This window comes from Phoenix dactylifera, chromosome 3 (assembly GCF_009389715.1).
Source record: "Phoenix dactylifera cultivar Barhee BC4 chromosome 3, palm_55x_up_171113_PBpolish2nd_filt_p, whole genome shotgun sequence".
Classification (NCBI taxonomy): Eukaryota; Viridiplantae; Streptophyta; class Magnoliopsida; order Arecales; family Arecaceae; genus Phoenix; species Phoenix dactylifera.
Genome location: NC_052394.1, coordinates 7,175,540 through 7,280,734, shown reverse-complemented (window position 1 = coordinate 7,280,734; position 105,195 = coordinate 7,175,540). Strand labels below are relative to the sequence as shown.

The 105,195-nt window shown below is 38.2% G+C and overlaps 9 protein-coding genes across 22 annotated transcripts; 5 read left to right on the top strand and 4 right to left on the bottom strand.

Annotated features, from left to right (window-relative positions):
* The first annotated feature begins 4,401 nt into the window (after positions 1 to 4,401).
* On the top strand, positions 4,402 to 16,485 carry LOC103702169. 5 transcript variants are annotated; one of them, XM_039124465.1, is made up of 6 exons: positions 4,403 to 4,655; positions 4,840 to 4,941; positions 9,647 to 9,979; positions 10,053 to 11,484; positions 12,046 to 12,179; positions 12,281 to 16,485. In XM_039124465.1, exons 3-5 carry the CDS (start codon positions 9,663 to 9,665, stop codon positions 12,133 to 12,135), a joined length of 1,839 nt encoding a protein of 612 aa, XP_038980393.1. In that variant the 5' UTR covers positions 4,403 to 4,655; positions 4,840 to 4,941; positions 9,647 to 9,662; the 3' UTR covers positions 12,136 to 12,179; positions 12,281 to 16,485. The 5 variants fall into 5 exon arrangements, with proteins under 5 accessions (XP_008782713.1, XP_038980393.1, XP_008782715.1 ...); XM_008784493.4 differs by lacking the exon at positions 12,281 to 16,485 and having other exon boundaries at positions 12,046 to 12,279; XM_008784491.4 differs by lacking the exon at positions 12,281 to 16,485 and having other exon boundaries at positions 4,402 to 4,655; positions 10,062 to 12,176.
* Positions 13,528 to 32,578, bottom strand: LOC103702170 (protein PIN-LIKES 6-like). Of its 3 annotated transcripts, XR_005510960.1 has the most exons (13): positions 32,393 to 32,578; positions 31,474 to 31,867; positions 29,944 to 30,023; positions 28,874 to 28,998; positions 27,696 to 27,817; positions 26,883 to 27,074; positions 24,490 to 24,564; positions 23,762 to 23,862; positions 22,308 to 22,360; positions 19,770 to 19,964; positions 18,758 to 19,403; positions 16,607 to 16,846; positions 13,528 to 13,910 (listed from the first exon to the last, which is right to left on the bottom strand). XR_005510960.1 is itself a non-coding variant. In XM_017841599.3 (11 exons), exons 2-11 carry the CDS (start codon positions 31,657 to 31,659, stop codon positions 19,282 to 19,284), a joined length of 1,251 nt encoding a protein of 416 aa, XP_017697088.2. In that variant the 5' UTR covers positions 31,660 to 31,867; positions 32,393 to 32,578; the 3' UTR covers positions 18,545 to 19,281. The 3 variants fall into 3 exon arrangements, 2 of the variants coding, with proteins under 2 accessions (XP_017697088.2, XP_038980394.1); XM_017841599.3 differs by lacking the exons at positions 13,528 to 13,910; positions 16,607 to 16,846 and having other exon boundaries at positions 18,545 to 19,403; XM_039124466.1 differs by lacking the exons at positions 13,528 to 13,910; positions 16,607 to 16,846; positions 32,393 to 32,578 and adding an exon at positions 32,179 to 32,354 and having other exon boundaries at positions 18,545 to 19,403.
* An 11,995-nt stretch (positions 32,579 to 44,573) lies between these two features.
* Positions 44,574 to 50,692, top strand: LOC103702172 (cytochrome P450 714B3-like). Of its 2 annotated transcripts, XM_039124463.1 has the most exons (6): positions 44,574 to 45,093; positions 46,500 to 46,665; positions 47,508 to 47,734; positions 48,017 to 48,264; positions 49,321 to 49,669; positions 50,139 to 50,692. In XM_039124463.1, exons 1-6 carry the CDS (start codon positions 45,040 to 45,042, stop codon positions 50,562 to 50,564), a joined length of 1,470 nt encoding a protein of 489 aa, XP_038980391.1. In that variant the 5' UTR covers positions 44,574 to 45,039; the 3' UTR covers positions 50,565 to 50,692. The 2 variants fall into 2 exon arrangements, with proteins under 2 accessions (XP_038980391.1, XP_008782717.2); XM_008784495.2 differs by lacking the exon at positions 46,500 to 46,665 and having other exon boundaries at positions 44,575 to 45,093.
* Positions 50,693 to 53,161: 2,469 nt separating this feature from the next.
* LOC120110182 (immediate early response 3-interacting protein 1-like) lies at positions 53,162 to 57,418 on the bottom strand. 5 transcript variants are annotated; one of them, XR_005510959.1, is made up of 4 exons: positions 57,191 to 57,417; positions 54,392 to 54,640; positions 54,021 to 54,107; positions 53,162 to 53,739 (listed from the first exon to the last, which is right to left on the bottom strand). XR_005510959.1 is itself a non-coding variant. In XM_039124464.1 (2 exons), the coding sequence occupies exon 1, from the start codon at positions 54,636 to 54,638 to the stop codon at positions 54,402 to 54,404; it is 237 nt and encodes a 78-aa protein (XP_038980392.1). In that variant the 5' UTR covers positions 54,639 to 54,640; the 3' UTR covers positions 53,176 to 54,107; positions 54,392 to 54,401. The 5 variants fall into 5 exon arrangements, 1 of the variants encoding a protein (XP_038980392.1); XR_005510956.1 differs by lacking the exon at positions 57,191 to 57,417; XR_005510958.1 differs by having other exon boundaries at positions 53,176 to 54,107; positions 57,191 to 57,418.
* Positions 57,419 to 61,852: 4,434 nt separating this feature from the next.
* LOC103702173 (probable calcium-binding protein CML27) lies at positions 61,853 to 62,836 on the top strand. The gene has a single exon (XM_008784496.4). It carries the CDS (start codon positions 61,942 to 61,944, stop codon positions 62,518 to 62,520), a length of 579 nt encoding a protein of 192 aa, XP_008782718.1. The 5' UTR covers positions 61,853 to 61,941; the 3' UTR covers positions 62,521 to 62,836.
* Positions 62,837 to 67,346: 4,510 nt separating this feature from the next.
* LOC103702235 (reticulon-like protein B1) lies at positions 67,347 to 72,573 on the top strand. Of its 2 annotated transcripts, XM_039124461.1 has the most exons (6): positions 67,347 to 67,474; positions 67,658 to 67,855; positions 69,553 to 69,733; positions 70,320 to 70,461; positions 70,537 to 70,606; positions 72,094 to 72,573. In XM_039124461.1, the coding sequence occupies exons 2-6, from the start codon at positions 67,672 to 67,674 to the stop codon at positions 72,261 to 72,263; spliced, it is 747 nt and encodes a 248-aa protein (XP_038980389.1). In that variant the 5' UTR covers positions 67,347 to 67,474; positions 67,658 to 67,671; the 3' UTR covers positions 72,264 to 72,573. The 2 variants fall into 2 exon arrangements, with proteins under 2 accessions (XP_038980389.1, XP_038980388.1); XM_039124460.1 differs by having other exon boundaries at positions 70,320 to 70,606.
* A 979-nt stretch (positions 72,574 to 73,552) lies between these two features.
* LOC103715221 lies at positions 73,553 to 76,878 on the bottom strand. Of its 2 annotated transcripts, XM_039124462.1 has the most exons (4): positions 76,570 to 76,878; positions 75,884 to 76,116; positions 73,924 to 74,116; positions 73,553 to 73,701 (listed from the first exon to the last, which is right to left on the bottom strand). In XM_039124462.1, the coding sequence occupies exons 1-3, from the start codon at positions 76,798 to 76,800 to the stop codon at positions 73,924 to 73,926; spliced, it is 657 nt and encodes a 218-aa protein (XP_038980390.1). In that variant the 5' UTR covers positions 76,801 to 76,878; the 3' UTR covers positions 73,553 to 73,701. The 2 variants fall into 2 exon arrangements, with proteins under 2 accessions (XP_038980390.1, XP_008801005.2); XM_008802783.4 differs by having other exon boundaries at positions 73,553 to 74,116.
* Positions 76,879 to 79,980: 3,102 nt separating this feature from the next.
* Positions 79,981 to 80,913, bottom strand: LOC103715222. Its single transcript, XM_008802784.4, has one exon. The coding sequence runs from the start codon at positions 80,827 to 80,829 to the stop codon at positions 80,221 to 80,223; it is 609 nt and encodes a 202-aa protein (XP_008801006.2). The 5' UTR covers positions 80,830 to 80,913; the 3' UTR covers positions 79,981 to 80,220.
* Positions 80,914 to 89,460: 8,547 nt separating this feature from the next.
* On the top strand, positions 89,461 to 104,387 carry LOC103702174 (mediator of RNA polymerase II transcription subunit 33A-like). Its single transcript, XM_008784497.4, has 12 exons — positions 89,461 to 89,868; positions 89,967 to 90,077; positions 91,940 to 92,293; positions 94,750 to 95,066; positions 95,159 to 95,250; positions 95,361 to 95,727; positions 96,732 to 96,939; positions 97,085 to 97,199; positions 97,754 to 97,921; positions 98,363 to 99,035; positions 101,103 to 101,309; positions 102,863 to 104,387. The coding sequence occupies exons 1-12, from the start codon at positions 89,576 to 89,578 to the stop codon at positions 103,951 to 103,953; spliced, it is 3,996 nt and encodes a 1,331-aa protein (XP_008782719.2). The 5' UTR covers positions 89,461 to 89,575; the 3' UTR covers positions 103,954 to 104,387.
* Positions 104,388 to 105,195: the final 808 nt, after the last annotated feature.

The following is a 105,195-nucleotide window of genomic DNA, read 5'->3' as shown; positions in this document are numbered from 1 at the left end:
GACTTCGTTATTGAAACAATAAAGGTAGCAACAAACTAAGCATATCGCACTAATATGGTGTCAGCTTCAGTGCACAACTAATCACAAGTTTTAAGAGAACAAGCAATACTGGTTTTCCATATGATGACGACCCTCCAGCAATATCCAACACTCTTCTTGGCTTACTCCAGTAGGCAGGTTATAGTCGGGTGGGTGCGTTACAGACCTCAACCATCATCCCCATGCCCAAGTTCATTCTCCTAAGAATGCATGGGTGTACTTAATGTTTAAATGTCAAAAGAACCTGCTGACATAATTGACTGCCTAAAATAGAGGATCTGAAAGATATTCTATCATAAGGCCAGATACTCTCATAATTAACTATCTGAAATAGAGGATCTGGAAGATATTCTGTCATTAAGGCCAGATACTTGGAGATATTCTGTCATTAAGGCTAGATCAAATGGAATTTAGATGGTTGGATCCAACTTTTTTTTTTTTTTTTGCTAAGACGGGCAAGTCAGACTATCTGAATTCGAACACACCCAATAAAATTAGAAAACAGAATATCACGGAATGCCCTAGGCAAATCCTCTCCCCGGGTCCATAGGTTGCCATCGGAGTAATTGGCCGCATAAGCGGCCACTCAAGCCGCAGCACTATTGGCCTCTCGGAAGACGTACTTAGCCTGAAAGGCAATCCCGTCTCCGCTCATCAACCACATGTCCCGAAGTAGAGGTGGTCCCCACCCCGGCCACTTGGACCACCCTAGATCCAACCTATCACTGTGATTAAGTCACCCTCCACAATGATGGAGCTGGCTTGCAAAACCCAGTGAGTATAGCAAATACCCGCCCAAGCCGCATGCAGCTCAGCTTCAGGAACTATGGTATCTAATAGATGACAACCGCCAGCCACCACCACCCTCGAGCGCAAGTCCCTAATCACAAAGCCCGCGCCCCCTCTGTACCCTCCATCTAGAGCTGATCCATCAAAGTTGACCTTGAGAAAGCTCGAGGGTGGGGGCTCCTAGGTAAAGAAAACCATCCGTGGAGCTATCTGAGCACAATGAGAGTCCCAGATATCCCAAGTTATCAAAGGCCCGCCTACAGGAGTAACCCTAAAGAACTCCGCTGCCTGTATTAGGCCGCGCTCCACCACAAGCCGTGAAGACAAGCTACGTTCACCAAAAATCCGAGCATTTCTTGCCAACCAAATCTGGTGGATGATGCAAGTCGCTTCAAAAGCTATATGACGCAACTGGGGACTACTCGACCATCGTCGGATGGCCTATACGAATTGGTCCCTCTTGCTCCAAACCCCTTGTGGGAACCTGGATAACTGCCAGGTTTCCCTCGCCCACCCACACCGAAAGAGCACGTGGTCGACAGACTCGTCATCCCTACACCAAGCACAATGTGGGGGTATGCTTCCCCCCCCCCGGCTCAGGGCAGCTCTCGTCGGGGTATGTTCCAAACCACCTTCCAAAGGAATAAGGCTAATCTTAGGTGTAGCCCAAACCGCCAGACCCAAGCGCAATCCGGGCCGGTCTCATAATCCAGCTCTAAAACTTGGGCGACATCCCCTATACTGACCCTCGTCCTACAGGAGAACCGCCAGACCCAGACATCCGGTCTGGCACACCCTGGCCCCAGAAGGAGCCACACCGACTCAGCCAAATGCACACTAAACACCTGCCTCAACCTATCCTCATCCCACTCCTCCCCTCCACGAGTAAGTAGATCGCACACCCGTAAACCCTCGGCCCCCTCCGGTTTGACCATGGTCAACCACAATCTCACCGAAAGAGCTTCCACCACAGATCTCCCACCACGTAAATGCTTCTACCATCACCGATCAACCACCTGGTGTTAGCCAGGGCCATCGGCAGAAACCTCCTAATCTCACGCCATATAAAGAAGACCAACCTCCCTCACCGAGTCCCTTCCGCCTGCCCAACTCGACCATATTTGGTAGCCATCGCTTGACTCCAGAGGCCCTGAGGCTTCAAGAGGAAGCGTACCATGCGTCGGGCAAAGATCGCCTCGCGCCTTGCTCGGAGAGACTGCAGTCCGAGGCCACCTTCCCCGAGGGGTCGACAAACACTATCCCATGCTACTAGATGCACCCCACGGCGCCCTCCAAAAGAATCCTAGAGGAAGTTCCGCAAGAGCCGCTCAATCCTGTTTATCACCGTCATCGATAACACCGTATTGGCTAAAAGGTACACAAGCATCGAACTCAATACTGACCTAACCAAAGTCAGCCTACCCATCATGGAAAAGGAAGAAGCCCGCCAACCCTCTAGCCTACTCTGGATGCGCTGCACCAAACTAGAGCACTCAGAGGCCCCCAGCCGCAACTTTTTTTTTTCTTTAGCTAAAAAACACCCACATCAAATGGGAAAGGAATATACTAAGTGGATATTCTGAAACTTATTCTGTTAATTATGGGTTGTGGCTCTGTGCCATCACGTCAGATGAAGGGAATAAGCGTGTTCACAGTCATGCAGATGTACAACTTAGTTGAAAAACTGCTCTGCGCACATGTTATTCATAATTTGCAATTCTGTCAAGCTTAAGTTAGATTTCTGTTTGAAGCTTATGGCAACCATGAACATCATGATTTTTCCCCTGAACCTACCACAGCCAATTCCAACAGCCTTGTTTCTGAGTATTTGGGGTTGTTTTCCCTTAATTGATTAATGATATATAATTTGTTTTTCAACATCTCATCATTTAGTTTTCAAGAATGGAAATTTGAGGCGTACTTGATGTCCCATTTACTGCAGCAACTAAATAATTCTAAAAAAGAAAAATTCTGCTCTGTATGATTATAATCAGAAAATGATATGCAGGCGGTTTTTATTATCTTTTTTTTCCCAGAGAAAAAAAACTAGGCATTTTTAATCTGCCCAAACACAGATTCTGCCAATAAAATTATGTACAAGGATTTGGTAGAAGAGTGAAGGATACGAGGACTTGCATCGATATGCTGTGCAGGTCGCTTGTAAACCATTAGAAGTATTGATTCAGTTGAATCACTCCCAAGCCTGTGAGTGCATCTCCGTTGCTCAGGGCATGATGTAGAGCATTCTATAGAATCTTGTACAGGTAACGAATAAGCTATCAAATTAGATTTCATATGAAGGCTTTTAACATTATCATGGAAACTTTGTATGTATACTGACTAACAACAGAAATTGCACATCTGTATAATTTTTTGATAATGATACATGGATGTCTGCATCCAGGTCTGGTGCCGAATCATATGAATATGCACGTCAATCATTTGAGACTGAGCTATGTAACTTTTTTCAGGTATGCCATGCGTATGTACCTGTAAATAATTGCTCGAACGCATTTATGAATTGGTGCCATATCATTTGTAATAAGAGAATTATGTGATTAGTTTCGAATTTTGTTATTTATTATTAGATACGAGTTCTATAGCAGTTAAATTTCTGCTAGCTTTTCTACTACAAGGCTCTGTACTACCATTAAATTGGGGGTTACTCATAGGGCTTGATTCTGATACCACTTGTTTCATGTCGCTTTGAATCCCAGGATGTGAGCCACCTTGTAATTCGGCAGCATGACCTGAAGTTCGGTGCCCCATCATTTCTTGCTGCCCTCCTCTTATTATTGAAATATTTTTGATGCCAAGCTGAGAGTCCTAACTCAGACTACGTTTGGTTGTTTTCAGCAATTGGAAAACCTGTCTTGCTTAGTTTCGTAGACATATTGCCTACAATTGCGAGAATTGCATCTCAGTTGTCCACGAGAATTACTAAGTAGTTTCATATATATAACTCAAATGCAACAATGAAGTATACATATACATACATACATATACATATACATATATGTATACATATATATATACACACACACACACACACATATATATATATATATATACATATATATACATATACATACATATATATACATATACATACATATATACATATACATACATATATATACATATACATACATACATATACGCGCGCGCGCGCACAATTGAATAATTGTGGATTGGCTACCAAGGTGGTAGCCTGGTGGTAAGGAGGCTTGGACTCTACCCGAATTGTCCGGGTTCGAAACGCACGGGCGTCGATTAAATCAGGGAACCGCATGTCCTACGTCCGGATGGCTCTGTGTGGATTTGCTTTCCTTCCATCAGTACTGAGGTGGCGCTGGGATGACGTACTTACACGTGGATGGTCCAGTGGGATTTTCCATAAGTTGGGGAGGGCACGTGGAAACTTGCGACCCGCATCGAACATTTCTTAGTGGAAGGAGGGCTCAATGGGAGCTGCTACGCGGGTGGAGTTCTGTTCCTCTCCCTTCCCTCCTATTTTTTCACCAAAAAAAAATAATTGTGGATTTCCGAATAAGAACAATGGGAGTCGGTCATTCGGAAAACATGGTCTGGTTATGAGTGGACCTTATCGGCCTGGGCGACCCGCCGATGAAGTCGGTCCGGGAATCGGCCCGGGCCAGCTTTATCCAGAGTAGTTAAACCCTAAATCCTCCGGTATCCTCAGCGAATCTGGAGGTGATTTCCCCTTGCGACAATGGATTCCAAACCCTAGATCTCGACAGCGAGCCTTCGTCCCTTATTGCTTTCAAATTCTCCGGCAGATCACAGAATTCCGCGGAAATTTATAGGTACCAATTCCCAAGTTTATGTTCTTTTGATCGATTTCTGGTAAGAATTATGCTCGAATCCAACATCTTGGCCTCCTAAAGTTCCAAGGCGAGCTATCTTTTCCAGTCCATGTGGGTTTGGTTTTTCTTTTGATTCTAAGCTTTATCTATGGCTTGATTTGAAATCTTTGTCTATTTCGATCAGAATCAGATGCAGTCGTAGCTATTGAGGCTTGAGAGGCTCGCCGTGTTCACTTGGTGACGGGATACAAAGAAGCAGACGCTGTTTTGGAAGAAAAGATACCAGGTTTATTCTGTTACGTCTCTTCTTTTTATGCTGATCTGGTCTTATGTTAATCAGCTATGTTTGGAGAAGAGAGTTCAGGAGATTTTCTTTGCAGAACCTCTTGCTTATAAAAATTTTCCTTCAATTCTTCCTATCTCTCGTCTCAACCATTGATATCTTTTCCATGCCACGCTAACACTCCGCATTCACTGATGTTCATATCTTCTTCACGCTAAGAAGGTCAGCCAAAAGTTTTTTTTTTGGATTAATTATGCCAAGAATCCTGAACTTGTGCAAGTTTTTCATTTTTATCTCGTACTTCAATTTAGTGCAATCAGGTCATTGGACTTTCAAAATTTTACAATTGATACTTTGGTTGTGAGTTATGTTTGATGGCCATGACGGAGATGATCGCATGCTATCACTTCGGCTAAGATTCTCCTCCATTTTCGCCCCTCTTCGGCTAGGGTTTCCACTTCCAATCCCATCCCTCCTTCCCGACCAATGGCTGGAGACCAGCAACGGCTGCGAGAGTGAGTGGTAGTTTTTTCCTTCAGCGTGTGATAACACTTGACCTGTTCCATCATGGCCATCTAACGGAAGTCATGGCTAGGGTATGAATTGTAAAATTTTGAAAGTTCAATGACCCAGTTGGACTAAATTAAAGTTCAGAATAACAATGGAAAACCAGCATAAGTTCAGGGTTTTTAGCATGATTATCAGTTTTTTTCTTTGCTTAGAAATTCAGGCAAAGATTAGAGAGATAAGTTATGGGCCCTATACATGAGTTTGACTTCGGTTAAGCATATTATAGAATAATAGAAGATGTTGAAAGCTTAGGTTTGTCCCCAGTCTGCCCCCCAAGATCCTGGATTGTTGGAATCATAACTGGATAATGTTGTTTTTTAGAAGATGCTAAAAAGGAAGGTTTACTAAGGCATCTTGAAATTTGTCAAGGACAAGCATGGAGGAGCAAAAACAAGTGCTGGAAATAGCTGTAGCGAGTCAAGGGAACATCCAATACCTAAACTTAGTGTCCCCATGAAATCCTCTCCCCTCTACGCTTTCAATAAATTTATTGTTGATATTCGCAAGGAAGTTCTATGATGTATGCCATCTGCAGAGGATGTGATTTAAATTTTGATGTGAGAAATTGGTTGAAGATTTGGATCATAATAAACATGGAAAAAGGTATATAAGTGGTAGTACAATTTAAGTATATCAGAATTTGAGGCTCCGCATCAGACTAATAGCTCAAAGATCAGCCATTTTGGATTACTAATAGAATTAGAGCTCGGAATTGAAGTGGAGAGTTGTTTTGATAAGGTGTCTTGCATGCAACCCAAGCCCTATAGAGAAATTGCATGAGTTAGTGCAGGTTGTATAACTCTGACTGTTACACAGGAAAGAAGGTTTAAGCATGCAAGATGCAGGCAGAAATAGTGTGCTATAGTTGATGATTGCTAAGACCGATGAAGATTGCATTAGGGTAAGTATTAAAAATTTTAGAGGAAGTACAGGAGTAATATTGACTTAAGACAAAGGAGATCGTCAGCAGAAATAGACTATGCATGAAAGAAAGGGTCAGCAAAAAGGAGAATACCTAATACTAGATGAAGAATGTTTTTAAGAAAGGCTTCGTGGAAGGTGGTGCTTCCAGCAGCTAAACTCCTTAAAAGAAATGAATAAGAAAAACGGAATTACAAAGCTGACATCAGTTAACAATCTCAGAAGACTTTTTAGCGACACTAATTTATTGGTTTATATGTTATGTTGAATTCAACACTTTAACATCATGTAGTTAACTGTTATTATGATGCATAAATTTATTTCTGATTTTAAATATATTGAGTGTGTGTGTGTTTTTTTTTATAAAAAGAAGAGTTTCATATTTCATTTCATTGTAAGAACAATGGGAAAAACTTAGCCACGTTCTCATGATTTGATGTCTTTAGTATATAAATGCCCCTCTTTTCTGGATATCTGTCAGCTGATAACTTTTATGGATTTATTATATCAAATATAAATGGTCACGATTTTATTGTTGTCTATTTATGATGGCCCATTATTACATTGCTATGTCAAGTGGTAGTTTAGATCACTCAAATCAAATTACATTGAGAGATAGTTTTAGCAGCATATTCTCATTTCTTAATTTCCATAAGTCTGCAGATCATAACTAGCTGAAAATTTAAGCAATCATGAGTCTTAATTTCTCCTATGTAATTAATGAATTGTATGTGGGTAGATAAGACATTTTTTTTTACAAAATATCCATACTATAGGCACTGGAAATGTTTGACAAGCAAGCACAAGATGCCATTGCTGATTCTCAGTGGGTAAAACCTTTAAAACAAATACAAAAGGAAACTATATTGAGTCACCTGGGGAGAAGGGATAATAAAGATATTATACTGCGTCACCTGGCAACTGGAGATCCTTTTCTAAATCAACTGGAGCAAAATTTGTTGTCAGTGAAGAGTCAGTTATGAGAATTAATCAACATTTCTAAATCTAGATACTCATTCAATATTTTATTTGTGAACTAGTAGATCCTTTTCTTGGTATTCTTGGAACCTTCTTGTTGGGTTCTGCAAAATAAAATTTATTCTTGAGATTGCAAGTTATCTGAGGGATACCCAGAAGATATCCAGTGCTAAAGATCTAAAAAGAAAATATATTTCTGTCCAAAAATTGCTGTAGTCTGACTTCAGGAATCCTACTTGAGTTTAATTAAATCAATATGTTCAGTGCCTTTGTATTGTCAGGGGAAAGCTATTAAAGCTTCATATTGCTCTAGATACCCACTGTGTATTAGCGTTCGCAAAACTCAATTGCTGTGAGCTGAATGAAAGAATTCATGTATCAAGATTTTGATTTCAGTTACTTTTGAATGTAAACAAATAAAATGATTACTGTATATATTTAGCAGTTGCAAATCTATAATTTAAACTGCTGAACAGAATGCATTCTTAAGAGGGAAAGAACAGGTATAAAATCTCTAGGTGGTCTACATCATTAAATTCATACAGTTTATAGGAGCCTCAAAGTAGCATTTTGTAATGGTGCTGGATAGACAATGCAGCCTCACCCGAGGGCTGCAAATATGTTTGATGTGAGCTGAAATAAATTTCAGATGTGGATTATCTGCATGCTTTTCCCTCTTTTATGACACTCAAAACAATAAGAAAGAGTGTAGGAGGGGAAAGTCACCAAACCTAATTTTGATCTAAACTACATCAAAGAAAATTATTCTTCAATATTTTGTACTCTTTATGGAAGAAGAATACTCATGCTTAGGTTACCAAACAAAATTTTGATTAAACTACATCAAAAGAAAAATATTCTTCAATTTTATGTTTGAAGTGCTTATATTGTATACTCTTTCGTACTCTTTACGATTCTCAAGATCTCCAAATTTTATTTACAACAAAAATCTTTGTCCATAGCAGGGTCTGCTGTCCAGAACCGGGGCCCGGCGGCACAGAATGGTACGCCCCCATACCATTCCGTGCCGATCTCGTACCAACACAGTATAGGAGGCGGGGGAGAGGGCAAACTAGAGAGAGGAAAAGAGAGAGAAGGGTGAGAGAGGAAGGTAGGCGGAGGCTAGCAACCCGGGTGTACGAGTCGGAGGAGGGCTTCGCGGCCAGGTCTCCTATTTCATTTGAAATAGGGATCCGGCTGCTTTTTTTATTTTTGCGACTTTTAAGTGAAGTTGGCTTAAAAGTTAGCAAATCGCTTGCCGACTTTACTTAAAAATTGCTAATTTGCCAACTTCACTTAAAAGTCGCAAAAATAAAAAAGAGGGGTCCGGCCCGGCCGCGTAGCCCAGAGGGGCCTCCTCTGCGTTCGAAACAGGGGACCTAGCCGCGGAGCCCGGAGGAGCCTCCTCTGTGCAACTTGCCGGCCTCTACTGGCCCTCCGCCGACCGGCCTCCACCTCTCTCTCTCTTCTTTCCTCTCCCTCTTCCTCCCTCCCCCGCTCTCTCTCTCTTTTCCTCTCTTTTCTTCTCCTTCTCCCTCTCCGGCGACGGATTTTGTTTCTGTTGCCAAAACCGTCCCGGTTCTCCTCCGGAACGGCTCGGTACGACCGGAACAGCCCGGTTCGGGACGGTTCCACGGACCCTAGTCCTTAGGGTTCATATTTACCTATTCATCTTTTAACTTGTGGGAGTAGTGCAATTTAATGGATTAATTAATGCATATTTAGTTAGCCCTTGTTGTACCGATGTAGCTTCTCTATGAGGACTTTCTCACCCTTTCCAATTGTAGAGTTATACTTGCTCTCTCTAGCTTTTATTGATAATGAAGAACCTTTGTCCATGGTGATATTGTAGGTGCATATGTGCTCTTCTCCTCCTTTGGTTAGCCCTTGTTGTACAAATATCACATGTGGCTTATGTGTGAGGACATTTTCTCACTCTTTCTAATTTAAGAGTTCTTTGGCAAAAATATTCAAGTCATGTCTATTTGGGTACTTCATATCTAATTTGTCCTCTTCGATACTTGCATGTGCTTTTCTGCTTGCACAAATTATCTAGTAGCACCAAAATTTGTTAGAATTGAATATACCAGCAATGATACTCTTGATTTGGTAACTGATAAATATTTATATCCTCCACATTTGATTATTTCATTTAATATTATAAGGTTGATAATGAGGATTTCTTTCATTACTATATTGTGTGTTAATAATTAATCTTTTATTCCTCACTCATCTATAGGGCGTTGTACCTTAGGATGGCAAGGAGGAAAATTTTGGCCATTTGTCAGTCAGGTGGAGAGTTCGTCACACATAGCGATGGATCCATGTCTTATTCTGGTGGAGAAGCACATGCAATTGATATTGATCACGAAATGACACTGCATGATCTGATGTCTGAGATTTCTGTGATGTTTAACTGCGATGCGGATTCCTTTTCGATCAAATACTTCCTTCCAAACAACAAGCGAACTCTCATCACAGTATCTAATGACAAAGACCTAAAGCGCATGGTTGATTTCCATGCAGATTCAGACACAACAGATGTTTATGTCTTGAAGAAGGTTGAGAACAGGTATTTGTCCAGAACATCTGGTTTATATTGCCAAATGATGCTCCAAGATTACAATAAGCACATTTTTTTGTAGGATAATCAGGAGCGTTGTAGCTGACTCAGGTACCCCTACTGATGCTACGACAGCTAAAGAAGCTACTCTCGAGGATGCCAAGCGGCAAAGATTGTGCGCCAATTGGGATGGTGTGATCACTGGCATAGGGCAAAAATTTGATAGTCCAAGGGCCTTCCGTGATGCACTGCATAAATATGCTATTGCAAACAGTTTTATGTATAGATTTATAAAAAATGATGGGTGTCGTGTAACTGCTGAATGTGCTGCTGAGGGTTGCCCGTGGCGGGTACATGCATCTAGGTCATCAGGTAAGCAAGAGCTTACAATTAAGAAAATGAATGACACTCATGCATGTGGAAAGGACATGAGTAAAGAAAGTCATCGTCTAGCTTCTCAGCGATGGGTAGCAAGTGTCATAAAGGACAAATTGCGAGATAGTCCAAACTACAAGCCACGGGAAATTGCAGATGATCTCCAACGCGAATATGGACTAAGCTTGAACTATGCACAAGCATGGCGTGGGAAATTTGTTGCCAAGAAGGAGCTTCACAATTCACATGAAGAGGCTTGTAATCAGTTGCCTTGGTTTTGTGAAAGGATTATCGAAACCAACCCAGGCAGTGTGGCTACATTACTAACATCAGATGATTCAAAATTCCGTCTTTTTGTTGCCTTTCATGCCTCTCTTAGTGGTTTTGAGCATGGTTGCCGCCCCTTGATTTTCCTGGATATAATATCTATGAAAGCAAATAAGCAATGGAAGTTGTTGGCTGCAACCACGGTTGATGGAGCGAACGATATTTTTCCAGTTGCCTTTTCTGTAGTGGAGAAGGAGACTAGTGAAAACTGGCATTGGTTTTTGGAGCAGTTGAAGTCTGCTTTGACAATGTCGCACAACTTAACATTCATATCAGATGGACAGAATGGTTTGGAGGAGGAAATCCCTCTAGTGTTTGAGGATAGTAATCATGGCTATTCTGTGCATCACCTCATTGAGGATTTTAAGAAAGAGTTGGAGGACTCTTGGACACAGGAAATAAAAGATGCAATGGTTAGTCATCTCAAACGAGCTGTATATGCTTGCAAAGCTGATGAGTTTAATGAATGCATTGAAAGCATCAAAGTTGAATCTAAAGAACTTGCTGAATGGGTTTTGCATACAAAACCTGAAAGGTGGTCAGATGCCTTCTTCAAGGGCTTGAGATATGGCTGCTACTCCTCCAGTGCTGTGGAAACATTTAATGGCTGGGTATCAGCAAGACATGAGCTATCAGTGGTCCAGATGGTCGATATGATCAGGTGTAAGATGATGGAGATGATGTATACTCGTAGGGAGTCTTCTAGTGCTTGGGCAGAGGCACTCACACCATCCATGAATCAGATGGTACAAGATGAGATGATTAAAGCACAGAACCTTAATGTAGGATGCTCGACAGAGAATGTGTTTGAGGTACGTGATGACTCAATCAATTTTGTTAATATCGAAAATTGGGAATGCACGTGCCGAAGATGGCAAGTCACTGGTTTGCCATGCATGCATGCTCTTGCAGTATTTGACCACACTGATCGATGCATGTATGATTACTGCTCCAAATATTTCACAACTGAATGCTACCGTATAACATATTCATTATCCATCAATCCGATACCTGATGTTGGTAGGCCTACATGCACTGATCCTTCTCACAGTACAATTACATGTCCTCGCACCCGTCGGCTAGCTGGCCGACCAAAAGAAAAGCCAGCGGACCCAAGGATTGCAATTAAAAGAGCGGTACGCTGCAGTCAGTGCAAAGGATTTGGGCATAATAAACAAACTTGCAAGGCGCCTGTTTAGATATATCATCCATTTTCTTTTTTATATATCAGTTAGTTTGGGGGGAATGTACATTATGTATTTGGAAAAGTAATATTCTGGGTTCATATGGGTGGAAATTGTTTTTAGAATTTTGTTGTTAACAGATTGGTGCGAACTCAGTGCCAGGGGTTTATGACCTTTTGATTTTTGTAGCCAACTATAATTTGGAGCCCAAGATACATCAACATCCTTGCAGCTTGCTGGTTGGTTTCTCTTTTAGTCTTACCATCTTCATTTCTTTGATGCAAGCAGCAAGCAATCAAGACTTGTTTACTTCTTTTGCACAGGTAGTTTATTATCATCTTTGAGTTTACTTGCTTTGGTGCATTTGCTCATATTTAACTAGCTGTTTGACCAATGCCAATATGTTTATGTTCTGGTTCTCGAGATGTCTGAATGATAGAAACCGTAGAAAGGTGGAAGTAACTGAAATGTCGCCCAAGAAGGTTACACAGACACGGATGATGTGTATCCTTTCTAGTGGCCTGGTTGCTTGCAGCCTGTACCTGATCCAGGAAGGCTTGGCATAAATCTCTATCGACTTTGTAACTTTATTATGTGAGATCCATGTTGCACTAGTATTGCTCAAGACATCTCTGTCCTACTGGATGCTATGCAAAGAATGTGGTTATAACTAGCAGCGGTGAGAAGAAATTAGCTGTACTTTTTATATCTATTTGTTCATTGTCTTATCATCTGTTCAGGCATAATGGTGATAGAGATGAAATTCATAGCCTAAATGGGCTTATAAGCTCATGAAGACTTTTCACAGTTCTGGAAGTTCAAAATGGCTGAAGTTATTGAAACGTTGCTTGCATATTTGTGAGGTTTAGGATAAGTGCTGGAGATGAGGGATCTTAATGGTTATCGTGATGCATGTAACATAAATTCTTTAACTATTTCTCCAAAAATCTATGTATATCTATTTAAGGAGAGCTCAAGTGTCTGCCATGTATTGGTTGTATATTCCATGGTTTGAAAACGTTACTTGTTTAGCTTGAGTTCTATTCATCTTGCGGTTGTCTCAGTGATTGGCCCACAACAATACGTCCCAGTGATTGCTGGCATGTACTAGTTGCACGCAATGCAAGCAATAATTTTTTCCTTTTTTAAGAATCCCAATACTACATGTTTCCTTAAAAATCTATATTTTTCAAAATAAACAAAAAAAAATGATCACAGCTAAACGCAGAAGACCGCAGCGTTTAGTAAGTCTCTATTAAGTCGCAAAAACTTTCTTAGAACACGTCATACGGGGAGATGGCATGCAAATGGTTCCTGAATATTCATCCATGCCTTATGCACATCCATGGGTCTTTTGCTGAATTAATGAAACCCTGGCACCAGGTTATGGCTGCTATGGGGAGGTTTGGTTTAAGAGGATTGGATAGTTGCTGAAAATATTGCTGATAGCGCCAAGCAAACGGTGAAGAAATTCATTGAGCACAGGAATATCAGATGCAACTGCTGAAACATGAGCTGAAAGTATCTTGATAATAATATAACGATTATAAAGAAAAAGTAACCATACATCATCATCTTTGATTCATTGTTTTGCAAAAGCAAATATTTATAGCTGCATTCAGACTCCACCAATTACAATGATCTGTGAAGAATGTCGCAATGCACATTGGATTATGTTACATAAATGAATTAAAGCTCGGCTCATATAATTTTGTAAAATGTTTATAGCTGCATTCAGACAGCACCGATTACAATGATCTGTGAAGAATGCCACGATGCACATTGGCTTATGTTGCATAAATGAATTAAAACTCGCTCATATAATTTTGTATGCATATAAAATTATTAAAAAAATGCTTATCTGATCCTACGGAGTAGAATTCCTCATGTAGATTTGGCAAGTGTAGGGAGTTTCAAGCTTCTGCTTTGACAGCAGCATCTACGATATCATTGTTGTTCTGCTGGGCCCATAACTGTGCATATCTTGCTGCCCTTGACGAGAGAGCTTCATGGGGACCCTGTTCCACAACCTTTCCATTCTCTAAAACAATAATCTGAAAATTCCAAACAAAAGTGGAACACCAGAAGTTAAATTAAAAAGGGTGCAAATATATTTGACCCACTCATCTACTAGATCTACAACTTATTCTTCATATAACTGACTCCATCATGTACAAAATATCATTTTCTTGATCCTGTTAAACAGATCATGAAGAGATGAACAAGAAAGGTCCAAGTAGAAGTCAAGAATCTTGATAATCAAAGTTGAAAATTCGAAATAAATATAGTCCAAACATCTAAATGGGACACAATTTTAAATTCCAGATTCGCTAAATAATATGAAGTGAATTCAGTAGCGGAAAAAAATTAAATACCTGCAAACAAGCATGAGCATGTCTATTGCACATATGATATAAAAGAGCCAGAAAAAAATGGTAAAAGAAGCTTCTCTTTGTCATAAAATTTTCTCATGAAATCTTACTGAGGCGTACCGAAATAAAAAATAAAAAAATGGTTAGAGAGCTATTTTGGTACCCAAATGTACCATACCATACAGAACTGATACAATACCCAATACCAAAATTGCGGACCTCACCTCCTAATCACCTTAATGCATTGAAATGAATTGTTATAGAGAAGACTATCAAAGAAACTGGAGAGGCAATCTCCTCAGAGTTTCAAATCATGGAAACAATGGAAAGGGCACCATTGAGGTAGATAGACAAGCTTAATAAGCCAGCATATTTTTATTCACTTAGAACAAATTGGAAGACATCTTGACATTACTGAACTGTGAAAATAACTATGAGACATGAGGATGTTGTTTTCTGCAACATCAAACTTTCATTTCGCTTGCATGGAAACCTAATCTTAAACGAGAAGGAAAAATCATGAAATTGTTAAAAAAAAAACCTGTAGCAATAAATTTTAATGCTTAGGTAAAATCAAGTAAAAAAAAGTTGAAATAACATCATTGATTCAAATAACACCAGTCGAGGGGAAAAGAAACACGGTACATGTCACTAGAATGCAAGGATAATAAAAATGAAAAAAATATTTACCTGTCTAGAAAGAGTCTGAATACCTTTCAGGGTTACCTTGGAAGATACGGCATTTTGCAATTTTGTCAAAAGAGAAATGACCGCATATAGGTTGTTTTATGCATTCTAAATTCAAAAAAAAAAAGAAAGATATCGACAACATGAATACAGTATGAAAGAATGGAAATAGAAGGGTTAACAAATATTAATGATCATATCACATAAATCATCACTGCAAGCTGATGCCCCAGTTCGTGCTATTCCATATCCAATTAGAGCAGCAGCCGGGCTCACGAAAAGAGCCAAAAGAGTGGAATTAGTATCGGTAAAGGATGCCATTGCATTTTCAAAGCCAGTTATTGCTGAAAGCCAATCCACAGCAAGCTTGAATAAGAATGGCACTTGAACATTTATAACCTAATTTTGATTTCAGGTCAAAAGGTCAGATAAATTACAAGAAAGTAAATTCAATTTCAGGACCATGACTCTTGCACAAATAACCAGTCCGTGATTAATATTTAGAAACTAACTTAATAGAAAATGTTTCCATGGTTAAATGATGCTATAAGACAACATATACTTCTTTAGATTAAAACACAGTTTAGAATCTTGCTCCTAAGATCTAAGACCAAATCCTTTTGATGTAAAATACACGATGTGCCGCTTAAATTGAAACTCCATATGATAAATACATTTATAACATGTATTATAATTAGAAATTTGTAAGATTTAAATTATGTATGTAGTCATAAAGTGGACATCTCAAATGGGAAAATGTAATTCTTCAATTGGGATTATGAATGGACAGAATATAATATCTCTAGATTTTGGTCCTAGATAGAGGAGAGGGGAAAAAAGAGAAGGTACGCAACTTTCGGAAGAATGTAGTTCGACATTTTAGAAGAAAATAAACCAAGCCTTCAGGCATATAGGGGCTAGGAAACACCAGCCAAGGAGGTTTTTAAAAATTAGAGAGAAAGAGAGAGACAGAGAGAGCAGACTGACAAGGTCAAGAAAACTTGAATCATCCACATCAGTAGATAACCATGACAAACAAATGAACCTTATGGTTTTGGACTTCAATGGAACAGCTAACTCCAGGTAGCCACAGTTCAGAAAAATTAGACATGGATGATGTTAAGGGTGAACAAAAAGAGGAAGTTGGAATGCTCTACCACTATTGAAGTTGGTGATGAAGGCATGCATGGTGATTACTACTAAATCATGAAATCGCAACGCAAATAATGAATGTATAGAGTGACAAAATGCATTAATGGGCTTAAGAAGAATATTGACAGATAAATTACATAATGCAACTCTTATACAAAGTAATAGATAAAAATTAAGAGAGAGAGAGAGAGAGAGCGAGAGAGAGAGAGAGAGAGGAGAGTATGCTAAACATTCAAATGTAGGAATCATGGAATATACGGACAAGCATAGGCTTAAGCTACTAAACCCTAATTCTTTGAACATGACGACAGCAGAGCAAAATGAGAATAAGCGAACCATGACAATAGAATTAAGTGATTGCAGTGGATTATTAATTATTCACTAACAGAGATTGGAAGAAACATTAGACACATGTTAGCAAGACCCCTAAAAAGCCCTGTGTAATAGAACTTCCATATGAAGTACTTGTTAGTAACTCCAGCATTGAAAAACTGACAAAAAAAAGGGAATGATAAAACACAGATTAACTTTGTCCTCACCTTCGCCCCAACCAGAAGTCCCAGTGCCATCAACACCCTGAACCGAAACTCAAGATTGTCTTTCAACCACAAGTACTTGGCAGGAGTATGAAGGATTTTCGCGTCTGTGATTTGCTTGTCCGCAGATTCTTTTTTGGATACATCATTCTGTATCTTATTCCCAGCTCCACCGACTGGCACTCTTGCTGCCATCTCGCTAGCAGATGTTGAGAACAATGCATGCCCACTTTGCAAATATCCCTGTTAGGCAAGAACGGGATGTTAACATCAACAAAATCAGTCTTTGGATCTAATCTGAATCAAGTAGCATTTCTTAGCCGAAAGTAGAAGAAAAAAAAAAGCAAGAAAGGAGAACATTTTCTTGTTTTTTACCCAAATTTTAGACGGCATCAAGTCGACGTAAGAGTTATTACTAAAAAAATGGAGTAACATATTAGAAAAACTCTTGCCATCCAAAGATAATCATTTACAAAGGAAATGCTATAAAAATGTAACACGTGAAGTATTACGACAAGGAAATCTTTCAAGATCAAAACCTCTGAGCAGTTAAGAATCTGCTTCTCCACATTATATAAAAGAGGCGGGAGAAAGAATTAAAGTATTTCAAGTCTCTTGAAAGTCTATTCCCAATTGGCGGCGAAGAATCCAATAGAAAACAACTCAGGCGTCCAAAAGAGCTGCTCTTTCTGATCACATCCATCCGACTGCGACCGGAGGACGGAGTTTCACCCGCAAGAAGAGCACTCAGGCTCTTCAAGACTCCAACTCGATCGTCTCGAAAATCCTTGCTTCCCTTCGCACTAAGAGCGCGACTAGAGATCAGATAGCGATCAAACCGGCAGACAAACGGGCCAAGATTCTGGGAGATGCTGGGGCAGCCGCCGGTCAGCTGCCCTCCGCATTGGAGCAGCCGGCAAGCCCCGAGGCACCTCGAGATGGCTCCCATGGTCGCCGGTCTCATCTCCCCGGAGCGATCAAGAACGGCGAAATCGGACAGGGCTAGGTTCCCCCCGAGACGATCGCTGAGGAGGCCGGAACCTTCGGTGAACCAGGCTCGAAGAGATATGGACGAAACCGTCGTTCCTGGGGGGCTGAGCCGAACACAAGAGCCGAGGAGAAAGGAGGAGAGAAGAAAAGAAATCTAGCTCGTAAAGGAGACTGGATTCCGAGCGAGGTTGATTTCTTTTATACCTTTCTATATCGATGCAGGCATTTAAATGCAGCGGCGACCGCTGGTTAGGACTCGCCGGTCGCGTGCGATCCCGTCCAAGAAGATATCCCGATTTTTCGTTGGAGCCGGATGTTCTGCCGTCCAATTCCGCCTTCAAACATAAAACACGTCTTGATGTCCTCCTTATATTTCCTTTTCTTTTTTATTTTCTTTTTCTTTTTTTCCATCTTCCCTCTTTTCGTTTTTCTTTTTTTTTCTTTTTTATTTTTTGTATATACATTCATTTGTAAAACTACCACTGTAAATAATTATGCCCTCCTCCTAAACTCCCGGAAATAACAATACGATTGATGGATTTAGTTTTTGCAAACACAATTTTTCATCATACACTTTTCTTTGTTTTAGAGACATATAAAGAAGTCTCTTGATGATTTTCTTCTTCGATTTTAAGGAGCAGAATCATATGCTGATCCCTAATATGTATCATTATGGAAAAAAAAAATTAACACATATCATTCTGCAAAATGAATAATTAGATAATTTTTTATGCTAAGTTCATTTCTCATACCAGTTGCCCACCTAATTGGAACATTAAAAAAAAAAAAACTTCATACAGGCATGAAAACCACGCGCTTGCATACAAAACATTAGTCCAAGATATAAAGGTACATTTGGTCGAGATTCCATTGATTAATATACATTTTAAATATTTTAACTACTGTTTTTGTGTGCAAGAAGTACTTAATAATTGAAAAGATACGCTATAATGAAATAGAAGGCACTTAAAATTTTTGATTTTGATGAGCATATATCAAAAAAAAATGGACGCACAAGACTGGACATGGATCAGAAGAGCTCCAGTGGAGACAACATCATTAAAACATAACTAAGATTTTATAACATACTTCCCAAACAAATTATTATTGTCTAAATTGCTTTGTTTTCTATTACATATTGAACTCATATGCCAACAGAAATACCTTTTATTGCATAGCTGCTGTAACTCAAACCAGCGGCCTCTTCCGTTCCACAGACCATGAACTTTATCAGTTGCTCTACCAGCAATGTCAGCACGAACATCGATCTGAGCTGGGTCCTCCAATGGACAGGTGCCTCTCCACGGGACACAACCAGATAGCCGTAGCAACAACTTTCTTGCATCTATGATGTACTGTAACTTGATATTTTACTGACCCCGAGAGAAACACCTAGGTCACATGCATTGCAATTATTGTAGCAAAATGATACCACCTATCAGACGATCACCAGCCTTTGCCAGGCTCTGTCTAATTGTCGATACAGATTCCACTCTGTCCGAATAAATATTTGTACAACAAATCAATTCTGAGAGACATGGAGAAAATTAGGAGCCCTTCTATTCCCCAAAATGCATCAATTGTGCAAGTAAACAATGATGTATTTGTAATCACATCCACTTTTCCCAAAACACTGGGAGAAAAGGAAAGGATTTGAGCAGTGCCATGACAATGAGGGACTAGGGCTTTTAAAAAAGTATGACTAGATAAAGAACAATCCATCCAGCCATGGAGAAAACAGCAAAAATGTGAACCCAAAATAGAACAGCAGCTGATTCCTTCCCGCAGCCTCGTAAATTGGCCACTGCACCTGTAACCAACAGAATTACACGATTTGTTCAACTGACTTCTAATATTATTTACATTAACAGTCTAAGTACTGAAAAAAGATTTAGCATGTTAATAAGATGATATACTAAGGCATGTCTTTACTCCTAGTAACCAAACAATCAATGGTCCTACGAGCAAATTATATGGTAGATTCTGATAGGCTAAAGCGTTTCAAAAAACTAAGGCCCTTTGGACTAGTAAACATCTTTTACCTCCATTATTGGCTTCATGTACAGGAAAAGGAGTTTACAAAGTTTTGCTACAGTATGATTGGTTTTGTCCATACAGAACAGCAAAATAATATTCTGGTCATCAAATAGTAAAGCTTTATAGGACGGGATAATACCAGATAGCACAGAAGTAGGCATTGAATGCTGCAGTAGAAGAATAAATTTGAACAACTTGTCGCCCTTGGGGATGAAGCCAAGCTTGTCAGCCATAGTGACAATGCCAAGCCCTGCTGGAGGAACCAAGACCAGCCGACCAAATATGATGGCAGCAGTTGTTCGAAATCCAAGCTTTTTACTCCCTGCACCTGGACCTGGAAGGCAACCAAAAATAAGAAAACATAGTAAATAATATGCCTTTTCATTGTGAGATTAAGCGCACAAGTTTCATATGCAACAGAAGTACAATCTGTTTATGAAAAGTTGTCATGTTCAGCATACTGGGCACTGCTGTCCAGATAGTAGACAAGGTATCATCTACCTAATTCAGCACATAGACACTGCTGTCCAGAGGGTACACAAGGTATAAACTACAAAATTTTATCAGTGAGTAATATAAGTTTAGCTCTTGGTGAGTAAATCCTGTAACCTTGTTATCAACCTTCTTTGACACTGCCTCCCATGTAAGTAGGCTGGGTTTTTCCAAACACTGGCAACCATTGCCATCACAGCTTAAAATTTATCATCATCTCATACTTCCCATTAAGGTAGGCATCTCATACAATCAGTTACAATAGCAGGGCTCCTCTGGAAATAAAGGATTTTGTTTACATCACAGCATGAGTACAATTTTGCTGCTCGATAATTCCACTTGTATATATGAAAATTATCTTGGAATATTATATAAACATACAGGGTGGAAGCAAAAGTTTTTCGAAATAATCAAGCAAATTTTAAGAAAGCCCTTGGTACGTCATAGGTGCATTAATATAGTGCATTATAATGGGAAAAAACAGAGAGATGAATAAATGCAGAACTGGAAGATAACAGGAAAGTATGATATGAAACAAACGCTTGAAAATCTGGAAAAGCAGGTATACATTAAAGGGAAATAATATTTAATATAGATAAGCAGACAAAGCAATTGCTAAGCTTAAAATTTATCATTATCTCATACTTCCTATTAGGGTAGGCATCTCATACATTCAGTTACGGTAGCAGGGCTCCTCAGGAAATAAAGGATTTTGTTTACATCACAGCATAAGTAAAATTTTGCTGCCCCATAACACTTGTATATATGAAAATTATCTTAGAATATTATATAAACATACAGGGTGGAAGCAAAAGTTTTTCGAAATAATCAAGCAAATTTTAAGAAAGTCCTTGGTACGTCATAGGTGCATTAACATAGTGTATTATAATGGGAAAAAGCAGAGAGATGAATAAATGCAGATCTGGAAGATAACAAGAAAGTATGATATGAAACAAACACTTGAAAATCTGGAAAAGCAGGTATACATTAAAGGGAAATAATATTTAATATAGATAAGCAGACAAAACAAATGTTAAATATATTCACATGGCCATAGAGGTTGTTAATAAGTATGAAGAGTTCGAAGTCCTTCAATGATTTTGCTTAGGGATGATTGATGTTCTTCCACCCATGAGTATAGCAATAGCAAGAAAGCTTGATCATTGTAATTTATCGTGTGCCTTTAAGAGACTCTAATCCTTTTCTATATTCTAATGTATGCCCTCATATATGCATCTATAACAATAAATATTATAACCTATGTTTCGATGGAATAAGATATAGAGGTTGTTATAAATGAAGAAGAATAAAGTAGATTAATCCTATAATTAGTGAAAGAACTTCTATGACTCTTTTTGTTATCTAATTGTCGAATCAATTTTTTTAAGCAATCTTTTTAAGGAAAATATTAGGGAGCAGGCACTAAACAAATCCGAGTGTTAAAACAAGTTGAAATAGAAAAAATAAAATTAATTTTTTTGCACGTAAACCCTCCTAAATATGTGAAACTACATGAATACTCTCGCAAAGTATTATTTGCATATATACCCTTATAAATGTTTTCTTTTGCATATCTACCCATTAAGGATATTTCAGTCATTTTTAATTTTAAATCGCTAATTTTTTGACAGCATTAGTCATTAGATGGTGTGGGCACCTCCGTAAGAAAAAAGAAAAATAAAGGGTATACGAGCAAAACAAGTATTTTATAAGGGTATACATGCAAATATCAATTTTAGGAGGGTATTCATGCAAATTTCAATATTTAGGAGAATATCAACGCAAAAAAACCTTTTTAAATAAAACTGCATTCCATATTATCATAGCACATGTAATTAGCCTTCTGAACATTTTAGCACAATTCTTTAAATGGCATATTGCTCCAAGTCTATATTTCCTGTCATTATAAAGGTACATATATAATACATTGATAAAGTTTCCTTTTCCTCATACATAATATGATAAACATCATTGCATCATCAAACATCTAGGCCATATTTTTGCACTCACTCATAATAATGCTGTTAGGCTTGCATGCATAAAAGACCAGCAGGGGATTGAATGGACTAATTTATGTGTCAGACCCCAAATATTATGATGCTGAGCAATCTGAACATAACTACTGGATAGAAGCAAGATTCAAGAGGAATAAGAATTACTACAGAGAGTGTAATAGAAGACTTACCATCAACAAGATTACCACCCAAAGCGAGCAAAATACATGGAATCATGGCTTCCCTGACAAGAGGCATTAATTGTAAAGTTCAGTGAATAGAAAGAAACTGAGAAATTTCAAGGCACTAAACAACAAAAGAAAGTATCACAACGCACCCCCCAACCCACCCACCAAAAAGAAAAAACAATTAAAAAAAAAGCAAAGGATACACCAAAACACCAACACCAACAACAACAACAACACAAAAACATGCTTGGTACAGATAATATGCAGCAAAGGACATCACATTTCATTAACCATGAGACAAGCATTCATAATTTATTCGAGCAAGTGGGTAACAGTTTCTTGAATTTTACAATTACATTCTCCAAAAATAAAATTTTAAAAAAAAATGCAAGGAAAGCAACTACTGATGATAGATTATTTGTTTACAATTCAATGGATGATAGTGAAACAAATATAAAACATTGAATCTAAAATGGAAGACTGAAAAAGTGCTAAAAACACGATATATTCAAATGCAAGACAAAACCTTTGACAAAATTTCCTGTTTTCATGTTTCCTGTCTTACTGCATTGCATGCATTGTCTTGCTTATTTGAAAATGTACACCAAGTTACCTACCTTACAACATTCTTTATTGATCAACCTACCAATATATTCCACCAAGCAATAAAAAAACCAAGAAAAAATTTTAGTTTCCATTATCACTTCACCAGGTGCTGCCCCAAACACCAAAACAAGATATCCATAAGCTTGGGCAAGTAAATGCATACATCCCAAGAAGTGGCTGAAATTTAGTCTAGCAGTAAAAAGATCCAGTCCAACATGAATCTTTCACTAAAGGCACTAGCCATCAATTCCACACGTTTCCAGCACTGTGCTTCATTGAAAGGCGCGAGTGTTGCAACAGACTAGCATGGACAATTGTACATACATGCATACATACATAACAACATCCTTGAAATATTTTCCCCGTCAAAACAGGGCATGTACAGACATATATGTACATAAATATGGATATATTTAATGCGTATTTGGTCATTTATATGAGACTTGTCTTTTTCAACTTAATCACTAATAAGGACAATATAATTATAGATAAGCCTGTCTCCTTTATCACTGAACAAACTTCGACAAGTTGACAGCATCCAACCTTACATTGTTCTCTTCTTCCAAGATGCGAGAGGACTCGCGGAGGGCTGAGAAATACATCTGCTTTTTAAAAGGAACCCCTACTGTTCATCCAAGAGGAGTAAGTTTAATGTTTTGTGAACAATGATAATGGCACTTTTCCCAAGTAAAAAAAAATAATCATCGCTGTTCATTATACCAATCAGAATTAATGGAGTTTTTAAAGCATTTAAGAAGAATAATTCATGAGCGATTATACACTAACTGAACAGGTTGGATGATCTTATTTAAAAAAGAAAGACAAGTAAAATGAAGGGTGGTGTAGAATACCCAAGAATGAGGCAGCTGTCAGTGAAGAAGAAGAGTGGAGCATCATCCTTGAGGATGAAGTGCTTCAAAAATGGTACTGTACCAATACTGATTGCCAGTATCTGTTGTAAGCATGTACACAAAAGTTAATTGCAATAACAACAGAAGACATAAAACTAGCAATTCTGGCAAAGTTCCTTCAACTTAATTTTCAATCAGAAAGCAAGCAATAAGTCCAAAGAATTAAGAGACATTTTAGGTAAGGAGCTATCATAAGAATCCTGCCAATTGATAACTGCAAAATGTCCGGCATCTCCACATCATACTTATAATGCAGAACATATACCAGCTTGAAAAGAACACCAACTAGCCAACCAGCCTTAGCTCAAGTGGTTGGCATTGATCTCCACTTGGCAGAGGTCTAGGGTTCAAACCTTGGAGGTACATTCTCACCATATTTCTCAAAAAAAGAAAAAAAAAAAAAAGGCAAAACAATGAAGGAATTAAATCATCCAGAATGATGATGACCCTATCAGGATCATTTTCCAATAAGGACTGCATAGTTTCAACTTTTTTGAGATTACCAAGTAAAGACAAAAGCTGTTGCATTATGATTTAAAGTTATTCTTATCATTAATAATGGATTATCATGTAAGCATCAGGAATTTGAGCTAATGCCATGTATGTTTCAACATGTGAAGTACTGGACATGCCATATCTTTTTAAAAATATAAAATGACTATACTTACAGAAGCAATAATTGGGGGCTGAAAAAATTGTTTTAACTTCAATTTTTCGACAAGATACCATAATTGGCTGATTAGCTGCATCAAAAAGAATGTCAGTAAACATTTAGCCAAAACACACTCCACAGACAATTTCAGAAAAAAATGTTTCTCAGATCCAAATCCCAAACAAAAAAATATAACAAGCAATAAGGGCCTGTTCTTTGCCCCTGAACTACTATTCAGAATAACTGTGATCTTACTGCTTACACATCACATTATAAGTTCAGTACCATAAGGCCATGTTTGTATTAGCAGCATCACAAAATATAAAATAATTTACTGTCAAGCAGACAATTCTCACATGGCATACATCTTAGGAAAGTACATGTACCACATTCTGGGGCTGATTCTGCTTCCAGTTAATTTATTACTTGCAAGAAAATTTTCTCACTTTAATATAATGCAATTAAATCTAGTATCACAAATACCACTGCAAGCTTCATATATGCAAATTCTGATATACAGTAGTATTAAAGGAATAAAGTAAACAAGCAAATTCTACATCAAGTGTTGAAAACTGACCATACTGTGGTATGATACTCCCCATACCACCAAGACCGTACTGTACCATGTAAGACATATTGATAAACCACGGGTAGATACGGGGACATATCATGTTACAAACCATACCAAGACATGAACGGTACACTTCACACTACAATGTTTACATGCCTAATGTGTTGTCCATATATGAATTTTCTAATTCTAATTTTAAGTTTGTATGTATATCATGGACAAGACCGTGTATAATTTTGTTCAGACGCCCCTTACTGTGGTAACACATTCACAGAGTTTGAGATGACCTCTGTCCTACAGTAAATAATCAAAAAATAATAAGTAATATTCTTGCAGTTGAAACTTTAGTTATTTAGCTATTTACAGCTGTCATTTGCCTGAAATAATGTTACCAGGTTTTCAGCTCAGTAAGTCATAGACTCACAGCCTCAACTACTTGTACCAAAGGTTAAAGAAATTCTGGTCTAAGAGCTATTTTTTTGAGGTCGTCTTGGAATCTGAACTCATCAGTCAAAAATAAAATAAAATGTTCAAGGCCAACTGGAGAGCTGAGTGGCCTGTCTCAGACCGGCCATTGTTGTCTGCAGTAAATAATGCTTACAAGAATTTTCATGCAAAACCTAAAACATAGGCTTTGTAAATGCTGAAAATGCTTTGAAAAAACAAAGAGAAACAAGTAGTAAAGTGGGGTAACAATTATTAAGTCAATTCATTTAATATCATCAAATGTTCTTGTGAGCATCCGTGTGGGCGTGTGTTTAATCCCACATCAATTATTCATCGGAAAGATCTTGGATACTTATACAGGACTAAAGAACCTAAAAAATACCTTCCGGCTAGTCTTTTTGGATAAGATCCTAGGTTGTGACAAATGATATCAGAGTGGATCCGGTCCATGGTCCATATAGATTACGGGACACTGCAGCATAGACTTATTGAGGCTGACCACGAGCCGATCATGGTGCTTGTGATTAGATTTGAATGATTTGCACCCTTAGCCTGAAAAGGGCGTCAAGGCTTGCACAGGAGAAGTATGTAAGCATTCGTGCGAGCGTGTATTTAGCCCCACATTGGCTATTCGCTAGAAAGATCTTGGGTACTTATACAAGACTAAGAAACTCAAAAAATACCTTTCGGCTAGCCTTTTTGTATAGGTCCTAGATTATGAGAGTTCCTTTTTTTTTTGGGACGGCTATGTACAAAACAAAGGCACAGTTATGTATAGTAATACATACATACATACATATAATGTACAGACATATGTGTATATAGCTCTATATCCTAGAGATAATGAAAAAGAAGGTTAAAGGTATATACAATACGATGAGAGGCTTACTAGAAGAAAACTGAACAACATGAACTATGACAGACCAAAACAAATCTTTTTAAATAAGTAAATTCCGTAAAGAGCATTCCCTTCAAATTATAACTAGTAAATTTGACCACTAAGAAGTAAGAACATAATACCTACAATCACAATCACAATTCTATCATGAGTCTCTTGATGAGGGAGAGAACAAATTTAAGCTATAGCATGAAAGTTATTCCAAACCTCACTATAACTGTGAGATAAAATGAAGCACTTACAAAGCTTCATTTTACAGAGGATTTTCATTTATGATACTAGTAAATAATATAAAACAAAGGAATGATGTTTTCCCATGCAGTTGCAGGTACAGTTTCAATTTTTGGGTTCTCGCTTTTTCACAACAACCTGCATATAAAATAAATTTAAAAGAAAACACCTCTGCCATAATTTTTATTTTTTTTTGGTGCTCATTCCCATAAGCAACAATGAGAATTATATACATCGCAGTATGGAAAAGTTTACTTCTTACTTTTCCTTGTTTTGAAGATTCCAACCTTGTTGTTCCAGGCTCTTCAAAAGTTAGCAAAGGCACTTGTTCAGGTGCACCATTGTTGACAGGGTTCTTAGTTGGAAGATCCTCCTCTTCTGTGCCATCAAAGGTTTCACCAGGTGGTGGTGCGAGCATCTGAAACACATAAGTGTACAGAACAATTGCACCAACCTGCCACAAATAAATTCATAGGTTTTACCAACCCAAATAACTGCATAACCAAAAAAATTAAGACGGTAACAAGCTTGCGTTAGTTATATTAAAAATGATGGCATTTTCCCTTTCTGTTTGATAATCTACCATTAAATAGTCCTATGGAATTGAAAATGCTTAGAATAGACACGATCAGACAGATGCAGAGGAATGCATCTTATCAGTTATAGCAAAACAGGTGATATGTTTGTTTTATTTAAAATGGTATGTTGCATGTTCTTGACTGATTGAATCTTGACAATAAATATAAAAGTGGTTTCCACAAACAACTGTTTTACAATTGTTTGCAGAAAAATATTAAAACAATTATAGAGCTAATTTGAAATTTCCAACGATTACTCAAGAGGTTTGAGCCTGTCTTAAATCCACCATGCTGGTACAATTAAAGTGCGGAAATTATCAAAGACATGGAACAAAAACATACCACACCGATGACCTTAAAGCAGTTCATATCGAAATGAATATCACCAACAAGCACGAATAGGTTCAAGGCAGGGAGGTAAAAGGAGTTCAAAAGTACAATATGTGAGCGGTATATGCACAATGGAACTTGTAACAAGCATAAGTACCAAAACCTACCCACTGACCAAAAGAGATGTAAGCATTCCCATCTTGGCTACATTTGCTAGAGTCACCAAAGGGGTTGGATTTGTCTCGGCATAGAGCTGCAATCAGAACAAGAGGTATATTTCCAATGTTCCCTGTATGCAAGACCAAGCCAGTTATACATTGCAGAAAAAATAGCAAATTGATGTTAGGCATCAATAGCTTGGGATTTCATGTATTCATTGACAGAGCAACAAGCCTCTCACCCATAATATAAAGCCAAGATTGCAGAAAACTAGCTACTTAGTGGTGACATCAACAATGCCATTGACGCAATAGCAAGTAGTCTTACACACACAAGGGTAGGACATTCTGGTTATGGCTCATAACAGAACTGAAGACAAACATTTGATGATGATACTAAAGCAACATTGGTGCTGACAAGTTACATTCCTCCATATCAAGAAAGTAGGCATCATGGCAGGTAGCATGACCCAGGACACAAGAAATTGTGAAGAAAAAGAGATTAATTCTACACCTTCACCTCAAAAACCACGATGAAAACACACTGCTCACATGATAGGATCGATGACCAGAAACTTAACAATCATCGATTTGTCATATGTGTCATCAAGCAAACAGAGAATTATAACCAATTTGAAATACAGAGTTCATACAAATGGTATACATGCATATATATGTACATAGATATGACCTCTGCATGTCATTCCATTCTCATTGCCCTTGCCACTGCCCCGTTCTCCCCTCTTCCCTGCTGCATGCCCCACTCCCTAGCCCCTGGGCTCCCACACAGTATCTAACACCACCCCCCTTCAACTTACTTCTCTCTCCTCCCCCCAACCTTTTTTTTTTAAGGTCCTCTTGTCCTAAATACGTCTTATTTGTGCTCTTCTAGAAAGTTCAATTAATTATGGCACCATTAACACATAATTTTTGTCTTTAATTTATATTTAATTTTTTATTATCTAAACAACTCTTCTTATGCATATATGATATTTTCACAATTTTCTGATACTTGCAATTTTCTCTCATTTTATGAACTTAATGTGCATTACAGTGCAGCATACTAGTATATAATAAACAAGTACCATAGCACTTCCAGAAATAATGTATGCAGCCACATTATTTCAGAAAAAAGAAAAGATAGTAAATTACCACCACAGAATCTTACAAAGAATAAGGTAACTTACCAATCCCAATATGTATAATGGTGAACTTGAAGTATGGATATGGGGGACGAACAATGGATGCAACAATAAGACCTACTAGTGAACCTGATATCGTTCCCAAAATGACATTAACAGGGATAAACCACCTGCACACACAAAGTTATTAGTCTCTTTATCTTTTATATCCTCAACTGGAAAGTGAGGAAGGAATTTATAATTGGTTTTGAAGAAATCAGAAAAAAAGTGCACTATGATATCATAAAATGAGAATGAACCAATGTTCTTTATCATCCACTATATATAGTGGGAAAGCCTTGGAATCCAGCATGCACGTGCTTGACCCCAAGGCCTTCATCACACTTCCTTATCACACAGGGAGGAGTCCAGGATAATTCTGAAGCCTTCTACGCCATAAAATTATATAGAATAAAAATTACTTGGAGCGCATGGTCTCCCTTAGAGGAGCATTCTCATTCCAATGTCAGTTTATCCTAGTTTCCTGTCTTTCTTCGAGTGCGAGCACGAGCTCCATACTAGTGTAAGAGTAACCGTAGATTTTAAACCTTTATGCTCTAAAAAGCAAACCAAGCAGTGATATGAGAACCAATCCTTTGAGATGATAAATCTAAGCATATACATAGGATCAGGGAGGTAAAGAAAATGTAATATTTTTACACTAACCCTATATGAGTGAAGTTCTTAATTGCTAGAAAAAAAGAATATTGAGAAGTTCATTTGGAAGCATCAGGTACCAGGTGGGGAAAAAAATCTATATACGACAATAGATATTTTGTAAATGTACCTACAAATATGGACTATATCAACCATTTTCATCATCCAGGAAGTATGGTATCTACTAAGCACTATTCACACTGGATCCAAATGCATCTTAATTGGTAAGGCAGTCAACATTCAGCAAAATCCATAGTAAATGCTACGTAATTACAAGAAAAAATTCGGAAAAACTGAAACAGAAGAGTTTGCATTTCATATACTCAACAATGATGGTTGCATGGAAATTAAACAAACAACTCCACATGCATATCTAGCTTATTCGCATCCCAACAACAGGCTATATGAAGAAATCTTACCACTCTACCAATTTTTGCAAAGTGATTGCCCGTCCAAGTTGAGAGAATATCAGGCAAGGAAGAAGAAGAGAAAAGACTAGCTGCAACAAATATAAGGAACTGGAAGTCAATTATTTTGACATGAATCTTGTGAAAAATGCAAAGGAATATTAGCTACCAAGTGGCTAACACATTTCCGCTTGTAAGTTTTTTTCTTTGCTCAGAAAGCAAGTTCATACCTACAGTAGTTCGTTCATCAATTTCTGTTAGAATTGAAAAGCTACTTTTGGACAATCCATCTCCTTTATTCATCTTTCACGTATGAACTTCAATACCTTTTCTATAATCATGATCATTTTGGTAATTCAATAAAAGTTGAACATTAAAGAGACAAAGTTTTGCCGGTAGCCCCAATAATACTATTAGATGGATTTGAGAAGATGGACATTGTCCTTTGCATCAGACAAATGTTGTGGATCAGCGTTATAAAAATAAGAAGGAAACAAATAGCTATCATTAAGCGTACAAGCAAAAAGGCAATCATGTTGTCAATGAAAATGAAATACAAGGAGTTCAGAGGCACCATTTTCAAGAATGCACATGAAGAATACCGTTTCAGTTTATGAGAACTAGTTTCCCCAAGCAGAACTGTGCAACCTCCATGCAGGAATCTAATTTTCTGTTTCCATGTTACAAAACTTTCATGTAACCAGCAAGGTGAGCTGAGATGTTGACAATTGACATATATGCCCAAGTGTCAATGGGACCCACATTAGATCACCCACCAAGCCTATTTATATGGAACCCACCTGCATTTAAATTAGTAATAAGGTGCTGAAAAGGGCAATCTTTCCAGATAATTCCAATCCTTTGCCAGTATCTTCCTTCCTAACAGACTGTGCTCTTATTTTTCATCTAATTATTTATGCTTGTATCTATTATAATAATTAAAACCAAAAAGAAAGCATGAACTCAGGAATACTCTCATCAACCATACTTCTACAATCTACATAAAAACAAATGATTTAATATCATAAATTTTGTAACCAACTGATAAGCCATGCAGCTTTGGTCACCAACTCATCACCCTACCCACAACTCGATTATCTGATTTAAATTTTTTACATCTTCAACAACAATTACAGGATTGATCATCTAAATCAAGAAGTTATAACTCGTGAAAAACCAACAGATTCTATCAACTGATAAGCCACGCAGCCTGAAGCATTCAACAACTCATGACCCCACCCACCACTCAATGATCCGAATCTTCCAGAGCAATTTCAGGAATTGAGTATATACTTTAAAAAAGAAAATTATAATTCGTTAAACAACAAACAAATCTGGAAGCTGTTATATAGTCCATGAACTATCACAGATAGGCTGTATAACGTCAACTGTAAATAAAGGATAAAAAGACGGAAAAAAGAAGAAATTATTATTTGTGCGGCAATTGTGCCATATATTTCATATATAGAAATTTAGTAAACAAAAAGCATATCAAGCTTTTAGCATAATTTGTGGTGTGATGGCTTACAAACTTTGACTTACCCCATTAAGAAGCTTCCGGCCATTTGCAGGAAGAATATTGACATGCTTGGAGGCCATCAGAAATCCCATAAAGCACATGGTAAAGACCTTCGCAATTGGTAGAACAGCAAATTTCATCGATGCTAAGATTGATTTTTCTCCGCCACTCTGGCCATCCATAATAATTTCCAAAAGAGAGCGCTGCATTATTATTTCCCTTCCAGATCCCTAAATCAACATTACAAATCCTCCGCGCACAAACAGAGCCAGCCTTCTTTATTAGTGCATATCACCAGCAAATTGACGCGAAGGAAGGAGAGGAAGGGGAGAGGAAGGGAGGAGGAAGAGTGGTGCTCCTCCAAAATTCGAGCCTCCAGAGAAATCAGTTACTGTTAGATATAATGGGCCCCAGTTGCTGCAGCAAACCAAAAGAGGAAAGAGAGAAAATTAGATTCTTCTTCCTCGGAAAATAAAGAAAATTAGAAGATCCATTAAGAAAAATCGCAGAAATTCATCGAAAGGGTACTTCTTAAGAAGAAAAATTCCTATGAAAATAGACACCCGAAATGCAAATTTAGCTAAAAAAGATTAGGTCAAAAGAAAATCTATCACTTCATGAACTCTAGAGAAGAACGAAGAGTTTTCCTATCTTAGCAAAGAAGCAAGAACTCTTGATCATTGAAAAAAAAAAAATTGAGAAAAATGTCCAAAAAAGCGTCTTAAAACCTTTTTGCTCTCCCGAAAAGATTCATATCCGACTAGGATTTCTTCTTTTCTTCCGCTTTCGCTACATGCGAAACAACTATAACTACTAAATTGGCCGACAAACCAACATTTAGTAGCTAAAGGTTATAAAACGCTCGAGGAGAAAAAGAAGACGCTAGATTTCATGATTGCCTCCAAGAAAGATAAAAGGCAACGCTAGCTCTCTCCAACTTACCTTATCTCTTTAGAAACAAATCTCTATCTCTCTCCTCTCCCACACTCCAAAACCCTAGAAAAACGTGAAACGCCCTCAAATCTGGGAACCGCGAGGCGAACTCTCTTTCTCTCTCCCCCCTCTCTTCTTCGATCTTTTTTCTCTCACTCGGCCCTATCACTTTTTTCGTCTTCCAGCGAAATCAAAGAAAGCCAGTAGTATTCGGTTCTCTTATATAGGGCAGGGAGAAAGCGTGGAAAATAAGCCCCAACCTTTGCTAGAATTACGGTTTCGCGCTCCACATGAACCGTCCGGGCGCCACCGTAAGGGACACGCTTTAGGTTCTCGCCAACCGTCATGATGGGCAATTACAACGGCTGTGTTTGTGTTACATGTTGGACTTTATGATTCGTTTTTGATGCATGATCGAGTAAGATTTGCATATTTTGTGCGGCTCTAGTGGCCCCAACACTGCCCAGCAAGACCATAGTTCGTAATACTAGTCCGAATCATATATTACAAAACTTATCATACTTTACTGGTTCAACATCAGTATTCAATATAGATAATGTATCAATACTCAGTATGCTGAAAAAATCTTGTACCATACCGTACCGATATAATATTAATATGGCACCGAATTCGATACTAAAATGATGAATCTTGAATAAGATTGGGTTTACATCCATGTATTATCAAAGTCTTCGCGCGGAGACTTAAAGCTAATTGTCTAGGGTAGACTTAAAGCTAATTGTCTAGGGTATGAGTCCACTGTGTTGAAAAAAAAAATTAGGAGACTGACTTCATCATTTGTATGCGGTTCCTTGTGTGTAGGTTGGGGACTAATGCAATACAAAATTTTTGAATTGATCATTTTTTAGGGAATTGTTGAATTTATTTTCATAAATACTTTTAAGGGGGATTTTTAGATTGGCAGGCCAATGATGTTAATCTTAATGGCTAGATTGATGCTATGATGATTTTTTTTTTAATTTGGGATGAAATGTCATGAGTCTCAGGCAATTGTCATGGGTGAACTTTTCCTGCAAAATTTTTACACTGTTACATTTGTGGCACCATCTAGTTATCAACCTTTTTCTTAATATTACCATCAGGCCACTACAATTCACACCATGTTGGATGCTTGGATGAGTTAATCTATAAACATGTTTCATTTTACTCTCCATAATTATTTCTCTCTCTAGTTTCTTTTCTTTTTCTGTTTATTCTTTTTCTTTTTGTTGGGGGGTATATGATGATTGTAGTCAATGATGCATGGAAAACCTTGTAAAACTATCTCTCAACTTATATTTAGTTTTCCTTTTTCAATGAGAGGGTTGGTCAATACATTAGTATTGTCATACTGGGCGAGGTCCATGAACACATAGCATACATTTGCACACACATGCTCTATTGAGGAATTTTATGTTTCAAGCTTAAGAAAAAATCTATAAAATTAAAAATTAATTTAGGCTAGGCGTACCCACTTCTCAAATTATTTTATGATCTCAAATTATTCTCACTTCTCAAGTCACCACCTCACTCAGTAATGAAAAATCCATCCTTGAGGATGGGTACATAACATCACCCCAAAGCAATGATCTTGGACTAAAATTTAGAGACAAAAACACCCTTCAGTCTAGAAGAGAAAAATTAGTATAATCAATATATTAATATTATATATTATATTATAGTGGTATTACAAATATAGTTTTTATGATATAGATTGTATTATAATATATTATTAATTGTATTATTATCATACTGTTATTCGATTTTATTTTTAAATTACAATAAAAATATTTTAATGTATTTTATATTTATATTATAAAATTATTCAATTTATTATTTCTATTTACCATATTTTTCTAATTAAAATTAATAGTAGTATTAAAATAGTAATATATGATAAATAAAAATAAAAATAATTCATAGGATTTAATAAATATATTTTTATAGGACTAATAATTTATAGAATTTAATAAATATATTTTTATTGAATATATCAAGAGTAATTTTAGTACTATATGGTTAGCGATCTTGAATTTTCATAAAATACCAAATATGTTATTTATAGATACCTGAAAAACTTTAATCATTGGAATATAGCATACCAAACGTGGTGATCTTAGATTATCCTGAGATAAGAATCACCGGTGGCCTACGATCACTTCGGTTATACTATTTGGATCATCAAACACCATCTTACATTACATTTGCCGGAAGAATTCGGTTATCCTATTTGGATCACCAAACACCAATCTTACACAACATTTGCTGGAAGAAAGACTATGCAATGGAGTACGCTTCGTTTTTTATGCCCTTGGCAATCATTCAAACATAAGAAAGGTTCTTGCCTTCTTTTTAATTTTTTTCTCGGTTCCCCACAAGAAAGGTTCTCCTTCTCCGCCGTAGCTCTAGTCCAACAGAGGAAGAGAGAGGCTTGCATTCGACTTATGGACGACCATCAGCAAGACGACAACTCACCACAAAACGATAAGAGCCAAATGGGCACCTTTCCAGGAGTATAAAGCCCATGCAGTAAGGAGACCAACTCCACATCCATTGGATACAACGTCGTAGTGCTATCCTTCCATCGAAGAAGCCAAATGATGCGGACCTTATCCTATTTTATTTGAAGAGATCACGTAAGGAAGCATCATCATCCATTTTTAATCACAATTCCGATCTCCAGATGTCCAATTGTCCATAGATGCAATAATTGCATTGAAATAATATTTTATTGCTATTGAAATGAAAAATAATGCTACGAGGCACCCTCTCAATGCACACAAAACTTTCTTCTCCAAAAAAAATTGGTAAAATTTGTTAAAATTGGTAAGAAATGGCTGAATTATAAGTTGACACTAGGCCTAAGTTAATGTTTTTTTTTTTTTTTTAATTTGTATGTGTATGTGATTGTATGTCCTTGGTAGGTTTCCCATAAAGTTTTCCCTCAAATAAAAGGAAAAGTTAACCGCCAATCTTCATGTGATGTCATAAGTCATGGATTGGAAGGCAGCAGCCTTAAAGTGATCCAAATTATTGAAGTGTACACTAAGTTTTGGACACACTTGCCATGCCCCATGTTCCATCAACCACACGTATTTGTCTACGACTCACGAGAATGATGGCTATTATTTTAACGTTACTTCACGGTTCGGAGAAGTGAGGACATGCTGGCCCGCTGTGCCAATAAACTAAAGAGAGCCAACCATGTATACTCCCACCGCAAAGGAAAAATTATTAGATGCACCTGGTCCCATGGACCGGGCCAATGGTCACTGGCCACAATATTCATTCCTATATTTAAATTTTTTTTATGATTGATAAGAATTCATCCTCTCACCCACTACATATCTCAAGATTTATCCGTGACCGGGTCCATCTAATAATTTCTCCAAAAAAAAAAGAAGATTGGAGAATGGATACCAGCAGCTATAGTCAGGTAGGGCTGATTTTTCTTTTTTTTTTTCCCTCTCTCTAACTTAAATCGGCTAGATGAGTATTTTTTAAGCTCAAGAAGTCATATGCAGATAGATTTGAAAACATTTGGTCAAATTTAACAAATTCTCTTACTCAATAGGATAAGATTATGGTTGTAATCTAGATGCTTCAACCCATCTATTTGTCCAGTATAAAATATACAGGGAGTCAGATTTACAAATTCATAATCTTGTAGTTGAGAATGGTTGGCCTACTGTCGCAAGAAATTTTTTAAAAAAGAGTGAAAAATTAAAAAGTTGCATTTTTATAGCATACTCTCTCTGGCATGCGCGAGCAACAAAAAAAAATGAAGCTATATAAATAACGACAATTGATCTGATAGTTTCACACGAAAACTTGCAGAAAGGCTCCTCTAGAGAGCAGTACATAAACAATTAGTACTGTTGTGGTTCAAATTTAGCCCGAGGGTGACCACGCCAGAGGAGTCGAGGGAGTTGCCGAAGTGTGGAGGAAGAGGATGAGAGCCACCTCCCGCGCGACGATGTACCTACACAAAGCTTCACTGGTGCTTCCGGTGAGGGCCCTCCGACGATCAAGTTAGAGTGGTGCTCAGTTGGTCCAGCCAAAAGTTTCTTAGGCATTACCTGATGAGGTTATTTATAGTCCTGATAGAGGCGCCCAGGTGGCAGAGATATGGCCCGTTCCCATCATGAGGGGATGGCACGCAACCAGAACTTGCTTGTGGCACATGGTGCAGTCCGTTCTTGTGAGCGGTAGGGCGTCGACGGTCTTAACAGGGTATAGCTGGAGTAGCATGGCGTTGTCCTTGACTGTCGCTGGCCAGCAAGCAAAGCATGGCGTAGAGGTGTTTACAATATATAGCCACACAAGCAAGCGTAGGCATGCAAGTGGATACAGCTGTTAGCGAGGCTGGGCTCGATGAGGGGTCGCATCACATATTTGATGAGGTCGGCTTTGCTTTTTCAATAAAGTGCTCCGAACTCAAAGCTCGAGGCGGGTCGGCGAATACAGGAGGCGCCCCAAGCTTGGTCGGAATGGGTCGACGAATACAGAAGGCACCCCGAGCTTAGTCAGGGTAAGTCGGCGGATACAGGAAGCGCCCTAAGGTCGAAGAAGCTTTTAGGGCGTCCTGAGCTCGGGCTCGGGACGTCATCATGAGCATCAAAAGGTTGCTGCAGAACGCGGCAGCAGAGAAATTCGGCCGAGGTCAACCGTACCTTTGGTGGAGTCTGGGCTCGGACTGGCTCTTGGCGGGGCCGATATCCGGCTCAGTCGGTGCTGGAGCCCATTTAGCCAAAATTGAGTGGTCCCATTGTTGGGAGCTAAACTATATGTTTTGCCTCCCATTAAGTACAATCCACAAAAGGTGTGACATAAGATTCCAATCTCTTTTGAGTCATATAGCCAAGGATTCCTTTTTTTGTTGTTGATACCATGGATAAGTGTAGTTTCTCTTCTATGAAGCTATGCATAACTCTTTCTATTTCGCAAGCCCAATTAGTCTTTGTGCCACAACCATGGAGATGTTATGCTTGGATTAAAATGGATATATCACAACATGCCAAGCCTGCCAACCAAATGTGCATAGAAGAATTGTAGATCAAGTTTGGGCTTCAAAATGCCAGGTTTCTCAATTCCAAAACTACATCACCTGTGAAATAATATGGTTTAGTAACGAAGACTTTCCAAGTGGCAGACGACGATATATGATCATCTATTTGTTTATTATGATCGCTTGGTCTTTGTACTTATGATAATTTTCTATCTATCTATCTATCTACCTATCTATATTTTTGTTTGTGTTGCATGTTGCAACATATTTATCAGTAGCATTGCAACCATCGAGATATGATTTCACCAACCAATTTCTAAACCCACAAGGAACCGGGCATGCATCTGCAACGATCGTACCCAAGCTGATCACCGGGATCGAATAGATAGAATGGCTCATCTATACGTCCAACACAAACGGACTTAAAGTTTTTGATCTATCATGTTAAAATTGGACTGTAACCAAATCTAACTTGATTTAACAGGTCAAGTATATACAACAATCCACTTGTTATTTGGAGCTGCAGCCACCACTAAAGGCTTTTACCATCCATAAATTTTTCACGAACAAAAGGTCGTGCCAAGTGGTGATAGGATTGAGGATTCGGCCTGCGTGCTTCTTTTTCACCTCAACATCAGCTCGTGTTCCATACTTGCGTTGTTGGCCCCTGTTGCTCTACACCGAGTTCTCAGTGTCACCTTTTTCATGTGATTGCAATGTGGTTCCCTCATTATTGGAATCAGGTGGGTCTCGTGACAGCGTCACATCTCCAACCTAATAGTTTATATGGTTCAAAATAATATGAGCTCGTGTGAGCTGGAATCCACTCCAATTCATGGTTGAATCGTTTATGTACCATGAAACAGCTAATAGTTTGAAAGTATCTTGATCTGATGTTTGAGTGGAGATGGTCACATATTGCCGAATTCTGGCTCAATCTTTGGCTGTCCTGCAGTAAATGGACGTCTCCAATTCAACCATCATTTGGAGTTATGCTTTTAGTTATTTTAATTATTAATAATTCGTGTTTTAGTTTAGAAATGTAAAAAAAAAAAAATGTTAGTTGACTATTAATTTCTGGATATTAAAAAGAAGAAATAAAAGATTCATATTATTTAACAAGTGCATCAATAATTGCTTTTCATTTCTTTTTTTTTTTTTTGAGGAATTATTTCGTTCATGTTTTCTATATACATAATTTTTTAGAACATGCAATAAGTATTGGTCGATGGATTGATTGAAGGAGATAAAAGGAAGACATAAAAATAATTCATACATTTGATAGAAACAAACATATTATATAAACTAAAGTTTTATTCTACTTAAGAAGTTCATCGATAATTGTTTTTTTTTATTATTTCAAGTTTCAATAGGAAGCAAAATAACACATCAGGCTTAGGGCGGTTAAATTCCAAGCAATGGCTTTTTGAATTATCTTTATAACTCATTGGAATTTTAAACAATGTAGATCAAGGATGTTGGACCATCTGCTAAAAGATGAAGCTGACAAGATATTCCTTGCACGCACCAAATGAAGTTGGCCCATATGGCACTACCAATTGATTTGTTGAGTCATTGTTAATTATAAAAATTTCATTTCTAATCCAAGATGATGATATTTTAAGGCGCAATAGGTAGCATCACAGTTAGAGTATCAAAATTCCAGTGACTCCTAGTGGAGGATGGGAAAATGCCATGCCTCAATGTTGCTACAGAGAAATAATGCTTTTCATTACTTTGAAGAAACCTAAATTGGTGTGTATTGGCGAAGAAGGATATTGCATAATTTTTTATCAATTTGATCAGCTGGCATCTTCAAAGGATTCCACTATATATGTGTGTTGTTGTTGTTGTTCAGATGCTTCACAAAGCTCTTGAATAAATACACCCACTTATATTTGTTTTGAAAATATTCTGAAGACAATTCGATGAGGCATCACAATTCTCAAATCCATTACAATTAGCTAAATAAGAAGCCACTACATAAGTGATAGGGTTTGTGAGAGATCTTTGTCAAACACTGATAGGATTTGGATTCCAAGCTTGATAATTAAAAAGCAATAAAAGATCTGTTTTCTTCAAAAAGCAGGCCTATGCTTCAATTTATGGAAGAAACTGATGAATTACATCTCTCCAAATGAGACTCTTCTTCTGTTATTTAGTCTTCAACTATATTTTCTCGAGAAAGATTCTCTAATTAACTATTTATATTCATGTGTCGCCCATCGAGCATCTTGTTTATTAGTTATTTATATTGACTCTATCTTTCGAGCACATTTTTATACTGATTGATATATTGATTTATATATATACTGCTGATTGATTGATTTTGTGTTTTTCTGTTTGCGCCTTAATAATCTAATCTAAGCTAGATTTATATCTTCCTCCAGTAATTTTCAAGTCTTCAACTGACTTATGGGTAAGTATCTCTATAATTTGACGAAATCCAGTAATGGAATCACCGGCATGCCCAAATAATTCACAAGGAAAGTGTTTGTGCATGAGTCAATTAAATTGTCTCGGGTGCCCCAGACATGAGGATGAGTCATGACATATGTACATGTTCCTAATTGCTCCATTTTTCTATTTTGTGACATGACATGTCATACGACTAGACCATGGTCACTTAATTATGGCATGCTTACGAGATGGATACATCATCTGTTTTATAGGACCTTCATCTAGGACTTGATGATTTAATATGTGACAATCTTAGATCAGAGCTAAGATGGTCAGGAAAATTCACTTGAAAGATTGTGATCACAGCCTTGCGAGGGAACACACCAAAAAAGGTCCAGTTGACGCGTTCCACGTACAACTTTAATATTACCCACCGCCCTTGCGTGATAAATTCGACCGGGAGGAGAGGTTCCTATCATGTCCCATCCTGTCCTGTCTTGATCACCGACCGTCCGTTCGGGTGGGTCCCTTCTGAAACAAACGTTAGGTGATTGGACGGGACGTTTTCTTTTTTTTTTTTTTTTGTTGGTAAATGAGAGGACCATCAGGCAGCTCTTCGGACGGTGTTCTTCACCTGGGAGCCCCCACCCCCGAGTTTCCTCAAGGTCAATTTTGATGGTTCAGTACTAGACAGTGGCACGCGAGGTGGTGCCGGCTTCGTCATACGGGACCATCATTCCAGGATAGTGGCAGCGGGCGGCTGCCGGCTATTCGACATATCAGTGCCAGAGGCGGAGCTGCGAGCTGCCTGGACCGGCCTTTGCCATGCGCGGCGGGTACTGCGGGCTAGCTCGATCATCTTGGAGGGCGACTCATCCACTGTCATAGGGTGGATTCGGCGGGAGAGCACTGTCCATCCTTTGATCCGGGATATTAGGATGATGGTGAGGGATGGTGTGGCCCTTGAGGCCAAGCATGTATTCAGGGAGGCCAACGGAGCGGCTGACTGGGTAGCTGCATATGCAGCACACCATTCGGGATACGTCCTGTGGGCAGGTGAGCGGGAGTTGCCTTCGGCACTACGTGAGATTTTGTATTTTGATGTTCTTGGGTGTATTCGGACACGCATTGTCTGAAGCACCCGTTTTAAGCAAAAAAAAAAAAAAAAAATGAGAGGACCATCGCCACCAAGGTGGTAGCCTAGTGGTACTGGGCAGCAATTCTAACCACAAGGACCCAAGTTCGAATCGCTGCGGCGACGATTAAATTGTGGACCGAAGCTTACTACTTTGGCCACTGCTTGGACTTGTGGTATAGAACCGCTCTTGAACCGCTAGTAGCCGGGGTGGTGCCAGGTGTGACGTATTCACACGTGGGACTCGAGCCAGAGCTCAGAGGAGTAGCTGAGCCGGGCCCACGGGTGGGGAGGGTATGAGTAAAACCGGTCGGGGTGCCCAACACACGGCCATTTCTGCCCGCATCGAACATTCTCCTGGCGGGATGGGGGCCCAGTTGGGGGCTGCTACGCGGGGGTGGGCTTGTCCCTTCCACCCCCCCCCCCCTACCCCTTTTTTTTTAAGCAAAAAAAAAAAAAAAGAGAGGACCATCCTGGGTAGGTGAGAGTCCTACAGACCATGCTCCTGGTTACCTGAGTTGGATCCTTGATTAATGAGGCCAGATGGGCCCTGAGCTTAGGCCCATTCTCGTGTGAGCAATCGAGCCAGTTAATTAGTTATGGGCCGGATGTACTTAAAATAGGACGAAAAAAGCCCGAGATGATGGGCCGAGTCCATTGGCGTTGATTACGTCCACCTAAGCCTTACTTGACAATCTCTGACTCCCGCTTGGTGGAGAAGATCGGCATTTGGGCATTAAAATATAAATAAATTACAAAAACTAATATAAAATTAGAGGTCAATTAACTTACACTAAGGCCTACATTTAATCCCTTGAAGTTTATTTTTATGCTACACTTTAACCCATAACTTAACAAAATCTTAGTAAAATGGTTAATCTTTAATGGGGCTTACACTCCACATCAGAAAAAACTTCAAAAATAACAAAAATAATCTTTTTTTTGGTTAAAAAAATAGGAGGGGAGGGGGAGGGGCAGAACCCACCCGCGTAGCAGCCCTTCCGGGCCCCCTTCCACCAGAAAATGTTCGATACAGATTGCAAGTTTCCGCATGTCTTCCCTAACTCGTGAAAAACCTCACTGAGCCATCCACGTGTGAGTACGTCACTCAAGTGCCACTTCAGTACTGATAGAAGAAGAGCATATCCACACAGAGTCATTCGGGTGTGGGGCATGTGATTCCCTGATTTAATCGACGCCCGCGTGTTTCGAACCCGGACAACTCGAATGAAATCCAAACTTTTTACCACCAGGCTACTACCTTGGTAGCAAAAATAATCTTAACTAATATAACAGTCATCTAAGGATATCAAAAAATATGTGCATCCTCTTTTCCACCTAAAGATAATTTTGGCTTTTCATATAAGATAAATGATTTTACTAATACAGTTAATTTAACTGTAGATTTTACAAATTATTTAGTATAAATATAATAAATATAAATTTTAAAGAGATTTTTGTAATTTACTTAAAAGAAGAAAAAAAAGTTTACTCGTACCATTGATTAGCTCCAGTTCCGTGCACGGTGCGTGCAGGCTGCACAATAGAGGAAGGGGGACCTCACATTCGAAGAGTAGAAAAAAAAAGTTAATGCTATTTCTCTTAGACATAACCATTTATTTTTGAAATAAATAGACTTTTCTAGAATTAATTGGGTTAAAATGAAATAAATGGAATGAAGAAGCCTCATTTTCTTTTATTCTTAAACCTCGACCAAACACAACACACAATTTTGTTTCAAACAAATGAAGATTTCAAAATACCGATATTCTCATATAAATGACCTCCTGGCAAATTATTATTTTTATCTGTAAAATGGAAATTACAATTAGTATTTGCCAGGCTAGTGCTGTGTTGAGTTTTTATTTTCTTTTATATTGATAGAATAATTTTATGATGTGGAAATTGTTCATCATTATAATGAGAAATAACATATATTAGTAATAAAATAGAGACCTTTTTACTAATATCAGTATTCGTAAATAGAAGATTTGATAGATACTGTGTAGTAAGGAAAGGATATAAAGATAGTGATTTAATTTATCCAGTAAAATAATGACCATCATCATTCTTATTATAAATAGAAGCCATAATAGGATACATTACGAATAGCAATTTGTACAAACCCAAAATGAGGCCTTCAAATCTATTATATATATATATATATATCATGGAAGCTTACCTTATGTAGAGTCCTTCATTTGCTATGTGGTTGCAGAAATTAATGGCGTTGGTATTATTATGGTCAGTCAACAAGCTCATTACTTAATATGCAACAAAAATTTATTTAATAAAACTTTTTATTATAATTTATTACACTACAATGTCACGTCTCAAAATTAGTTGAAAAAAAATCGTACTTTATGCATCGCATGGAGCAAGCATCAATTGTATGTATCAATAATGGGAGTTCATGCATGGGGGCTCTTGTGCAAAATTCTTCATTTATCATATGAATGCTTGTATTAATAATGAGAATTTCTGCTTGATCATTGTTAAAATTTATTGTTTTGTGTGAGGTTGGTATTAATAATTCTAGTATCAATGAAGGAATTTTTGCCGACCTAACTTATACGAATATCATCAATATCATCAATAAAGGAGTATTAATAATGCTAGTATGAATGCAGACACCGATATTAATGATGGGAGTTCTACTTAATTATCATCAATATTTTTCGCTTAGTATGTCTTAAACTTATTCTGGGAAAGACCAATATTAATAATGCTGGTGTTGATCATGATGAGAATTTCCACTTGAAAACTCAATTTATATAGAGTTTTTCATTAAACATAAGAGTGTCGGTATCAATAATATTGATGCAAATAACAAAATAAAATTTATCGTTTGTCATTCGAAATTATTTTTTAATGTGCAATAGAAATTTAGTTGCTGAAGTATTCTATTTATTTGAAAGTAGTTACATTACTATATTACATTTCAAAATGATTAAAAAAAATAAATATATTCCGTGCATCATGTGGGTTATGTACTAATTAAAACTATTACAATGACTGTTATTACAGATTATGTCACGCCCTCGCTTGCGGAGGCATGTAAGGCACCCAAGTGCCCACGTGGGGCCACGTGAGGGGGGAACACAGGGCTCTCCTGCTAGATATTGTCCGGCTCTGAGGTCTACGTACGCTACTCAGACTACTTTTTGAATTTGGAGACATCCGCCTCATATGCTCGAGTTCTAAAACGAGTCTAGCCGATATAGGACCTTACAATTCTATACCTAACTTTGTGCACTAGCCGAGCCCTGGCATAACAAAATCCGCAAGAATCACAGGGATTTTGAGCTGAAGACCAGCCGCCCAGGAATTTGTTTCTCGACCAAACTGGCTTCGAGCTCCACCCCTCAGTCGATCCGTTTAGCCGATAGAATGCAACAGCGGTGGATTCGAGGTTCCATGAGACAAATTCGCCAGCATTAAAGAACTCGATAAAACTTGTACCGAAAGAAAATATATATATAAAATAAAACTATCTGATGCAATATAGAGAACTAATAAAACAATGAATGAACATGTGACCTCTTGTACGACAAGGAAGGGTGGCAACTGTGGTCCTCTGCAAGCGGTGATTAAAAGGAAGACCATTTCAGGCCAATGCAAGTGGAAAAGAGTGGGGTTCGTTGCTGCGACCCTTGTCCCTATAATGATGCCAAGAGCTGTCATTGTTTTGATTCTCGGATGAGGTCTACGAATCACCAGTTACATAGTATTATTTTTCTGAGAGCACATCACTAGTAATATAATACTCACCCAGCTGTGTATCTCGTTATCATCCATGAGGCCTGGGGCTGATTCAAGCAAAGGGAGCCACACTTGAGAAGGAAAAGGAGAAGGGAAAGGAGGGAGGGACTGGTGAGTGAATGGAGACTTCCTTGGGGGTTTTGCTTTCTTTCTGCTTGATAGGAGTCTGTAGCTTGAGCTTGTACTTCTACTATATCGCTTGGTTGCGGCCCGAGAGCATTCGCGGCAAGCTGAGGCGGCAAGGGATCGCCGGGCCTCCGCCGGCGTTCCTTTACGGGAACCTACCGGAGATGAAGAGGTTGGTGATGGCAGAGAAAGCCCGCAGAGAAGGAGGAGGAGGAGGCATGAAGCATGACTACACGTCGCAAGTGTTCCCATATTTTGAGCAATGGAGAAAGAAATATGGTATGAAGCTCTTCCTTAGCTGCTGCTGCCTCTTTTACCTTACAATTTTTTCTCTTTTTTTTTTCTGCAAATCTCTGGCTAGTAGTTACGAATCTCTAGATTCATCTTTTAGTCTTTTTTTTTTTGCTTCAAATTTTTCTTCCCTTCTATTCTGTAAGATCTATGGAAATAAACAGATTCAGGTGACATGATCTTGAAGATATGGTTGACGAGATTTAATAACATAAGAACCAATGAGAAATTACTTATTAGAGAAAGAAAATGAGATTTAATGATTAACTATATAGTTTCTAGGTCCTAATAAGGCTTACAATATCATCTTTCTTCCATAGTCTCATCAGTTTTTTTCTTCTTTTTTTGTTGTTGTTATTTTACTAGTCAAGCCACCATCTTTTCATTTATTTCTGTTGATTGGTGTTCTGAATGATGATCATGGTGATAGCTGAATATTATGAACTGCTGATAGGTATGGATTCCTAATAAATTTGTGCACCGAGGCATGAATTAGAGAAAATGACTTGCCACGTCTTGCATTTGTCCTTATGCTAGAGGACAGAGAAAGTTCAAAGTGAAACTATTTCCAAGTAATAGATGTGTAAGATGACGATATAAGCAAGGAACACTACTTGCATACATGATAGAGTAATTTATTCCAGAATAAAAAAAAATGTTACATTCAAGTGACTCATCAACTATAGATATTTATCCCAGAATAAAAAAAGCAAAGGTTACATCCAAGTGCTTCATCTACCATAGATCGGGTTATCGGTAACCAAATACACATTTAAATATGTCTCAATAATGATAAAAAAAATTTCGAATCGAAAACTGTACACTTAAGGCCTTGTCCAAAAAGACTAGTAGGAATGTATTATTTGAGTTTTTTGATACCATATAAGTATCAAGATCTGCCTCCGTTGAAGTCCCGATGTTCTTGTCAAATTGATGGTTCAAATCTAATCATAAGCACTACGATCGGCCCGTGGCCAAGCTGCAATGCCTTCAAGTCTACATAGATTATGGGTCGAATCTGTTTTGATACCATTTATAACAATTCAGGATCTCATCTAAAAAGATTAGTCGGAAGGTATTATTTAGGTTCCATATTATAAATATCTAAAATCTATCCAGTAAATAACTGATGTTGGACTAAATATACACCTATATGGGTCACAAAAACTTTGGGTTAGAATTCTATTATAAAGTGTTAAGTAGTGCATAATCCTCACCACTTTCCGTATTTGGAAAGAAATGTCTAAACCCAGCTTGGTGGGCCACCAGGCACATGGTGCTCACTTTATGAACATGGAAGACCGAAAGTTGCGAACATCGCCGGTCAAATTATTTTTTCATTGCATCCTCTTTCTTTTCTTTTCCCAATTCCGGCATTGATGCGGACTTCTCAGGTGCCATTAAATCGGACCGGAAGTGTTCGTAAGCCTAACAGTTGGAGCGGGCCCACGCCCGGAGAGGAGGCTATTCTTTCGGGGTGTAAAAAAGACGCGCACTTGCTCCATGTCGTCTCTTTAGGAGACCTCTTCTATAGCAAACTAGAAGTGAAAGATACAAACGGTACGATGGTCTAAATATGGCACTTTCTCAGCAAGTTAGATGTCGTTGAAACAGTTCTTAACCTTGGTTTGAATGTTAAAAGTTGAATAAGGTGATTCCATTCATGTGATAAGGAGTGGAGTTCTTGGATTATGCATCGTTAGATAAATTATTAGTTGGATCAGATCTACTACTAGGGCTAGCAGATATATCCAATCACAAAACAACAAGCACAAATATGTATGTTGCGCTCTTCATTTTTTGTCTTTGTGCATGTTGCTTTACGGCTGGACTCATCCACCAATTCAGCAGTGGATCCGATCCAACTCAACATTTCACTTCTCAATCAGGTACCACTTTTTTCAGCAACTAGAGCTCTCGAGTTGAATTCTTAGATGAGTTATGCTTTCCTTTAGCTCGAAAAAAAAGCAATTCAAAGTTCTGAACTGGATTTGTTACTACAAGTATCATTTCTCTCAATTTTCCATCTTTTAATTATTTTAATAAAATATTTTAGACCATCTTGATGATAGATTGGTTACTTTTAAGGGCTCTCTGTTCTAATTTGAAATATCAACCTGCTGAGACTAATAATAGTTGGATGATAACTTGGATGAGTTAAATTTTGCCGATGCGGATTCTAAGTGTTGGTGAAAAATGTTGAGGGTTGATTTTGTACTGAACAATCAATTATAAAAATATACTAAATTGAGAAAACGTTGAAATTTGAGCTTGGTGGGTGATGAATGATATATCAATTTCAAATAGTTGGGACAAATTATTTATATAGTCTAATGAAAAGTTCATAATCAAATTTTATATAGTTGAGACGTGCCACTACCCACTATTTTTTAATTTTGCAGGCCCTATATTCTCATATTCAATGGGAAATGTGGTCGCATTGCATGTTAGCCACCCAGATTTGGTGAAGGATATCACGCTTTGTGGGTCTCTAGCTTTGGGAAAGGCTACGTACCTAAAGAAGACCCATGAGCCTTTGTTTGGTCAAGGAATTCTCAAATCAAATGGGGAGGCTTGGGCCTACCAAAGGAAGATTATAGCCCCTGAGTTCTTCTTGGAAAAGGTTAAGGTAAGCTTCTCTCAAAAATCAAACCGTTTATTTCAACTAAATGATGTGGATTATTTCATCTTTTACTTAGAATACCTGACACTCTCCCTGTTGAATCTTGTAAAGACTTGCCTTTGGTATTTCTTTCGTTCTACCATCACTGAATTTATTATAGTTAGACCTCTCTATACACGGTTGGAATTAATTCCTCAACCTTCTTCCATCCTAGCTTTGAAAATATTTATAGCCAGCTTTTATAGAAAGCTATGCAATTCTAAAGAAGAAACTTAAATTCTTATGCAGGGTATGGTAGATTTGATGGTAGACTGTACCTTCCCATTGTTGAACTCATGGGAGAGCAAAATCGAGCGTGGAAAGGGAATTGCAGACATAAAGGTTGATGAAGATCTGAGGAGCTACTCTGCTGATGTAATTTCTAGAGCCTGTTTTGGGAGCAGCTATATCAAGGGAAAAGAGATATTTTTGAAGCTTAGAGTGTTGCAGAAGGCCATTTGCAAACCTAATATGTTCGTCGAAATTACCGGTGTAAGGTATGCTGCTCTAGTTGCTTTGATATTTTTACTTCTGACCGAAGCTTTGATATGTTTTATGATTTGTAGTTACCTGTAGAAAATTTGAGATGGAGAAAAGAAAAAAATCCTTGTACAATTGTCGTGTGAGACTGGTGGTCACACAGGGATGGTTGAGAACACAAACTTCATTTGAGACATTCTCAAGTCTCTTTGCTTCTGTTTTGGTCATAGTGTTGCTCTATTAGGAAGTTTCTTGTTTACATTTTATATATATATGTTTCATGATTGTTGATAACCTTCTTTTAGTTTATCTCCTCAAATTTGATTCTTTTTGTTGATGTTGTTGTGATTTCCAAGTTTCTTTGCTTCTATTTTGCTCACAGTGTTGCTCGAGTAGGAAGTCTGCTCTTTTACACTTTCTAGATATGTTTTGATAATTACAGTAAACTGTACATAGATAAACTAGCCTGAGCCATCTTAGAGAACGCTATATAGAGCTCATTCAAAAAGACTAATGGCAGCGCTTTGTTGGGAAGTTTGGCGTGAGAGAAATGCAAGGATCTTTCTGAAGAAGAGCTGCTCCATGTATTCCAATTCATGCAAAATGTTCTGCAACATATCTATCTGCTCTTCCAAGGTGGCGTGAGAGTCATGGAAAGTTATGGAGGAGTCTTGGACCTCTGACTCAGCATACGCCTTCCTGAGTGTTCCTTCTTCTTGCTCGAGGTGTATCACAATAGAAGCAGAGCTACTGTGGCTGGGCTCTCGTTATTCTCGGAGCTTGGGGAGAATGTAGGGGCTCTTGTGAATGTCCCACTGTGGGTTGTACTTTAAATTGTTACCGTTCTTTGATTTCTGCTCTCGTGTTTTCCTTCTCTCGTAAACAACTTTTCCTCCTCTTTTATATAGAACTCATTCATTACTGCCCAAAATATGCCAAGATTCAGTAGGAAAAAGAATCGAAAACAAGAGCTCAAGTTTATTGCGACAGTCTTTTTTTTTTTTGCTCTCTTGATTCATGACTTCAAAGTTCAAAGCAACTAACAGGCCAGTATTGAACTGATGCTATGTTAGGCACATTCCTACAAAGAGAAACCGAGAAATGTGGAGGCTGAACAAAGAAATCCGCTCGCTGATACTGCAGGTAGTGAAAGAGGGGAAAGGAGGAGATAAGAATCTATTGCAGGCCATCCTTCGCAGTGCAAGCAATGGTCGCATAGGTCCCAACACCACAGATAGCTTCGTGGTGGACAACTGCAAGACCATATACTTTGCAGGGCACGAGACGACTGCAGTCACAGCCACTTGGTGCCTCATGCTGCTCGGTCTGCACCCGGAGTGGCAAGCCAGGGCAAGGGCCGAGGTTGCGGAGGTCTGCGACGGTCGCCCGACGGATGCCCGGTCACTTCAGAAGATGAAGATAGTAAGTCTTGCTTGCTGCTGCTAATACTCTTTCTTCTGAACTCGAGCTTATGCTGCCTTGAAAGACACAGAGCTTGTTGCTGCTATGACAAGCCCATGCTGGTTAACCTGCTTTAACTTGGAATAAAGTTATCCTGCCTTTTACGGTGAGTAGCTTTAGTCCAGGTTAATTGGGTTAGGTGTCCAGAAAGTGGTCTTAACCAGAGATGCTATTGAGCAGAATTGGCTTAGTGTGCAAATCAAACTTGGTTATTAATATAAGCTTGAGCATTATTAATGCAAGCATGGCATGAGCATGATAGTTCTCTTATCAGATACAAGCTTGGTTATTTTCCTACTTATTTTGATCTATATATCATGCACATGACCTAACTTGATAATAAATGCCCCTTTTTTTTTGACATTCATCCTTGAACACTTTTGAGTGCCATTTCCTTTTCTGGGTCATAACTTACATATTTTACTTGCAGTTAACCATGGTGATTCAGGAGGCATTGCGACTCTATCCTCCTGGAGCATATGTGACAAGGGAGACCCTTCAGGAAATGGAGTTTGGAGGCATTCATATTCCCAAAGGTGTCAATGTCTATGTTCCGGTATCGATCTTGCACCATGATCCCAACATCTGGGGTCCAGATGTGCATGAGTTCAATCCTGAGAGGTTTGCAAGTGGGGTTCATGGCGCTTGCCAGCATCCGCACATGTATGTACCATTCGGCGCTGGGACTCGGACATGTCTAGGTCAAAATTTCGCCATGGTTGAGTTGAAGATTATACTCTCTCTCGTTCTTTCAAAGTTCAGTTTTACCTTGTCACCAAGTTATCAGCATTCCCCTACGTTAAGATTGATTGTAGAACCTGAATTTGGAGTAAGTCTGATCATGGAGAAGGTATAAAACAACATGGAGAGGAAAATATTTGGCTTATTAGATAGTGTACAGTAACTCATTTCATTACCCTTCATACTTGTAAGTACATCTCAAAATGGCAATGATATATAGTTTCGCTTCATATTTTGGTTCAATTTACAGTATCCAATAGCATCATGTCACAATATGCAGCATGGTTCAAAGATTCAGCTTTGTTTTGAGTACACTGAAAAAGTATATGTGGTGAATAAGACTTGCATTTTATTGCTTGTTGAGGTACACCTCTTGATCAATCATTTATGTCATATCCTTACTAGTAGGTTGGAACTGTAGGTATCATGCGAAAATATCATATAATGAGAGGAAAATTAAAGCAGAATGATGGAGGTAAATATTGAAACCTTTACCCATGTTACTCCGGAAAATATACCAAAAAATAGTCGTCCTTCCATCAAAAGGGAGCTTATCTATGACTCAACAGTGTTATTGTATTCCTATATGCCTCGAGACTCTATTATATCAAACCGGCCCAAAGCACTCAGAAGGAAAGGTGTCCATATGAGATAAGCCCCAATAATTTGTCATTTAGCACTGGAGCCATCGAAAGTTTCCAAGAAGAATATACCCTACTTCCAAATATAGTCTACGCTATTGCAATATGATCCTATCATGAAGCTTTTAAAAACTCGACACTCGTTTTAGGATATGAAGAGAATTGAGTTTGATTAAGGAGGTTGGAACAGAAGAAAAGCACTTCTTTTGTGAGTTTATACTCTTTCCATATTTCAGATTATGGAGATTTGAGTATGATATGTAGAACGGTATACTATCCGGAGTACATTGACTGTACTAGTCCGAGATTCAGAACAAACACCGATACAAAAAAATAATTTCAGAGAAATGCGAGAATAAGAAAAAAAATAGATGAGAAAATTAAAATTATTTTAAAAAAATAAAGGCCGAAATAATAAGTTCGAGACATCTATGTTTTCCTTCATTTTTGGCCGAAATCGGGATACTAAGCAAATGATGGAGCAAGAAGATTTGTGTGGCATGCCATCGGCCTATGGTTGAAACTTGAAGAAGATAGGATCAGATGTAGATGCCTTGAACCTTCAAGAACTTTCAAGGATAATGGAATGCTGTCTTAATCTACTATAAAAACTAAAGTAAAATAAAAAAATTAATATAAAAGAGATTTTATTATAAGTGCTCTTAACTAGTATAATGGATGCTAATACTTAGCTTTAGACACCAGTTCTTATTATTATATGCTACATAAGCCATTATTACCAAAGTAAATAGTGCTTCCTTTCTTCTCACGTCATGGGTAGTGAAAAGATGAGAACCACAACTCATTTTGTATACTTGTCTTTGCTATGATATGCCACATAGGCCACTTTGGCCACACTTGGTGGATAGTATTGCCCTCCTCTCACATCATGGATAGTAGAGAAATAGGTACCACTATTTATTTTGGATATTTATCCTTTCTATTATATGCTATATGGGCCATTATTTTCCACTATTGTAGGTAATGTGATCACTTTTCCCACATAATGGGTACTGAAAACATTTGGCTAGCCACCATTCTATGACTCTACTCTATTAAAGCCTCATCCTAGGCCGATAACTCTCGCTCTCCAAGTATACATCCCAATTACTTGGCATGTACACTTAGCATACTGGCTTGCACTTTTGGCGCATCGGTCTACGCTCTTAGCGTATCAACCTGCACTCTTGACGTACCAGTCTGTAGGTCTACACTTTTAGCGCACCAGCATACATTCTCAATATTTCGACTTGCTTTTTTTAGTACTTGGTCTAAGGTTGACATCTTTCTAATAGTAAATTGGCTTAGTAACTATGTATTTTATCCTGTTGTTCAAGTACTTCGGCCTATCGTAGATGCCTCACTAAAGAGGTTCAACACATAAAAAGAATTCTCTCCAACTCTTCACATAACTCTCCGCCCTTATTTATAATATTACACTCTCTCTCCTACTGCAAAATAAAAACATTAGCATCTCACTCCAACTTAAAAATTGACTTAAATATATTAAGCCCAAGACTCAACTTAACTAAAATAAGCCAACACTAAAAGATAAACTATTCCAACTAAAATTGAAATAAAATATAAAGATAAACTAAAAATAAAATCCTAATACAAGTGGGACAAGCAATGAACTTCCAACATGAAATGCATTTTCATGCAAATGGCTAGGATCCCACAGCTCAACGATGACTTGTCCAAGAGTGATATTAGCTAAAACTCCAACCTTAGTATATAAAAGAAAGAAAGCATGCTTATTGCTCAAAATATTGCAGTATAAAAGTTTAAATGGAAGAGAAACATGTTTTAGTTTTATTTCTAAAAAAATGCTTTAATTAATGTTTTGCTACTCTAATATATGCATGATGAATTGACAAACAAATCAAAGTATAGACAATAATTTTCATACAGTCATAACAATGTGTCAAGCAAGGACGAAGAAATTGGCAAAATGAAAACCCTAGATTTCCATTTAAGCGCCCGTCCTATTTTTTAGGCAAATAAATTGCAAGAACCTCCAATGAAGTAGACCTCTCCTAGGGCGTAGATAAATTCGGTAATTGCAGACTTCTATCAAAGTTGGTATAATCTGCCAACTTCACATAGGTTTTACTATTTCAGCAAACTGTTACAAATGCAATCAAGCGGTTAGCACGTTATCCACTCGATCCGATGGTTACATTTCAAGGTGAAGTGAACAAGCAGTACCAAAAGAGTCCATCAAAAGCTAGTACCAAAAGAGACCAACCATGGCCGATACAATTCCGACTCCACGGCCATGACTGGATTCCACCCAAATATGGTCTCTCCTAGTCTCCTAGTACCTAACTCACCATATATCTGGACTAAAATTAAAAAAAATGCAACTCCAGTAACTTAGATCAAACTCCCCCACATCCATACCTAATCCAAGGCCAATGTACATGCCCGGATGGTGGAATTGGTCTTCGATCCTTGTCACTGGATTTCCCACATATCGTTCTGAAACATATCCAACACAAGGCTGGGAGAAGCACTGGCAATGCTGAGAATGAAGATGGATGAAATAGGGATTAATTGATATAAATCGCGCCAATTTTGAAAGACACACCTGAACCACATAAGAGCTTAAGCCTGAGTGTCCTGATCAGCTTTCCTTTATCTCCATGCCTGTCGACCAGTAAGCACAGAGGTTAGGCTCACAAAAGGCACATGGTTAAGGAACCCTGTGGCCATCTCTGGGTTCATTTACAACATGAACAGTGAACTTGAGAGAGAGAGAGAGAGAGAGAGGAGCAAAATGTCATTCGTCCAAACTTAATAATCTGAAATAAGATATGGAAACACCATAGATGAACTCCAAACATGTTTGGTTCATTCTCAAGATCAGCACAATGATAAGCAATGCAAATTGGAAACAAACTTTTAGTAGATGTTAAACCCAAGTAAACCTGAGTTGGAAAATTCTTTGTTTCTTCCCTTCTTCGCTCGCATCTGCTACCTCCAAGATTTCCCTTCTTTTTAGTCCCATTTACAACCTGCAAAACAAAATTCGTTTTACTTGCAAGAACTTTCTCCCTTCCAAGAACCACCTTTGTTCTCTTAAGAAAAAAAAATGTACATTCACTTATCTATCAAGCTACATAATGGTCCTTCAGAGCAGCTTCACATGCCAATTTAAATTATATAAAAAAATGGAACAATAAGAAAAGTGGTGCTATGGAGAAGGGTCTAAATATATACCACAAAACATGTTGATGCATTTACCCCATGCATATGACCAACAGAAAGAATCATAAGTTGAAAAAAAATGGCAGCATACCGCTTAAAAGTCAGCCCGAAACCAACTTCACTACTATGATGATAACATTGAGAACTATTAGCGGCACTCTGAGGTACTGGGTGGCATTGATAAGCCCTATGAGCTGCCCCTTCAATGATTTTGACCGACCATTTGCTGAAACTACAGAGAAACTCCATCCTCTAGGAGCAAGAAATCGATCCTCATTCAATATGGCTAACGCATTTGCAAGAAGTAGAAAACCCTCAAGCAATGTCCACAATCCCATCCCTGCAGAATATGTTTCTACTATTTCAGTAAGGTATAGGTTGTCTGAATTAAATAAAAGGTGCAAATCACATTAATTCAACCAACTTGTTGAACAATTGTCCGAGCTTCTTGAATTTCTTTAAATTGCAAAACAACTTTGGAAGCAAAAGCACAGTAAACAAAAGACAGTTGAACATATCATCTCACCAGATGGCTGGCTTGATTAGATAATATTAGTCTTCTCAAAGTTTGAAGATTTCATGGATTCTTTTGGAGAAAATAGGAAAATACAAACATAGCACAGTGGCATGCAGAGGAGCTTCCAGATATCAAAGATGTACCCATAATAAATTTACTTTCTTAGCATTTTGGTACCACCTTCAACATAGTTGGAGAAGATAAACAGCATGTCCTATAAAAATGGATAAAATCTAACCTACCAATAATCTGAAAGGAGAGATGATATGTCCAACTGTAATGAGAATCCACTAACATGGTCCACGATAAAATGTAGATAATCCAACACCATCAAAAAGGGGGAAGTAAAATTAAATCCAAATTGTGCGAAGAAACCTGAGGATGCCAAAAGTTACCACAAGGCACAAAGGCATAACCATAGCAACAGAAGCATAAGGCACAAACCAGGCCTCAATAAAGAAGATACCAGAATCAGAAATACAACACCCTTCCTACCCCCTTGAACTCTCGCCATGAGAACAGCCAAGCAACAGAAAGCTGGCATTCCTTAGCCCTTTTTCCAACTTCTTTGCCATTGTCAAGGCACATAAACTCCAGGCGGAAGATCCAGTTTATTCCTACTGCCCTGATTGTCAATCAGAAGTGCATGAGGATATCTTCTGATTATTCTAGTGGGCTAAAACCAAAATCACAGAACACAAAGGCAAGTCCACATTTTGGTTGGGGAGGAAAAGACCTACAAAAATAACAGTGCACGCAGTCTTCTCATTCCTAGTAAAGAAAAGGAAAAGAAAGCTTGAACCTCACACCAATATCCTGAAATTTCTAGCAAGTGAAAACAACGCACTGTGTCAAAGCCCACAAATGCTTAAACTTCATTGAATTTAGTTAAGAAATAGCCAATAGCATCCCCTGTCAGCAACTTAAGTCTACCCAGGTTTCATAGTAAACTCATTTTATCTGTTTTATTTCCAAAGTCTTGAATGTCCCCGATACTAAACAATTTAACTTCCACTGAAAGCTTCACTTAATTCAGTTTCCTATCAGGTTCTATGAAATTCCTCCTCAATATGCAACATCGCACTGTCCTTCGATTTCCAAAGCCCAAACAGCCACATCTTAATGGGAAATATGAAAACCATCTAGAATTGGAACACCAAGTCATCCTTAGAAAAGATGCTCTCAGAGATGCCAGGCTCATGGATTGCACCCTTGGACAATGCAAAAGGTATGCAAATAGGGTGTTTAGTGAGACATCTTATGAAAAAAAAAATCCCAAGCTTGCAGAGAATAGCCTTAGGAGAAAGAACTTAAAACTTCCATTCAAATTTGATGAGCAGAATTAGGGCAAGCATCTCAAATTCTATATATTTTATATCTTGTTGGCTAGCCACCAGAATCATTTTTAGCAATGTTAATTCATGTTTCTTTACAATCTCAAACCAACAAACTTTGAGCTTCACTTTTGTAAAGAACAATCTAATAAATCAAATAAATTTCATTACCTTCTAAGTTGCCTCCATTGACCTTAGGATTGACCCTGTTTACCAACTTGCCCAAGACTGTAATTGTTGACTGAACATTGCCTTAGGATGCGTTTCCACTTTATTCCCAGTTTTTGACATTTCTGTCCCATAAGCTTTTCATTGAACTCAATTTTATATGCATCATTATTTTATTGAGTAAACCAATATATAAAACCAAATTATGGAGGACTAAGAGGTACTACATTTATGATAACACAACCTCCCAGCGAAATGTAAAAAATCTCAAACATAGCTTCAGTAGAAGTGTATTCTGTCACACAGAGCGACATAACTAGAAAACTCATAGGCATCTCCGTTAGAACTTGCTAGCAACACAAATTAAGAATGAGATAAAGAGCGCCATCTTCACTATCTGCCCCAATGTAGTCCTATCTTCAAACCTGATACCAAGTTGAATCTGTATTTTTAACAAAGAGGAGATCCAAACAGCTTTTATTTCAAACTAAATCTGCCCCACTAAAAATAATAGTAGGATATCTTTAAAAGTTGAAATTTTGAACGTAGGAACAAGAATTTCATATTATCCTTATATACCAAGAGATACTAGCTATCACGCTTATTTTACATCAAAAGCCCTAACTTTCTTCAACTATAGTTGTAAACCACGAACCCTATAGTCAAAAAATTCTCCATATTACGGGACCAATCAAATCTCTTCATCTATTTCAAAACAAAAGAAGGTGAAGACTAGGAAGCATTGATGCGAAGCTGAGATCTAATCGTCGTATAGAAGAAACGAAAACCCTAGGCCTCTCGATCGATTCCATGATAGAGGAAAAGAGGCAGAAGAGACGAAAAGGGACTAGATTCCATCGGCGAAGCGTACCTTTAGAGAAGTAGAGAGGAGAGCAGCGGGGCCGCTACCAGAGATTTACCGGGGCGCTGCTTCGACTCCGCCTGTTCACTTCGTCGGTAGTCGGATCGGAGGAGCGTTCTTGGAACGAAAGCCGAGTTATTCAACTGAGCTAATTTCAAAGGCCCAGCGTTTTTTTATGCGAAAGAATACTTTTAATACTCTTTCATATGTCTGACCCAAATTGGTCGAGATTCGCCCATCCGGCATTGCGATACCATTCAACCCATTTAATTTGTTTCGTCCGCTGTGGATCGAGTTAGATTATTTATTTAGTAAAATGGTAGATTCAAATTTTAATTTTTAATTTATTTAATAAATAAATCAAGTTTGGATAAATAGTTTTTTTGAGCTATTCTGTATCTGACTTGATTTGTATCTTATCCGATCCAACCAAATTGTCATCCCTACTCCAGCATGATCAAACAAAAAGAAGTCTTATTATCTTCATTAGTGTGGATCCAAGTCAGAGTTTCAAACTCATAGAAACTTGTCTTGTTCCATCTTGTTTCCCAAAGCTTCATGAAGAATGAGAAACACCGTCTCTCCCTCGCTCATCTTTGAAAGATAAAGCTCTACAAACAAATAAATTATCTAGTATAAGTAAATTTGATCAGAATAAGTGCTTTGTAAAACTATCTAGCATATACAAAGCTTGGAATGTCCTATGCGTGATGTATTACCCAACCAAAACTAAAATACAAAGCTTGGATGCCTTGTGCGTGATGTATTTCCCAACCGAAAACTATCTGTCTATCTTATATAGAATATAAATTTATGCCGTGACGAAAGAAACCTTTGTTAACAAGTTTGGATGATTCATGTGCACCAATGGATGGAACCATGCACTTTTAAGTCCAAAATTGGATCTAGCGAGATTTATTTGGATTTGATTTAAGTTTCATCTTGTTATATAGATTCATGCTATATCATGATTCTTGGGGCAGTAATAAGGCCGCTCTATCATGTTCTTGGAAGTCATAGATTCAAACATGAAAATAGCCTTCTTTACATATGGTAAGGATACATACATAACTCTTCTCGACCCTGCAATATGGAAGCGTCATACGCTAAACCATCCGTTTTTATGTAGGCTCGTGCCAAAACAAACTTTAGATTAGGTTTCACTTTCAGACCTACGCCTGAACCTTGATCCTAACCTTGAGCCTAGATTAAGTCAAAGTTACCTGTAAGTTGCATCTATAGATTAAGTCAAGCTAGGTATAGGTTGCATTTTTTCATAACCCTCATGCACCCTTAATCATATTATTGGCTTCGTGATTTGCATGAAGCGTTAATAAGTCATGTACCTAGGTAGCAAAGTTATTCAAACAAAATGTTCCCAAATATGCAGAGATTAACTATGGTGCTAGCCAACCTGTGTTATTGTCCCTTTTTTTTTGAAAAAATACAGCCCTGAATACGAATATGGACTGACATTAGAAAAGAATAAATACCCTCTCTCTATCTCTCCCTCAGGGTAAGTAAAAGTTCAAGTGCCGAAGGGTGTCTCAAATAAATAATGTAATGCAAAAATTTTGTAGAAAATAAGTTTAAGAGGACACAACCAGTTTGCATAATTATGCTAGATATTATAATCGATGGAGTCATACTTTTCCAATGACTTTTGAAACACGAAAACAAAAGTTAGACGGAAGGCATCAATCCTTCCATCGTAAGGAAACTTGTAGTACTGCTCTCACACTGTGTCACCTCAAGCAACTAGTAAAGGATTTGACCAAGTTGCCTCCTTGATAGAATGCCCACCCGTATAACCGTATATATATATATATAAAAAAAGCATTACTACGCTGTCACATTGCTTTCCAAAGAAATAGTAAACTATAAATTCCCATGCAAGTGGAATATTGTGATGTTATCGCATTCTGAAATAATTGACACCATTCATTTTTTTATTAAAGAATTAAATAAAGGAACTGGATTTAAAAGAACCAGGGCACTAGAACACTAGTTTTGAAGGGAATACACTATTATTACATGTTCGGAGTAACACAAAGGAAAAAAACTCTAATGACTTTGGCTTATATCAGCAATTCCATTTGCTTGTTTATACACAGAAGCAACCTTATAAGTCCACGAGAAAACGTGAACCACAAACATAGCAATGGGATAGGCATATTGACAGCACAAAAACTTTTATAATTAGATTAGTTCCCCTTCATCTAAATAATTTAATAAACTTCATCTCAAGTTTGATTTATCTCAATTATGTATAATTCCTTTTCTTTTCTTTTTCTGAAAAATATGATGGAGAAGCTACCATCATCTGTTCGGCTGAGGATATGTGAATCTCTCTCTTCACACATGCAGAGACACAAAAAGACACACAGAAGTGGCGTCTTGGTGGTCTGTCACTCTCTTCAGTTGACTCATGTCAACCAATTCTTTTAGCTCAATCGTAGATCATTCATATGCCTCACTGCCATTCATTTCCTTATCAACTCATCTTAGACAATAATATTTGTCCCATCTCGCAACTTATAACAAGGCTCTGGTATTGATATGCACATCTGAGTACAGTTTCTTCAGAGGGATGGTGTGCATGGCCACGTGTCGCATACAGTGTAGAAAATAATTTTTCAAAAGAGAGAGGATGTGAACACCTAGAGGTGTGCCCACCCAAGACTGGCAGGTCAGCAACCCGTGTCTCTTGCTTTGGAGTTATCGCCCGACTAAATCCACCCTAGCTACTTGACCCGATCCATCGACCGAGCAAGAATGTTCCACCTCTTATCTCATCTGATTACGCTGCTGCTCGTAGACAAAATGGCTGGTCAAGATTAAGTTAGAATATTCAAAGTACTGAGTAAACAAATGGGCAAAGCTCTATTAACATCTATTGAGATTGTATAATTTTCATTAGCCCAATATAGATGGCCTCCCCGGTCAAAATGATAGTGCTACTAGCATTACGTAATTTGTGCCTAGTTGACCTTCTCGTATGCATGGCTGTCAAGATGAGAGCAAGAGATTACAATGATAACACCCCAAAGCGTGATGTGTGTTTGATCCATATCCACAGCATATCCATGCCACCATGGTAGAGTCTTCTGTTGGCGGAGGTCTGAGGGGCCGAGTCAACGTTGGCAGAGGTCTGAAGGGCCGAGTCAGTCCTGCCGCCTGCCGACGTGGATGTGCTGGAGGAGTAGGGCGGTTTATACCACTAGGGGGTCCCTAAACCCACTGGCAAGGCTCTATCGGAGTCGGGCGAGGCTTGGTCGGAGTCGACTCGTGGCGCTATGGGCCCCTGCATTAGTTTAAAAAAATAAAGTTGCGCCTTCACTAACACCTGCAGGTTTTGGTGTAATGGTAGCGCTTGATCCTGACAATTGGTATCAGAGCCATAGGTATCTTGACAATTGGTCTCGAAAACCAGGCATCACGTTGGGGGGATTGTTTGCGGAGGTCTGAGGGGCTGAGTCAACGTTGGCGGAGGCCTGAAGGGCCGAGTCAGCTCTGCCGCCTGCCAACGTGGTTGCGCTGGAGAAGTAGGGTGGGTTATACCACTAAGGGGTCCCTGAACCCACTGGCGAGGCCCTGTCGGAGTCCGAAGTCGGGCAAGGCTTGGTTGGAGTCGACTCGTGGCGCTATGGGGCTCTGTGCTGCGCTAGTTTAAAAAAATAAAGTTGCGTCTTCACTAACACCTGCAGGTTTTGGTGTAATGGTAGTTCTTGATCCTGACATCTTCCCTTTTCTTTTTTTTTTTAAAAAAAAAAACAAAGTCAATACTTATCCTTAAGCTTCTTCTCTGGTCTCTACATGCCCTAACTGATGGAAACCGAAAGTCAAATATGTGATTATAAACTAATACCCAATCAATATTAGATGTTTTGAATAGCTGATCAATTAGTAATCACAAAAAATGCTTGACATTACAAATATAAAATGATTATAACCTAATGGCCAGTAGATTGAGATATGCCAAGCAGTGGAATAATTGATTGCCAATTTCTTTCCTAGATCCAACTCTATCATATATAATCCTAAGAGTCAATAACTCCGACCGACCGCAACCCAAATAACATAATTGCATTAACTTGGACTCAAAAAGAAATAAATCATGCTAAAAAGATCATTTTTTTCAAGTATTCTTAAATGTTCTTAATTGACTTAACTAACTCCCTTATACATAAGCCTTCTACTTTCAAAACATCGGCTAATTTTAGTCAAAATATCATCCATGAAAAGCTACTAGAATCATTTTAATTGAAAAAAAAAAGGATAGAATCTGCTAGATTCAAATTCAAGTCACAAGATTTTTCCATCTGGTCTTCACTAACCAAAACCAATACTTAACCCCATCCAGTCAGCTTACTACCACTGACCATGTCGCCTCTCTAGAACTAGAACACCCCTTACTTTAAGTTACCCCATTTTTTTCTTCTTTCTTTTACAAACCTACGGAGCAAGATTGACCTCCAACCACAAAATAATGAGTTTTCTAAGGATTTTAAAAGTCCAGTTCTTTTTGGCGTAAAGTAAAGCGGACTAGAAAAAAAAAAAAGAACAAAAAAAAGTTAGTTGACGAAATCACCCTTTTCCGTGGGGTCCGTTTCCTCCGCGTGCGCTCCTCACCCACCCCACACGGCAACTAATGCTCTCTCGCTTATGTATTGATCTCCCCTTCTCCTCCCTACCCACCAGCCAAATTCGACCGTTAGCGGGTCTCCTTCGTCTCCTCTCTCGCTGCCGTCCCGATCGGAATGGAGGGAGGAGGAGGGAGCCACTGCCGGAGCCGGGCCCTCCACCGGCCGTCGCCCTCCTTCCGTCTCCGGAGCCCCAGCCTCAACACCGTCCGCCTCCGCCGCATCTTCGACCTTTTCGACCACAACGGCGACGGTGAGATCACCGTCGACGAGCTCGCCCTCGCCCTCGACCGCCTCGGCCTCGGCGCCGACCGCGATGAGATCGCGTCCACCGTCGCCACGTACATCCCCCTCGGGCGCGCCGGCCTCGCTTTCGACGACTTCGAGGCCCTCCACCGATCCCTCGGCGACACCTTCTTCGGCGCTGCGGCCCCCGGCGACGAAGGGGCCGCGGCGGCAGAGGAGAAGGAGGAGCAGGACATGAGGGAGGCGTTCCGGGTGTTCGACGAGGACGGCGACGGCTTCATCTCGGCGGCTGAGCTCCAGGTGGTGCTGGCCAAGCTCGGCCTCCCGGAGGCGCGGAACATCGCGAGAGTCCGCGAGATGATTTGCTCCGTCGATCAGGACCGCGATGGACGGGTGGATTTCGGCGAGTTCAAGCACATGATGCAGGGCATATCCGTTAGGGGCGCCTGATGGACGGTCCGTGATACGTCCTCTTTTTTCCTGTTATTAGTTTTTGCCTCGCTATTTCCATTCCCCGTTCCAAGCCATCGCCTTTCTGCCGATCATGAGGTCATGTCTCTGGAGAACGAGAGGGTGGAATTAATTAACAACCCTCCTATTTTCTCTCTCTTTTTAATGTAGTGTTGTTTTCTAAGTAGTTGTATATTGGAGTGTTTAATTAACACTTTGACTTCGTCAATAGGGATGAAGGACAATATAATTTGAAAGGATAATTCTCCAAGTAGACTCTCTTTGCAGGCTAATGTTATCGAATTTTGTTTCTTTATCTTCGTTTATTTGTGAGCCTAAATTTTAAACATGGATAAAAAATATAATAAACCATTATTAAGATGATTGTTTTTTTTTTTCTTTATAGAAGATGATGGTTGCTTATTACTAACAGTTAGATGCCAAGGTTGTATTTATATTTTATTTCAAATGCTATGATTAAGGATAATTTACTACAAATTTTAGCTAATACATCATTACTAATTTCCATTATCTGCTAAATATAGTAATTTTTTAAAGTTTTATGATAGTGAATTTTTCGAACAATATATTTTCCATTGTCATGAATTAGGGTCCTCTACTTAGCAATTTGCATGATAAAATAAATAATAGCCAATACAAGCAACAATTAGATAAACACCTTTTACATATGTGTGAGTTGCTTGAATCCAGGCTTGGAACTCTTGGAGAGGTGAGAAGTGATACCGAACCATGTCTTCTGATGCTTGTTTGAATTGGTTGCTTTCAACTGCATCCAACTTAAATCATGGGAATACTTATTGGACGCATCAACTAAAAGTATTAATACTTCAAGGAATCAAAGCTGACTGAATCCAAGTTTTTATCAATCAACCACACTATGACACCCTGCAGAACCAGGAGGCAAACAAATGGCATAATAATCTTGACAATATTTTAATCTTATAGTTCCAAGACATTATGTTCTACATAATCTATGTTTTTTGTAATAAATAATTATAAAAATAATAATAATAACTAATATTTGTATAGTTAATAATAATTAAAATACTATATAATAAATATATTAATATGCAGAGATAATTCGAGCCAAGCTCAGCGGAGCTAAGCCTAGCTTTAGCTCAGCTTAGTCTTTTCACAGCTAGAAAGAGTGCCATCCCTGTCTCGGAGTATTTATGCAATAATATTTATTAATAAATCATATCAAACTAGGATTAGTACAATCCAAGACTCTAACTCGGTTTAGCTCATCCTTATATGGAGTTCTGCACTCCTTTGGTGCAAGGCTTGCCTCGGAGGCTAAGCTAGCTTCTTTTTTCTTCTTGTGAGTTGATGGTGTACTAATTTTGTGCTAAAATTTTGCTAGGACACATCTCTTATCTACCTGCCTTACAGAAATTGTCCACTTGACTTCATCAATCCAATGATTAGGAAAAATAAAAATAGAAAAACTTTTTCTATTCACTGCTCCACGCAACTAGTTTTATGCTCTAATGATGCACCTTGATAAATCATACCAATATCTTCTTGGGACAATAGGCGTGAAAATAGACTGAATGATATACATATCTGCTCTGCATCAAAATATATTTTGATATGAAAACCGATTTGTAAAATCTAGCTAATATCCATATCCATATCAGTATCTGATAAAAAAATAATAGATAGAGATATGAATATATAACTATTTTATTCATATCTCATTATATTTGTAACCCTATTTAGTCTTATATAGAAGTCATAAATTTAAAGGCTTCATTTAGTTGTGGAATTAATTTAATAGGAATAGGGAAAAGTTATTCAATGTATTGTAGCAAAATAGGGCTTACTATGTGAAATAGGGGATTGCGATATTTGGTTAAGTGGATAAATGAAGAGGAAATGAAGTGGATTAAATTTTATGATATATTTGGATTTTGCGATAAAAGACAAATATTTTTCCACCTTTTGGTTAGGTAAAGAAGTAAACAAAGACAAAAAAAAAAGGTAAGGTGGCAAGTTGCAATTCCATCCCTCACTTATGAGAAACCATACCCCAAGTCAAGTGCACCATGTTAGGTGCACCATACCAATCAGATTTATAGTTCCTATGGGCTCCATTCATAGGGCGGCTTATTTCGGATTGTCACTCTTCTTATTTTATTTCAAATTGTTCTAGTAGTGTACTGCCAATGTAGTGCATCTGGTGTAAGTATATTTTCTCTTCGCCCGCCAGTGGAATGGCTAATTCTTTAAAGGAATAAACTACTCAGTCAAATAATAGCCTATTTTAGCCTGGTAAAAATGCTTGTTTGAAAGAAATAGGATGAAATAAATTTCTTGTTGTGCTCGCATTGGATCTTCCAAACAGGGCCTATAGAAACAAGGGACAATATTAATGGCTTCAATTTAATTTATGAAGTTTAAGTATATGATTTACATTTATATATATTTTTATATGTCACATATATATATATATATATATGTATGTATGTATGTATGTAACCCTTAAAATAAATATAGATTTGAATTTTTATTCATCAATGATATACAAATGGATACATTAATACCCGTTCCATATCCGGTCTACTTTAAAACCCACGCTGAAGGGTTGTTGCATCCAACCGGTGCTTGTGAAAAAGCACGGAGGACCAAATTAGTCGCCAACCCGCCCAAGCTCGCCCGGCCCGTACTTAACCCCGCATCCATAAACCTGAGTTCAGCCAATCAATACGAGTGAGATATTTAAGTGGGCCAGTCCAATTTAGTAACAAAATTCGAGAAATGCGGCTCCCATTCCTCTTATATAATCATTTTTTTGTAATTTTAAATCTACATCAATAATTTATATACAAACATTGATTACAATAATGATTTCTTAAATGACTACTATCTTTACTTATATAATCCCCCCACTCCTACGTAAAAGTGGTAACGTAGTTACCTCTTTCACTCCGGAGTTACCTCTCCCTCACAGGGGGAATAAATTGAAGAATGAAGTGCTTCCTACGCACCCGCGCTCCCCGGCGACGACAGAGGAACCAACCTGCCTGCTGTGGCGGGGCGGCTTTTTTGTTTAACAATAAGACCTGGACGATTATCCCTACCCTCGGTAGCTTACGAGTTTACGTCCATCCCTGGTCGGGTACAGTTTCCTTTCTTTTTCTCCCTTGTAGCCGTTACCCGAATTCGCGCAAGTGTGTCCACACCCCCTATTTTAGTATTAACTTTGTACTATATTTGTGTAATATTATACCAAATACATGTGTTATAAATGTATGGGTCAGGCTTGGTTGAGCTACCAGGTTCATAAATCACTGCTCAAGCTCATGTTTAATTTAAAATCGGGCCAACACCGTAACCTAAATCCTGCCCAACATATCAAATATTAGGCTAACCTTCTGACAATGCAAGGGGGTTGAAGGTGCCACAGGCCTGCAACTTAATATACATCCCTAAATATCTTCAAAGTTTAGATATATTTCGGATGATTTTATTTTTTATTTTTTACTCAAAAAATAAAAATTCTAGACAAAAAATATATTTGGTGCAATTATTTTATTTTTTATTTTAAAAAATAATTTATATTATTTCTAAAAAATAAAAGTAAGAAACTATTACTTATAGTATTTTTAAATAGAAAAAATTATTTTTTATCATAAAGACCATAATAACCGTCTTTCTCACCACTACTGCTATCATCATTATCTCTCCACTATCATCGTCACTATTACTATTTATGTCATAGCTTACCACTATAGCTACTGTGGCCACACCATCGCCACTAACACCATAATTTTGAACATATAGTTGGCGCCCTCATTATCGTCATCGTGGCCATTATGGTTATCTTCACCCTATCACAACTCACGAGCATTGCCCACTACTACCGTCATTATCATAATCACCGTTTCTAGCCATAACATTGCCGCTTGGCTACATCCGCCACCATTTCGATCGTTTTCAACACTATTGCTAAATTTATATTTTTAAATAATTTATTATACTATATTTGTATTTTAAATAAAGAATAGTAGATACAGAACTTCTATATTTATTTCAGAAATAAAAAAAAAATTCTTTGCCAAACGAAATTTATATGCCAAAGCTACTGTGGTGGTAGCTCGGTGGAACAGAGTCTTTACTTCCACCCGCGCGGTCCGAGTTTGAAACGCGTGGGCGTCGATTAAATGAGGAGATTGAATGCTCCCCGCTCGGACACGTGGGTTGGGAGGGCTTATTGGTCCGCTAATAGTATCGGTGGTGCCGGATGTGATGTACTCATACGGAGGTTCGGATCGAGAGCCCAGAGAGATAACTGAGCCGGGCCACGAGTGGAAAGGGTATAAGTAAAGACAGCTAGCGTGCCCAACACACTGTCAGTTCTGCCCACATCGAATATTCTCCTGGCAGGATGGAGGCTCAGTAGAGGCTGCTATGCAAGGGTGGGCTTGTTCCTTTCTTCCCTTTTTTTTCTTCAGCCAAAGCCAAAAAAAAAAAAAAAAAGAAAAAATTATATGCCAAACAAAACGAAGGCAATAATAACTACCTCGCATTCATAGAGTCCTTGCGAAATTACCTAACCTCGTCAAACCTCCTTGTCTATTTATATGCCACCTCCTCTTTTTCTTCGAAATCGTTTCCTGCCGTTCCTCGAGTCCCGCGGTTCATTCCACGTGGAAAGCAAATAAACCCAATGACATTACGCATCCGTCACGTACAACGGCCAACTCCCGGTGTCCGTTGGATTCAGACTCGGGGGCTTCCCAGCCGTCCAATTTTCCTGGCGCAGGCCATATCGGAGCCCCGCCTCCTACTCTCCCTCTTCTACCGGTTTCTTTTCAGTTTGAAAGGGGAGGGAGCGAGTGGGGAACGACCGAGAGGGAGCGAAGGAAACGCGCCCCAAAGAGAAAGAAAAAGAAACCCTAACGCTCATCGCAATCCTAATCTCAACCCAGTAAGATCGAAATCCTCGATCCCTTCTTGTTGATAGAGTTTTTTTTCGATATTTCGTTTTTTTTTGTAGTCTTTTTTGTGGAACGATGTTCTCTGTAGGTTTTTTTGGTAATTTGGAATCCTTTTTGAGGATTTTTGATCTGTTCTTAGGGTTCGATTTTCATTTGTTTGCTTTTTTGGGAAGGGATTTGAGGAAAGATGTCAGAAGAAGCTGGAGAGCACCCCTCCATCACGGAGAGAATCACCGAGAAGGTCCACGAATACAGAGGGTCCTCATCCTCTTCGGATTCTGATAATGAGAAACCCTCCTCTCACAGAACCAGGAAGAAAAGGTTGTTCGGAAGGAAGGAACCGGTGCACACCGTTCTTGGTGGGGGAACATGTAATTTTTTGTCCTAAAAAATCTTTTATTTTTTAAAATTATCATCTTTACTGTTTGTTTAGGATGACATTCTTTTTAAGTATATTAGATCTCTGTTTTCTTACTTTCATATTCGTGATGGCATTAATGTAAGATAACAATGTCCGGTTGTTCGGTTTTATGCATTCATCAACCAATATAAATAGGATACTTGTTTTATTGGTATGTTACAGTGAGTGGTGAAGGGCTCGTGATACTGAATCTAAACAGGAGCATTGGTAGAGGCGGAAGGGATGTGTTGTTGTTTCAGAATTCAGATAAGTAGGTTCTTGGTAGTGCCATGTTTTTCAAGTGTCAATTGGAGTTAAGGAAAGTATGGATGGATTTTGTTTTGAAGTTATATCTATATTGAGAACTACATAGGCAAATAAGTTTTTTTTTTTTTTTTTAAAAAAAAGCAAATTGAAGACCTTTTAAATGCAGAAATTGCAAATTCGAGGTGTAGTAGATGATGGGTCATGTAATGGGGGAGCCTAGGCCGTCTATTTACTAATCAGTCATTCTACCTGAACTCGGCCATTGGACGTGTATCAGCCTTAAGCTTGTCATTGAGCAGTCAATGTGTTATTAGGCAATGGCAGCCTAGCCATGAACAGCCCTGCTTCTATGCTCTGATCTTGATGTAAGACACATTTGTCATGTTTGAACATTCTTTAGTTGAAGTAAGGTGTGCATATATAATTAGCCTTTGATCATTTGGTGCTACATTCATATATTCAATTTTCTGGTTTAAATGTAAATACATGTGTCATGATTATATATAGAGAATCATATCTTACGTCATCGAAAATATCAAACGTTAAGGTGCTCAAATGTGGTACAAGCTTTTTCAATGTCACTGTTGAATGTTTTTCCACAGTTCTGTTTTTTTTTTGGGTGGGGGTGGGGGAGAGGGGGTCACTAATTTTTTTTCCTTCTGAGTACTGCAAAGTTTACATCCTAGTGCAATAAAGTTTTTTCATGAGTTAAGCTACTGCTGGGCCTTGACTATTCTGCTTCTAATATCTACCTACAGTTTGAAGATCCTGAGTTATTTAAATATTCATCCATATTAAATATTAATATGTATGATACATATTCAATATTCATATTCTATCTGCATTCCTTTTTATTTTTCGGTTTTATGAAGTCAACATAAGAAGTATTCTTCCTTCTCATGGTGAGTTATGTGCAGTCTGTGGACGTATCTTTCCAGAAGTTTGATTTAGTTGCCAAGGGTTTCCCATTTTTCCTCTTTTTTTTCAGTTTGAATATTTCCAAGCTTGCTGTTTCCCCTCAGATTCAATAACTTATGTTAAACAATTGTTGTGGAGGATGCATGCGCTCTTGAATATCTTGTGTAAATATTTATGAGAACATAAATATGTTTTTGCACATAGGATTTGTTGTTGGCTTGTACATTTAATGGATTCATTATCGATTTTCATGAAGCAAAACCTATCTCATGCTGATAAAGACAATCTTTTTATCAGGTGAAGATGGTATTATGAAAAGTCAGGTCAAGTCCATTTGTTCTCTAGATAAGGTGACAGGAAGGATCATGCCATCTTGCCATCTACTAGAGCTAGCATCTTTGCTTGAATATTTTATTGCTTATATTATTTGTTTGGTTCAATATATACTTATGTCCTTCGTTGATTATTTTGTTCTGCTTGCAGCTGCTGATATTATATTATGGAGAAACAAGCAGATGTCAGGCAGCATACTGTCTGGTGTGACCATTATTTGGCTTCTCTTTGAATGGATGGGCTATCACCTACTGACCTTTATTTGTCATTCTCTTATATTTTTACTTGTAGTATCCTTTATTTGGTCTAATGCAGCTTCTTTTGTCAACAGGTAAGGACTTTTTTACTCCTTACTGTTGCTGAGTAACTATTATTCTTTAGCTAAAATTTCCTATATAACTTGCTTTTGGATTAACATAAGTTGTTTGAGTTGGTCACTTGCTTGAAAATACATATGCTTTTATACTAATAATAATTTTCATATTAAGTAGAATTGGTCTTATGCTAATATAATTGAACAATGCTTAACCATATAATATCCATGTGATTCATGATTCCTGTAATCTGAAATTCCTCAAGACTCAAACGGGATGATGGATAAATCTAATTAAAAGTTGAGAAGCATATCATTATCTTAAAGGTCCTTTCTAGAACTAACATTCTGAATCTCTTTGCCTCCTAGAATTTCCTAGGTTATCTAATTGTCGCTTAGCAATAGGATAGCATATCTTGGAACTGATTTCATGCGTTCTTTTTTTTTCTTGGAGCACTTGCAGCTTATTGCATGCATCTACCATACTGAGAATAATCTGAAAGTGTTTCTTTTTCTAAAATTTTTAATGATTATATATTTTCAATTATTCATGTTTTAGACATTATGCATTTTTAGTTTAATTTTCTGCAATTTTGAAATTCAGGTCCCCTCCAAAATTTCCCGAGGTTATCTTGCCTGAGGACATGTTTCTGAACATAGCTCATGCAGTAAGATATCAGATTAATGAAGCCTTTTCAACTTTTAGATATGTTGCTTCAGGAAAAGATTTGAAGCAATTCTTGATGGTAAAGTTCAGGTACTTACTAGTTTCCTTTATGCTGTTTGGGCTCAGAATCTTAGCATCTAAATTTGTTATGCAGGTGACAGCAGGCTTGTGGGTCGTTTCTGTAATTGGCAGCTGGTTTAGTTTCCTAACACTTCTCTATATTGGTCAGTTCCTTTTCATCTCTTGGTTGCACCATCATGGCTGACTATAATCATCTTAGTTCTTTGATTTGCACGGGGATATGCTTCCAATGTCACATGTTACTCTGTCTTAAATGGCAGCAACAATAATTCCTCTCCACTTTTTATTGTGGAAAGTTGAGTTATTAGATCATGATACTCTTTCTTTTCTTTTCTTTTCTTTTCCTTTTTTTTAGTTGGAAGTGGGGTATTAGGATGGGAGAAAGCCCAGCTGAGTGCGGGCAGGATTTGAACCCAGGTCGCTTTTCTTTAATGGTATCAACACTCAGTGACTTTACCAATCAAGGCAGTTGGCATCCTCATAGATCATGATATCTTTTTCTATTTATCATCCTCAAGTTTATCATGGAATGGCCATTCATTTGCCTTCAATACTTCTGGGTGCATATAAAACTAATCTGTGTTATAAGAAACATGTATGCTTATTGAAAAGAAAACATAGCCTAAGGGTTTTCTACTAAAGAAAATAAAAGAAAACATGCTTAATATGATAATGAAACATTATGGTAGAAAATGCTGGATATTATGATCCTTTTTTAGAATAAAAGCCTGATGGATCCAGGATGTTTTATTTTGGTCTCTCTCTCTCTCTCTCTCTCTCTCTCTCTCTCGCCCCCCTAAATGTCCCTCACCATGAAGTGATTCAGCCTCCAGTGAATGACGTTCTGATCGCGGTGATTCAGAATATTGTGGGGCGTCTCGCCTTGTTCTTAGTATAATGGCATTATCGCTACCTATTAAATCAGATAAGTGATTGGGAAACAACACCACCGAGATTCAAACCCAGAATCTTGTCCCATGTGGAGGATGCACTTAGACTATAGACAAGTTTGGCATATAGTTTTATTAAAATGTTGTTGAAATGTAGAAGAAAAATCACATGCCTATTGAACCAACAAAATATGATGGGAATTTGCTGAGCGGAGTGCCATTTTGCAGATCGAAGTCATACTGGTGGTTGCTTTTTGAGGTCATCATCTATTTGATGTGGTGTTGGCAAAGTACACCCTGACGTCGGTTTAACATATCAAATATGAATGGTTGAACATTTGCTGCTTCAAAAATAACATTGTATTGAGTCAAATTTTCATCACTTTGGCAAATGTTTTACTATTTGCACTCCGTCAATGTAGATTGTTCGGTTTGTCTTATTGATTTAGTCATTTGAGAGTGGCGAGCTAATCCTTAAAAGAAAAGGTCTGGAAGTCTAGAAGGAAATTTGGCAACTATTTTGAATTCATTTATCAGCTAGAACTGCTGAATCCTCCAGAAACTGCTTTTGAACTTCATATTACCTCAACTCAGCCTGTTTAATCTGTTCACTTGCTAGTATGTTTATCTATGATCAGGGTGAAAGCTTTTACAAATTCTTTTATTTGGAAGCATGAATAGGCTACAGATAGCATTTTTCCTGATAAATTTGGAAACTAAGGCATTATATGTCTCTGCAGCTTTTCTGATTATATATACTGCACCAGCTCTCTATGAGAAATATGAGGATCAAGTTGACACCGTTGCAGGGAAGGCAATGGTTGAAATTAATAAGCATTATGCTGTGCTTGATGAAAAAGTACTCCGGAAGATTCCCCGGGGCCCATTTGCCGATAAGAAGCAGTTTTGAGAAGAATTAATTCCCCTTCTGGTTTGCTCTTCTATAATCCACGGCAGCTTTTCCTTCATCTGCTGCTGGTTTTTGATGAAATTTTTGGTTAGAGAATGGGGAAAGAGATGGATGTCTTTGAACATTTCTCTTAGGAGCACTTTAGCTTTTATGCCCTGCACTAAAAGACCATATATAAAATGTGCCTGCTGGAGGATGCTTATTGTGAAGCAGGTATAGAGATGCTCTTCTATTACTTTTTGCAGCATTTGACTTATTATGATGTGAGCCTTGATCCAATATCTTGATATTGCAATTTTTTTTATATTTTCTTGCAATGCTATTTTCCAAGGTTTATTGATCAACATAGAGAGTTTATGTAGAAACTTTAAGATAAAATAGATAGCTTAAAAAGATTTGAGGGTTAGAGATAAGAGGCTGTTTTCATGTTTCAAATCGATAATACCTAATCACAATGGAGCAATCTTTATATTGTGCCAAAACATGTCCTAATAAAATAGATAGCAGCTAAGATTGCAAATGTAAATGCATGAATAAACCTCTCTCTATAAGCCTTGGAAGAATGGAAGTTCCCCTGATGCATGGGTTTGGTCTGAAAATTTTGATCCATTCTACCCAGCCAACTGGGAGTCGGGGCAGTTGTTATACATCTTAAAGACCACACACTGAGAACTTCAAAAAGGAAAAAAAAGGCTACAGTGATCCTTTCCAATTTAAACTTTCAAGGAACCACTTCTACAGAAGTAAAAAACCATTGAGCAAGCATTGAAGAGATTACATTGTGCAAAAACTAACAATTAATACAGATATTATATTAATATGGCATTGCCAATAAAAAGCATCCACTTGGTGAGTCTTTTGGCTGCTTAACAATAATTACCCTGCTTGGCAAGCAAGCAAAGTAAAATTTTTAAGTCAAAAATCATCACCAATAGATATTTAAATAAAATTAATCAATTGTTTATGATAAGAAAAAAAAGCTTATCTCTAAAAGCAACTTTAGCAAACGTTTGAAAGCTTATAATAAAATTTTTATTATCTATTATCCAAAAATAGCTTCCATTACTGACAGCCCTGTTCCTGGCAATTGACTCCACTGAAATCTCATTCTTTTTGTTTATTTGCTCTTTGGTTTTATTTTGGAGAGAGCTGCTGCCACTGATTAATTTATGCAGCCGACAACATAAACCCAAGGATTTGAAATAGGTAATATATTCATTTCCTCAGTGAAGCAGTTGGAGCCTGAGCCAGACAAGCCATTTCTGGTGGCCCTTGGCTGGAGAAGAGTATACTGATTACTGAGTTGTTATTCATACTTAGAATAATATTAGCATCTAAAATATATAACTCACTAACCGCAAAAAATACATACAATCTCACAGAAATCCCAATGCTGCATGAAGGAAATATGAAACTAGACAAGATAAACATTTTGAATCTATGCCATAACTCCGCAGTTGGAGCCTGAGCCAGACAAGCCATTTCTGGTGGCCCTTGGCTGGAGAAGAGCATACTGATTACTGAGTTGTTATTCATACTTAGAATAATATTAGCATCTAAAATAGATAACTCACTAACCACAAAAAATACATACAATCTCACAGAAATCCCAATGCTGCATGAAGGAAATATGAAACTAGACAAGATAAACATTTTGAATCTATGCCATAACTTTGTTGGATCCTGGAGGCAAAAAGGGTTCCCACCATCCAAATTCATATTTCGGGTAAGGTGCTGCCCATTTTTCTGGCTTCTCAAACTGTAAGTCGACTGGATTATAAGCTAAAGCTTCTTTGAGACTATCTGCTTCAAAGTTATCTGCTAGAACTCTATCCAATCTAAGCTTCATGAACCTGCCAAAACCATTCTGGAATACTTCAATGCAAGGAACCTAGATATGCCAATGTTCATCGTAAATGTAAACAAGACACTGTGCAAGATATACTTGTTGTAAGCATCTAAGATAGACATAATCAGTGCTTTGTTCATATCATTTCAACAGTAATTTGCTGGCAATAGCACTGTATCAATAAAGCAAAAAAGCAAGATTTGTTTTTATATATTACTTTAGCTTATTACATGTGAATCCCCATATTCTTGGGGCAGTTAATTACAGAATTCATGAAATAGCGGTAAATAGAACTCAAGATACACAAAAACATGCAACTAGTCTAAGAATGATCACTTGAAAAGGAAATAGAGCCTCTTGCAAAGAATTTAGTCTTTTTTTTATGGCTTTGCAATTGTGTGGCACTTGATCTACTCAATATAGAGAGGTCAAACTTTGCATCAGCAGATTTCTCTTGAGAATTTCGAGCTCATACATGGAACACAAATGGGGGAAAGAAGAGAACTAACTTCCAGAATACTGAGTGATGCCAGTGACTCTAAACCCCCAAGTACAAATCATTGTGATAGAGTACATATAAGAAGAAATAGAACATGTAGCTTATACGCTGCAATATGTTATCATGTTTTGAAATGGATGTAGATCATATGATATATATTTCTGTTTCACACAGTTTTGCTCTTTGGTCTAAATTAGTGCTTCTGAGATGAATGCCATTCTTGATATTCTGGTATTGCCTTTGCACTCTTCATCGAAAAACTTTTCAATATACATGCTCCTTGAAGCAAAAACAGTACAAAACCTAATTCCCATGCATATTTGCCTTGTCTAGCATGCAGATGCAGGCAAATATACATGTTCTTATTGCTCCTATAGGCTCTCTTGGTGCAATCTTTGCTACTCTGCCACCCATCTTTGGTGAGTACCAAGGACACTTTCAACATTCCAATTCTCCTAATCAAATTATTTAAACAACTTCGACTTGCAGTACTTAAAAGAAAAAAAAAAAGACTCTTTGACAAGAATTCCACGGCTATAAGTAAGTTTGCCGAGAAGAAATAGATAGCTTGAATCAAACAAATTGAGATTTTTTTTATAAGTAATAATTGTTTCTGATTCACCAATTCTTATCTCTTTCGAGAAGAACAATAAACAATAGTAATGAAAAAAATAATAATATATATAATAAATTATATATATAATTTATTTGTTTTTTTTATATTGTTAAATGTTAAATTATGACACGGGAGCTCCTCTAAGTGTTCCAATCAGCAGAGCTACTCTCGGATGAATTTTCAATGTTCTTGGGGAACATGATGAATCAGAGCACAAGGGACTGATTATCTTTTCTTCTTAGTTAGCTTCCAAAGAAGACAAAGAAGATGGTGTAAAAACTTTTCTGTTGATAATTTAGGTCCTCTAGATACTCGTACATCTCCTATTCATAGATCTATGCATGCCTTTATACAGTTAGATACGAAATTATCAATCTTTGAACCAGGGATTAAAGTGGTGATCTTTTAGCTCCTTATAGCTGTGGAGGAAAAATCGGACTATTTGGGGGAGCTGGAGTGGGTAAAACAGCACTAATCATGGAATTGATCAATAACATTGCCGAAGCTCATGGAGGTGTATCCGTATTTGGCCGAGTAGCTGAACGTACTCGTGAAAGAAATGATCTTTACATGGAAATGAAAGAATTCGGAGTGATTAATGAAAAAAATAATGTGGAATCAAAAGTAGCTCTACAAGGCAAGTTACTGAGGCTTACGTGATCCAAGGGCCATTAGTGGAGACAAGGGCGACAGCAGGCCTCTTAAGCCGCTTGGTGATGTTGGGGAACTTGTCCAAGAACTTGGGCTCCACCACCAGCCAGAAGTCCTGCTCCTTGTTGCGCTCCTCATAGTTGCGCTGCTTCTCGAACAGGAGCTCCTTGAAGTGCTCCTCCTCATCCAGCATGAACTTGGCATTCGCCACCACAAAGTAATACTTCCTCGGCTTCACCTATGGTTTTTATCTCAATCTCAATCTCAATCTCGTGCTAAACTACTAATAGAAGAAAATGAGGTGCTTCTTTGTTCATCAAATTCTTCGAAACAGATTCTAAATCTGTGATATTTGGCAACAGCTCCTGTAATTTTATCTCATTCTCATGAACAAATTCACGGAAGAAGAGGCGCATATCCTTCTCCGCTCAAGAAATTCTTCATAAAAACATTACATTTTTGTGGAAACACCAACTAAACTAATGAAAGAACGAACTTTTTTTCGTTAATGGGCGAGAAAGTTGACTTCTTCTCTGATTTTTCTAGCAATATCGTGGCAAAATTCTTCGGCAATTCATCAAAAATGACGCCGACTTTGCGTAGAACGTAACCAAAATTCCTTTTTTTTCCAAAAAAAAAAAGAGAACTTCTAAAACAAGAGGGCGAGAGAGAGGGGCTGAGAGGAGATAACCTGTTCGGCCGGCTGGGACGAGCCGAGCTGATCGGAGTCGACGGCGACGGCTCTGACGGCGGGGAGGTGGTTGCGCAGGAGGTGGAGATTGGGTCTTCTGCTGGAGGCCTGAAGGTGGACGGAGGTCGGAGGGAGGAGATGCGAGGGTCTCGTCGGGAATATAGCTCGGCCCGCTTGGCTCGGTGCCAAGCCGGCGCACGGTCCGAGGGCAAGAGTCGCGGGAGACGCCATTGCTAAAAGAAAGGAGGAGAGGTGGAGAAGACGTTGGTAGGACGAAAGGCCCTTATCTATAACGCGCCTAAAGTTTAATCGGTTGTGATGCTAAGGACACTTAACTGGGTGTCCCGCACTCAGAGGAACGGCAGATGAGTGTGTCTGGATTTTTGACATTTATATGAGCTTTTTCTTTAGGTGTTTGAGTGCTTTCGCTTTCAATTATTTTGTTTCACATGTATCTCTTTTCTATATACTAGTTGAAGTGCCTGTGCATATAATATATAGAAAAAGAAAAATTAGTTCCTTAAAATACTAACTTCAAACATATGCGTGACCGGCACCCGCTGCTTCGGAATATACGTAAGTTTGACTTCTTTCGGGCCACTCATATTTATCGAAAGGCGAATAGTGTTACTGACTAGGTTACCTTTTATGCTGCAAATCATTCAGGAGAGATTTTATGGAAGAGTCACGAGTCTATTTTTTTTCTCTTCGTCAACTTTTTTTTTCTGACTTTATTGGTTGTACTCATACTCGATCTGTGTGAGTCGTCGTTGTATAAAAAAAAATACATTCCCAGTATAGTTCAAATCTAAATAAATAATTATATTGATAAATATTATATTCTACTTTTATGGCCTTTAATTATGTCCGATAAAAGGCCGAGCCTAGAATTCCATCTAAATTTGACATAGGCTCCCACATTGGACAGCATATTGAGGTATCCCAACCCATCACTAAGCTAGGATCCAACTTGGCGCAGCATGTTTAGTAAATCAAGTGAAGGTTTAGTCTAATTTACATGATAAAATCAATACAAATGCAAAGAGAGAGTCAATATCTTCATTGCAAATTGTGGATATCTACGTAAGAATATGGTTGTTCATGGGTTTACGAAGCCATCCCACTGATAGAGGTTTAATTTAAAATCAACTTACTCGTTACAAGCCAAAAACTCAAAATTCTATGTTTCCTCCTTAAATAGAAGACTGATTAGGAGTCCAACCGATTAGGAAATATTCATAGAAGTCATAACCGTTGACAACATTTAGAATATAGCTATATTTGCGCAAAAAAATGTATATAGTCACTAATCCTCGAGATTCCATTAATGCTAACTTTAGTTTTTGTTGGTTGTAACTGGACTATAGAGACATCATTTATGGATTTCTTAGGTTTCAATCACTATAAGTCATCACTCAACATAAATTATCTTTCAATAAGTTATAGAAAATTGTAAACTTTATGCACTGCATATATTCCACCCGGCTTAATAAGTTGCGAAACAAAGATAGGTAAACTTATGTCTTATGTGAAAATCGCGTTAATGTCGACACCAAAATCTTGAAACCGATTGGACTCTTTCACTTGGAGGAATGTTTTTTTGTTATGATGCAAAAATTATCTTCTTCCTTTTGGGATGGTTATTACGGCAGTAATGCCTAGTAATTCTCGGTCCTTGTTATGCATGATAAGAAAAATGTTTTCTTGCCGAGTGCAAACGACATCCATCCATTTAATTTTGGGCGCCATTTAGACCTGAAGTGAGAAAAAAAAAACTTTTATTTTCATGAAGATCTGGGCTGCCAAGCTTCATTCCAATGCAATCTAGCTGCAAATTAACAGTCTAAAGATTTCTGTTTGGTCAAACTACAATACTTACCATCGACATGGTATCAATTATAACCCTTGTATTTTGTTCGAACTACGGTACTTTAGTATGCGAACTCGGGCTTTCCACTTGCCATAAGAGAGATATCAGGATAATTCATTATACAGCAATTATCCTGCATAGATTACAGCCAAGCAACTATATATGTGGGTGAATCGGATTATGCATCACTAATGACAAACACGAATAAGATTATTGTGATGAGGATGATGCATCCAAATATATAGTTAGTATTAACACCTTATTCCAAATAATTAGTCAAAAATCACAGATGACAACTATTATGCTGGAGTACAAGCAGCCATGGAATCATGAGGCCATCTGTGGTGATTACATTAGTAGAAGAGATGCCTAGTATGTAACTACATCAAAAAGTGATCTTTCCAAGAATTAGTTTGACAAATAGGAACCTCTTCTATCAAACGTCAACAAGGTATATGTCATGCAAGATTTATTTACTTGCTTTACATGGAACTTAATAAAAGTGTTGCAGAATTCTGCTAACATCTCAATATGTTTAAATAGGTGACATTAAAAAGAGTGGGCCCGAAGCATTTGCTCAACTAAGAGAAGATCCATTCTCTGAACCCATGCATGGATATCTGGCTCGTCATCAACTGATGTAACTGATCCACTTAATGGCAGATGGAGCTGATGAAACTTATGTAAGTTCTTTTAAGTAAGAGAAAAAGGACCTCTGTGTACAATTGTAGAAGCTTGCTTTGCCAAGCTGGTATTCGGAGAACCAATAAGGTAACAGTAAATCATGCATTCGGCTTAAGCTTGGTGCAAAAATTTGCCTCCTTTTTAATCAATATGCATCGATAAGAAGGATAGCATCAATATTGGATGTCTATAGCACCTAAATTAGCCAAAAATGGAGAGGGCGAGATCTAGCTAGCTTTTCAAGACGAGTTACAATGCCATCAGGCATTCATGTATACTACCAACAGGGATGGGGATCAAATCATCTACAGTAAGCTTCCGGAGTCTTGCTCCCAAATAAAATAATGAAGATCAAGGCCCCTTTCCCAGTATCCCGTCCAACACTCAACTTCAGATAGAAGGATCCTAAAGCTGGACGACATAAAGTAAACTTTAAGAAGCTTCTAAAGCAAACTTTTGCAGTTCAAACTAGAACAAGTTCCCCAGTTAGAGATTAATAGATTATAATAATGATGATGATCAACAAGGAAGTTTGGCTAGCAGGGAATACTAAAGTAACCTATGAAAACAAGGACAATTATAAATCTAAATTGCACTTGGCAAGCTAGAACAAGGAAACATCACAGTGCTTCCATAACTGGAATAGTTCTTTAAGAACATTACAGTTCCTATGCTCCTGACAATTCCACAATCAACAGTACTCACATATACCATCCAGAAGCAAGCTTGATGGTTAAAATCCTCTAATGTCATCACACCAGTGACCACTGCAACCCCAAAAGCCATAATAATTTAGTGCTCAATCAAATCTAATAAATCAATTAAATCAATTAAACCAACACCACATATTCATACTGTATAGGAATTTAACTTGGCTCGATTGCAGAACATAGCAAGCAACTCAACAATGCAATCGTATTAGGTTTAGACTTTAGTATGTTACTCGTAGCTGAAAAAAATATAGCCTTTGCTCAATTACAACTGATAACAATTCATTCAAGAGCACAATCCAATGTCTAGACTAGTATTAAACAATAAAAAGTAATAATCTTGGATGTAAAATCTCTACTAACTTGCAAACAATCCCATTGCCAAGCTCAGAGCTTTGTCTTATACTTGCAATCCGAGTTCTCCACGGTCCGATTCCGAACATTCACCACAATATCGCACGTAGTATAGGTCTCCATGTGATGCTTGAACACCCCGAGGACCGTCACCCTCCCCGGAATCTCCGTCGTCGTCGTGAACGGCACCGAACCTGAGATCACGTCGGCGTACACGGCCTTGTTGCCGATAAGGCGGCCGGCCATCACGGTGACAAGGACGTCAGTCTGGACCGAGCCACCGGCGGAGACCTCCCCCGGCGGGATGGTGGCCTCGCCGACGAGGGTGCCGCGGTAATAGAGGTCGGCGGTGCCGTCGCCGTACCGGAAGCTGGCGTGGTTGGGGTTGCTGGCCGTAAGGTTGAGGTCGAGAGTGACGTTGAGGTCGACGCCGAGGTTGGGGACGTCGAGGCCGGCGCGGAGGCCGGCGAGGCGGACGGAGTTGACGGTGGTGATGGCGTGGCGGGGCCGGAAGACGGTGAGGCCGAGGACGAGGAGGAGGAGGGCGACGACGATGAGGGCGGCGGCGGAGATCAGGAAGCAGCGCCGCCGCCGGTTGCGGCGGTGGGAGCGGTGGTGGGGCTTGGAGGAGGGGGAGTCCATGGGCGGTAGGGAGGAAGCGAGAGAAATTGGGGAAAGTACGTTTCCCGGAAGGCGATTTCCGCCGTGGATTAGTTCGGGCTGGGCGTTCCGTTGCTCCTGAGGTATTTGGGTGCTGATCGCTGGTTCCGCAGGAGAGGCCCGTAGAAATAATCACGACCGTTCACGTATGATGTGATGGTCTCGATGCAATCACAGCCATCGCGTTACACATGGACGGCATTGATTGATTAACCGGCCTCATAATATAAATGGAGAGGATCAGAGTAAAAGGCTGCGTGGAAAAGGGATTGGTATTATTTAGAGGAATCGGTTAAGATATGCGTTCGGAAGGAACAATTAAGCTCTGCAAGGGACTTCGGTAGTTGCTGCGTTGGTGAGAGTAGGGCGAGCTGTTGATTACCAATAAAAGGATTGGATGTGCATGATAGTCGGATGAAAAGTTGTCCAACTTCAGTTCTCTGGTTGAACGTTTGGAGCTTCAAGTTGAAAGTTTATCCGTTCTTTGCTTCTTTGGTTGAAAGGTGCCAATCATTGTATAAAATGCTTAATATATTTGAATAAATTGTATTTAAGTATTCTTGATAATGACTGCTCATTTGTTTTTATTATCTTAATTATCATGATTGATTCCGAGGATACCAGCTTACCAAGCAAATAAAATTTGTCGGAGACTTGGGTTCAAATTTTATCAAAAAAAAAAGTTGGAGGTATTAGAGGTTTTCGAGAAAAAGCTAGTCCCATTTTGTTATCCTCTTCTTCTGAATCTTTTCTATCAAAAATAGCATCAAAAGAAAATTTGTCTATGAATTTGAAGATAAAAAGCTTAAAATAGAAGAAGTGGAGGAGATAAGCTCTAAATTGCTTAAAACTAGATATGAATGCATCTTAAAACTTCGAAAGAGCATTGTCATAGATGCATGGCAGCATGAAGATGTCCAAGTATTAGTAAAAGATGTGGATGATCAATAATAAATAATAAAATATTTTTTATTTTTTCCAAGGCTAGTCCCATAGATAGGATATGCAATGTAGCTTGTAAGAAAATACATGTTTCGCTTTACAAATTAGAAATTATAAAGAAACATATGTTAATATGGCTTACAATGGGCCTAGTCAATTCGTGTTGATGAAAAAATAACATAAACAGTTATTCCCTAGCCCTAAACATATCTTATATTTGGGTTCATTGAGCTTTTCTTTTATAATTTTGTATCCAATCGTAGATTATAAAAAATTTTACCCTCCATCATGGGGGTGGTAAAAACTCTCAATCATGAAGAATCATAGCATACAAAGCTTTTTAACATTTCGGTGAGCAACCTGGTGATTGCATGCACCATGATAGAAGCTAGTAGGCTGCGTATATGACTTTTAGATCGGTGATTTAGAAAATTAAGTATGATCCTTAAGACACAATAAATTTTTCTGGACTTTGGGGCGATTCAAGCTAAGATTGCAAGGATAGGATGATGTTCTTAAACCATCCTTTCTACTTGTCACAATAACCAACTAGGTTGGCTTGTAGCCTAACCTAGATTTATACAGGTCACTATTGTTAGAGCCTTTATTTTATTTCATTCCATTTTGTTTCTTTTATTCCCGGTCGTCCCTGGATGCAGCTACGTTTGGAAATGGGCTCGACAAAAAGTGGGCTTGCCTAATTTGAGCAATGGAGTTGGATTTGGGCCAAACAAGTTGGGCTCTATACAAGTTAGGCTCAGCTTTTAGTCTCATCAGTTTGAGCGGCCGAGGACATGACTCAGTTCTGACCCAAAATTTTACATAAACATACTACTTTCGTTCTAATTGCTGTAATTCAAACAGAGTTTTTTTTTTCTTTTCAGAGAGAGAAAGAACGTGAATCATAGTCACTGGAAAACATGTTTTACATTTTTATTTTTGGAAACATGCAAGTACGTAGCATGCACCATGAAAAAAATTATGGTAGAATATATGAGGTCATGTACGGACATGTGTTTAGTCCCACATCGGTTATTCGCTGGAAAGATCTTGGGTATTTATATAGGATTAAGAAATCCCAATAATATCTTATGGCTAGCCATTTTAGGTGAGGTCATGAGTTGTTACAAATGGTATCAGAGACAGATCTATTAGGGCTGACCATAAGCTACATGTGGTGTTTGTGATTAGATTTGAATGGATTTAAATTTTTGGCCTGACGAGGATGTTAGGGGTTATACAGGATCAAGAAATCTAAATAAGAATTTCCGACTAGCTATTTTGGATAACATCTTGAAAAAAATGTTAATCATCCTTTTATATGTTACATTGATTTTGCATCCATTTCCCACAATAGCAACTATCTACAAAATAATTATGTGATGCCACGGGGGCTTGATCTAGGCACATAGAAATGTCCACGATGATTAGATCAAGTTTATAAGATACTAAATTTGATAAACAAAAATATCTTACATAAATATCTAGAAAGCCTCCACAACACTTGGTACGCTTTGAGTTTTAAGAATGCTGCTTGTCCCAATATTTATGCGTCAACTTAGTATGCATGGTGGATATTAGATCAAGAGTTTTTGGATTTACTTGTTTTAAAACTAAGAACAGGAGGAAGACTAGTCTACAGTAGGGCAAGGTAGGATATAAACCTAGCTAATTAGTATATTAATTATTTTTGTAATGATAGCATCTTCAACATAAAAACCATTTTAATTAGATAGATAGTGACTTTGATCAAAATTTAAAAAAACAAAATTTAAATAAAATAATAAAAATAAGAATGGGAGTGCACCGGCTATCTCGACACTCGGTACTCTATGATATTATTCAGACACTGATGTGCGCATGCAGGAGCATAGAAAGGAGAAATTATGTTTTGGTATGATATACCCTATTTATCAAACGCCCGTAAATAGAAAGGAGCTTGCAGAGCTACATGGTGCATGCTGAGTAGGATATAATACCTCGAGAGAAAAGGGGAGGATAGGTTCATGTATGTGAGGCAGAAAAGAGAGTATAACGAGAAACATTTACAGGGAAGGCACACGGAATCAGAGAACTTTCCATATTATAATTTATAATATCGTACAATAGACAACCATGGTAACATTATGCTATAGGTTGGTCTCAAGTATATGATTCATACCATGATTTAAATAAAGTTTAATGGGCACTTCCATTCATTTCAAGAAGATAGAGCCAAGGAAGCACCTGATGTCTTCCATGGCTTGAAAGCAATCTTTTATTTCATTAGTACCCAAGGTTTAGAAAATGATCCACGTGCTGGTTTGAAATGGATCTTGCTGTTGCGTCTTAACAAGCGCATGCTGCGCCCGATCAAAAATTATTTGTGGACTTAGTCATTCAAGATAACATAGCATTCACAGACTACTATAGGAGAGTGGCGCCCATCAGGCCACATACGTCTACAAAAAAGCAAATAATACAGTTGATTGGGTTGCCTCCTATGCGGCCCATCATTTCGAAGGATGGAGCGTGATAGTGTGTCGAATTCTTTATCTATTCTGTTATTTTCTGATTTTATTGGCCACATTCATATCTGTAGAGTGTGGACCGCTGTTGTAAAAAAAAATAAATAATAACACAATTTGTCATATACATTCCGCTATCTTCCCTGCCTAGAAATTTATTAATTACTAACAATAGCATCTATTGGTTTGTCACCTGAGTAGATGAAATATCAATTCAAGTTGTCCAGTTCCTTGGGGTTGTCATTTTTGTATGCATCTACGTAATTACGTGACTATCATAAATGCCATTAATTAACCAATTGAATCCAAAAATTTTAAACCTATGAATAATGGGTTAACAGGTTTTACACCCCGTTTTGTATAATCCGGACCACATACATGAAAAAATCTGTCAAAAAAAGCAAATAATTAATTTGAAGAGGATTAATTCATAAATCATCCATTGCACTCTTTTATTTGGAGGATCATCAGAGCTCTCGGCTCTTTTAAAACCATTCATGTCTGTAAAAAATTTAGAAGGTGCTTTCTAGAAATCCTTTCCCCCCGTTCCTTTACAGCTCCGAAAGCTACCGATTGTTGGATACAGAATTGATCAAACACTAAATCATACCGGACTCTACAATAAAAGTTAGATCCGATCTTGAAGAGTCAATTTCAAACCTCTTAATCGGCCTGATTTTCTCTTCTCCTCTGTTGTTATAGACTAAGCGCAATATAATTTTGTTGGCCATCTGGCTCGTGATCAGCTTTAACCAGATGTTGTTACATCAGGATTGTTTAATATACCCATCTAAACAAAAAAATCATAATCCTGAATTTGGATACTATGTTAATTGATTAATTAACTCCACAATATGAATTGAAATAAAATGAATAACAATTCAGATTAGCATAAATTCAACAATGGCAGCGTTGATGCGACATCTAATGAGATCTATCTCATGCAACAAGAGGATCCTAATCGATATTAATGAGACTTCAACCTTCAACTAACATGATCATATATTGTTTATAACAAGTGGGGGCCTCTTGCAGGCAATAACAGTGCAGCTTCATTATGCCAGCAAAATGACCCTTCTTTCACCGTGCACTCGTGACCCATTAAACTCAAGTCGGCACAAGAAAAATATTACTAGGATCAGGTTTGGTCTTGCAAGCTTCCCTCGCGCGCGTGGAGGGCTGTCTAACCGTTGGGTGATAACAACCACGCATCCGCAACCGGTAAGTTCGGACATGTGAGCCGGTGGAACGACCGGTCCGCGAGCGTTTGGTTGGTTGCATAACTGGTGGGGAGTTTGAATAGCCGGTGACGGAACCCCATTCCCCCTATATTTATTTCTGTAATCTTCTAAAAGTTCAGATTTGTATGAATACCCTCTTCAAATTTATATTTATTTCTGTACCTTCATAAAATACTATTTTTTTACAAATGCCCTTAATATAATGGTTCTTCTAACACCATTAATAAAAACTATATTTACTTTAATTATAAATAAAATAGAATTTTAAAATTACTTTTTTGTCTTCCATCACAATCATAAATGTTTCTTTTTTTTACGTATCTATGTACTAAGGATATTTTAGTTATTTTAATTTGATACCGTTAATTTTTTAACAGCATTAGATAATGTGGATATATATATACAAAAATAAAAAAGAAAAAGAATAGGATAGTAAAACAAGTGTTTTATGAGGATATGCATGCAAATATTAATTTTGAAAGAATATTCATGCAAAAAAATTTTTTTTTCTTCTTATAAACCGAATAAGTTCTAGCATAACTACATTCAATAAAATAAAAAAAAAAACAACAACATAGAAAGGCCTTTTAGACGTCATAAATTCAACCACTAACGTATTGAACAACATATCAAGCAACCCAATCGGCCGTCATTATTTTGCTGGCGTCCTTTCAGCCCTCACTCCCCCATGATCTAACTAACAAAGATGAGACATGCGGTCTCTGAGATAAAACTGAAAATGGGGCTGGCGTTATCGAAAACTATGGGAAAAAACAAACATCTTGCGAGGACCGGCAAAACAACCCCGACTAATGTCCAAGAGGATTGTTTAAAAGAGTGGCAGCTACAGCATCAAAACAGCTGATCTCATGTAAATGGTATATATATGAATCATGTAAATAGATGTATGCATGTAATAGTTGCCAGTGTTACTTCACCATGTAACAAATGTAATATAGTGAAAATTATGGTTGTCCTTTGTCATTTATGCTAATTATCTTATTAAATAAAAATGTTTTAATATAGTTATTAGCTTATCATTGCTTGAAGTCTCTTGTTGCATTTAAGGCTAATTACCATTATGAATTATCCACTTTTGTATGGAGTTTTGATAGAAGCCATGTATTATTTGCCAGAGAATTCAATCAAAAAGTATTAAGTAGATTGGCTTTTTTGTTTTTGGTTATTACCACAATCATTAATAATAGTTATAAGGATTTTTTTTTTTTTTTTTGAGAGAGAGAGAGATAACAATGTTTTTTGAATAGATAGCAAGAGGTATGAAACAAACATGCCATTTTTCCACAAAAGAGTTGCAAAAGTGTGTGGGTAGGTGAGTCTTTGATCTGCCATTCAGCTGCATTCTTCTTTTCCTCGATGACGATGTTGGATTTTTACTTTAAGCACATCGAATGACACAATAGCATTGTGGGGCATTGCTCTCGAGATGTCGCACAATGCCACTTTCATTCTTGGGCATTGCATAAACGGATTGGTGCAATTTATCACCCTATAAATAAATAAATAAAATTATGACATGATAATTTTGTCAACAATGCGAAATTTATAATTCCCATGATGATATTATTCTTTTATATTTATTATTTTAGGGAGAACCTTATTAGAATCTAATGTATACTAATGCAGTATCATAATGAACATTGATGATTGACCAGATTTGGAAGACTAGGGTGTTGCTGCAAATTTAGGATTCGCTTGGTTCACGAGGAAGAAAAAAAAGGATGGTCAACGGAAAATAATAAAAGAATCTCTTGTTTGGTTGGAGTTTTCAGAGGAGAGAGACGTAAAAGTAACATTTCCATGATTTCTATATTCATGAAAAATAAAAACTCATGAGGGAGATGGAAAAACTACATTTTCACCGGTTGGAAATCGAAAATTACTTTTAACCATCAAAATTTATGGATAAAGTTTTTCTCTTTATTAAGTATATAATAGATATTTCATACAACGTTCTCAGAAAAATAGATGCTCAACCAAACATAAGTCAGTCTAGAAAAAATATTTCGGTCATAAAAAATTCTTTCTAAGAACCAAACGAATCCTTGAACGTAAATCTTCTAACTGGTGGCGGAACATCAATGATAACGACGGCTATGTTTGTAATGAATCCTTCAACGGAATGCCCGATAGCAAAACAAGAAATGGCCCCATTTGATGTTTGTGGTGAAGAAGATATGATCCACCCATTTTGAAAATTTTAATTTCGCGAGCGCCGCCTTTGAGTCCCAGGGCCGGGTCGTTGCGGGAATTCGTCTTTCTTGAGACCTCGCATTCAAAGCGAAGCGCCCAAGTCAGCACGGCGGCAAACGAAATGCCGGGTCAGGAGCGGCTGCCACAGTTTGAGCAACGCAGTGTGAACCCAAACATTGACCCTCCAATTTCTTCTACATATGAAAATTCCCAATAGTTTATCTCTTTTTAAGATTTTTCATTAATCTAGAACGGTGCATCTTATGCCTCATAAAATTACTTTTTGGTCAAGCAAGCACTGTTGAATCCAGGAAGCTATCACCTCGCACCTTGATGTCATTTGTTTGGAGGTAATTGGCTACCAAAGAATCATACATAAAAATTAACTCCCAAGACAACTTTAGGGAGTGGTATCGATTAAAAAAATATGGATAATGCTGGGATAACGCACAATGCTAACCTTATGAATATAATGAATTTGATACCGGAAGTTTAGCATGTTTACAACCATTCATTTTATTCTAAACATGAATTAAGTGCACCCATGAAAGTGTTTCAAGTATCATTTCAATGGCAATGCTCTTGCATTCAACGGACATGTTTTAAAATTATTATAATGATCATAATAAAATATTCCAAAGTAAAAATAAAATAATACTATCGATTTTGATGACAGCTACTCCGATGAACTCATGGATAAAATTTTTTTTGAGATTCGCTAGGATCCAAATATCATTATATTAATAGTCATGACCATGCCCATAAGCTAGTTCAAACTACTATAGCAGCCACACTGAGTTAGGCTCGGAGCCAGTCATTATTAGTTTGTATTGTGTGTATCGACTCATAGTAGTCACTTAATTTCTTACATTCTAGTAACATTATTTTTATATGCAGCAACAACTGAATTATAATTATATTAAAATAATAAATTGGTAAAAGGGCCAAGGTATGCCTATATGTCAAAGTTCTTAATCAGCCACGTTAAAATTTAACATACAAAGCGAAAAAGACATGCAAAAAAAACAGACCAAACTACACGTCAAAGACTTTTTTGGTTGTATTACTAAAGAGAGAGATTTTTCGCTGTAACACTGATGCAGGTCATAACCGTCATCAAGCATACATGAATTAGTTATTACAGATGCAGCTCGCTGTATAATTTCTGGTATTATTATTATTATTATTATTATTATTATTATTATTATTATTTTGATATGCAAAAATAAAATGGTAATTTCAGAACATAATTATATAAAAAAATTTAAATTATTTAAAGATTTTTAATTTTATTTTGAACTTTAATTTAGTATAATTACTTGAGCTCTGGCTATTAATTTCATCTGGTTGCCGATAAAATTATCATGGTAGAATGTGAAGCATCATTTTTTTCTACCATATAAATTATTATTTAAAATTATATAATAAATTTATCATGCAGGTAAAATTTATAGCTCAAAAAAAAAATTTAAAAGTTTGATAATCCTATTACACTAAATTAGGGTTCAGGCGGAAATTGGAAGCCCCCAAATAGCTTTTTTTTTTTTTTTTTTTTTGCGTGATTACTCCTGGAGGGGAAAAAAATGCAAGGACCCAGATATTCGGCACGCGTCACGAGGTCTCATCCAACGGTCAAGGACGTCAGCACCTGGTGGGGCCCAACACAGATGGTCCCATAAAACCCCTGGGGACCTTACTCTAGTTTTCTCTTCCCTCTCGGACGCTTTCTTTTGTGCCTCTCTTCTTCCACCGTTCCGTTTATCAGCGAGCAGCGCCCCCGCGACGGGCGGAGCGGACCAGCGAGCGCCGGCGGAGGCAGTGGAGATGGCTGTGGAGGATGAGGCGGAGGATTTCGGCGTTGGGGACCTGGAAAGGCGGGTGATGGCGGCGGTGAAGGCGTCGGAGGAGCGTGGGGACCCGCTGCTGGCGCGGGCGGTGGAGGTGGGCCGGTCCGTCCGGGAGAAGGGGCTAGGGTTCCCCAGCCCGGAGCTAGGGCACGTCCTTGTCTCCAATCTTTGTTTCTCCCACAACACCCCTTCCCTTTGGAAGCTCCTCGACCAGGTTATGGCCTCTCGCCTTATCTACCCACTCCACGCCCTCGCCCTCCTTGCTCGCAGGTTTGCCGATTTCTCCTTCTACTTCCCATCCAATTCTCTTTTCTTATTCTTAGTGGCTGATTTTCTTTGCTATACTGGACTCTTGGTGCTGGATTCAGAGTTATTCCTCATCGCCGGGCACAGCCGGAGGCCTACAGGCTGTACTTGGAGCTCTTGAGTCGATATGCGCTGTCGCCTCCTTTGGTGGAGGCTGGGCCTTGCAGAGACAAGTAAGTTATTGGCTTCTTATTGATAAATTTTGGTTCAGATAGTAATATTCCTCCTTGCTTATATCGCCATAGATGGGAAGAAGGTTTTTTGTCTTTCCAGAAGTGATCTTTTGTCGTGGATAAGCTATTTTCGAAAATAAAACTAGGGTTCGAGTCAGTTATCTCTAGTCGGGGAGCATATCAAGAAGCATGGCAAAGTAAGGTCCTGAAAAGTATTTTCTTATATGAAGTGGGAATAGGGGAAAGAGGTATGGATCCAACTCTCGATATTTTTAGACTGCTAGGGGTCTTGAAGAAAATGCCAATTGAAGAGGAAAAAGACTAACGAAGAGATGTCTTTGTACGGCTTAGAAACTTAAAGAAGATGAATAAAACAAAGAAACTTAGTACAAGGAAGGAGGGTTCTATATGAGCAGAGTTCTCATGTTCTAAGTGTACGAGGGTTCACGGTATAAACAGAGAGGCAGAATAATTTCAACACGCGCAGACACATATATATTCATGCATGCATGCATGCATGTATGTATGTCTCATGATCACTGCTTTATGTAAGGGTAATTTTACTTCAGGACCCTTATTTAAGTTAACTTGTTTTCTGCCGTGACTGCTGGTTGTCACATTTATATTTTCATGCTCCGAGTTAACCAGATTCAGAATAGATTTGGATGGAGAATGCCATTTTTGCACCAGTTGGTGGACAATCACAGTTGTCTAATCTGTGAATTAGAGGTTGGTTAACTTTCAGCCGCTTTATCAGAGGCTGGCTTGGTCATCATGTAAGTGTGTGGGATTTGGCGCAACACTCTATCCTTTGAGAATTTTGTGCTTTTAATGTATGCTCTTGAGATGGTAGAATTTATTGGCAACAAGTCCTTGCTTTTCACAAATGTAGCAAGTCTATCTTTTTAGAACGTAGGGATCCTAGACTTGGGCGTAGGATAATTGGTTTCTGTTCTTTAGAAAACTGGACCTGAATTAGGGGTCTATTTGTTGCTAAAACTTTATCCCAGTCACTCTATTTTAAATCACTGCCCTGAAGTACTCAAAAAAAAAAAAACTTGCTTATTTTTAAGAAATGCATCATATTCCTTAGTGATGTAGGCTTTTTACTAATAACCAGTGTCTGTAACTTGCCCACTTGTTCCACACCACATTGAGTAAATTGTAGTGAGATAACTTGTTGGATACACCTAGCAGCCACCAGCATCTTTGTGTTTGATGTTATCATATGATGCATTTTAATAATGTTTCTTTAGCCCATATTGACAGGTTTTTCGCAATTGCTACATCTAATTGTGGAATGGTTGATGTAATGGTGCTTTAAAATGCAGCTAGGATATGATGGCATTGAAATCAATCATGTTTCTTGAACTTAGCATGACATTCAGCTTTGTTAAAGTTGCTTAGAGTCTCTTTAAGGGAAATGCTTTGACCAAGAAGAAGCTTTAAACAAGTATTCATCTATGTGAATTGTATTTGGCACTCGGTCAAATTTTCAAAGACTGTATCTACTCTTTCTTTTCACATGGTTGAGGATTGGCATGTAAGTGGAACTGCATATTCACCTCTAGAAGGGGTTTTGTGGTATATGCTATATAAGAAAACCTGTTCTCATTTTAGCTGACTGCAGCTTTCCTCTGCCTGTGCATTTTTGCTTATATCCTCTTGACACTGTATGGGAACTGCATGCTGATATTGGAAAATAATATATCATGCTCATCAATTGTTCAGCTACTGGCTACCTCCTTCATATTTGTTTGACCCAGAAATGCTTAGCATTCTAGTTAAAATGGGTTCCATAGCTGGTGATCACTGTGTCTTGTGACTGATTGATCCTATGCAATAATTACTCTGTTTTGCAGGATAGTTAAATCTGTTGATGATTCTCTACAACTTTCACGTACATATGGGGTTCACCAAATGGATTTTGGACATGCAGTAGTTTTGTCCATCTTGAGTTTCATGACATGTTTGATCGACTGCACACTAGAAGACTGTGGCTTTCAATTGCCGTTCAGAGATAAACATGGAAACTTTTATGCTAATGAAGGACATCAAGTTATGGAGATAGATGTTAAAGAAAGTTCAGATGAGAGGCGGAACAGGCATCGTGAACAGCTACGTGGAACTAATGCTCTTTTGGCTATAGAGGTGGTTGGGAAAATTACTTCAAATAAAAAGGCCAAAGTTTTTCTCCGTCTCTTCTATCTCAATATGTGAGTCTCTCTCTATATCTCCCTCCCCCCCTCCTTTCCTCCCCATAGTATGTGTGATCACTATGGCAATTTGAAACTTATATCTCTTTAGCTATTTTTTTTCATTTTAGTTCATAATAGGACTTGGTATTATCGCTGCATATGTGTAGTATTTTATTAATAAAGTGGGAAAGGGGACTGGAACATTGTTTTGGATGACAGAAATGGAATTATGACCTCCATGAATTTAAGTATATGGACTAAATAATGTGTATATGTCATGGAAACAACAATTAAAGATGCTAGAACACTCAAGTTGTAGTTGGGCAAGGTGACCAACTTTATGGTTATGTATAAGAGCTAATAACTCTACTGAATTTCTCGCATACTGTACGTGACTCTGTACCGATCATGCATTCGTACAGTACGGTCACCCCTGTTCTGGCACATGGTATGTCGTTAGATGTAGCACACGATTTATGTCATGCTGGTCTGGGAGCATACTGAGCCCCTATGATGTACTGGGTTGGTATGGTTCACCTGGTAGCTGCTGGTATCTATTGACCTTCCTATCTACTATCTACTACATTATAATGGGAAAACTGCGGAGTCTGGCTTGCTGCTGAACTTCAAAGCCCTCACAAATGAATGGATTCAATTTAATATTTCAACTTTTTGGAAAACCACAACTCCTTTGAAGATGTGCATCACACATGCCAAATTCTAGATTTATATAAGGCAAACAGGCTAGGGTGGCTGGACATGTATGTTCGAGGCCATGAGGCCCTCCTTCTGAAATGCATTTGATTCTTTACCAAATATACCTACTTTACAGCCACATTATCTTTTTTATTTTATGTGCACTGTGTTCCTTTTTTTTTTTTAAAAAAAAGAAGCAAATTGACTAGAAATAGGAGTATTTTTGTTAATTTACATGAATCACTTATTGTAAGGCAAGATGTTTATACTATACATTTAATGGTTGACGAGTTCACAGCCACTTATCAGCAGAAGGGCATGTCATGCACATGCAAATGGGTGTGTGGGCATATGTGCTATGCACAAACTGTTGGAAGAGCTGGACGGTAGACTTGTTTAAATAGACCCAAAGATTGACTTGTAGGGTCCTACCCTCCAAAGGGCATTTGCATGGTTACATTCCAAAACATGCAATTTTGTGCTTATGCCTGACTTCAACCTATCATGGATGAGGTCCTGCTCTTTATCCTATAACAAAGAAAAAGAACTTATCTCCAAACATGCCCCTTGGGCATAGGTATGAATATGACAGCTAGGCCGAGTTCTTTGCCTCTTGCCACTTCAAACCTGCATATATTAAAATGTAATATATAATTATAGCAAGAAGAATATTGAAAATCACATGTGGATTTTCTCAAACAGAAACAATTGATGCCTATAGGAACTCATAAAATGTCTTTCTTGAAGGCTTAGCGTGCAGTCTGTGTTAAATGAGCACCCATTTGTTTTGACTGACTTTTTTAGATGAAGACATGCCCTTAGTCATTGTCTTTAGAGAAGATCATGCCATACAAGGTTCAATGAGTGAAACTGCATATTTCCTTCCAATTTATCTCCATTTGTCCTCTTGCATTGTGCTTGGTGATGATCATAAGAATTGATTGTGCCATATCACTTATCCGAGACTGATTGTGGAAACATTTAATGGTGTCAAAGATAAAGACAAATGGCTATTGGTTTGTTTAAATTACAAGGAGAAGGCTTTACTTAGCTTTATTTCTCCTGTTGTTTGTATCTCTCAGTATAAATACTGGGAGATAAATGACAAACACAATGACACATTGCAATCTGAATTTGTATTCAGCATGTGGTTTATCTTTATGAAGAGCTTTTGATCCTTTTATTCTTTAATCTGTCTTTTTGGGTTCAGTTTTCCTCATCCCCTTTGTTTTTTTTTTTTTTTTTGATAGAACCTATCTACATCCTCTTTTTCTCTCACTCTGTAATTACCATAAAATGTGCTTGTGGTAAAACGGACATTTGACTGGAAGAATTATATTTGAACATATTTCCCTATGTCATATGAGATACAGATGTGAAACATGACTTATAATTTTCTTCATAATGATTACTTTTCTTATGGGCCAGTTCTTGTGATTCCATTGTTTGTCATCCCAAGTGGATCCATATTTCTCTGTAACCTTCTCCCATACTGGGGAATTCATACATTTTGTAATCTGCATGAGAGCTCCTAACTTAACATGGCAATCCCTTTTGTGGTTACTTGGCCATTCTTAAAAGTTCCAGCGAAAAGCAGATTCTGCTAACTGTGCTACATCCGATGCTTCGAAAGTCTAATTTATGTTGTTGAAAGAGAAGATGAATCTGATATTTTGATTTCCCTGCTCTTGTGTTCAGATATATGTGCATAGAAGATTTCATTATGTATGATGGATTTTCAAGTGGAGTTACTAATAAATGTTTGCTTGCAAGCGTAGGCCTGAGAAGTTCAATGATCTATTGGAGAGACTGCAGTTTATTGAATCGCATAAATCAGCCTCACAAGCTTTACTATCTGCAAATCATATATTAGATAGCTTGTCTGCGAACATACAGAAGGCTATGGACTGGGAATACAAGTTAAATAGACATCAGCATCTTGGAGTTCTGTTTGATGATGGGCCCAGTAGCTTGCTCTCATGCCACATTTTTGGCGCCAGTAGGGATGCTTGTTGGATTACTTTTGACATGTTTATGGAGAATGCAATGGATGGGAAGCAACTCCATCCTATATCTGCCATTGAAATACTTACAGGTGCTTGTTGCTGACAGTTTTCATGGTCTTCCCATTCATGAAATTTTAGGCTATTCCATAACAAAAGTGACGTTTATTCTTCTTTTGATCAGAGCTGACCAAGTCACTCAAAGTAATGAATCAAGCAAGCTGGCAGGAGACATTTCAAGCTCTCTGGATTTCAGCTCTTCGACTTATACAGCGAGTTGAGATAGTTCTCTCTTTGTGCTTGTTTTCCTCCATAGCAAAGAAATTTGTTTAAATAATCTATTAATCTATTTGTCAATAATTGTTATCCTTGCTGTCCACAAGCAGGATCGTGAGCCTCTGGAAGGACCTATACCTCATCTCGATGCACGACTTTGCATGCTATTATCTATTGTTCCTTTGGCAATTGTTCCTCTTGTGAAAGATGAATATGAAATGCCTTCTCTTATAAACAATGGCATAACCAGAAGCTGCGTAAAGGGAACTGAAGGAAGCAATTTTGCTTCTAAAAAACATGGATTAATATTCTCTCTTCAGGTTTTAGGACAGTTTTCTGGGCTTTTATCACCTCCTCCATCAGTGGTCAATGCAGCTAATAGTGCAGCTTCAAAAGCAGCAACGTTCATTTCTAATTTAAAGACCGGAAGTGGTAACCTTGGTGCTCCCAATCGCAACGATTCTTCTGTAAAAGCAGGTTAGATTGTTTTGTAAGGTTGACTTATTTGCATCTATCTTTGTTGAAAATTGTAGTAACAAAACAAGACAAATATCTGGATTAACATGACTGTTCACTTGGTCATGGAGTCGGATTGCTTTCTGTCAGTGAGTAAGCTTTTATTAGACCTAAAAATAAAAAGAAATGAAAGAAATGGAAACATGATAACATTGGTCTAGAAAAAACCATGAATGAGTTAGCTGCCTTGACAAATCTTGAAGGCTTCCTTTATATCTTTTCTTTTCCTCTAGATAATTCTAGCATGAATCTCTGTTGGTTCTGATTGATATAACATTTTTGCTCTGTGACAATTTATCCATATTAGTAGATCTATACAGGAAATTACAAACTCAGATATAACTGACTTGGTCATGGAAAAAATATATTCTTGCCAAGGCAGTGAAATTCATCAATTGATCAACCAACGTACTGGTGAGAAGCAAAACTCTCTTTAATCTCTTTTGCAATTGTAAAGCTTGCAAACCATGCGGGCTTGGGAGATAAGTGGAATTTTTTTCTAAGAACTGTATTTCCTCTAGGTTCACAAATTATTTTATGCCGTGAAGCACCTAATTCTGTTTCTTGATTAGCTTTTTGAAAGCTCTTTTTGTAGGCTAGATAATATAATGAAACCTATTGAATGCAATTTTTTGGACATTGGGTTAAAAAAAGCAAGAGAAGAAACACAAATTCTAAGAGATAATGCAGCTTTGGTGTGTTGATAATATTACATTCTGGATCTTTGACAAATCATTCATTTTTGTAATACTTACTCAATATAGATAGCATAAACCTTCGGTTAGGGTTAAGGTATATACCGCATATTATGCCTCATGGAGCTATTATATCATTAGGAGAACAATAGCTCTGCTTTCCCTTAGAGCACTTTGGCCGCAATCTATTGTGTTACCTATTCTCTCTTAAATACTCTCTGGACAAGTTCTAAGCACTGGCTTGTGCCGAACCATTTATTGCTTTTGCAGTTGGAAACATGCTGCATCTTATAGTTGAAGCCTGCATTGCAAGAAACTTGATCGATACATCTGCCTACTTTTGGCCTGGCTATGTGGTTCCATTGACACCATCAAAGGATTCACTGTTAGTTCAAGAGTCCCCTTGGTCAACCTTTATGGATGGAGCTCCACTAAACAGTTTGCTTAAAAATGCTCTTATGGCATCTCCTGCTACGAGGTATTTAAAAGGAATCCTTACAAGATTGATTTGGTAAACATTAGAAGTGCATGATTCTGTTTTTGGACTTCTAACTGTGCATATAGGCTGTTTTAGTGATCTTATGGTTGTATTTTTGGATTTACGATTTTGGTGTCTGCTTCAGTGTAGTGGAACTGGAGAAATTGTACCATATTGCACTAAATGGATCAGAAGAAGAAAAATCAGCTGCTGCAAAGATTCTATGCGGCGCATCCCTTGTTCGTGGCTGGAATATTCAGGTGGGACAGTTGCATACTGTTGTTATTATGGTATGCTGTACCGATTGGTACCGGTCGGTACCGGACGTACCGTATCCGTACCGATGGATACCGGTATCGGTACGCCAATGTCGGTACGCCTGGCGTACCGCATACTGTACCGTACCGACACTCGGTACGCCTATACTAATGCGGCAACGGTACGGGGTTCGGTACCGGTACGGCGAACCTTGGTTGTTAATGAAATGTGGCCTTCCAAATTGAACTCTAGTAGTTGTATGGTAAACATTATACTTTCTAGTTTTTTTCCTCAGATATATAAAACTTCAAATCATCCAAATTAGTACTTGATGATTTCACCTTAATATGCCTTATAGTTATCGACATCTTCTGGCGATTTCACCTTCAATCATCTCTTATCTATCCTTGACATCTGAGACATTATGCTGTTCGGAGCCTCCTAGGGCATTGATGCAGTAACTGCACTGGTTGATGTCCTGATTTTTTTTGGAAGCTTTAATCTTTTGCTATTAACTTGATATTTCCTGTTAACCCAAATCTCTTTTATGTTTCAGGAGCATGTGGTGCGCATTGTGGTCAAGCTACTGTCTCCACCTGTGCCTCCTAATTCTTCGGTATCTGGAAGTGGGAGTAATTTAATCGGTCATATGTCTATGCTCAGTGCTATTTTATTTGGTGTTTCTTGTGGCGATGTTATTCATATCCTCTCTTTATATGGTGTGGTAAGTAGGCAATACATGCTATTGTCATAATTCTTCATCATTTTTTAGTTTGATTTGTTTTATGATGCTTCTCTCAGAACTAAAGTCTTACACAGAAATGCATAGAACTTTTGCTGCCTTTAGGTTGATGAATTATTCATGTGTATTCTCATTCATTGTTTAGCTACAAAATATTTCATGCAATATTTTTTAACGTGTGGCGAGTTCAGATACTCGATGTAGATGTCATCTTTCCATGAATTTAATTTGCATGTTATATTTCACTCCTGATAAGCAAATGATTTTCAAATTCTGACAGTTAGGTGTTATGTCATCCACCTTTTTTTCATTTCTTGTGCTCATGTCAAGTGATTCTACCCAAAGAGTTGGGGCAACTTATTGTTCTCTTGCAATTTCTTCTTCTTCTTCTTCTTCAGTTGCATAGATTAATGCTATTTGCAGATTCCAGATGTTGCAGCCGCTCTGATGCCACTTTGTGAGGCTTTTGGGTCACTACCGCCCCCATTCAATCATAGATCAAGCATCTCTGATGAGACTTCTGTTTATGCAGTCTTCTCATGTGCATTTCTCTTTCTTCTTCGCTTATGGAAATTTTATAAACCTCCTCATGAGCACTGTTTGGCTGGTCGCGGAGGCCCTGTCAGTTTGGAATTGACTCTGGACTATCTCTTATTGATGCACAACAGTCGCATTGCTTTGCAAAATTCTAGTGCTATCGGTAGGGTGGGAAGTATTACAGATCCATTTCAGTCAACACCCAGTCAGCCAGTGTATATCGACTCATTTCCAAAGCTGCGTGCTTGGTACTTTCAGAATCAAGCTTGCATAGCCTCGACTCTTGCTGGCCTGTGCAATAAAAATCCAGTTCATCAAGTTGCCAATAAGATTTTGAATATGATTTATCGAAAAATGCCTAAAGCTGGAAGTGTTTCTGGTAATCCTTCGTCAACTTCCAGTAGCAGTATAAGTGGATCCCCCATGAATGCAACAGAAGATGCTCATCAAAGGCCCACACCAACTGCATGGGAGTTTCTAGAAGCTGTTCCCTTTGTTCTTGAAGCTGTATTGACTGCATGTGCCCACGGAAGGCTTTCATCCCGGGACTTGACTACAGGTTGGATGCATTTTAGGCACAGCTTTCCTTGGATATTATATATTTACTGATCATTACACAAGATAATAGAAAAGTCTAAAAAGAGTATTTTTTGCTCCTCCAGTTATTTGATTTATATATGAAATCTATGATGGGTGAGTAGTATTGGCCTGGAGCATGTGATCAAATGATAAGGACAGTAAGGAATGCTCGTTCTTTGAGCAAGACTTTTCTTGCTATGCTTAAAGAATATATCGGCCACATGCTGCACGGTTGCAGTAAGTTTTGGAATCTCTTTGTTGTAGGAGCCTGTGAAGATGTCATATGACAGGCTGAAACTGGTTTTCAATTAGAATGTTGACAAAGTGCTTATATGGGAGAGCGGCTTGGATCAGTTTATGTCTTGCTTAAATTTATAACCAACGGCATGAGTTTGTCCACATTTGTCCTGGCGTGCATGTCCAAGTATCTGGATTGAAAGGTTCTTTTCTGGGGAGATCTTAAGGATGTTAGATGTAAATGAAAGCGCGAAACAACTTCTGGTGTCATAGCAGTGTTGTGATGTCTCTAGATTCTTGTCTAAAAGAATAGGTGAATTTGAAGTGACTAAATTTATGAAAGGCTACTCTTGTCTGACCTTTTTTCTTGGTTAGAAGAAGTGCAAAGGCCCCAAAAGAAAATAGAAAGGGCTATTTGTGTCATTTCAATCTTGTTAATTTGACACTCAAATGCGGGAAGCTTTATTTTATAATTTTCATTAAAAACCAACCTTCAAAGAATTGATGCTTTCTCATTTATATGCTGATTGGAAGATGACTGCTGTAACTTTAATGGCCTATAATGGATCATGTATGCCTAAGTGGTGCAGATGACAGAATGGCATTGGATGATGTTGAAGGGCTTCTTTAAGAAAGTCATGGGGATATCAGGTGTAAGAGAAATTTAGCTGTTTCTTTTATTTCCTTTTTGTTTCTTTCAGCATAATTTTGAGTTATTTTTGGGAGCAAGCCAGACTTGAAGTTTGGTGTAGTCATTGGCAAGCTGTGTGATTCAGGAGTGAGTGAGTGGGGAGATTGGATTGTAGTCACTGCAGGCTACAAGTGTAAAAATTCAATGTTGGAAGATCTTTTTTGGTGATACCATTGGTAGATCTTTCTTCCTTTGACTAGTATTTTAGCAGTCAATTAAGATGTTCTTGTGGTAAGCTTTTTTCGTATTGACAAGAACTTTTTGTTCTTGTCAATATCTACATAGTATGTGAAGTACAAGGAATCTATCACCTATCATCTCTTAAATGTTGTATAGGGAAGGCATCATCCTTTTCATATCAATATGTGCGAGCGAGTAAATTTAATAGGGTTGTTTGGCATTAAATATGGAAAGGTATATGGGGCTGCCTTATATGGAAGGACAAACCATGTCTAGAAGTTAATACTGAGAACACGTGGCATGTAGAGTGAGATTGGTTTTGAAGTCCAGGAAGTAGGATCAGGAACAAAAGCAGGAATCTTTGAATTCCCATACCAAAATTTAATAGGAACCCTATGGTAAGCCAGTTTCTTGGATTGGATGTTGGTGTAAAAAAGTGTATTACGAGACTACATGCCAGTGGTGGCCCTTTTGGGAGTACCAACCTGAGCAAGTTGGAGATGAGGGAACTTGGTTTTCCTTTAAAAGGTGTACTCACAGGCATTGCCAGTGGTTCATTGCTCGTCATTTCATTATACCAGATCACTGCAGTGAGCATATATCTGTAGTCACTAGTCAGGATCAAATGATATGTTCTAGGGCATAACTTTGGGTTTCACCTCAATGAAAACTATATGATGATCCCAAAATTTACCATAAATATATACATGCATACATGCACGCATGCATGCATGTGTTTATGTGTTTATAACTGTGCAAGTGCATATTGATGGTGCTAGTTTATGGTCATGTTATGTAAATAAGTTAGTGCCAGGAGTTAGTTTTTCCATATCTATATGATTATTATTCAGAATATGAGCAATCTGTGTTGATTTTCAGTCTTGTATTTCATCTTGGATTATGTTTTATTTAATCTGACAACACTCAAACCTGCTGTAGGTCTGAGGGATCTTGTGGATTTTTTGCCAGCTTCTCTTGCCGCTATTATCAGCTATTTTTCGGCAGAAATTACTCGTGGAATCTGGAAACCAGTTCCAATGAATGGGACTGACTGGCCAAGCCCTGCTGCAAATCTTCTCTCGGTTGAATCTGAAATAAAGGAAATTCTTGCATCTGCAGGGGTTCATATTGCCAGCTGTTATCCACGTATGATATTATATCACCTTTTTGCCACTTTTGCTGTTTCTTCTTTTTTGCTAATTTATGGTAGTTCCTGTTTGCATCTGTGATCCATGTCAGTTGTTTAAGCTCTTGTTTGTAAAAGTTTTGCTTTATTTTTATCTCCCAGTATGTGGTGGAAATCTTGCTTAACTAAAATTGATTGGCTACCTTGAGTTTGTACTTCTGACAAATAAATTTTGAAACATTGCAAGAGATATTATTGACCAATAACTATATTGAGTTCTGAGTCGGCTCTATTTTTGACCTAAAAACAGCTGATGGGAAGAAGCTTTCTCTAGATTTTAAGATACTTTAATGAATTTGTCCAACATGTTATGTTATGCCTTGCAGCAAAAGCTTTGTTTATCAAAAATAAACTGGTAAATTAGTGCAGGCATCTCTGCCCAGATCCACATGCATTTAACTTGGTAGGTCTCTGTGGCCACTGTCTGAAATGCAAGTTAATTTTAAGGTTTCTTCAGAAACAGCATACCTGGCATATGATAATAAACCTACGAAAGATTGTGGACATAACACACACCCATTCCATATTCAGCATGCTTTTAATCTGCCTTGTTATAATCAACCTGTCAAATCTTGAGCCTGAAGCCTAGCCCGAGCCCATTTCTAACCCTATGTGTATATATGTATAGATATATTATATCTATATCTATATATATATTTGCGTGTTTGTATGTATGTATGTATATGTATCTATCTATCTATATATCTATATAAATGAGCCAATTCTCAACTTGGGCGGCCTGAACCCATGTGTACTCTCATCTGTAAGCCGCCTAGTAGTTAGGCTTGGCCTATCTGTTAGCTGAGCTTCGAAGTGCTGGTTGTGCTTGTTTGTTTTGTATACAAGCTACTTACCGAGCGAGGTCCTAGCTGCTCTTGAATAGCTTGGTTCAGTTGCATCCCTATTATCTGATATCTCTATACAGTCAACATGTTAGCTGAATTGCATTATTTCCTTTTGATTTTGAGTCTAACTCTGCAGTGATATTTGTTATTCAAAATTTATTAGCTCGGCTTTATTTTTTCACAATTATAAATAGAAAAGGATCCATTATGTCCACTTAATCATCCCACATGCTCTCTTTCTATATTGTTCCCTGCAATCTGAAGGAACAAGCCAAAATGAAAGCCATAGAAAGGTTCATTTCTTGGATTGCAACAGTTTCAGGTTAATTCTCAAGCTGAGGAAAAAGCTCCTCTATAGAAAGTTGGCACCTTTCTTATGTTTCATTTATTTAATTGTGAAACTACTGTTACATAGGTCAAAACTTGTTAAGAACTTCTAACTCCTAATGTCATCCAACCAGAATCATAAAATGCTGTTAACAGTTTCTTGATATGATAAACATTTAATGAAACCAATCGTTAAAGATATTGTCTTGTGATTGTGCTACATTAAATATCTTGAACAAGTATATCTTTTTAAACAGCAAAATGGTTATTGCTGGCAACCCTACATATGACACTTATTTCTGAAATGCTGATTATTCTCATAATTTTGATGTTTTCTGCAGGTGGGATGCCACCGATGCTTCCGTTACCGTTGGCAGCCCTTGTGAGCTTGACAATCACATTTAAACTCGACAAGAGCCTAGAGTACGTCCATGGTATTGTGGGCCAGGCATTGGAGAATTGTGCAGCAGGCTGCTCAAGGCCGAGTATGCCCATCATAGGAGCCCTGTGGACCCAGAAGGTTCGGCGGTGGCATGACTTCATTGTCCTATCATGTTGCCTCTCCCCCTTCATTGGAGACAAAGAAGCTGTTACCCAGCTGATCAGAAGTTGCTTCTCCTCCTTCCTTGGACCCTCTATAACTGGAGGATCTCTCCTTTCTGCCAATCGGGGAGTAAATGGGCTGTTGGGCCAGGCATTGGCCGATCAGGGGGTCCGGCTGCCTATTGCCCCAGGTTTTCTCTACCTCCGCACATGTCGTACATTCCATGACACTCGTTTTGTCACTGATGTGATTCTCAAGCTGGTCATTGAGTGGGCCAACAAACTAGGGAATGAATGGGCTTGCAGTAGACCTGCTCGCCTGAGATCTGGTCGGATGTCGCTTGCTGCTGCTGTTTCAGGAGTTAAAGAGGTGGCAACTTTAGGGGCAAGCCTGCTTTGTAGCGTTGGCGGAGTCCATCTAGTCCAAGCGCTGTATGAGGAGTCCTTGCCCACATTGTTGCTGTCTGCTGGGGAGAAGCTGGGTGGTGCTGGGCCAGTGTCCAATATCTTGGAGGGCTATGTGATGGCATATATGGTGATCTTGTCAGGGGCCTTCGTATGGGGAATTGGAAATACTTCTCCTGCCTACACATCTGTGTATTCATCAAAGCGAGCCCGAGTGATAGAAATGCACATGGATTTTGTGGCTGGTGTTGTGGAGGGGAACATATCCCTGGGGTGTGACCCAGCAATGTGGAAAGCATACGTATCCTGCTTCGTGGGCTTGCTGGTAAGTTTTGTTCCGACATGGGTGCCAGAGGTGAAGCAGCTAACTCTGCGTAAATTGGCCAGTGGGTTGAGGGGTTGGCATGAGTGTGATCTGGCTCTCTCGCTGCTTGAGCGAGGGGGACCTGCAGCCATGGATGCAGTGGTAGAATCTGTGTTGTGATCTATCTTCTGATGGCACTGTAGTGGTTTTGAGTCTCGTCTAGTGGATACGATTGTAAATTTTTTGGAAAACTTCTTGGTCCGTTCCTGGCCTCGCTTCTGACCAAACTGCTTTGCATAAAGTTTCAGCTGGGTCTGGCAGCTGCCTGGATGAAACTTGAATAGCATGCGACCATGGAAAAAACATATGGATCCAGTGTTGCCATAGCAAAGAACATATAGGTTCCCCTTCTGTACAGTAGATTTTACAAACAAGTCCAGATTGGAGCTTTAGTCTTCTATCAATGTAGGAACCAGGTTGATAACAAATCTGATGTGGTTGTAGCAAGGTGGCTCTTTTCATTTTATATCTGCAAGGTAGTAGCAATGCAATTTGTAGGACTCTTTTCATAAAGAAATCAAATTTTATTCTGGAGTCAGATTGTCTAATGTTCATTCCAGTTTTTAAGTCAGTCCCATCATGGACTTGCACCTATGTTATCATTTTATTTGTGCATGGTGTGAGACTTGATGCTGCATTGTAGCTTGAAGTAGCTCAAGGAATTGAGAGATCAGGTGGTTGAACCATTGTTATTAAACAGTCTATAATTAAGTGGGTTCCAAGAGCACTAGTCTTCGTCGACTTGCTTAACTTTGAACGTGATATTCTGCATGATACTTCAGATACAATACATAGTGAACTGCACTTTATCTGGGACTGCAGGATCTGCGCCCTTTTTGATCCCTCACTTCCTGTTTGCCTCACTCTTCCCTGCTTAACTAGTTAGGAGCTCTCAGCTTATCGTTCTCGGTACGTCATGCAAGGACTGCATCCGCATGCATGCATGATCATTAGGTCCTTCCAAGGATGCTCTCCATGATATACTCTGGTATGGCTTTGGGAGTTATTTAGCAGGGAAAGGGAAAGAAGAGTAGATGACAAAGAATGTTCCACGGTCCCTCCAATTTCTTCATTCTTCATTCTGGTTTTACAACTCCTTTTCGCTCACAATGGAGACCCCGCGCTGAAGCTGGTAAGCATTTGGCAGCCCAATGTATCAAAGATCATAGATTAAGGAAGAGGTTACCCTTCCACTGTACAATGACTCCGACCTTCCTCTCCAATGAATGCCAGCACCAACCAAATGGGCAAAGCCTAGAGGACTAAGGTTCCAGCGATGCCCCGTTGAACCCAATTCTTTGGCATGGGTCGCTCATGTAGTGGGGTCACCAACCTTTCTCTTCTCTTTTCTTTTCTTTTTTT

Coding starts and splice junctions, on each gene's coding strand:
- LOC120110182 (XM_039124464.1), bottom strand. CDS start 54,638: ATGGGATTGTGGACATTGCTTGAGGGTTTTCTACTTCTTGCAAATGCG.
- LOC103702170 (XM_017841599.3), bottom strand. CDS start 31,659: ATGCAGCGCTCTCTTTTGGAAATTATTATGGATGGCCAGAGTGGCGGA. Junction 27,075..27,695: donor ACATCTCTTTTGGTCAGTGG/GTAGGTTTTGGT, acceptor TATTTGTGGCAG/GTTGGTGCAATTGTTCTGTA. Junction 24,565..26,882: donor AATCTTCAAAACAAGGAAAA/GTAAGAAGTAAA, acceptor TTTTTGATGCAG/CTAATCAGCCAATTATGGTA.
- LOC103702172 (XM_008784495.2), top strand. CDS start 44,808: ATGGAGACTTCCTTGGGGGTTTTGCTTTCTTTCTGCTTGATAGGAGTC. Junction 47,735..48,016: donor TCTTCTTGGAAAAGGTTAAG/GTAAGCTTCTCT, acceptor ATTCTTATGCAG/GGTATGGTAGATTTGATGGT. Junction 49,670..50,138: donor CACTTCAGAAGATGAAGATA/GTAAGTCTTGCT, acceptor TTTTACTTGCAG/TTAACCATGGTGATTCAGGA.
- LOC103715221 (XM_008802783.4), bottom strand. CDS start 76,800: ATGGCGTCTCCCGCGACTCTTGCCCTCGGACCGTGCGCCGGCTTGGCA. Junction 76,117..76,569: donor CGTCCCAGCCGGCCGAACAG/GTTATCTCCTCT, acceptor TAAAAACCATAG/GTGAAGCCGAGGAAGTATTA. Junction 74,117..75,883: donor ACTAATGGCCCTTGGATCAC/GTAAGCCTCAGT, acceptor TGGTTTTGGCAG/GTTCATGAAGCTTAGATTGG.
- LOC103702174 (XM_008784497.4), top strand. CDS start 89,576: ATGGCTGTGGAGGATGAGGCGGAGGATTTCGGCGTTGGGGACCTGGAA. Junction 95,251..95,360: donor CTCTTCGACTTATACAGCGA/GTTGAGATAGTT, acceptor GTCCACAAGCAG/GATCGTGAGCCTCTGGAAGG. Junction 96,940..97,084: donor ATGGCATCTCCTGCTACGAG/GTATTTAAAAGG, acceptor TGTCTGCTTCAG/TGTAGTGGAACTGGAGAAAT.
- LOC103702173 (XM_008784496.4), top strand. CDS start 61,942: ATGGAGGGAGGAGGAGGGAGCCACTGCCGGAGCCGGGCCCTCCACCGG.
- LOC103702235 (XM_039124460.1), top strand. CDS start 67,672: ATGTCAGAAGAAGCTGGAGAGCACCCCTCCATCACGGAGAGAATCACC. Junction 67,856..69,552: donor CGTTCTTGGTGGGGGAACAT/GTAATTTTTTGT, acceptor TTCTGCTTGCAG/CTGCTGATATTATATTATGG. Junction 70,607..72,093: donor CCTAACACTTCTCTATATTG/GTCAGTTCCTTT, acceptor ATGTCTCTGCAG/CTTTTCTGATTATATATACT.
- LOC103715222 (XM_008802784.4), bottom strand. CDS start 80,829: ATGGACTCCCCCTCCTCCAAGCCCCACCACCGCTCCCACCGCCGCAAC.
- LOC103702169 (XM_008784489.4), top strand. CDS start 9,663: ATGGCAAGGAGGAAAATTTTGGCCATTTGTCAGTCAGGTGGAGAGTTC. Junction 9,980..10,052: donor TTGAAGAAGGTTGAGAACAG/GTATTTGTCCAG, acceptor ATTTTTTTGTAG/GATAATCAGGAGCGTTGTAG.